At 38.8% G+C, this 144,179-nt stretch overlaps 3 protein-coding genes across 7 annotated transcripts; 2 read left to right on the top strand and 1 right to left on the bottom strand.

Moving 5' to 3' along the window:
• The first annotated feature begins 2,889 nt into the window (after positions 1-2,889).
• UTP3 (UTP3 small subunit processome component) lies at positions 2,890-4,515 on the top strand. The gene has a single exon (XM_082653186.1). The coding sequence runs from the start codon at positions 3,034-3,036 to the stop codon at positions 4,447-4,449; it is 1,416 nt and encodes a 471-aa protein (XP_082509312.1). The 5' UTR covers positions 2,890-3,033; the 3' UTR covers positions 4,450-4,515.
• A 19,141-nt stretch (positions 4,516-23,656) lies between these two features.
• RUFY3 (RUN and FYVE domain containing 3) lies at positions 23,657-107,848 on the top strand. Of its 5 annotated transcripts, none has more exons than XM_082653808.1 (18): positions 23,657-24,125; positions 71,203-71,376; positions 72,018-72,135; positions 72,982-73,083; positions 75,928-76,051; positions 77,192-77,253; positions 78,469-78,534; positions 79,784-79,853; positions 89,580-89,672; positions 91,046-91,129; positions 93,159-93,326; positions 93,836-93,933; positions 97,989-98,108; positions 99,198-99,297; positions 101,140-101,204; positions 103,710-103,737; positions 104,500-104,568; positions 106,411-107,848. In XM_082653808.1, exons 1-18 carry the CDS (start codon positions 23,777-23,779, stop codon positions 106,552-106,554), a joined length of 2,034 nt encoding a protein of 677 aa, XP_082509934.1. In that variant the 5' UTR covers positions 23,657-23,776; the 3' UTR covers positions 106,555-107,848. The 5 variants fall into 5 exon arrangements, with proteins under 5 accessions (XP_082509934.1, XP_082509935.1, XP_082509937.1 ...); XM_082653810.1 differs by lacking the exon at positions 23,657-24,125 and adding an exon at positions 39,292-40,003; XM_082653809.1 differs by lacking the exon at positions 91,046-91,129.
• Positions 107,849-113,223: 5,375 nt separating this feature from the next.
• GRSF1 (G-rich RNA sequence binding factor 1) lies at positions 113,224-132,802 on the bottom strand. The gene is made up of 10 exons (XM_082653468.1): positions 132,391-132,802; positions 129,702-129,858; positions 128,502-128,657; positions 127,960-128,103; positions 127,028-127,163; positions 122,840-123,024; positions 121,775-121,896; positions 120,047-120,182; positions 119,315-119,390; positions 113,224-118,347 (listed from the first exon to the last, which is right to left on the bottom strand). Exons 1-9 carry the CDS (start codon positions 132,748-132,750, stop codon positions 119,341-119,343), a joined length of 1,446 nt encoding a protein of 481 aa, XP_082509594.1. The 5' UTR covers positions 132,751-132,802; the 3' UTR covers positions 113,224-118,347; positions 119,315-119,340.
• Between the last annotated feature and the right edge of the window lie 11,377 nt (positions 132,803-144,179).

The following is a 144,179-nucleotide window of genomic DNA, read 5'->3' as shown; positions in this document are numbered from 1 at the left end:
CTTTCCAGCAATAAATTTTTTTTTTTTTTTTTTTTGGCAGTGCGGCATGCTGGATCTTAGTTCCCCAAACAGGGATCAAACCCGCGCCCCCTGCAGTGGAAGTGATCAGTCCCAACCACTGGACCACCAGGTAAGTCACGGCAATACAAATTTTTAAGAAAACAATTTCCTCAACAAATGGCAAATAATTCCAAGATTAGGCTATGGAAGATTAGACTATGGGAGCTGCTGGAATGGAAGAACTAACTTCTGAACTGTTCATCAAAAAGATCTGAGAATGTTAGAATACAACACTCTCTGAATATGCACTGGTTACTGCAACTTTATTTTAAATAGTTAGGAAATGTAATGTATAGTATAAACCAAATAATATTAGAGGAATGTGATCATTCCATTAAAAATATCCAAAATATTTTTCTACCTTCTCTATAACAGTATACGCATTTTGTTAAGTATGACTACAAATTCTCAAATAATTAGCAATAAAAATGAACAGAAAAATTGAGATTTACATGCCTAAGTAAAACTTAATGCTTACATATAATGTAAATTTAATACATTTAAAGCATGGATCTAATCACAGTCTCAGCTTAAATGCAACATTCTTTAAGCAACATTTCCAGAACAAAATCCAGAGACGATCTCTCACCTCTGATCTCTCACGGCACTGGGTTTACCTCACACTGCCTTGTATTTTAGTATAATCTGTATGCATGTCTTCTTTTCTACCTGATTAGAAGAGACTGTGGCTAATTCACCTTTAGATCTACTACAGCATGTAGCATTCTGCTACAATTAATAAGCAGTTAATATTTGAATGACAAAACCTATTAAAATTTACATTCAAAAATGAATTCTGGGCTTACCATCAGAACATAAGACTTTTACCCACACCTTTTCTATTCTTTAAATTGTATTTCCTAAAATCTTGTAAAGGTTTTTTAATGCTTAAGATAACTTTTAACACTTTAAAAATATTTAGTTCAAAATACCATTTTTCTAAAAAATTGTACTATTTTTCATAATCTAATGACACTGCACTTTCTGCAAAGAACTTGTATGTCGCCATTAATTTTAGCAACTTATCAAAAGTTCAGCTTTCAACTACCCACATCTGAAGGTGTCATAATACCTAACATATATAATGAATATGAACCTATCATATGTAATGTCTGAAAACTTAAACCCTGAATTACTCTAAGATTGCAGGGCAGTCCTTTCACACTTCTAGACCTAGAAATACTTCTAAAGACAAATTTGACTGATTTTTCCCTTATTACCACCCTCCTCTTCAAACACTTTCATCTGAGCTCTTGGTTTCTTTCATCCACCCAGCTTAGCCTATGCTCTGGAAAAGGTCTGAAACTCATTCACATTGAATTAGCAAAGGACTGATAACAGCTGAATGTGAGGGCCTGGTGTGGGAGCCCTACCCCAGGTTTCTGTGCTCGATTTGCTAATGTAACCTTCCCAAGTCTTTGTTTCCACATGTATACAATGAAGATACTGGAATTGGAATTCATGACTCCTAAAATCCATTCCAGCTCAGGTTATCTCCCTTAAGGATGTTCGCAGCCTTATGCATTATTCATTCCCTCCGTTTATGGAGCACCTGAAACAGATAATCAAATACTGCAATTTCAATACTTATTCATTAAACAAATCTTCATTGAACACTTACTCTGTGCCAGACACTGTATTGCGTGCTTGCAATATCATAGTTCGTTGAGGTCTACTAGGTGATACAGAAGAACTGAGGAAAAGACTAAGGGAATTAAAGACGAGATCAAAGAGGTGAAGCTTAGACTGTCTCTTCAGTACAGCAGAAATTTCCCGTATTTGGGCGGGAGTACTCAACACTTTAGTGTTTAGTAAAGGGGGATGGATGGCGTGTACAAAAAGCGATGTAAAAAGGCAGGTTGAGTATTTTCAGCAGCTGGGTAACACAGGACAAGTGTTCCCTGTACTCACCCCAATTATAATCAGGCACGTTTTGCATGATGACTTGATTAACACGTGCCCCCAGCTAGACCACAAGTTCCACCACTGCAGAACAGCGTCTGCTTTCGCCCACCACTGTTCTCCCAAAGCCTAGCACGCTGCCCTGTGCTTATTAAGTGTTGAACAATTCATGAAGCGTCCGCCCTTGAGAGTTAAAATGTGCCATTTCCAAAATATCTTGAAGAATGAACCTCTTCCACTAAAAAGGCAGAGAAATCGCGGTGTCTTCTGCAGCCTACTTGAGCTCCTCGGAGAGAAGCAAACTCTAGAGCGCGGCTCTGCCTTCCCACCGTCACCCCTCAGAAACTCCTCAGGGACACAAATCCCATGAAGTCGCCGAGCCCTGCGGAAAGGGAGCTGAAGGCGGGCTACCACCCGCCCGGCGGCCCGGCCTGCGCTTTCCCGGACGCCCGCGCCAGGATTCCAGAGCGCAGTGGCGCCGCTGCCGCCTCAGGCTACGGGGCCCAGAAATGTCATATTTGGACGTTGCTGAGACAACAATAACCTGATTAACTTCCAGACGGATAGGCAGAGAAGATAAAACAATTCCAGTAACCAAAGAAATCTTCTACACTTGGACTCGGCTCCAGGCCGGTGACAACCGGTACGGAAGCAGGACAACTCACCGCACCGCCCCGGGACCTCTCCTAGGCGTGGAGGTAAAGCGCCCTCCAATGGTTACCGCGACATCACCTCGCGGTTCACCAGGCCATCCCCCTAGCGACGCCCAGCCTCGCGAGAGTAAGAACTGGGTTAAAGGGCTCTACGGAACTGAACTTCCTATACCTATTGTTCCTACACGGAAAGGCCTGAAGGACCAACCGGAAGTCCTGGTTCAAACGCCACACAGAGAGCATCCTGGGGGCCGGAAGGAGGTGGAAACTCCTGCATCCTACTGGAGTGCCCGCAGACGCGCATGGTAAGAGAGCGCGTAGCTGTTATAGAGGCTTGTTGCTGGAGCGCGTGGCTCGTGCGCGGAAGTCAGAGGTGACCGAAAGCCAGACGTCGCTGTAGAAGCTGACACTGCGAGCTATGGTGGGGCGATCCCGGCGGCGCGGAGCGGCCAAGTGGGCGGCTGTGCGAGCTAAGGCAGGTCGCGACCCAGCGGACGAAAATGATGACAATTTGGAATCTCCTCCCTCACCAGCGGACTCCAGCTACTACCAAGATAAGGTAGATGATTTCCATGAGGCCCGATCTCGGGCTGCCTTGGCTAAGGGGTGGAGCGAAGTGGAGAGTGGGGCCGAGGAGGAGGATGGCGACGAGGAGGAGGTTCTTGCCCTAGATATCGCCGATGAGGACGATGAAGATGAAGAGAGTGCGGGGAATGAGGAGGATGACGATGATGATGGTGGGAGCTCCATGCAGAGTGAGGCTGAGGCCTCGGTGGATCCCAGTTTGTCGTGGGGTCAGAGGAAAAAACTTTACTACGACACGGACTATGGTTCCAAGTCCCGAGGCCGGCAGAGTCAACAAGAAGTAGAGGAAGAGGAAAGAGAGGAGGAAGAGGAGGCACAGCTCATTCAGCGGCGTTTAGCCCAAGCTCTGCAAGAGGACGATTTTGGAGTTACCTGGGTGGAGGCCTTTGCAAAACCAGTACCTCGGGTAAATGAGGTTGAGACACGGGTCGTGAAGGATTTGGCGAAAGTTTCAGTGAGAGAGAAGCTGAAGATGCTGCGAAAGGAATCGCCAGAGCTCTTGGAGCTGATAGATGACCTGAAAGTTAAGTTGACAGAGGTGAAGGATGAGCTGGAGCCATTGCTACAGTTGGTGGAGCAAAAGATCATTCCACCTGGAAAAGGAAGCCAATACCTGAGGACCAAATACAACCTCTATTTGAACTACTGCTCCAACATCAGTTTTTATCTGATCCTGAAAGCTAGGAGAGTCCCTGCACATGGACATCCTGTCATAGAAAGGCTTGTTACCTACCGAAATTTGATCAACAAGCTGTCATTTGTGGATCAGAAGCTGTCCTCTGAGATTCGTCATCTGCTCACACTTAAAGATGATGCTGGAAAGGCAGAACTGAATCTAAAAGCAAAATCCACAAAGGCCAAGCCAAAATCTGTTTCTGCTGTTGCTGCCTCTGCTGTTACAGACCTTTCTGATGATTCTGATTTTGATGAAGCTGCACTGAAATACTATAAAGAAATAGAAGACGGACAAAAATTGAAGAGAAAGAAAGAAGATAGTACTGAAGAACAGGCTCTTGAAGTTCAAAATGCAAAGAGAGCCATTACTTATCAGATTGCTAAAAATAGGGGGCTTACACCTAGGAGAAAGAAGATTGATCGGAATCCCAGAGTGAAACACCGGGAGAAGTTCAGAAGAGCCAAAATTCGCAGAAGAGGCCAGGTTCGTGAAGTTCGTAGAGAAGAGCAACGTTATAGTGGTGAACTATCTGGCATTCGTGCAGGGGTTAAAAAGAGCATTAAGCTTAAATAAAGTTTTTGCTTAGCTTAAGTTTTTTGGCAATAATTTTGGATCAATAAATTTTTATTTTTAACTGGTGACATGATTGTATTAATATTTAATACCTAACCGTAAATTTTTAAAAGTCTGTCAATAGGGAAAATTGTTTGGGTTACTGCTTAATTTATTTGTGTTTTAATTTGGAATCAGATCACACTAAGAACTGCGGGAACAATATGAGGGTGCATGGGAAGAGAGATGGTGATGAAAAAAGTTCTCCAACATTCTGTCAAATAGTAGCCTAGGGAAATTCCACAGCTAGTTGTGGAGCAACAATCAAACTTATAGTACTTTTATAATTTTTCACATAAAGTGAAGAGAAAGCACCTTTGGCAGTCATCTTATTTGTAAGACAGGCTATAATGTAGTTCTGACATTTCATTTACCTAAAGTATAATTCTCGAGCAGCATACTTGTTAATAATGAGTCTACTGTAAACTTATGGATTTTGTACATTTTATTGTGGTACAAGCTTAGGACTCAAGAGGAACTTGGTTAAAAACAGAAAGAGATATGCCTTAATTACATTAAATGTGAATATTTTTTAATAGTCCTTAATGTGGTAAGATAAAAATTCCATTTCCCCTTCTGTACTGGTGGGTGCTCTTTGTACACTTGCTGAAAATCTGGTATGATTACTACTGGGTAAGTGGTAACTAAAGGTGGTAACAAAATTACATTTTTCTTTATAGTTATTCTGGTCTTTACAGTAGGGAAAAGATGAGATGGTGAACTTAAAAATTTTTAGGATGATGCCAGGGAGAAAATGAGAGGACTAGTGAAGGAAAGCACAAAGGACATCTTACCTATGTCACTGTTTATTCATTAAACATTGTGCTAGCTGCTAGAAATGCAGAGGTGGTCAGTGGTTGATATTTATTATTAAAACATTTACCACAAGTTTGTGCAGTGGTACTGTTCTCTTCCGTCAGAGATGAGGATGCTGAAATTCCCGGAGGTTAACTTCCTAAAGGACACATGCTTGGGATTTGGACCCAAGCCGGCTTAATTTGAGCCTTCATTCTTTTAACTTCTGGCTTACAACTGCTGCCAGAGTAGCGCACATGCCAGATTATTTTCTTATAAATAAAAAAGGAAAGTTAGAAATAAACGTTTATATTGAGTGCAAAGGTACTTTTGTAAGCATTTTATTTATATCCTTATTCCTCACAACTCTTACGTAGTAAATTCTATTATCCATATTTTAAGGATGAAGAAACTGGCAAAGAGAAGTAACTTTCTCAAGGTCATATAGCTATTAAGTGGTAGAACCAGGATTTCAGCCTAGCCTTTCTGGCTTAAGAGCCATATCCTATACTTCCTTTTCTGATATAGTAAAAAAGTACAGGTTTTGGAGTTAACTTACTAGGTTGATTTTGAGTTATACTTGATCTCTGACTCATTCAGCTATATGGTACTATACCTACCTTGGGTATAGGTATATACATATAACAGTGGTTAAGAGCTGTGAGACAATAGAAAATATATATATATTGGTTTCTGGCATAGAACTCCTAAAACCCTTGTAAATTCCTAAGTAGTAGGAGCAGTGGGAACAGCATTTGTTCTAATAAGGTGACTCTGAGTGAGCTCCTGGATGGGGGCCGGTCACCAGAAAGACCAAGCTGTGATTAGAAGCTTGGAATTTTCAGCCCCAGACCCCCGTGCTTCAGAGAGGGGAGAGAGGCTAGAAATGGAGTTAATAATTGGTCATGTCTATGTGAGGAGGCCTCCACAAAATCCCGATATTATGGGGTTTGGGGACCTTACAGGATGGTGAACACATCCTCGTACTGGGAGGGTGATGCACCCTACTCCATGGGGACAGCAGCTCCTGTGCTGGGGATCCTCCCAGTCTTCACCCTATGTACTTCTTTATCTAGCTGTTCATCTATATTTTTCATCATGTTCTTTAGTAAAGTGTAAACATAAGTGTTTCCCTGAGTTCTGTGAGCCACTCTAGCAAATTAATCAAACCCAAGGTGGGAGTTATGGGAACGTCAGACTTAAAGTCCATCGGTCAGAAGCACAGATAACAACCTGGACTTTGTGATTGGTATCTAAAGTGGAGTAGGGGCAGTCTTTTGGGACCGAGCCCTTAACCTGTGGGATCTGACGCTACCTCCAGGTAGACTGTCAGAGTTGGTTAAATTGTAGGACACCCAGCTGGTGTTGCAGAGAATTGCTTGGTGGGGGAAACATGGTGTCAGAAGTGTTGTGAGTGGTAATAGTGTGACAGTAAAGGAGAAACACACAGGTGGAAAACTCAAGTTTTTCTGTTTGAAGAGCAGGCTTCACCCAGATTCCTACCCCAGTTTCATCAATTAGTACCTGTGACTAGGGGCAAGTTACTTGATCTCTCTTCCTCAGTTTTTTCATCTGAACTGGGGATAGTAGTAGTAGTACCTACTTCATAGAATTATTATGAGGATAAAGTGAATTAATATATGTAATGCACTTAGAACAATGCCTGTTACACAGCAAACACCTAATAAGTGTTGGCTTTGGCTTTTTTTTTTTTTTTTTTTTTGACACGCTGTGTGGCTTGTGGGATCTTAGCTCCCCAACCAGGGATCGAACCCGGGCCCTCAGCAGTGAAAGCTCGGAGTCCCACCAACCACTGGACCACCAGGAAACTCCCAGTGTTGGCTCTTATCACAGGTTGTGAGCATCCACATCTGACATACAGATGCTCAACACATAGCTAATAGTGTAGTGATTCCTATTCATTGCAGGAACATAGAGAATAAAATATAGTCGTATATGTAAAAATGCTTAAGAAATTAATATTCTAAGTTTGGAACAAGAGGGGAGCACTGGGTAAGTGAGCACATGAAGGGATATAGAAAATCTGGGACAGGACAAAAACAAGGAAATGAAGTTAGAGGTTGAAGGTATTTAATGTTCTACATCGAATTTCTGCCACGTGTAAAGTTGTGCTAAGGAAAAAAAAATGTTATAAAGGAAGAAAAATCTTCCATCAAGGAAAGTGGAAAAAATTAAGACATATTTCTCCAGATGTATCACATATTCCTTTAGAGACCTCACAACACTATAAATATTAATTCATTCTGTAATAGCTAGGATCTAGATGGTACTATCCTATTTTATAAACATAAAAAGTGGCTTTGCCTGAGGTGAATTAACAGTAAACGAAGTAACAGAGGAACTACTGGATTTAATGTTTACATCTTCCAAATTTTGTATTTACTTAAAAAACATTTAAAGAGCACTGAGATGTGCTGGATACTGTCCTAACACATGAATAATAAATTGTTAACTATTCAGTATGATCATTTATCATAGAGACTCACTTTGTGAACTCAGGAGAGTTCACATGGATAAGAGTTCCAATAAAGTAGATTACTGGTGTCAGGCATCAATACAAAGCAACAACCTGTTAGTTTTATGTCAGCATGTTAAGCTATGGGCAGCTATTGAAAATACAAAATATTAAAAATTAAAGTAGAAGAAAATATCAAATTAGTGATGCAGTAACTTACTCTGCCACTAAATCAGCTGACTGGCTTTGGGCTAGTCAATTCTGTAAGCCATAGTTTCTCACCTATATTCTTACTTATGAAGGAGTTAATAAAATAAACATATCCCTTTAATTTTTGTGTGGAAATAAATTTGTCAGACTTTAATAGTCAAAACTTTTGGCAAACTGGGAAATTACTTTTTGTGATTTTTAAATATAAAAACTAGCTTAGGTAATGTGAATAATTGTATTCACATATCTGATACAGAAAATATTTGATATATCTGAGGAGTAGAGTCGCTTATTTTTCCTTGCTGGTTGTATGAAGTAAAAGAATTTTAGTATGGTAATATAAGTTAACATTACCAAAATAATTCAGGAAAGGTGAAAATCAGTATAATTTACATCTCAGGGATCACAATGATGAACATGTACCACTTCCTGAATAGTAGATGATCCAAAAACATCATGTAGGATTCAACTACAGTTCCAAATCATTTAAACTGAATATTGCTTCAGGTAATAAGTCAGAGTTTTAAAAATCATTTCAAATATTGATTCTTTTTAAAACATTTGTGGTTTGCCATCACAAGTTTAAATGCAGAAACAGTATAGAAAATTTAACACCACCCACATCAAATGTTAAAGTTTTTAAATTTTGCTCAGTGTCATATCAAATTTTTTAATTTGATGTAGTTGTTTTAACGATGTGTTCCAGAAAATGTTTTCTTACATACATATTCTTTCAGCTATTCACTTGGGAAGAAAAACTGATTTTTTTATATTTGCTTCAAAGTGAAGCTTTGAATAGTAATAAATATTAAGAATCAACACTTTTTATAACTATAAAACAAAACAAAAAACCTGCAGGAAACTAATAAAAATATTCTCTCTTAAGTGAAACTATATAGGGTAGCAATTAGGAGCTTGACCTCTGGAGCCAAGACAGAGTTTAAATCCCACTTTTACCACTTACTATGTGTCTTTTGTCTATTTACCTCTCTGTGTCTCAATTTCCTCACACTGAATAATATATGATTGTTATAGCCATTTAAATAGTTAAACCATATAACATACATTTAGGACAGCACCTGGCAGGGAGTAAGTGTTTCATGTTAGTTACTATTAATCCATTAAAAAAATAAATAAAAACAAAACTAATTTTCTCCCCTTGAAAGAGTTCATTTTCTCCTTGGTTTTATCATACTGGTTCTTAAACCAGAATGCCTAAGGATCCATTGGTAAGTTTAAAACGCAAATTCTTGTGCCCTACCTCCACAACTTATTACTTAGCTGGCCTGGTGTAGACCCAGGGATCTGTATTTTTAAGAGACACCTCAGAGAATGCTTATCCAGAAGCTCTATAAAACACGTTGGGAAACACTGCTCTGAACACACAGCTTTTTAGGTTCTCTTCGCTTATAACATAGGCATGTGAATGAAATTAATTACAAGAATGAAATATGATGTGGTATTATTTACCATGAGACTACAAAAACTCTAGAGTAGTCCCATGAGAACCTGATGAAAGCAATGGACCTTCCCCTCAGAACAATAACATAGGCCTAATTGTTACGAAGTCCAAACTTGTACTGCTTATCACACAACAGGCCAATAAATCGAGAGAGGAGTTATTGGGGGGCAAGGAATAGTAACTTTATTTGGAAAGCCAGCAGACTAAGGGTGTCCAGAGAACTATCTTACCCAAGTTAGAATTCGGGCTTTTACACTAAAAAGGGAGGGGGTGTAGTTGGTTGTTACAAACTTCTTGGTGTCAGATTCCTTTGTTTTTGCAACTATCCACATAGATCAGGTCACTAAGTTCCTGTAAACCTGCAACAAGACAAATGTTATTCTCTGTTCTGTAACTTTTTATCTCTATATGAATGGAAAAGTGTCATACCTTTTTTTTTTTTTTTAATTTTTGGCCACACCCCACAGCATGTGGGATCTTAGTTCCCCAACCAGGGATTGAACCCGCACCCCCTGCACTGGAAAGCAGAGTCTTAACCACTGGACTACAGGGGAAGTCCCAAAAGTGTTATACCTTTAAAGGTCGGAGACTTGAAAATGAGCTATCCTGTATATTTCAGGCTATAGGCAACATTCTAATAGCAAAAGCAATAGAATACAAAGGTAAAATAAAAGAAACAGACCCAATATGGAGTTAGATTTGTTCTTCCCTATGACATAATCACAACATTTTACATACCATGTCATTGGGTTCCTGGACTCTCTGAAGCCTGGAATACTCGGACTTCATAGGAGACTTTAGGGGACTGTTCCTTGTACCCTTAAGCATTGCTTTATATGGCATACATAAATAAATAAATAAATAAATATATATATATATATATATATATATATATGGACCATCTTAATCATTGGTAGGTAAGGGGATTATTCAAAGTAGAAGACTAAAAAAAATTTTATTAGCACCTAGAATTTTTTATATTTATTCAGCGAGCTTTTAAACATACTTAAGTTTCTAAGCATATCATGCTTGAACATACACAAAAAGAGAGACTGCAGCCAAATAAATGTTTATTCCTTAAACTTCATATTCAGTCCAAATTTTCTGAATCACTTCTATTCAAGGTCTCTGATGGCCACAGGATCAAAGAATTTTGATAAGATTTTAGGAAGAGGAAAGGAATTGTTAATAAAAAGGTACGTGGGTGGGGGGAGGAGGTAGGGGCATGAGAACTATTAAACGAGTAAATGTGTTGTGCATTGAAAAAGGAGAAACTCAAAGATGTCAACTTTGGGTGTAGACACTCTGGTGGAAGAGACAGACACAGTTGGAGCAATTAACTGCCCTAGTTAGCATGCTATGGGACCTCCAAAGAGGCATGTACCTCTCTACTTAAGGAGGCCAGAGAAGATCTGTTTGAGTGAAATCTTGAGGGAAGAGTGGGTGTGGCAATATAAGGAATGTCAAACATGTTAAAGTTTATCCAGAGCCAACAAGGCTGAAGCAAGCGCAGGAAAATAATATCAGCAAAGTGGGGAGGGGCTAGATCAGGAATGATCTTAAGGAGCTTAGATTGTATACCAGGTATAGGGAAGGCAACCAGGGTTTTCAAGAATCAGTGTGACATAATTAGATCAACCTTCAGAAGATTAAGTTACTCATTCTAGCCGCTGTAGAGCAATGGAGTTAGAATAGATTAAAAATAGAGGCATGAAAAACAGGTAGGAGTCCTTTGCAATAACACAGGCAAGCAAAGATGAAAATTTCAATTAAAGCAAAGAGGACAAATTCAGGGTCAGATATGAGAGAAATTTAGAAGAAAATCTGAAAAAAAAGCATGAAAATTGGAACAAAGTGTGGACAAAGTCATAGACGGTCAGCAAAAGCAAACAACGAAGTAGTTTCAGCAATTCTATTAAGATATTAAAACTCTAAATAGACACAAAATATGATAAGCTCCTCTAGGTTAGGCCTCTTGAGTTCTACTCCACAGTATACACAAGGAACACAACTTTGCTGTTAGTAGATCTTCATTAAAAAGATATAACATAATAAAAAAAGATAATTATCAAACTATTCATCAAAATAGTCCTTCAACATGTTTTATTTTCTATTATAAAGGTAACACATTCATTACAGACTACTTGCAAATGCAGAAAAATAGAAAATTGGAAAAATACATCCATATTTCTACCACCCAAAGAAAAGTGCCATTGTTTGATCTTGATTAAATATATTGCTTAAGGGGACTTCCCTGGTGGCGCAGTGGTTAAGAATCCACCTGCCAGTGCAGGGAACACAGGTTCGATCCCTGGTCCAGAAGATCCCACATGCCACAGAGCAACTAACCCTGGGTGCCACAACTACTGAGCCTGCGCTCTAGAGCCCACGAGCCACAACTACTGAGCCCACACGCCACAACTACTGCAGCCCACGTGCCTAGAGCCCGTGCTCCACAACAAGAGAAGCCACCGCAATGAGAAGCCTACGCACGGCAACGAAGAGTAGCCCCCACTCGTTGCAACCAGAGAAAGCCCACATGCAGCAATGAAGACCCAACACAGCTAAAAATAAATAAATTAAATAAATAAATTTAAAATATATATATATAGCTTAAGCTAAATATATTTCTTTAGAGTGCATTGTACTCTTAATAAGAGTATTGCATTAAGAGTAGTGCTCATAAGAGAGGTGGCCAGATGTTAAAAGTAGGAAGACCCTGAACTCACCTTCTCTGACAGACATACCAAAATTTCAACTAATTACAGAGCAGCAACCTATGAGAACAACCTGAAGACTAGCAGGAAAGATTTTCCACAACTAAATACATAAAGAAGGAATCACGAGATGGGTAGGAAGGGTAGAGAGGCAGTATAGTCAGGACCCACACCCCCCGAATCTGGTGACCCACAAACAAGAGGAATATTTTAATCATAGAGGTCCTTCCCCAAAGTGTGAGGAGGCTGAGCATCACATCAAGCTCCCCAGCCTGGTTGTCATGCACCAGGAAGACAAGACCTCAGCACTTCTGGCTTTGAAAACCAGCAGGGCACATGTTCAGGAGAGCCAGAGGGCTATAGGAAGCAGACTTGACTCTTAAAGGGCACTTGCAAAATCTCACATGTTCCAAGTCCCAGCAGAGAGGTAGTACTCTGAAATAAGCCTGGATCAAACTGGTGATCTTGGAGAGCCTCTTGGTGAGGCAGGAGGCAACTGGGACTCCCCTTGGAAGTGAAGATGTTGGCAGCAGCCATTTTGGGGGAGCTCATTCTACTGTGATAACAGCATTGCTGTTAAGTTCCACCCTGGAATCCTCCCTGCAGTTTATTAGCACCGGGGACCCAGTCCTGCCTCACAGCTGGCCACAGCAGCTACAGCATAAGGCACAGCCTTGCAGCCAACTGGGCCAGGGGTCAGCTCCTCCAACCAGCACACCCACAGTAGTCAGCCCCACCACAAAAGAACGGCACACACAGCCCATATGGGGGGGCACCCCTAGAGCATATAGCTCTGGTGACCAGAGGGTAGCATGCTGATGGGCCCCATAGGATTTCTTTTACACAAGGCTACTTCTCTAAGATCAGGAAATGTAGGGAGTTCCTTGGTGATCTAGTGGTTGGGATTCGGCACTTTCACTACTGTGACCCAGGTTCAATCCCTGGTCAGGGAACTAAGATCCCACAAGCTGCACTGCATGGCCAAAAATAAAATAACAATAAGAATAGGAAGTGTAACCAACCTACCTGACACATAGAAATAAACATAGAGAATTGAGCAAAATGAGGAGACAGAGGCATATGTTCCGAACAAAGAGGCATAACCTCAGAAAAAGAACTAAATGAAGTAGAGATAAGCAATCAACCTGATAAAGGGTTCTAGGTAAGACCATAAAGACGCTCACTGAACTGGGGAGGAGAACGGATGAACACAGTGAGAATTTCAACAAAGAGTTAGAAAACATAAAGAGGAACCAAACAGAGCTGAAGAATAGAGTAACTGAAATTTAAAAATACACTAGAAGGAATCAACAACAGTAGATTAGATGATACACAGAAATGGATCGGTAATCTGGAAGACAGAGTAGTGGAAACTGCCTAAGCTGAACAGAAAAAAGAATTTTAAAAAATGAGGATATTTTAAGAGACCTCTGGGACAACATCAAGCATACTAACATTTCCATTACAGGGATCCCAGAAGGAGAAGAGAAAGAGAAAGGGGCAGAGAACTTATTTGAAGAAATAATAGTTGAAAACTACCCCAACCTGGGTAAGCAAACAGATATTCAGGTCCAGGAAGCACAGAGTCTCAAACAAGATGAACCCAAAGAGGTCCACACAAAGGCACATTAAAATTAAAATGCCAAAAATTAAAGATAAAGAGAGAATCTTAAAAGCAGCAAGAGAAAAGCAACTAGTTACATACAAGGGAACTTCCGTAAGGCTATAGCTATAAACTGACTTTTCAACAAAAACTTTGCAAGCCAGAAGGAAAAAACAAAACAAAACTACAACCAAGAATACTCTACCCAGCAAAGTTATCATTCAGACTTGAAAGAGAGATAGAATTTAACAGACAATGAATAGCTAAAAGATTTCAGCACCACTAAACCAGCTTTAAAAGAAACGTTAAAGGGACTTCTCTAAGCCAAAAAGAAAAGTCTACTACTAGAAATATAAAAAATACAGGGAGAGGAAGCAAGATGGCAGAGTAGAAGGACGTACTCTCACTCCCTCTTATGAGAACACCAGAATCACAACTAGCTGCTGGACAATCATCGACAGGAAGACATTGGAACTCACCAAAAAAGATACCCCACATCCAAAGACAAAGGAGAAGCCACAATGAGACGGTAGGAGGGGCTCAATCACAGTAAAATCAAACCCCATAACTGCTGGGTGGGTGACTCACAGACTGGAGAACACTTATACCACTCCACCCACTGAAGTGAAGGTTCTGAGCCCCACGTCAGGCTTCCCAACCTGGGGGTTCAGCAACGGGAGGAGGAATTCCTAGAGAATCAGACTTTGAAGGCTAGTGGGATTTGATTGCAGGACTTCAACAGGACTGGGGGAAACAGAGACTCCACTCTTGGAGGGCACACACAAAGTGGTGTGCGCATCGAGACCCAGTGGAAGGACTAGTGACACCAGGGGATACTGAACCAGACCTACCTCCTAGTGTTGGAGGGTCTCCTGCAGACGCGGAGGGTGGCTGTGTCTCACCATGACGACAAGGACACTAGCAGCAGAAGTTCTGGGAAGTACTCCTTGGTGTGACACCTCCCAGAGTCTGTCATTAGCCCCACCAAAGAGCCCAGGTAGGCTCCAGTGTTGGGTTGCCTCAGGCCAAACAACAAACAGGGAGGGAACCCAGCCCCACCCATCAGCAGTCAAGCGGATTGAAGTTTTACTGAGCTCTGCCCACCAGAGCAACAGTCAGCTCTACCCACCACCAGTTCCTCCCATCAGGAAACTTACACAAGCCTCTTAGATAGCCTCATCCACCAGAGGGCAGAGAGCAGAAGCAAGAAGAACTACAATCCTGCAGCCTGTGGAACAAAAACCACATTCACAGAAAGAGAGACAAGATAAAAACTCAGCGGGCTATGTACCAGATGAAGGAACAAGATAAAACCCCAGAAAACAACTAAATGAAGTGGAGATAGGCAACCTTCCAGAATTCAGAATAATGATAGTGAAGATGATCCAGGACCTAGGAAAAAGAATGGAGGCAAAGACTGAGAAGATGCAAGAAATGTTTAACAAAGACCTAGAAGAATTAAAGAACAAACAAACAGAGATGGGGCTTCCCTGGTGGCGCAGTGGTTGAAAGTCCGCCTGCCGATGCAGGGGACATGGGTTCGTGCCCCGGTCCGGGAAGATCCCACATGCCGTGGAGCAGCTAGGCCCATGGCCGCTAAGCTTGCGCGTCCGGAGCCTGTGCTCTACAACAGGAGAGGCCACAACAGTGAGAGGTCCGCGTACCCCCCCCCAAAAAAAACACAGATGAACAATACAATAACTGAAATGAAAACTACACTAGAAGGAATCAATAGCAGAATAACTGTGGCAGAAGAACGGATAAGTGACCTGGAAGACAGAATAGTGGAATTCACTGCTGTGGAACAGAATAAAGAAAAAAGAATGAAAAGAAATGGAGATAGCCTAAGAGACCTCTGGGACAACATTAAGCGCAACAACATTCGCATTATAGGGGTCCCAGAAGAAGAGAGAGAGAAAGGACCAGAGACAATATTTGAAGAGATTATAGTCGAAAATTTCCTTAACATGGGAAAGGAAATAGCCACCCAAGTCCAGGAAGCACAGTGAGTCCTATACAGATAAACCAAAGGAGAAACATGCCAAGACACATAGTAATCAAATTGGCAAAATTAAAGACAGAGAAAAATTACTGAAAGCAGCAAGGGAAAAACGACAAATAACATACAAGGGAACTCCCATAAGGTTAACAGCTGATTTCTCAGCAGTCACTCTACAAGCCAGAAGGGAGTGGCATGATATACTTAAAGTGATGAAAGGGAAGAACCTACAACCAAGATTACCCTACCCGGCAAGGATCTCATTCAGATTCGATGGAGAAATCAAAAGCTTTACAGACAAGCAAAAGCTAACAGAATTCAGCACCAACAAACCAGCTCAATAACAAATGCTAAAGGAACTTCTCTAAGTGGGAAACACAAGAGAAGAAAAGGACCTACAAAAACAAACCCAAAACAATTAAGAAAATGGTCATAGGAACATACATATCAATAATGACCTTAAACGTGAATGGATTAAATGCTCCAACCAAAAGACACAGGCTTGTTGAATGGATACAAAAACAAGACCCATAGATATGCTGTCTACAAGAGACCCACTTCAGACCTAGGGACACATACAGACTGAAAGTGAGGGGATGGAAAAAGATATTCCATGCAAATGGAAATCAGAAGAAAGCTGGAGTAGCAATACTCGCATCAGATAAAATAGACTTTAAAATAAAGAATGTTACAAGAGACAAGGAAGGACACTACATAATGATCAAGGGATCAATCCAAGAAGAAGATATAGCAGCTATAAACATATATGCACCCAACATAAGTGCACCTCAATACATAAAGCAACTGCTAACAGCTCTAAAAGAGGAAATCGACAGTAACACAATAATAGTGGGGGACTTTAACACCTCACTTACACCAACGGACAGATCATCCAAAATGAAAATAAATAAGGAAACAGTAGCTTTAAATGACACAATAGACCAGATAGATTTAATTGATATTTATAGGACATTCCATCCAAAAACAGCAGATTACACTTTCTTCTCTAGTGTGCAAGGAACATTCTCTGGGATAGATCACATCTTGGGTCACAAATCAAGCCTCAGTAAATTTAAGAAAACTGAAATCATATCAAGCATCTTTTCTGACCACAATGCTTTGAGATTAGAAATAAATTACAAGGACAAAAACGTAAAAAACACAAAGACATGGAGGCTAAACAATACATTACTAAATAACCAAGAGATCACTGAAGAAATCAAAGAGGAAATCAAAAACTACCTGGAGACAAATGACAATGAAAACACGACAATCCAAAACCCATGGGATGCAGCAAAAGCAGTTCTAAGAGGGAAGTTTATAGCTATACAAGCCTACTTCAAGAAACAAGAAAAATCTCAAATAAACAATCTAAACTTACACCTAAAGGAACTAGAGAAAGAAGAACAAACAAAAGCCAAAGTTAGCAGAAGGAAAGAAATCATAAAGATTAGAGCAGAAATAAATGAAATAGAAACAAAGAAAACAATAGCAAAGATCAATAAAACTAAAAGCTGGTTCTTTGAGAAGATAAACAAAATTGATAAACTATTAGCCAGACTCATCAAGAAAAAGAGGGAGAGGACTCAAATCAATAAAATTAGAAATGAAAAAGAAGTTACAACAAACACTGCAGAAATACAAAGCATCCTAAGAGACTACTACAAGCAACTCTATGGCAATAAAATGGACAACCTGGAATAAATGGACAAATTCTTAGAAAGGTATAACCTTCCAAGACTGAGCCAGGAAGAAACAGAAAATATGAACAGACCAATCACAAGTAATGAAATTTAAACTGTGATTAAAAGTCTTCCAACAAACAACAAAAGTCCAGGACCAGACGGCTTCACAGGTGAATTCTATCAAACATTTAGAGAAGAGCTAACACCTACCCTTCTCAAACACTTCCAAAAAACTGCAGAGGAAGGAACACTCCTAAACTCATTTTATGAGGCCACCATCACCCTGATACCAAAACCAGACAAAGATACTACAAAAAAAGAAAATTACAGACCAATATCACCGATGAATATAGATGCAAAAATCCTCAACAAAATACTAGCAAACAGAATCCAACAACACATTAAAAGGATCATACACCATGATCAAGTGGGATTTATCCCAGGGATGCAAGGATTCTTCAATATATGCAAATCAATCAATGTGATACACCATATTAACAAATTGAAAAATAAAAACCATATGATCATCTCAATAGATGCAGAAAAAGCTTTTGACAAAATTCAACAAGTTTTATGATAAAAACTTTCCAGAAATTGGACATAGAGGGAAGCTACCTCAACATAATAAAGTCCATATACGACAAACCCACAGCAAACATCATTCTCAATGGTGAAAAACTGAAAGAATTTCCTCTAAGATCAGGAACAAGACAAGGATGTCCACTCTCACCACTATTATTTAACATAGTTTTGGAAGTCCTAGCCACAGCAATCAGAGAAGAAAAAGAAATAAAAGGAATACAAATTGGAAAAGAAGAAGTAAAACTGTCACTGTTTGCAGATGACATGATACTATACATAGAGAATCCTAAAAATGCCACCAGAAAACTACTAGAGCTAATCAATGAATTTGGTAAAGTAGCAGGATACAAAATTAATGCACAGAAATCTCTTGCATTCCTATATACTGATGATGAAAAATCTGAAAGAGAAATTAAGGAAACACTCCCATTTACCACTGCAACAAAAAGAATAAAATACCTAAGAATAAACCTACTTAGGGAGACAAAAGACCTGTATGCAGAAAACTATAAGACACTGATGGAAGAAATTAAAGATGATACCAACAGATGGAGAGATATAACATGTTCTTGGATTGGAAGAATCAATATTGTGAAAATGACTATACTACCCAAAGCAATTTACAGATTCAATGCAATCCCTATCAAATTACCAATGGCATTTTTTACAGAACTAGAACAAAAAATCTTAAAATTTGTATGGAGACACAAAAGACCCCGAATAGCCAAAGCAGTCTTGAGGGAAAAAAAACAGAGCGGGAGGAATCAGACTCCCTGACTTCAGACTATACTACAAAGCTACAGTAATCAAGACAATATGGTACTGGTATAAAAACAGAAACATAGATCAATGGAACAAGATAGAGAGCCCAGAGATAAACTCACACACCTATGGTCAACTAATCTATGACAAAGGAGGCAAGGATATACAATAGAGAAAAGACACTCTCTTCAATAAGTGGTGCTGGGAAAACTGGACAGCTACATGTAAAAGAATGAAATTAGAACACTCCCTAACACCATACACAAAAATAAACTCAAAATGGATTTGAGACCTAAATTTAAGACCAGACACTATAAAACTCTTAGAGGTAAACATAGGAAGAACATTCTTTGACATAAATCACAGCAAGATCTTTTTTGATCTACCTCCTAGAGTAAAGGAAATAAAAACAAAAATAATAAAAAAAATTTAAAAATGGGACGTAATGAAACTTAAAAGCTTTTGCACAGCAAAGGAAACCATAAACGAGATGAAAAGACAACCCTCAGAATGGGAGAAAATGTTTGCAAACAAATCAACGGACAAAGGATTAATCTCCAAAATATATAAACAGCTCATGCAGCCCAATATTAAAGAAACAAACAACCCAATCCAAAAATGGGCAGAAGACCTAAATAGACATTTCTCCAAAGAAGACATACAGATGGCCAAGAAGCACATGGAAAGCTGCTCAACATCACTAATTATTAGAGAAATGGGAATCAAAACTACAACGAGGTATCACCTCACACCAGTTAGAATGGGTATCATCTGAAAATCTACAAACAACAAATGCTGGAGAGGGTGTGGAGAAAAGGGAACACTCTTGCCCTGTTGGTGGGAATGTAAATTGATACAGCCACTATGGAGAACAGTATGGAGGTTCCTTAGAAAACTAAAAATAGAATTACCATCTGATCCAGCAATCCTACTACTGGGCATATACCCAGAGAAAACCATAATTCAAAAAGACACATGCACCCCAATGTTCACTGCAGCACTATTTACAATAGCCAGGACATGAAAGCAACCTAAATGCCCATCGACAGACGAATGGATAAAGAAGTTGTGGTACATATATACAATGGAATATTACTCCGCCATAAAAAGGAACGAAATTGGGTCATTTGTTGAGACATGGATGGATCTAGAGACTGTCGCACAGAGTGAAATAAGTCAGAAAGAGAAAAACAAATATCGTATATAACGCATGTATGTGGAACCTAGAAAAATGGTACAGATGAACCGGTTTGCAGGGCAGAAGTTGAGATACAAATGTAGAGAACAAACGTATGGACACCAAGGGGAGAAAGCCGCAGGGGGTGGGGATGGTGGTGTGATGAATTGGGAGATTGGGATTGACATGTATACACTGATGTGTATAAAATGGATGACTAATAAGAACCTGCTGTGTAAAAAAATAATTAAGTTAAAATTCAAAAAAATAAAATAAAATATAAATAAATAAATATTATGAAAGAAAATATCTCACACACATAGACTGAAAGTATGTGAATGGAAAAGTATTCCATTCAAATGGAAACGAAAAGAAAGTTGGGGTAGCAATACTTATATCAGACAAAATTGACTTTAAAATGAAGACTGTAACAAGAGACAAAGAAGGACATTTAGTATGATAAAGGAATCAATCCAACAAGAAGATGTAACAATTGTAAATATGTATGCATGTATGCACCCAACATAGGAGCACCTAGATACATATAATGCAAATATCAACAAACATAGAGTGAAAATTTGACAGTAATATAATAATCGTAGGGGACTTTAACACCCCACTTACATCAATGGACAGATCCTCCACACAGAAAATCAATAAGGAAATACTGGCCTTAAATGACATGTTAGACCAGATGAACTTAATAGCTATTTATAGAACATTCCATACAAAAACAGCAGAATACACACTTTTCAAGTGCACATGTAACATTCTCCAGGATAGATCACGTGCTAAGCCACAAAATAAGTTTCAATAAATTTAAGACTACTGAAATCTGAAAAAGAATATCATCCCTTCCCAAGTGGTATCTTTTCTCTGATCACAGTTCTAAGAAGCTTAGGCTAAAAGTACATCCATGACATTGATATTTTAAAAGTTTGTAATATATTCTAAGTGTCCATCCTTAAGATCCCCTAAGGGTTTCAAAAACCCAAACATGAGGGCTTCCCTAGTGGCGCAGTGGTTGAGAGTCCGCCGGTGCAGGCGACATGGGTTCGTGCCCCGGTCCGGGAGGATCCCACGTGCCGCGGAGCGGCTGGGCCCGTGAGCCATGGCCGCCGAGCCTGCGCGTCCGGAGCCTGTGCTACGCAACGGGAGAGGCCGCAACAGTGAGAGGCCGCAACTGTGAGAGGCCCGCATACCGCAAAAAAAAAAAAAAAAAAACCACCAAACATGAAAAACTAAAAACAAAATGCAAATAAAGTTGAAAAACACCTCTTGCTTTATTTTACAGGAAAATTAATAGTATTTGATTCTTACAGTGGTTTGGATTTCGTCCCTTTAAAACAGTATAGGCAGATGCTCTGTGCATTTTCATAAAGGAGCAGCATGGTTAGGCTTGTTTTTTGAATCTTAGCGTCCCTAAATGTATGTAGCAGTTGAATCAGCCCTTTATGTCACTAAAGGTTATGTAGAGCTGTGATTATAATATTGATCCAAAAGCTAAAAGCATAAGAAACTAGGAACTTGGAGTATCATCCACCTTTAAAGAAAATGCCCATAAATAGCCTTGCCTGTAAATGTTAAAGGACTCATATTTCAGTTGATTTTCTATATTCATTGCACTGCCACTTAATGACATAAAGCATAAACAGAACTGTTTTAAAAGTAAAGAGGCACAAAAACCCCAGTATACTGCAAGATTCCACAGCATGTCAATGTTTCTAATACCTGTAGGTAACCTGGATAACTAGAAAGGAGAAATCTGGCGATTTAAACTAGACAACATTTTATACTTTGTTAACTTGGTGACTCCCTTGGCTTTTACTGCCCTTCCTCAACAGTGATTTGTGTGGAGTCTGTTTTCTTTTCTTCTACCTACAATGGAATAAGTGTATATTCTTGTTAAATTCTTTACTGAAAAATTTCAAAACACCTGTGTGAAGGAACCTGACAAGAATACAGTGATGCTTGGAAATTTCTGCATGCCAAAACAAGGTAAAAGGCCAGTTAAGGAATCACTTTGCTATCCCGCAGAAATTAACACATTGTAAATCAACTATACTTCAGTTTAAAAAAAAAAAAAAGATCCAGTTAAGGTTGGGTATTAAAATCATATATCTGTAATGCTTTAGTTTTTCTCTTCAAGGTATTATACAGCTTGTAATTCCTAAAAGGCAAGTATGTTTTTTTATCAAGACTCTCGCCCTTAGAGAGACTGAAAAGACCCAACAAAATTCCAAAATGCTAAAGATATGACGAAAGAGCTCCCCCCAGCAATTCTGTTTTTATTACTGTAAGTTATATGTTGTTTTACTAAAATGATAATACATAGCTAATAATAATTATTTTCCCCTATTCCAGAACTGGAATCCAGGCTCAGAGAACAAATAACTTCCTCAAGTAGGCTGTAGCACTGGAATCAACAGGTCATGGAAATGCCAGAAACTGAAAAACTACTAAGAAATTTTCTGACTCCTTGAAGTTAGCTTCTTGTGAACACCTCCTTTTAAAATGTTTTGTTTAAAAGACTTGGTGAAAGATAGTATTAGACGTGTCACGGTAATTTCTTGTAATTTCAAGAGTCATTTTCAGAGGATAACAACAATAAAAAGGTTTACTTTTCCTTTCAGAGAAGCATAACTTCCTCTACAGAGGGAAAGACAGACCAGAGAAAGAAGGAAAAGCAGGTGTTCAAAATGTTACACAACAGTGATTTTTAATTATGAGTCAACATGGATTCCATGCCAGCATTTTGCAACCCGAACACAAAGCTAATCACCTAGGAAATACGAGGGCACGTTCATAGAATCTAGAGTTAAGGAATAACGATAGTAACTGGAAATTGTCTCTATTATAGAAGGAAATGTTTATGGGAATTACTGGATCAGTAATCGTCGATTCAAATATTCAAAATAAAGCAACAGTGGCCAATTACTAGTGAGACACAGGCACTATGAAAGTGAAAACTGTCGCCCTGTAACAGACGCCTGTCACATAAATTCTAAGCTGTTTGGTTTAAAACGTATTCATGCGCACGCGGAACCCCGGAAAACCAGGGAGTTAAAGTCAGAGCAAATACAAGATTTCTATACAGGGCACATGACAGAGAACAAAAGAGGTGGGGGAAGGAAGACACCCACCCCTGGTGTCTCACATAAAAAGCTCATAAATCAAAACCGTGAATGAACGGTTATAGTGTATGCAAGGCATAGGGTACAGTTTAATACGGGAGGGGTGGGGGGAGCAGGTTCCTTTTTAAAATTAGCTTTCGCCTCTTCAACCCAGATCTTTGTGCCTCCGTGCTACCGATGAAGCTGGGCGGTTGCACAGAAAAGCGCCGCTAGATATTTGGCCAGGTCTCCCACCGTTCAAGCACCGGGGGGTAAACACACCTGACCGCTTAGGAGGGCCGTGCCGGGGGCCGGTAAGGACCAGGCACTGGGCACCGTACCCTCCCCCAGGGTCGGGAGTGAGCTCAGCGCCGCCGGAGCCGAGCGGAATGTGGGAAGTGGGAAGAGGAGGAGGCCGCCCCCTAGGGGAGCCGCGCCGCAGGCTGGGGCCGGGGCGGGAGGGGCAGGCGGGAGGAGGCGGCCGGTAGGGAGACCGCGCCGTCGGGCGGGGCCGTCCCTTCAGCTGGCTCGGACCCCGGCGGGGCGGGCAGTAGACGGAACGGCAGAGCCCAGACGCCGGCCCGTAGCCAAGGAGAAAGGTGGCGGTGGCGCGGACGGGACGGGGCGGCGGCTCCCCGCCGTGACCCTCTGCTCCCCTGCCCAGGCCCGGGTGCGAGTCGGAGGCGGCGGCGAAGGAAGGAACGAGCATGGCTGAGACCTCGCCGCCGCCCACTGCCGGCGCGGAAAGTTGCAGCGAGGAACCGGCGAGGGGCGGGAAGCAGCGGCTGGAGGAGCCGCGCCGCGCTCCAGCCGGGGGCGCGGACCGAGAGGACGAGGCGGGGCCGCCGCTGGCCTCCCCCGCGGGGCAATCGGAGCCCGGCTCGCCGGTGGCTGCCCCCTTCTTCCTGCTCTACCCGGGCGATGGAGGCGCCGGCTTCGTAGCGCGCCCGCCGCCGCAGCAACAGCGCGCCTGGAGGACCCCGCCGTCGCCGGGCTCCCCGCTGCCCTTCCTGCTGCTGAACTACCCGAGCGGCGGCGGCGGCGGCGGCAAACACCGTGAGTAGCGGCCGGGAAGGGGGATGCCGGTGGGGAAGGGGGGCCTCGGCCGGGAAGGGCCAGTCCGGCTCCGCAAAGCTCCGCCTCCAGCTGGCTCCCCGAAGCTGAGCAGGGCCCCGAGCCAACGGGGAGACTGGGCGCTGGGGGCGGCTCTCGGGAAGCTCCCATCCGGGGGCGCAGGGGGGCGGCCGCGGTCCGGGCGCCGGACTGTTTACCTCCTAGTCTACCAAGGCCGCAGGCTCCCGCCCGGCCTCCTCTCCCCTCCCGGGCCGGGCGCTCGTCCTCGCCAGCCTCCCACGTGCTCGCCGGGTCCCAGCCCCGGGTCTCCGGTGGGAGCCCTCCCTGAAGGAATGGAGGAGGGGGCGGTGTCCGGAGACCCGGCAGCCCAGCTGTCCCGCCTTCTGCGGGCTCCCAGCGCCGCTGCGGTCGATAGGTGTGGCTGCTGCGCCGCCGCCGCCCGCGTGGCTTCGGTTGGACCACTAAATTTTTTACTAGCGTTCACTCCACACCCGTAAATATCACATATCCGTCCCCCACAATGGGAAGAGAAATCAGGAACTGTGCGCGAGATGACGAGAAGGGAAAGTGCGGCTTTAGGAGGGCACTTCCCAGGATAATATCGTTTGATAGGAAGAGGCCTCCACCTTTTAAAAGCACTATCACCGGAGTCCTGTAAATGCAGCGCACCGCACTTTGTGCTGTATCAGTCAACAAATGTCTAGTGCAACCTGCTGCGAGCGGGGCCCTAGAGTAGGCAATGTGTATAAAAGACTTGAAGAATATTAAATCTAGTTTAAAAAGACAAGATCTTAGAGTATGAAAATGTGACTGAAGTTACAAGGCATGATATAAATGCCTAATACTTTGCTGTATGAGTTCTGAAAAGGGAAATTTGCCTAAGGTGAAGAGGGAATCAGTCGATCAATCTGTCTCTGTCTGTCTCTCTCTGAGACACAGCTAGAGGTTTCTTGTTTAGCACGGAAGCAAACCTTTTAACTGTTCTGCACTGCCAAGAAACCCTGACTTTGCCTTTTCTGCCCCTGATCCGTCCCCTAGAAAAAGGTTAACATTAGTTGAATACTTTCTATGTGCATGTGCTGTGATTATCATAGTTAATCGTCACATCTCTGTAAGCCAGATATGCCACTTTTTCAGGTGAGGAAGCTGAGGATCAATGGGATTAAGTGATTTGTCCTAAGTAACAGTGTGAGAGAAAGAATGAAGTTGACCCAGATTCTTTGCCTACCGAGCCCATGTTCTTTAAGTGAATAGCAGACGTCCAAAACTGTGATTGGATGGTTCCTCCCTAGATTAGGGTCCATTGGATTCAGCTGGAGGTAATCCTTTGTTAGCTTCTCTTTATTACTTACCTAGAATGGGGGCCAACACTGACTATAGACCTAGAGTCTTAGTAAAGTCATAGTTTGTTGCAGTAATCCACTAATTTCCAAAAGAGAGTGTCTAATAATGTCAGAAATGAGTCTTTTGATAAGCAGAGGAGATAAAGATAAGAATATTCGCAACACTGCTTTTCATTTTCTAAGGCATCTGCTTTCTACTTTGTTCTTTAAGCACAGCCTCTCTTTTTCTTCCTAAGAATTTCTATTTTTGTGTAATCTGCTTATTAACCAGTCATTATAGGATGAAGAAGACCCTCCTCTCACTTCTTCATAACTCTGTGTAACAGTTGTGGTAGAAGTTGTGATATAGAAAATTTTTTCAACTGTTGGCCAGTATCAGTTATGGGAATTATCTGAATTTCAGGTGATTTATTTGATTCCTTCTTCATATTAAGGGTTGACTTTATTTATTTTTAAGTATTGTCCGAAAATTGGGGCCTCAGCATGATCAAGATCAGCAACGGAGAACTTAAAGCTAAAGTTTCGTAACTGTGATCCCTTGGTCCTTACCTTACAACAGTAGCAGATGTATGGCATGATTTGTTAGCATATAAAGTTCTAATAGTTCGTCCTGGTCTTTAATTTCTGAAATAGTTTATTGGTGTGTAAGTACTCAGAAAATTTACTGGGAAAATACACGTGTCCCACTTGCACTGTTTTTAAAGACCAGTCACTGAGGACAGTTCATATTGTCAAAGATCACTGATACTTATTTTATTCAACTATAAAACTGACTTAAAGTAGTTTTTGTTTTGTACTGTTTTTATTTTTACCTGTTATTTTTATATGTACTTTAGAACACACATACTTGCAAAAAGGAATTCTCTGGATATTAATAAAAATACTTCCTTGTTGCTGCTCTGTAGAGTCAGTGCAATATTGCTTTATATGTTGTACCTGGATATCAGAACTCGGGTTGTCCTGATGACTCATTTGAGCAACCTGAGACCAGCAGTTTTTCAAAGACTTCTCATTTCAGTTAGCAGGGCAGTACTTAGACTCAGCCTCAACAGCTAATGAACATTTGCCTCCTCAACACTGAATTTTTAACTCTCGCTGATGTACTTGCCAAAAGTGTATAATATATAATCATTTTGATAGACTGTTTATTAAGGCATTATTATCTCTTCATTTTAGAAGTCTTGACTGTACTCAGAGATTTTAAAATTAACCTTTACATTTGAGTTTAGAAGATTTGTTATAAATGACACCGATGAAGAACAGCAAAAATGTGTGCAGAGGAGGTAGCCTAAACCTTTCAGGGTTCATGACATGTAAGGTTTCAGTGTAAAATCTTGCAGGATATAATGTCCATGAAACATGCAGCGAGCTTAAATGCAATATGAAAGGTTTCTGATGTGCCTTGTTGGATTATGTCACTCTCTGACTCTGAGTGCTGGTAATCTGCTAAATTTTTATGCTCCTAGCTTTTAAATCTCAAATTTCTACCATGCCTTTTTTTAAGTAAAAATCACAAGTAGCACATGGATCTGTTCTCACTATTTAAATGTTTTATAATGCAAAAGTACATTGAGCACAAAGTGACTTTCCTCTTTGTGGGCCCCCAAACCCTCCTTTCCCCCACCCCCCATCACCACCACAATTTATTATCAGAGACTACCACTTTTGAGTTTGGTGAGTTTTCTTCCAGAACTTTTGCATGCATTCACAGAGATGTATGTGTTCATATTTCGTGGGGCCATTTCCCCCTTGGTGTATGACCGTCCATTCCAATTTCTCATCAACTCTATAAGAAGGAGCTACTTGCATGCCATGGTCCAATACTTTTGAAACCAGGTCCCCCTAAAACTGAGTTCTTCTGCCAAGTTTATGATTAACCTCTCTATTCAAAACTCTATTTCCGGGCTTCCCTGGTGGTGCAGTGGTTAAGAATTTGCCTGCCAATGCAAGGGACACGGGTTCAAGCCCTGGCCCGGGAAGATCCCACATGCTGTGGAGCAACTGAGCCCGTGCACCACAGCTACTGAGACTGAACTCTAGAGCCTGCAAGCCACAACTACTGAGCCCACGTGCCACAACTACTGAAGCCTGCCCGCCTAGAGCCCGTGCTCCACAACAAGAGAAGCCACAACAATGAGAAGCCCGCACACCGCAACGAAGAGTAGCACCCGCTCACCGCAACTAGAGAAAGCCCGCGCACAGCAACGAAGACCCAACGCAGCCAAAATATATAAATTTATATTAAAAAAAACCAACAACTCTATTTCCTTTCTTGTCCCATACCTGTTCCCCTCAGGATTGAGGAGTATCAAAGTAAAGGGGGCATTGAAACCAAGCAGGACCCTGTGGGACTTTCCCAAGTACAAAAGTCCCATTTCTTATTTGTAGAAAAAAAGGCTTTAGACTCCTAGGCCTTCCCTGAGTTCCAAAGAGAAGATGCAAGCAGTCAGTGAAGAGGACAGTAGTGTCACAGGACTCCTGGTTTCTCCTGAGGGGATATAGATAACAATCTGATGCATATCTTTTTTTTAAATGAATATTTAGATTTATGAATCAGTAGATTACTTCAGTTCTTTGTGATTTTTTGTTTTATTTTTTTATTTTTGCTGTGTTGGGTCTTCGTTTCTGTGCAAGAGCTTTCTCTAGTTGTGGCAAGTGGGGGCCACTCTTCATTGCGGTGTGTGGGCCTCTCACTATCGCGGCCTCTCCTGTTGCGGAGCACAGGCTCCAGACGCGCAGGCTCAGTAGTTGTGGCCCACGGGCCCAGTTGCTCCGCAGCATGTGGGATCCTCCCAGGCCAGGGCTTGAACCCGTGTCCCCTGCACTAGCAGGCAGATTCTCAACCACTGCGCCACCAGGGAAGCCCCTGATGCATATCTTTGAGTTACTCTGTAGAGACTAAGACCCCCATCCAGGTGGACGATGGCCACTACATGCTGACCACAAGCAAGGTAGACCCCAGACTGGTTGGAACCAGAAGTTTGAGATTCCTGAAACATCAGCCTGTTACCTCACCACCAACCAATCAGAAAAAGGCCCACGAGCTGATCACGCATCCTACGACCCTCTCCTCTAAAACTGTCTTTAAAAACCCTTGCCTGAAAGCCATCCAGGAGTTCGGGTCTTTTGAGCATGAGCTGCCCATTCTACTTGCTTGGCACCCTGCAAATAAACCCTTACTTCGCCGCAAACACCTGCTATCAGAGTTTGGCTTTCTGTGCCAAGGGCACACCAGCCCTTGCTCAGTAACACCTAATGCATTCCTTTTCCATCCTAACTTTAGAAGTCATCTTGTGAGTGGACAGAATGGACAAGAGATGGCTTCTCCTTGGTGTTGGAGGGAAGAGGCACCTCTGCCATTTGCATGGTTATCAGCTTCTATTGACAGTTCTTTTCCTCTTTCAACTCTCAGAGCTACCACAAACATTTATATTTAAAGCAATGCCATACAAATAGCCCACATCTCTGCCCTTGTCTTTTCTCTCCCAAATACAGCAGTGTACCAAAAAAGAGTCCACTCACAAAGTAGCAGCTTTCTTTCTGTATTTGTATGTGCTATTTTGAGATAGGAGAGCTAGGAAAGGAATAGAAAGAAGGGGGAAACAGGTCTTGGGAAGGACCGGAAGCGTTACAGTGACTACCCATGTCAAAGTTGAGTATACTTAACAGTGAATGCCTTGGTTGAGCCCTGGAAAGTGCAGAGAATGAGGCTTCTAGAAGCATTCACTGTTTCTCATGGATGCTCTTTAAGAGTCCATGATGTGGGGAATGAGTGCTCTCATTTACATATGAACCCAGGAATGTGTATTTAAGAGGAGAAAATCAATTTTAGGTTCACAGTTTCATACACACACCTACAACAGAAAGATATGTATGTATTATATAGGTATATGTGCGTATATACATTATTTGTATGTGTATGTATGTATTTATTCATTGACTTTATTCTCCATGGGTATTTCTATTATTATGTCTCTCTCTTTCTTCTCTTTTCATTGTTTAATAGTACTCTAGAAAACATTATACCTGATTAGGAGTTGAATACACATTAATCAGTTCATCTGCTGTGTGCTTTTTAAACTTTGAAAAGACAAAAGTCACTTTTTTTGGATTTGTAAATGTAGAGGCATCAGCTCAAAATTGGGAGGTGTGCAGGGGAAGGGTTGAACCATCAGAACCAAAAAGTTTTGAGCATTCACCTCACATGAGTAGGTTTTAGCTTGATGTGTGACTTTTTAGAAGACAGCATTTTGTTATAATTAATGTAGAGCAGTGCCTTCATTTACAGTATTGTGATTCACAAATCTGTCAGCCATCAGCTCTTTTCCAGCTGTGTTCAGAATGCAAAGAGCCACTTTCTGATTCATTAAATGCTGTTTTGTCAAATAGCAGAAGTAAAGGCCCATAAGAAAAGGGGGGAAACCCTCAGAAACGTAGCATCTTCGGTGTGTAATTGTAGATTAGTGACTACCAGAGACCTGTAGTTTAGCCCTTAAGAGTATCTAAATGCAGGTGGGTCCTTTTCCACACACAGCTGAAATAACCTGGGATCTTGAGCATCTAAGGTCCTGGGAGCTGGGTCATACCCCCATTTCCCACCTCATGACTAAGCTTGCTGTCTGCTGCTTGCCTTCCTGATTTTGCTTTTATCACCACTGCTGCCTAAACTGTCAACAGTTTGTCTTCCCAGCCAATTGCTCCCCTTCTCTTCTGCCTGCTTTCTTTTGTTTTACCTCCTCTTCTGGCCTGGCATTATCAAAAATCCTGTTATGCTTCTTATTGACAAAGCAACAGTTTCAGAATATTAGATGTAATTTTTGAGTCTTTGTTTTGGCTGCTCTGCTATTGATAATCATGGGTTCATTCTTTCAGAGTTTTCTTTTTTCTTAGTTCTCATCTTAGCTTCATTCTGGATACTAGAGGATCCTAAAAGTTTCTTCATTAGATAACAGAAATTTTACTGTAGTTCTGTAACCCAAACAATTATGAATAAAGAATGTGACTAGTAAGATAGTAATGGTACTTAGTGGCTACATTTATAGAATATTTTTATGTTCTAGGCAGGGAGGCACAAACTTCACATGTATCAGTACTTATCAATTTGGGGGGTTATATTTATAAGAGGTATTTCTTAGATGGTATTTATACTTAGAGGTATTTCCATTAGATGGAAGAGCTAGTGCATAAAACTACTCACTTAACAATGAAAGCTGAAAAGAAAAAAATGGGGAGGAGTAGTTCACATAGAATTCATATAGGTAGGTGCAACATACGTTTTTCATCAGAGTATTTGATTCAGTCTTTTAGTGATATCTAAGCTATTATGAAATAAATTCTGATGGAGTAACCTTGGATTTAGAAGATTATTCTGGAGATGTAGATTCTTTGGTTTTAAGAAAAGTCTTATCTCAAACTTTAGCACACATCAGAGTCACCTGGAGGTCCTGTTAACACAGATTTCTGTCCCTGTCCCCAAAAGTGTTTTTTGTTTATTTGGTTTTTGTTTTTATGTTTTTACTGATATATAATTGACATATTTTTAAAATTATTATTTTATATTGGAGTATAGTTGATTAACAATGTTGTATTAGTTTCAGGTGAACAGCAAAATGATTCAGTTATAGATATACATGTATCTATTCTTTTTCGAATTCTTTTCCTATTTAGGTTATTACAGAATATTGAGCAGAGTTCCCTGTGGTATACAGTAGGTCCCTGTTGGCTATCCATTTTAAATATAGCAGTGTGTACATGTGAAACCCAAACTCCCTAACTATCCTTTCCCCTCAACCTTACCCCCCGGTAACCATAATTGACATATTGTGTTAGTTTCAGGTATACAACATAATAATTCAATATTTGTATATATTGCTTTTTTTTAACTGAAGGACAGAGAATGAATTCATATTCCTCAATAGTCTGAGTATCCAAAGCTCATGTTGTTAATCACTGTGTACTCTCTCACCAAGGCCTTAAAGAACCCAGTTTGGGTAGAAGGCAGTAAAAAAGTTCCTGGGTGGGAGAGACAGCAGAGGAAAGGTGGCAAAGAAAGCAACTTTTCAGACTGAAATAATAGTATTGGCTTCAAAACATGTTCACCTGACTGTATTTTGTCTCTCATCTTTTCCCTTTTTTGTTTGACTTTTAACAGAAACCTATGTGTTAAACAGGTAAAATTTTATCAAGAAGCTGAGAACATATTTTTCTAGTGTATGTTATAGGTAGTAGAAAGTCTAGGTGGATGATGATGAGAGTTTAGCCAAATTAACTGGATGAAATAATGATAATTCCTTGTTGGCTAATATTTTTGAAAATTCCTTAAATAATGAAACAAGTTGCATAAAAGATATGCTGCTTCTCTATCATTACACAATAAGTAACCTGTAGCCATCATAAATAAAAGTAGAATCCCATTTTAAGGAACTTTGCAGAACATCACAACTTACATTTCTACACAAACCTTATTAACATTATAATGTCTTCCTACAGTGCGACGTGGCTCAAGTATGAGCTTTAAATTTTATTTTGGGAAGTTAGTAGTATACCATAAGCATAAAGAATTGGTTTGAAATTACGTGAAAAGAAATGCTTTTAGAGTTACAAAGGCAGTGGTACTCGAGAGGGTACCTATCAATACTGTCACGCCCTCTACTGTAGCTATGTTTGAATAATTGTGAAAAGTTCATAGTCTTCCTAAAACATAACAGATCAGGAATCAAGGGCTGCTGGGCCAAGATGATATTCCTCTTTGCACAACCCATCTTAGTGAGTGTCTGGTTCTAGACTTGCTCCATACGGAATGGACATGACACTCAGCATGTGTCAGAGGGAGTGTCATGGATGGTGGGGCAAAGGCGGGAAAGTCTGAAACCTCATGATCCATAAGGAAAGGAGAGATTAGCAGACTGTGACAGCAAAAGGCATGTAGAAAGCGGGAGAAATTGTTTCAACATATTGCCTTTAAGAATATGGTTTTTCTCTCTAATTATAGAATCTGTTTATGGACTGTCCACAGACATTTATCTGCTTCCTCTGCCTTTTTTATGAACTTAGGAAATCTGGTCACCTGTTATGAAGGCTTGGTAAAATTCTGACCCCTCTCTCCTCTTCCTTTCTCAAGTCCCAAGTGATGCCCCAGCATACCCTTTACTCAGATCGCCTTTTTTACTTTCCTCTACCTTAGTCCCTTGAACATTCATCCTTACTGACTTTCATTTCATGTGATTGATAGAGTTTTTGGGTTTTTTGGGTTTTTGGGTTGTTTCCCAGTACTCTCGAAAGCAGAATCACATATTAAAATGATGATAATGGCTGCCATTTACTGACTGCTTACTTTGTGTAAAGTACCATGTTGAGCATTTTACTTTCATTACTTCATCTAACTCTGAAGTAGTGAATATGAGTATCGCCATTTTGTCAGTGAAGGAACAGGCGCAGAAACAAGCACTCAGCTTCTAAGTGATGGACCTAGGATTGACTGTGGGCATTCTGGCTTGAGTCCACATGCTCTCAGCCTCCTTCACCACCTCCCATAACTGGAATCACATCCTAAACTGGAGGCTCCTCTTTAGGCAGCAGTTGCCCTCTAGTTCCTTGTTCTACCTGATAAAGCCCTATTTGCTAAAAATGAATGAATGTGAAATTCACAAGCCACCAGCGTGATAGAGAAAATAGGTATGTAAGCAATACTGAATAGCCATGTGTGTAACAGGGATTTAGAAATTTCTTAAACACCTGTAATTTTCTGTTTCTTGTCTATTGCCTTGTTCTTTCTTCATATCCATAGTGGCTAGACATAATAGGTGCTTTATACATATTAAATCATTGAATCTGTTGTGTATAAATGAATAAAGCCTGTGTTAGAATGACATGTTTGTTGGGGCATAAATATAGCTTGATTTTCTAGAACTTGGGGGCTTTCATGGTTGAAGTGAAACAGGAGGGTGGAAATATAGCATTGCAAGAATATAGAGTGCTTTAGAGTTATATATCTATACCAACAAGTATATATGGAGTATCTGGTATTTGGTAGGTATTATTTTAAGCAAGTGTGTAATGGTGTGTAAAACAGGCAGAGTTCTTCTCATGGAGCCTGTGATCTTTGTGAAGCTAGTTATTTAGTTCCATGTTTATAGCTGAATAAATTGAGACAAGAGGAGGATAAGTTTCCCAAGATTGTCTACTAAGTAGTTGGTAGCTTTACATCTGTAAATTATTACCTACTGCCACGTAGCCATGAGATCCATTTTAGTTATTAAGGTAGGAGTTATTTTCAGTCTTATGCTGGTTAATTTTACAAGAAAAATATTATGCAATGTAATAGTCCTGGTGGTGTTTTTAGCAACCATAACTCAGCTTCTCAGGTATACTCATAGTATATATTATCTTCCTTGGAATATCTACAGAGTAATACTGAGCCTGCCAAGTATATAAACCTAAACTTGTAGCAATCTCAACATTAGAGGAGGATATAATAGATCTTTGTGTGGGGGAGGGAAGGAAGTGAGAGGGAGGACTGGAACATGTGACAAAGTCATGATCTTTCAATTGAATAATCTTATAATATAGCAGAAACATCTGGGCTTTCCCAGATGGCATCATGATGGTAATTCATCAAGGGAACCCTTTTGTGCTAACAGCAACTAGTGAACTTGGGGGGAGAGGATGAGACTTTTCTTCTTAAATTGTAAAACGGTGACCCAGGAAGCCTTGGGTAACAGAACTTGTGAGTTTTACAAATTGATGTAGTTGCACAAGTTGACAAATTTTAAGAAGCACTATTGTGTGCAGAATAGGAACTAAGTAATAGGAGGAGTCAGCTAACTGTAAAAGAAGTAAGTGAAGTGGTCTCTTACCCTCAAACCTGTTGAAGAAGAATTGGCATACCTACCAGAAATCTATTTCTGAAAAGTATCTAAATAATATCATTTAAAACGAAAAAATTAGAAATAACCCAAATGCTCACCAGCATGAAAATAGATCAAAAATTGTTTATACATACAATGGACTGTTACCTTGTAACACAGCAGCCCAAAGGGTAAAGTACAAGCTACACACTACAATGTGGATAAGTCTTAGAAAATGCAGTTTTGAGTGAAAGGCTTAGGTTATATACAGTATCAAACCCTTTTCGCTACAGTTAAAAAAAAAAAAACAAGCTAAAATATTATTTAGGCATCCGTGTATTTGTAATATTTCTAAAATAAGACAGTGATTTACACAAAATTCAGAAGTAGCTGCCTCAAAAGGGGAGGCAGGAATTCAGAACAGAGAAGGAGCACGTAAATGAAAGACACTGGTCTGTTTCTCCAGTTGGGCAATGGTTTCATGGGTATTGGTGATTTTTTTTTAAGAATTAAAATTAGGCATCGAAGTTTGTTATTTAAAGAAGTTCTGAAATGAGTCATTTTAGAAAATCGTTCCCCCCCACTTCATTTATCTTTTAACACTTCTGGATGTATCAGGTGTTCCTAATATGTCCACCCGGATAAGTAAATGTGGCGGGAACTCGGTAAGATGGTTTTTTCAATGGTACAGTTAAGCAAGTGACATCCTTCACAATAGTCAGGAAGAATCTGGTTTACCCTTCGCCAGCACAAGCAGAAAGATACATGCTGGATTCTCAGCTTCTCAGAAAATGCCCACTTGGGAATTCCCTGTGCTCAATGGTTAGGATGCAGCACTTTCACTGCTGGGACCTGGGTTTGATCCCTGGTCAGCGAGCTAAGATCCTGCAAGCCTTGCTGCTTGGCCAAAAAAAAAAAAGAAAGAAAGAAAAGAAAATGCCCACTTATTAAAAACGTAAACTAGATGTATAAGGGTGACTAAGTGGAATATATGGTTTGTGAAACATTAAGGTGTAAAGTATGAAAGCGGTTAAATTTTTTCTCTGCTTCAAATCTTAACTTTGTTGAAATAACTGTTTAGGAAATTTCAAGAGGACCTTGCCTGTGTTACTTTGTTTTTGCTTTTGTTTTGTTTTCCTTTATTTTCCCTGAGTAAAGTTTAATCCTTGGGGTGGAGTGCTGAAGCTGCAAAGTATAGAAGAAAAAATGGACTTCATGGGCATTCTAGAAGCAGCTGGGGATCCTGGTTCTGCCACTTGCTAATTGTGTGATCTTGGGCCAGTTATGTGGCTCAACTTTGGTTTCCTTGAATGTAAAGAGGGAATATCAATACCTACTTTGTAGGATTCTTTTTTTTTTTTTTTGGCTGCATTGGGTCTTCGTTGCTGTGCACAGGCTTTCTCTAGTTGCGGCGAGCAGGGGCTACTCTTTGTTGCGGTGCACGGGTTTCTCATTGCGGTGGCTTCTCGTTGCGGAGCACGGGCTCTAGGCGCGCGGGCTTCAGTAGTTGTGGCTTGTGGGATCCAGACCGCAGGCTCAGTAGTTGTGGTGCACGGGCTTAGTTGCTCCTCAGCATGTGGGATCTTCCCGGACCAGGGCTCGAACCCGTGTCCCCTGCATTGGCAGACGGATTCTTAACCACTGCGCCACCAGGAAAGTCCCAACTTTGCAGGATTCTTGTGAGGATTTGATATGATATTTACAAAGCACCTAACAGAAAATAAAAATTCAATAAATGGTAGCTACCTTAAGTAGTAATAATTTTTCCACATCGTATAACAGGGACATTGGGTGTGACAAATCAGCCTTTGTCTTATAATAGTAGCTGAGTAAATATACTTTAAAGGAATGTAACTACTAACTTTGAAAAGTGAATCTCATTTGCTTTGAATCAACCATAATGTGGAAAATTCATGCTGGGTGAGCAGTTAGAACATAGTATTGTTCAGATCATTATCTTGGATTTGAACTTCACATAGCCTTGTTAATTCTGTTTTAGGGCCACAAACTGTACCCCAGACCTCCTCACAACTCTTTTACAAATATATGCTGTTATTCTCAAGTGGAATCAAATGAGAAAATAGTTCAATGCAGCTTATAATTAGTGTGTTTATGAGAAAAGATTATGAAAAAAAAGTTCAAGGTTTGTATGTCTTACTGATGACTTAATATTGCCCTTATATTCTAAGCTAATATGTTTACATAGTAAAAACATTACCAAGCAATATTTAAAATTATTTTTATTAGTCCTCTATTTAGTGTGTGTTTTCATAGTAAGTTCATTGCTTATGAACAGAACAATGAGTAACTGTCATGTTGAAGACTCAAGAGTGGTTACCTGCAAACAGGTATAACTGGGTAAAAGTACAGGTTTTCCTGCCCACCCACAGTTCTTATTTCTGAAATAACTGCTAATACCCCCTCAAACTGATAGGTATGGGAAACTCAAGGGTAACCAGTGCAGACAGGTTTTTCTCTCCTTGGCAGAAGTTTTAGTTGCTTTGGGCTTCCTTCCTTGTGTCTACCTGGAGAGGACCTTTGGAAGGAATGTTAATCAAGTTTCTGTGCTTATTGACCTAGATGTTTTTGTTTTGCTGGTACGTTGTAATCAATCCAGATCTCCTGTTCAGGGTTAAATAAATGCTTATTGTTTGGTTGGTGGGAAGATTGTCCATCATGGTTTGTGACAGGCTGAATTCAGATGTTGGTGGACACAGGCAATCCCAGAGCATTCAGATTAATTCACATATTCACAGTTCTATATTTTAAGAATGTATCAGTGACCTAGAGTCTTGATGTCATATGTACAGATAGCCAGGGCTCTTTGGTATTGTGGTTCCAGGAACTATTCAGTGTAATTTTAAAGATTTTAATGACTGCTTAACGGTGTTTTGAAGTATTACATGGCTTAAAGTGAAACTATAAACTATCTCCCTTTAAGTTTTAATCTATAAAGATGTCTGGCTAGAAAGGAATTGGACTGTAATTAAATGTGAATGTGTTAAATAAAGACTTATATTCAGTATTTGGATATGTAAACTCTGCTTCCTTGAAGAAGTGATCTTGTCTTAAGCTGCATGCCCAGTGCCTGGCACATGGAGTACTCTCAGTGAATATTTACTGAATGAATGAATGAATGAATAGCTCTGGTCCAGATGTAGAATAATGTTGGAAGAGATTTAAATAGAAATAAATAAACCTAGTTGGAAAATTTTATTTTCCTTAGTAACTTGCTGACGTTCTTCCTAATTATAAATAAGCATATACGTATATATATTCTTACATTGTACCAGATTGCCTTCCCTCTAACAATATGAAAATACCTGTTTACCTACAGAATCTGGTTCTGAGCATTTTTTCTTTGAGTTGAATCTCAAATTAGGATGGAAGCATTTATGAATTTTTTTGTATTTGCTGTAAACACTTTATTCCAGTATGGCTTTCCTTTTCATTTACTTAAAAAAAATTTGTTTTATTGAATTATAGTTATTTACAATGTTATGTTAGTTTCAGGTATACAGCAAAGTGATTCAGTTATTTATATGTATGTATGTATGTGTGTGTGTATATATATATATATATATATATATATATATATATATAAAATACTTGGGCTTCCCTGGTGGCGCAGTGGTTAAGAATCCACCTGCCAGTGCAGGTGACACAGGTTTGAGCCCTGGTCTGGGAAGATCCCACATGCCACAGAGCAACTAAGCCCGTGCACCACAACTACTGAGCCCACACACCACAACTACTGAAGCCCGTGCACGTAGTGCCTGTGCTCTGCAACAAGAGAAGCTACCACAAATAGAAGCCTGCGCACTGCAACGAAGAGTAGCCCCTGCTCGCCGCAACTAGAGAAAGCCCGTGCACAGCAACGAAGACCTAACGCATACAAAAATGAATAAATATTTTTAAAAATTTTAATAATACTCAAGGAGAAATTTTTCTTTCAGTTTTTAGATAACCCTCTGATAAGAAATCCTAGAACACAATAAATCATCTTGGAACATATTTCTTGAAGTTTTGTGCTCCTCCTAAAAACCAGACCCTTAAGTAAAAACAAACAAACAAACAAAAACTTGTTTTCAATCGTCCAAAACATTTTCAAAGAAAATCTTTGTCATCCCTTATCTCCTTGTTATTTATGTAGCTCAGAAAGCAAGTACCTAACTTCTTGCTACCAAGGCATAATGGTCTCCTTGGATAGTATAGATACGTGGGCGGGTGGGTAAACTGGTAGATTGGTTTAAGAGAACTGGATAATGTGCCCTTAGCATGTTCCAAGATGGGAGAATTTTTAAGGTACTAGAAAATAATCTAATGCAGAAACTTGGTAAATACAGCAATATCAGAAGGGGAGGGGGAAATTGCCATTAATCAGGAAGGATTTTACTTTTTTCACTTCAAGTTTTTTTTTCTTGCACTTCTGTCCTGTCTACAAAGTTAGGTCTTTGTACTTTAGAGAAGGAAATTATGAATGCCTGAGAGTATGGTATTTAAATGGAAAATCTGCTTTAGTTTTTCTTAAAACACCACCTTTAGCAGAGCAAAGAATTTTGATAGCTAAGTATATAAGGAAAAAAGAGGTGAATTATGTGCTTGTTAAAGTAATTAACTACCTCTTTTACCATCTTTGCTGTGCAGTATTACCCAGTATTAACTGTCTTCCTGTTATCCAGCCCTTTTATCCCACAGAGAGGGGAATTGATGAGGATATGTGCATTGTGTTATGTCTGATCACAGTTTGACTAGCATAGTCTGGAAGTGGGTTGTGCAGGATGAGAGCTAGCAGCCTAATTGCTCTCCCTGCATCAGCAGCATCTATAAAGCATCCTGGGAATTGCTCGCCCTACGTTCAGAGCAGCTGGTCACATGAGCCTGAATTTTCAGTTCAGTTCATTAGTCAGCCATTTTGGTCAACACCCTGCTTACTGCGCACGACCAATCCTATTAGAACTCAGCATCCCAGCTCCTCTGAGCAGATCCTGGAAGTGATTTCTGCAGTTCAGGATTTTTTTTTTAAGCTAAATCGAAAATATTGGTTTATTTTTTGTTCGGTTTTTTTTCTTTTGTACTTTTTTTTTTTTCCTGCACAGAGAAGGAGGATTTTTCACTTACTCATACAGAGGCCAGTTTTTCAAAGCCAGCTAAGGTAGCATCGGCTGTGCAGGATTTCAAGCCTCTGGCTCAGCTGAAAAAGAAGGAGGTAGGGAAGGGAAGATAACAAGAGAGAAGCTGGAAGAAGACAAGCATCATCTTATTTTGCTAGGTGGTAGGAGCTGTCTATGAGAAGAGATAGGGTAGAATTGTTTATCTTGAACAGTTAGTTCTTAAACCATAAGGTGTGTTTTTTTTAACCTCCCCCACCCCGTTTCTTGAGAGCTTTGTTGCAGAGCTTTGGATTGGGGGTTTTTGTTGAGGAGGCTTTATTTTTGTGCGGTGTGTGTGTGTGTGTGTGTGTGTGTGTGTTGTGGTCCCAGCTGAGTCATCATGTCGGCTCTGACGCCTCCCACCGATATGCCGACCCCCACCACTGACAAGATCACACAGGCTGCTATGGAGACCATCTACCTTTGCAAATTCCGAGTGTCTATGGATGGAGAATGGCTCTGCCTGCGAGAGCTGGATGACATCTCACTTACACCTGACCCAGAGCCTACCCACGAAGGTATGGTTAGAACCCATCCACTAGTATCTCACCAGCATCCCCATTGTTACTCGGGCTGGGAGGGTCAGGGAAAGGCAGGAAGAACCCATGCTGTAAACTATTAACAAGCCTGAAAACCTTTCATCCTTACCTACCACCAGCTCCCCTTCTCTACTTTACTGGGAAAAATAATTTTTCCCTGCCCCCTGAGGTATCCTTTCAAAAGATGCTGGTGCTTGTTTAGAGTTCTTTGTCTTGAAGCCTCTAAAAAGAACATTTGAGGTCACTTATCACATCTGACCCTAATCAACAATGAAAAAGCTATTAATTCTGATTAGATGCTAAAATATTATAGAAATTGTAGTGATTCTTAATAAAGATAAAAAAACATGACCATAATTATAGGGTTGTACATGATATAGTTGAAATGCTCATGAAGGGTATCCTATCATCAGGATATAATGTTAAACAGGCTATGATATCTAGAAAATATTTGGTCAAACATTTTTTTCTTTAATAATATAGATTATAAGGTTAGATGAGAAAGCAGTTTTCCATTCAGTGCTTATTTAATGAATATGGTGTCTTAAAAAAGCACAATGCCTTAAAAAGGCATGATTGATAAGGTAATTCCTTCCCATGGAACCTATTGGCCATTGCTTTTTATAAGTTATTTGTGGTATCTATGATGACCCATTTGAAATTTCCACTGTCAGTACCTTTGAGACCTTTGTGGTTCTTGACTTGTGACTTTCTCCCAGAACCTTTTCTAAATTGTGAGAGCGTTTCATCTTCTACCCCTAAATTCTCTTAGTACAGTAAGAAAGAGAATTAACATGAGTCATAATTTGAGTCAAATTGTTTTGTATTTTTATGTAGTGACCTCTTAGCTAGTGTTTATTCTCTACCCTTAAAATAATGAAGACAGAAATGCTCACGTATGAGAATAAATTCTTCATAAAATCTGCCTAATATTTAGACATACTGCAGGATAGAGGGCACAAGGTGAATTGCACTTAGCAATTGGGTTAGGAAAAGTGATTCCTTTCCCTTGACCTAGTGTCATTGCAATCTTATCATGACTCAGATTTCACTCTTTGTGTCTGAAAAGGATTTTATTTTCCCAGTTAGACACTTTTAGAGAGGGTTAACATCACAACACAAAGCATTCATTTGGGTGTGTCTTTAAGGGCAATGTTTAAGTAGTTTTTAAGGCCCTTTGCATCTTTTAACAATTGATTTGTCAGCTGGACAGCTTCCTTTGGCTCTAAGTTTCAGAATGTACACAGGGGTTAGAGGACATCAGCTAGAACTGCATACAATGCCAGTACTGTTAAGAACAGCCTCCAAAGCTTTAAAAATCTTTAGGGAAGAAAAATACATTTTTAGAAGGCTACCAAGAAGTCTTTTAGCAAATGCCTCAATTTGCATATTTTGTTTTAAAATATATTCATTTTGAGAGTCATGTGATATCAAATATTCCCTTAATTATAAAATTTAATGTGTCAGTGTCTCAAAATAACTTTTAACAAATTTAATAATTTGAATACATATTTGTTTTTTGAGCAAGATTCCTGTGAGTGAACAAAAGTGAGCTGTTTGGTTCACATAAGCATTTGTAGTGGTACTGTTTAAATTCAATATGGAGAACTCTGTGATGGAAAATGTATGAGGGCTGCAACCTAAGCTTAAGTGGCACATCCTTAGATTAAGGGAAACAGACAAATAGGAAGTTCCCAACACCTTAGAGTCAACTCTGGAGGGTGTGGAGGAAAATAGAGAAATGCTAACAAATGCATTTTGGAATTCTGCCTTAAATTGGGTAAAAGAAGAAACAATTTCAAATGATTAGCACTAGAAGTAATAAAAGAAAGTCCAGACCCAGGAAAACATCTATAGGTTTAGTGATCTAGGAAACCAGGTAAATAAAATACAGGGATTTTGTTTCCTTGCTCCACTGGCTAACTCTGGATGTCTAAACAGTCATTTGAACCAAAGAAATGTCTGCTTTAATATTGATGCTAGTGACAATTGTTAAGTTTAATTTAGCTACTAACCTTTAAGTGGTGATCACCAGGCCAGTGATAATGGGAATCTTACTGTGTTGACAAAATGGAGCACCTGGTGCCCAGGCACAGGAGTATTCATAGAATACTTCAGACATCTGACCGCGCAAATCCTGCATTGGGGCCCTCTGACTCCCACAAGAGAAAGGGGGCAAAAGCATAATGTATCCTCTTAAGAGGATAATATAGACTAACTTTGTGGCCTCAGCACTACAAGCATTGCGGTTTCCAACTTTTGTTTTCTGAAAACAGTTCCTTCCTTCACTGTGCTGTCCAAAGTGTAGGCCTGGACCTAGAATTTCTGCCTAGCTTAACTCTTAAATACGTGGGAATAAAAACTCACTTAATTATTTCAGTGCTTATTGGTGGTCAAGGAGGTGATCTTTCTCTCACTTCTTTTAATACACTTTTTTTTGAAAAACCTGGAGCAAATCTCCAAACCTTTAATTGTAAGGAGAAGGTTCAGCAAAGGCTTCATCCAGTAAGTGACACTTGGGCTGGGCTCAACCTTGCGTGATAACTAGACCATCACCAGGCTGACACCGTGGCGGGTAGGGGTTGGAGGGGACGTTTCAGACAGTACATAGTGAGCTGGCCAAGCTCGGGTATAACAAGTAGTTAGGACTGGTACCTACCAGATAGTAGGTTAGGAGGATTAAATGAGATACTTAATGTAAAGTGCCCTATAAATTTAGTTATTTGTGTAATAGTTATTCATGGAGCAGTGGTTTGAGCTGCAACAGTTTAAGCCCCATTCTTAAATCTATTGCCGTTTTAGTGTGTATTTCTTTTTTTATATCTAACTTTCTGGAGTAGTCTAAACTAGTTGTTTACCAGACAGACTAAAGGTTAGTAGCTTAAATTCATATAAACGAGAAAATAATCGGTTAAAAATAAAACGCAGTTATCAAGAAATACTTCTTTTCCTATTAACCTTCTTTTAAAGAAGAGGAATCTGACATTGAGAGGTGAAACGCAGATGATCGGTTTAGTACAGTTATAATGTACCGTTTGGTTATAAAGACAGCTATAAGCTTTGAATTATTTTTTTGACTTAGAAAATTTCCTTCTCAAATACAGATAATAAGAGGCAGACTACGAAGAAATGATACATTGAGCAGGCACATTGAGGAGAGAATCTCTGCTCAAGTCTTTGATTTTAGTGTTACTAGAGAGAACTGTATGTGATGGCCGACTTCAGACGTGCTGTTACTGCGTAACTCTGCAGTTTTCCCCTGGTAGTTGCATTTTGCTTTAGTGTTCAATATCTGGCACTTATACTGTAATGTATAAAGAGATAGCTTATATGTAACATCTGTGAGTGTAGTAATGATACTGCACCACATGCAAGGAGTGTGTTTTGGTCTGTCAGTTGGTCAGAAATATTTATTGGGCATCCCTTCATGCAAAGTCCAGTTCTAGAGACTAAGAAATAGGTGGCCCTTGCCCTCAATGAATTCACAGTCAAGGAAAAGAGAGAAAAGAGATGAAACAAAGATGTCAGAGGCTGCTGTAAAACAAGTGTGAACTACTTAGTTGCTAAAGGACAATCCTGTTCCTTAGGAACTGGACATGGAATTCAAAGCCAGGTAACACTTAGAGTGACCACACTTCCCAAAGGACAGTATGGGTGTAGATTTGGGATCAGGTTTTTCCATTCAGTAGGGAATATGCTACTGATATAACAAGCAAGGAAAAATCCCCTGAAGATGAAATGGAAAATGTTTGTTATCTGGTGACTGTGGAAAGTGTCTGGTGCTGAGATAACTCCATTGACATTTACTAACGTACTCTTACTCATTAATATCACTGCACACTAGTAAAACCCCATTCTGCTTGGGACCTGCATATGTTTTAATGAAAAAAGTGCCTGTCCCAGTGGGCATTTTGTCAGGGGAAGCCAAATGGCTGTTTACCAAGAAACTTCATAGCATGAATTCACTACAGTCTAGTGCAGGGCTTCTAAATCTGGAAACCATGATTCAAAAAATTATATGTAAAATTTTACATTTGTGCTTTTTTTTTCCTAGGGGAAAAATCCTTAGGGTCTGTTAGAACCCCCAAAGAAAAAAAGCAGTGTTTAAAAAACACAGTTTTTATCATAAGATCAGAATTTATGCTCCACACTATGCTAGGTCCTGAGGTACAGCACAGTGAATAAGCCCGCTCCTCCGTATTTTCTGAGCTTATTGACAAGTGGGAAGTAGGGTAGTTCAACAAGTAAAATGGCAATCACTGCAGTACCATGGTACAGAGCCAGTGTATGAAATATATATGTATGAAATTATATAAACCAGATTTAAGGCATCTGGCTATTGTAGTTTTCTGCTATGATTAAACAAATAGTGCTGTATGTGTTAGGCCATAAAAGAGGGATTTATGTGCTCCGTTCCACAACAGAAGCTTAATTTTGTCTTTCATTTTAGTTTCCGCAACTACCAGGATCTAATTATGTCACATCCAGATTCCTACACCTACTTTTAGCTTTTCTCCAAACCATTTCTCTTCCTATACTGATTCATTCTTTATAAAATTGCCAAATGAGTCTTCAAGAAAGTAAACTTTTCATTCTTGTACAAGAGCCTGTTTCAGGCAGCCTTTATATTGAATGTAGAATATTCCTGAAAAGGTGGTAGTGGTGGTGGTGGTGTAGCAAGAAGAGATGCTATGTTTTATTGAGCAGCTACTTTGCGCCAGGAACTGTTTCCTCTAAGTAATATAGATGTATTATCTCATTTAATCCTTACAAAAACCCTTTGAGCCTAGGTACTGTTATCCCCATTTTACAAATTGACAGATTCAGAGATGTAGTAAGTGTTGGAGCCTCCATCCAACCCACATGCAGCTCACCTACACCGCAATTCAACAATAGACCTGTGTGTCATAAAGAACATCTTCCTCCCAGTCTCTGGTGACATATTTCCAGTAGTTTTGTACACAATTGAATGTGGCATTGACCAACTTATGTCCAGTCAGTGAGCATCCAAATGAGGCCAAAAGCATGCCAATTGGGGCAGGCTTGCTGATTGCCATCAATTAAATTGGATACCTTAGCATTTTATCCACTTGGGGTTTTTTTTCCTCTTTCCACCCGTTTTTATAAAGCCCATAAAAATATTTACATAGTTGTGCAGATGCTGCGAAGCAGTAAAAATGGCACACTGCTGAAACTGACCTGGTGGGCAGGCAGCACCTTTATGTGCTAAATTTAAAATGTTTCTCAAGTAGATGTGCAAAATGACGTGGAAAGCTGATTGTGGTAGCAGTAATGTTCATGATTATGGATTGTCTGAAACAGTAACGACGTTGAATCCTTATTCTTTAGCTAACTATTCCCATGCCCTTCTTTTGGGTAATTTTACTTATCAAATGTTTTTTCAAACTCCTTTTCAATGCTTACCTATTTCAATTAGGCTGTGATTCTGCACTTTGCCAAAACCCTGATTATTCTTGTTGTTATACTATTCCCGCTTTAGATTCTCCGTGCTGACATTAAATTAGGAAAGGGTTCATCAATGAACCTTTTCCAACAAGTCCAATATCCTTCATCTCCTGAATCGTTGGATACTGTCTGTGTCACTTGATTGAATGCACTTTAAATCATTCTCCAGTGATTTATTTTAACCTATGTGATTCATACTTTATGAGATTATACAGAAAGTTCTTTAGGGTAAAACTTTTGCATCCTTCAGAAGGCCTTATATTACTGTGTACTGTTTATTGTAGCTATCTACCACACTTTAGGTGAACTCATTAATGCCTCATAACCCCAGAAAATAATCATTCTTAAAAGAAAAGTTTATGAAAAGATTATTGGAATACCTTCCCTCCATTACACATAACTTACGTTTCTGGGTATTTTAAATTTTTAAAAATCATTTATCTCATATTATAGACTCATTGTATCTTATTTCAAAAATGGAAGTTTAGGGCTTCCCTGGTGGCGCAGTGGTTGAGAGTCCGCCTGCCGATGCAGGGGACACGGGTTCGTGCCCTGGTCCGGGAAGATCCCACATGCCGTGGAGCGGCTGGGCCCGTGACCCATGGCCGCTGAGCCTGCGGGTCTGGAGCCTGTGCTCCGCTACGGGAGAGGCCACAACAGTGAGAGACCCGCGTACCGCAAAAAAAAAAAAGGAAGTTTAGTACAACAAATAATTTGTTGTTGTTGTTTAAAATATCTATGAATAATATTCAGTGCTGATGAAAGTGTGGGAAGGCTCAGATAGGGCTCTGCTAGTAGGATATATATTGGTACAGCCTTTTTGGAAATCTCTTTATCGGTGTGAACCAAGAGCCTTGAAAAATTAAGTTCCAGTTGTTTTACCAGATATCTATCCTAAGGAGATAATCAAAGATAAAGGCAAAATATATAGGTATATATATTTATCACTGTATTATGATTTATAGTAGCAAAACTTTAAATGCAACTTAAATAACCTAATAGGAAAATTGTTCAATAAATTGTAGAGCATCAATACAACAAACACTAATAATGGTGTTGTGGAAGAATATTTAATGGCAGGGAGTATTTTTTTAAATATAGTAAGTTTTATGGGCTTCCTTGTGGCGCAGTGGTTAAGAATTAACCTGCCAATGCAGGGGACACGGGTTCGTGCCCCGGTCTGGGAAGATCCCACATGCCGCGGAGCGGCTAGGCCCGTGAGCCATGGCCGCTGAGCCTGCGCGTCCGGAGCCTGTGCTCCGCAACGGGAGAGGCTGCAACAGTGAGAGGCCCACATACCGCAAAAAATAAATAAATAAAATAAAATAAAATATAGTAAGTTTTAAAAACTGTCTCCCAAGCCACATATACACTGTGGTCACAGTTTTTTTTGCTGCGTTGGGTCTTAGTTGCCACAATTTGATTTAAATATAGGTACACGTACACACAAGTGAAAGGAAATGTACCAAAAATGTAAAAAAGTGGTTTTCTCTGGATAGTGGAACTACAGATGATTTTTATAGTCTTCATACTTCATTATGTCTTCCAAATATTCTACAAGAGGATATATTACTATAATCAAGAAACAATGTTATTTTTTTCTTTAAAGAAAAAAGCTTAATGCAAACTGTAGATGTGCAGTCATCCATCTTTCTAACTCAGAGTTAAGTACCTTACATGACAGAGTTTCCAACAGCCATGAATAGGAGAAATAGCCTAAAAGTGGAGCTACTGGGCTTCCCTGGTGGTGCAGTGGTTGAGAGTCCACCTGCCGATGCGGGGGACACGGGTTCGTGCCCCGGTCCGGGAAGATCCCACATGCCGCGGAGCGGCTGGGCCCGTGAGCCATAGCCGCTGAGCCTGCGCGGCCAGAGCCTGTGCTCCTCAACGGGAAAGGCCACAACAGTGAGAGGCCCTCGTACCGGAAAAAAAAAAAAAAGTGGAGCTACTGCTTTAGATTCAATTTCCACTATAATTTTTTAATATTTCTAGTAAACATCTTGAGTTTTTCCAGGTCACAGGTCAGGGTTTGTTTTTTGGCATGCTTTGTTTTCAGAGCTGTCTAAATGCTGCATGCTGTGCACAAGGGTGACCCACAGCACTTAGACTTAGGTACATTTAGTACAGCATTTGATTTATTCCTTTCCTGTGTTCAGAAAATAAAACCTGAGTTGTTAGGATTCTCTGTTTTACAGAATCGTGTTGTTCTTTGCTTTCGCTCTGGCACTCCTCCTTTTGTAATCTGCCCTCAGTGAGATTATTGGAATATCTGTTGCCACCAACCCGGTTAGCCTCATAGTCAGGTTCTCTCGAGTTGTGATTACGTGTGCACAAGGCAGTCTTCGTGAACTTCTCAAAGTGAAGAGGTTATAGCTTTTACTACCATCTCAGAAGCCTACCAGACAAAGTTCTTTGGACAAGGTTCATCCCTTCTTGTTGTTCTGCTCTGGGAATAGTCTGGCTAGTCACCTTTCCAAGGTAAGTTTTACCCACTTGCCTCTGAGATTTTATAAAGTCCTAAATCTGGGAGAGAAGTATCAGCAGAGTTCCATTTGTACCTCAATCTGTAATGAAACCATAGAAGAGCTACATGTTTCCTCTGAGCTGACTGTAATGTGCTCTCCCTAAAATCAGCTTTCTCCTTCTGATTTCAGGTCTGCTTTCAATTTCTTCCCAACTCCCTAGTACTCCTGTCACTGGAGTCTGCTTTAGTGCCCTGTCATTAATCACAGTGCCTTACTACTGTCTTTCCTCTTTATTGGTGAGCTTTTTCTGGACCGTTTTTGAACGGAACTTTTACTTTAATTTGTGACTTTCTTAGTGTAGTTCACATTAACTCTTCTTTAGGTTATCAGCGCCTAGTGCCAGAAGGTTATTTGTCCTAAGCTAATCATGGACATCTTTGTCATTTTCCAGAGGTACATGCTGTACCAGATTAGATAACTAATACTCAGTGATGGATCTCAGATTGGAATTCAAGCTGTTGGATTCCCAAGCCTGGGTACCTGTGAGACCTGGCTAGGAAGAGAGCAAGGCTGTCACTTGAGAGCGCCCACAGTATTCTCTGTGCTTCAGTGTGGTTCTGTATTATTTTGGGTTTGTTGGTTGTGCCCCTTTTTTGGGAAGGTGGAGAGTATAATGGGGCATGATTTTCCTTTGCTGTTGTTCTAACCCCACTGGGACTGCTATGAAGTACTTTTGAGTACAGGGAAGTAAATACTAAAATTCATTCCCTTGCAATTTTTTTGTATTTGAACTTTGCCAGAGAACAAATAGCTGAATTTGATGAGCTTAGAAACACATGTGTAGAGGGACAGTGAAACATACTTATTGTCAAATGACCCCTAAGTATTTATTTTTCATCATAATTAAATTTCCCCCAATAAAAAAATATTATATCAGCATATTGAAAATACTGGGGTTCTCTTAGAAAAATATATTTAGAATTATATATATATATATGAATTTTAGTGAAAACGACTTTATTTTTAAAGTTGTATAATATACTCTCATTTAAGAGTCACAGAATACAGACAAGTAAAAATATATAAAACAGTAGAATTCACCTAAAATTCTAGCACCTATCAGTAACCACTGGTAAGGTCTAGCAACCTGATTCTCTTTTTTAATATATACACATGTGGTTCGTTTACAAACTCGCACAATTTTATGCATGTAAGGTCATCACATACCTGTCTTGTGTGACCTGCCGTTCTTCTCTCCACTTCAGTAAATAGAAATCTCTACTGCCTCATTTAATGTCTTCACTTGTTTGGATGTGCCATGATTTCTTTACTCCCTTATTATAGATACTTAGGTTATTTCAAAATTAGGCTACCCCAAACAGTTTTGGTACATCATTATGTTTATAAATTGAACACTTTTCACTTGAACAATTTCATTTTTAGAAGTGGAATTTCTGGGTCAAATAGTAATATATTTTACTTTTTTTATACACATTTCCAAGCTGCAGTAAACATTAAAAAAAAATTTAATGCCATGGTGTCATGAATTTTCATATTGGCTGCTTCTTTGCAACTCATTTTCATCTTTTGCCACTGCAGTTGGTTGTGGTTTCCCACACTATTAAAATCTGAACTTTCAAAGGAAACAGTTGTGGGGTTTTAGGACAGTTGATTCAGCAGCTGCAAACTGCATGATAATGTTTTATCTGGTTTTTTTTGGGGGGGGGGTTCTTTGAACTAGTGACAGTGTCCTAGCAGAAGAGAATGAGTTTTACTGTTGATTGTACAGTGAGAAATTTCACACTTCTCTAAGATTGCTATGGTTTACTTTCTACAATGAAAAGGCTGCTGGAATTTCTTTTTTCTTTCTCCAAGAGCTGTAAAACTTAGGGTATGTATGAGATGTACTCTGTGTTATCTGAGAATTTCACAGTGTCCTCTTTTACGGGCAGCAGCTACCCAGTTGAGGTCCAGTTAGTCAGAGACGTTATTTTCTGCCATTGCAGCCATTCAGGCAAGAGGGCAAAGGGTCTCCTGATGCAGTGGAGGCCCCTTTTTTTCATCCCCTCACTCCCCGTCAGGCCCTGTGTCACCTAGCTGCTCACCTGACTTAGGAATCTGTTTTATCTAATACCAATCCCTTTTTACCTTGTGTCATAGTTACATAGTTCTCCTCAAGGGCAGTGTCTGTGGATATTTCATCTTTGTCTCTTCTGTACAGATTAACTGTCCTAACTGCCTTAGTAAAGCCCTGTGCTCCCCGTTCGTGCTCAGCAAATATTAAACGGCTCAAATGTTGATAACTGTATTGGAAAAACCTGCATTCCTCCTCTTGCGTCTCTCTTTTACTTTCACACAGAACACTTCACTTCCGACACTTCTTGTCACCAAATGTGTGGGATTTTTCCCAATACCAAGCAATTCCATGACACCAGCTGGGTGTCCCACAATTTAACTCCTTTCTGACTCTGTCTACCTGGAGATAACATCAGATCCCACAGATCAAAGGCTCAGACCCTCAAGACTGTTCCCTCCCAGCCCACAACCATAACACTTCAGCTGCCAAATGCAAGTTGTAGGGCCCCAGGTCACCCACCACTTCTCTCTGGCTGGGCTACAAATCACAGATTCCCATGACCTCTCTCTTATATTCAGTTATTTGCTAAAGAGCTCACAGAACTCAGGGAAACACTTAACTTAACGTTTGCCAGTTTATTAGAGGATATGATAAAGGAAACAGATGCACAGCCAGATGAAGGGATACGTAGGGTGAGGTCTGGGAGGGCCCAGAGCGCAGGAGCTTCTGTCCCTGTCTAGTTGGAATGCATCGCCCTCCCCGTGTGTGAATGTGTTCACCAACCTGAAAGCTTTCAAACCCCATACTATTGGGATTTTAAGGAGCCTTCCTCACATGGATAAGACCAATTTTTAACTCCATTTTCAGCCCCTCTCGTCTCTTCAGAGAGGTGGGGGAGTGTTGCTGATAATTCCAAGCTTCTAATGATGGGAACCAGATCCCATTCAGGAGCCACCCAGAGTCACCTGATTAGAACAAAAGATGCTCCTACTGTTCTTAGCACTTAGGAATTTATACGGTTTCAGGAGGCCTCTGTCAGGGACTGGGCATGAAAACCAAAGATATATTTCTTATTATAAATCACAGTGTCACAGTAACTTTTTTTTTTTTTTTTTTTTTTGGTGGTACGCGGGCCTCTCACTGTTGTGGCCTCTCCCATTGCGGAGCACAGGCTCCGGACGCGCAGACTCAGCGGCCATGGCTCACGGGCCCAGCCGCTCCATGGCATGTGGGATCTTCCCGGACCGGGGCACGAGCCCGTGTCCGCTGCATCGGCAGGCGGACTCTCAACCACTGCGCCACCAGGGAAGCCCCACAGTAACTTAATATTACCTTTTCCAGGACCATTTGTATTTCTTTGCAGATATTTTTGTTTTTTATTATACTTTGAGGAGAAGATAGACCTTGGCCTAAATTACTGGTTTATTATAGCAGGACCTCTTAGCATTTTTTTTAAGTTAGCTTGACAGTTCCTCTGCTAATATTATTATTAGGTTACCAACCTAATTATATTATTGTTTAACAGTGTCTCAGCTGCTAAATTTGTCCTTGTTCTACTTACATTGACTTATGTTCTTTCCCTGTGTTTAATAGTTTAGTTTTTTTGTTTGTTTGTTTGTTTGTTTTCCCAATCCCATTACCTCTATTTCCTTTGAATAATTATGGCAAATATACTTAGAGGACTCCAGTTTGTAGCCAAATCAAAATACAGGGCACATATTGGTTTCTTATAAATGTAAAGTTGACATTGAGTACCTGTGATTTGCTAAGTACTTTAAATTAATTAACATTCACTTTCACAACAGTCCTTCAGAGTTATTTGTGATCAGTGGTTGGGGCTTCAGGAAGGCTGTCCCCTCAAGAAACTCTCAAGAAACTCTAGTAAACTTTTAAAAAGTAACACTCTAAATCAAAGACACCTAGCCTCAAGGAGACAGTGTAACTTGGTTGCTTTTGTCTCTAAACTTGACTGCAACTCCCTTGTCTATAGTAATAATACTCCTGAAGAGAGAACATATCGAGAAGAGAGATCTCACAAGCCTGGGTACATAAACAATGGAGAAGCACTTTGAGTCTATTCCAGTGCTTCTCAGGAGGGATGGAGCTTCAGCTCTCCCTCATGGAGAGAAAAAAGAAGTAGCTATGCAGGGTCCAGTGTCAAAGCTAGGCCCTCTTTTACCAGACCACACTGCATCATCATTGAGTCACCACGTACCGTAAGAACAACTATTTTACAGTACCACCTAATTAAATATTTCCAGAGCTAAGTAAATTAGTCTCCATGTTTAGCCGGGAAATGGTTCAGTGAACCTCAAATAACCTATGCTTCCTAATTCAGGGCCTTTGTATAGTTCCAGCCTGTCTCTTATCTCTTGACTTTAAAAGATGTCTTTGTTCATATGCATCTTAAAAATAAGATGATAGAGTCTGTTAGGAGCAGCATTTTTAACTGCTTTAAATCCAAGCGTTTAGAGTGGAGTGGTGGTCCTGACATTGCATTGGTCTCATGGCACCACACCCTGTGACAATCCACTTGGCATTTATAAGGTATGCACTCTTTTCCTTATGAGTCAGTGTTTTGAGTGAACTGAGGCTGTCTGTTTAGCCAGAGTAACTTTGGAAGCTCCCCTTTACCATTCACTTTAACATAGTGCACATCTGGCACAATTCTGATTGCTACAGCTCTGCACTGTGCATTATCTAGAGCAAAATTTTAATCCAGACCTATCTTTTGTATCAACCAGCAAGGCTTTAGATTATGCTTCTTTGCAATTTGTGAATATGTATTATGATACAAATTAAAGGTAATATAGTTTTTTAGACCAGGCAAAACATGCTCAAGTCAACAAAGTATTATCCCTAGAAAAAGGAAATGTTCTGGGAAAGAGAAGAGTTGGTCATGCTGCCACCCACCTCTTTGATTCATGTATTACATACTTTTGTTTTTATTGTTGTTGTTTTAATAATTTGAGCATATTCCAGAGGGCACAATTTTTAAAAATCTTTTATAAATCCTTCTTTGGGGGTTATAAAAGAGCATTATGGTATCCATTCTTTATTACAATAAAACTGTGAGCATGCCAAGGTAAAGTGGGTAACAACTTTAAAAGGAGAAAACATACCTTTTACCTTTCTGGGGAGGAGGGCTCTTTTAAATTGATTCCATCACTCTGACACTCATAATTTTAAATGTTGTTTTAGAAACAAAACAAAATATGTCTGGTTGGAACAGAAAAGTGCTCTAGGTGGCCCATGCCAAGGGGAAAATCAGAGAGATCCCTTGTACCCACACCCATTTCCAACTAGAAATTCAGTTTCCTGAGCTCTTCTTTGCACAAATCTTGGAGTTTCTTTATATTTTGCTTTAATAGAGTAGACTTTTATTAGGTGACAAATGTAGTTTTTAGTTAAAGAAATGAAGAATAAAATAGGAAGTCACCTTACGGATTTTCACAAGGTCACATGGCAAGTCTGTATGGCAAACATGATCGTTAAAAGACTATTCTTATGAATCTATAATCCTACATAATATAAATCTGTAGCATAGTATATTTTCAGAGGATTATACTTGAAAATCATATATGCAAATGTATATATATGATGTCTTTTAACACAAATTCATTGTAAAATAATAATATTGTGCTTTTTCTGTATGAGATACTTTCTAAGTGTTCTAGACATAAATCCAAAAAAAAGCTCTTAAAGCCAAAAGCATTTTTCATAAATTTGCCTGAACTCATTTGATGCTAAAACATGACCTGAATTTACTTCAGGCTATTTATAGTCTTTATCCTATTTAATCTGAATATCCATATGTGTCCTGCAGAAATGCTGATGTGCTTGTTTGTGAAGTGCTGTCTCAGGCCGTGCTGGTTCTACATGTTGGCCTCAGTATATGCCGTTTTACCTTTCTAAAAAAAATAAAATTCTGCCTTTCAGAATACATTTGGCCAGAAAATATTCAGCTAAAAGATTTTGGACCTGTATTTGCTCTTTTTACTCCTTGCAGCAGGGCTGTAAGATAGGTAATCCTCTTGTCCATGGTTTATAGATGAGGAAACTGACTGAGGAAAAACAGATGAAGTACCTGGATCAAGGTCATACAAACAGTAAGGGGTGGAGCTGGGACGTGAGCCCGAGTGTTCCAGCTCCTGAGTCTGTTCTCTGAACTATCATGTTCTCCTACCTCTGTTTATAAAGTGACTTGCTTGGGATGTTGACAGAAGTTAGGAATTTAATCCTGGTTCTCAGAGCTGTACTCCTGTGCTTGGTTTTCTAAGTCATTGATTTCTAAACTTTTGAATTGGGGAACGGTACAAGTGTAATAGGGTATAGGTACTTGCATTCTTTTTATATTACCTTTTATATTACTTTTTATATTGCCTATCTTTGTGTCTGACCTAACCAATAATCTCTATATATGTAGTTTTCAAAAAAGTTCCATTTTAATCACATATCACTTTACTAGATCCCCATCTGCTTCCCTGTTTTCTGAATTTAAATTTTAACTTTTTATATATTTGTGGGGTTTTTTGCACGTCTTTACAGGATAACTGAACATATATTTCACATTAGAATGAATGCTTACATTCCACTTGAAAATCACTATGCCACGTGAGAACCAAAGTTGACCAGTTTAATTACAGTGTTAATATAATGAACTAGTGAGTAGGACAAATGATAAATTCTTTTTCTGGATCATTACTCCAAGTTATTGCTTCAGACCCTATGCTGGCTTCCATGATAAATTTTTCAAGAAAGAGGGCTTGTCATGGGCAAAGTATTCTTTGCCCATTTTCTCATTTCTGTTATGCTTCATCCTCTGAGAACTTACCTTTATTTGTATTTGCGTATTTACACATATAAAATTCACATGATTTGGTGGGTTTAATTATGAATATTGCAGTTGTGTATAATACCATGGTTTCAGAGTTACTGAAGGATGAACCTAATCCATTTTTTAAAAAATTTCTATAGGTTCTCAAAATTCATTTCAGAACAGATAATGATCTTACAGCTTTAAGACACTATTAGAAGACACTATAATAAAGTATCTATTATATTTGTAATTGTGACATCTGTGTCCTTTTGTCTCACATGGAATATTCTGTATACAAGAACACTGAGTTTATAGTAAGAGGGGAGAGAGAGTACTATACTTTTAACTGAATAAACATCTGTCTTTTTTGAATTATAAGTGATTTATCTTCAAAACAGCAACTTTTCCTTTATTTTTGTTTGGGGGAAGGAGAGCTGTTTGGGTGGAAGGCTCGGGAAAGGTATTTAGGGTATTCTTTGGTTGTTTTAGGAAAAGTCACTAGTTTTGCATCATGATATTTGGCCTGAGTCTAAAAAACATTCCACATGTTTTTTTAGCTTCACTGAAGGGATCAAAAGAAATACTGAATGAGGTCAGTGTTGTGTACACTAGAATACAGAGTCTCATCTTGATTTTCAGTGGGAAAATAAAGTCTGTTATTTATGGGATATACAGATCCCATAGAAAATCTGTGAAATTAGAAGCCTTGAAATTATTAATCTTAGCTTTGAGACCTATTTAATAGTCATAGTTGATATTTCTGCTCGGTTAGTGTCACATTCCTCTTTGGGTATGTTCCCAGCGCTTTTCACTGCTAATCTCTGAGTTAAGCCCAAAGAGTTCTAGGCATCTCCCTTTCAGTTATCCCTTTTGAAACCTTGTTTTTAATAACACTTTTCTTTCTTGGCTTGCATGACATTTTATCTTTCTTTTCCTTTCTTTTTGCTGTTTGCAAAGACTCTTGGGAGGATTTGACAGATTTGGTGGAGCAAATGCGCGATGATACAGAAGGTGCGTGCCACACCAACATCTTTCAGTTTTCTTTTTCTTTTCTTTTTTTTTTTAATCTTCTAACCACCTTTTGATTGTTTTCCATAAGAGGAAGTGTCTGCTTTAGGTTTTATTTCCCATGACTGTAACTGGAGCAGTAAGCATATTCGCCAGATTTTCCATGCAGGTACTTCGCACAGGATTAGGTTTTCAGAGTCTTGCATTTAAAAATCTTTATCTTTCTGGTTCCAAGTAAAGTGGGATTAATATATGTTTATGCTGTTCCTTTAAGATACTAATATGTTCAAAGGGGACTTTATTTCAAGATTATATCATTTTTCTATGGCTGTTTTTTCATGTGTTAGGAAGATGTAAATTTTTTATCATTCATGAAAAGAAATATATATATCTATATGTATTACCATGAACAAGCAGTTTAAAAACAAACAGATCCCAGGAACTTCAAGTACCTGGAATGTTGCTCTGATTTGTAGATTTCCCAGAACATTAAGTCATTTTGAGCTTGGTCATGTAATAGCATTCCCTTCTGGTGGAATTACCTTGAAAAGTAGCACGTATGTTCAAATGCATGAAGGTTCCCCAAACCGATAATTATTTCTTCTATAATTGGCACCTAACTTTAGGGATCTCAAGGTGATTTACACATTTTATAATAAAGATAGAAAAATTGAAGTTTGGCTCCACTTTATCATTTTACATTCTCCCACTTTGGCTGGGCACCTACAAGTCCCCCAGCCTCAGTGTATGCTCTCCTAGCACACGCACACCCACCACTCTGTCCACACTGGCCTTTTCACTGACTGCATGAGCTGACCTCAGCCTCCTCTCCTGCATTGTTCCTGTGACATCCCACCCGGAGCATTTACTTCCCTTCTCCCTCCCCCTGTGCCCCCTACATCCCCATTTAGTCTAGATGAGAGCTCTGTGAAGCGCTCCCTGACAGCTTTGGCCCAGTTCATTTCTCCATTCATTCAAATCCTGCAGAACTTGGAGCCTAAGGCTTTTTACTTGTTCTCTAATTCTTGTGTGTTTACATTCCTAGTTAAAGTGTAAAATCCTTGAGAGCAGAGATTGTCTTAAACTTCTTGGTATTCGTATCAGACTTAGGACGGTATTGTCCTCCGTAGATTTGGTCACACCAGACAAAAAACTAAGGCAGTTTTCTCTCTCCAGTGATGCCCAATAGTTTCTTCTTCAGCACTTTACTTTGAATGAGTAAATTATCCTGAGTTTCATCTCATTTCCTATAGTCAAACTATCTTTTTATTCCATCTTTGATTCTACTTTTAATATAATTAGTTACATGTATTTTGATGAAAAGGCAGATCAGTATTGTCTAGTTGATTGACAGTTCATAGACAAGAAAGAAAAGAGGACAGTGTTGATTCATTCAGTGAGTACTGATGTTAGCTGCCATTATCATTATTATTATTATTATTATTTACCAGGCACTAGATAGGTTTAAGGTTTTGATTCCTTTAATAGACTACGTACTAAAGAAAAATGCTGCATATAGGCCAACAAATCTGTGCCCTTCTTAGAAACTTCTTCCCTATGACTTAGCCCTGGCAAAATTCTATTTCTTTGATGCAAGGTACTACTGCAAGAATCAAGCCTACTCTAAGAGTCAGCCTCCTCCTTTTCATTTCTTTTTGCTGGAATTTTTGTGAATGATTGTCATAGGTGAAATCAAAAAGGGAAACCCCTGGAAGATGTGTGAATTTTTTTTATTATAGTATAGTTGAATTACAATGTTGTATTAATTACTGCTGTACAGTGAAGTGACTCACTTATACACTTATATACATTCTTTTTCATATTCTTTTCCATTATGGTTAATCACAGGATATTGAACATAGTTCCCTGTGCTATATGGTAGGACCTTGTTGTTTATCCATTCTATATATACCCATTTGCATTCGCTAATCCCAAACTCCCAGTTCATTCCTCCCCACACCCCCTCCCCATTGGCAACCACCAGACTGCTCTCTATGTCCCTGATTCTGTTTCTGTTTCATAGACAAGTTCATTTGTGTCATATTTTAGATTACACATATAAGTGATATCATATGGTATTTGTCTTTCTCTCTCTGACTTACTTCACTTAGTATGATAATCTCTAGTTACATCCATGTTGCTGCAAATGGCATTATTTTGTTCATTTTTATGGCTGAATAGTATTCCATTGTATATATGTGCCACATCTTCTTTATCCATTCATCTGTTGATGGACATTTAGGTTGTTTCCATGTCTTGGCTATTGTAAATAGTGCTGCTATGAACATAGGGGTGCATGTAAGAAGACATAAATTGTGTTACTTTGATGATCTTAGTAGATTACCAGTAAAGTGGTATATGGTAATGTTGGCCAAGAACTTACTTATAGAAAAGTCTTTCTGGAATATAGCTTAAAAAAATAAAGTCAGAAGGGGAAGGAAGGGGGAAGGAAAATGGCTTTTACTTGTTAACTTTTTTTGAGTCATTTCATCCTTGTCTTTTTTATACAATTTTCTACATTTCTTCTCATTTCAGTTATATGAAATGCTAGAATTTTACTGTTTACATAACTTAGAGTTTTTGTAAATGAGTACTTGTAACAAGAATGAACATGAGTTATGGAGTATTATCCACATGTAATACCCAGAGCAGCTCAGGGTCTGGGGAGGAGCCTGCAGTCCGAACCGGAGAAAGCTGCTGATGTATGTAGGCTCAGATCTTGTCAGGAGACCTTCACTGCTGAGCTGTTTTAATTCTGTTTCTTATCTGTTGTTATGGTTGTGTCATAAGAGGTGGCTTTTTAATAGGAAATGTGTTAACACTGGCTTCCAGCCTCCTGAAAATCTGCTTTTTAAAATAACAAACTCTAGGAGGTCACAGATTTGAACTGTTAGCTTTGGGGTTTGGTTTTTCTTTTATTTTGTTTTGATTTTGGCAAGATTGAAGGTTTTTCTGGTGAACTGATTTCTTACAGTGATGGTTGGTTTTACAGTCAATGTGTCTGTAACTCCTGTCTGGTAGAATATGAAATGTCTTCTTAGGGTGGAATCGTATCATGCTTACAACATTGATCAATTATCTCACATCTCATCTCATTATATGCTATTAATTTAGGTCTAAAAGTTTTGAAACTCACTAGAAAATTATGAAGATTAAATGAAATAATAAAAGCACATGGTTTACTACCTTTAGCTTCTCAATAAATATTGAATTCCTATCTGTACTTACTACAAACCTTTTAAACCGATTATGTGAACTTGCAGTTGCCCAGATTACTCATCTCTCTGAGCATTGGAGTGGCTGGGACATTACTTGAATTAGGGAAATAATATAACTTGTATGAAATAATACCTCATCAAGATGGCTTACTGGTTCCTTGATATATTTTGTGAGTTGAGACTTGATGTCCACCGTTCTGAAAAATGGAAGGAACATATCTAAGAAATTTTCTTAGCATCTAGCACTGTATCACATAGACATTCAATGAAGGTTTGTTTTAAATTAAATAAAAATTTTAAACTTACTTATGGAGGACCATAATAATTTTGATAGCTAACAATTTTTTATTCTTTTTAAAAAAATTGTTTTTATTTATTTTTGGCTGTGTTGGGCCTTTGTTGTTGTGCGTGGGCTTTCTCTAGCTGTGGCGAGCAGGGGCTACTCTTCGTCACAGTGCACAGGCTGCTCATTGCTGTGGCTTTTCTTATTGCAGAGCATGGGCTCTAGGCTCATGGGCTCTAGAGCGCAGGCTCAGTAGTTGTGGCACACGGGCTTAGTTGCTCTGCGGCATGTGGGATCTTCCCAGACCAGGGCTCGACCTGTGTCCCCTAAATTGGCAAGCAATTCTTAACCACTGTGCCACCAGGGAAGTCCCACAATTTTTTATTCTTAGTACATCCCAAGCATTTCTAAATGATTAACATACATGAACTTGTTTAATCTTCAAAACCCTATCATTATCTTATGGATGAAGGAAGTAAGGTCTACAGAGTTAAGAAACTTCCCCAGTGGATTACCACTCAGCAATAAAAAGGAACGAACTATTGATAACCTAGATGGATCCCTCATGAGCTATGCTGAGTGAAAAAAAGCCAATTTTAAAAGTTACATACTGTATGATTCCATTTATATAACTTTCTTGAAATGACAGCACTGCAGAAATGGAAAACAGATTAGTAGTCGCTATGGGTTATAAGCGGGTAGGAGGCAGGAGGGAAGTGCTTGTGGGCTGTAAAAGGTCAAAGTGAGGGATCCTTGTGATACAGTTCAGTGTCATATCCTGGTTGTGATAAGTTACTCTAGTTTTTCAAGATGTTACCTTTGGGGGAACTAGGTTAAGGGTACACAGTATCTCTCTATTTCTTACAACTGTATGTGAATCTATAATTGTCTCAAAATAATAAGTGCAAAAAAAAATGAAAGAAAAGAGAAAAGGAACTTGCCTAGGGTTACACAGCCAGGGGAAGAGTTCAAGTAGAGTTCAAAGTCCAACAGACTAGCTCCAGAGCTTGTGCTGTTAACCACTATACCAAAGTTCAAACCTAGTTGGCTCTCAAAAATACTTTTTCATCAAAATTCCATACACACATCATTTATTTCTAAATATCTAGAACAAAAGTTTCATGAAACAACGTATAACCTTACACTGTAGGACATACTAAATCGATTTTTATACCCGACTAAGGGGTTGTGACCTTTAATTTGAAAGATAGTCCAGTATCCCGTAGTGCCTCTCTGGTGTATATCCATTTCAGCTCTAGCTACCAAGATATAAGCAAAAGAGCTCTTCCAGCAATGCCAGTATGTTGTGTTCTGTTCCTAGCCTATAACTGTTGGCACCCTTTAAAGGCCAGTTACCTTGCATCCGTCTATTTCTCTTTAAACCATCTCCTCTGATGGAAACATCTTATTTCGAATCATTGGTACTATTATCCCTTGGCTAGTGATTATCCCAACCCAAACTTTAGTTTGTATTTACAACTATGTGATGAAAATTATGTTTCAAATGCTTCTACATCATTGTATCCTTTATTGTATCCAAAGCCAAGCTGATTTTACCCCTTACTTCCAAAACAGTTATTCAGTTTTTTTCATTTCCATTTTCAGCACAGTATTAGAGGCTCACAGGGCAAAAACTTTAGGTTATTCTCGACTCCTCTGTATCCTTAACAGGTCCAGTTCTTCAAGTGAAGCCATTTTGATCCTCTCCCCCAACTTCTTCAGATTCTCTTTGCATAAACCTTTCAGACTAATCATCCTGAAACAAAGTTCTAATCATGTGACTTCCCTGCTCAAAACCTACATTGGTTCCCATTGCCTGCTTCCTGGACATGCAGGTCTAGTTTTAGAGACCTGTCATTTGACTTTACCTTTCCTGTTTTCCAGTTCTCCCCAGGAAGAACTCCCCACACCATTCTTATTTCCTTCACCTCACTTCACATACCCATTCTCCCCATTTGGAATACTTTCTTCCATGTTTTCTGTGAATTTCATATTTAGGGTCTGCCTCAAATCCTATACTGGAATTTATCATGCTTTTAACTATATTACTTTTGGTGTTGTCTCATTTGGAGCACAAGTGTACAATATTCCAAGGAGTTAAGGGTAGAGATTATTCCTATATTTTGTCAAGGTTGGGGTTTACTCTACTTACAAACTAAAAAATTAGCCTATTTCTTGGATACTGGTGAAGGACATGACAAAAGACTTTATTTCTCATGACACTGCAAGCAGTCTGAGCATCAACACATTTGTGTCAGTTCCTCTTGCACCAGAGTTGCACCTGGGAGACACTGTATTGCTTAGAAAAATGCTACACACGTTGTGGTTCAGTGTTGCAGCTGAGGAACACAGTTTGGGGAACCGTTGTTTTTATAGGAAGCAGTAGGAAAGCCTCCTCTCTTAAGATGATCAGTTGCATAAAGAACCCTGAGAAATGGCCTGGGTCAAAGAGCATTGAGAGCCTTTCAGTCTTGATACAACCCATAAAGACATGTAGTAGCACAAGAAGTCCATGGAGGATTGTCTGTCTCAGTATCTTACAGGTTAGATATAAAGAAATTTATAATTTCTCCAATATCACCCAGGGAATATGAGAGAGACAGCTCTAACTCTTCTAGATCAGAGATCTAACTATGCTAGATCACTGTGTTGCCCCCTAATATTTAACTTATTTCTATGGAGTAAATTGAGCAGAGTAAGGAATTCCTGAATTTGTACTTATCACCTAAGTTTCTTATGTTGCATCAAAACAGAGAAGACTGACTATTGTCCCAACTTCTAGATGTTCCCAGAAATCTGGGTATTCTTCTGTGGTGCAGAATTCTTCAGGTAAAGGTACTTGAAGATGTTTGGGAAACTTTCCCAAACTAAAATTGATTGTATTATGATATGGGAGGGCAGTGAAGAAGAAGAAAGTGTGGTTTCTTAGGAACTCTTGGGCAAGCTGGAATTAGAAACGGACATTTTTTAAAGATTAGAGAAATGGATACCTGAAAGAAAAGTGTTTTCCTCTATTGCTCACAACATTTCTGACACTAAATGTGTGGGGAAGTTTTCCCACACCCACCAGTTCTCCAACACCAGTTCAATTCTGACACTGTCTACTTGGGGTTAACACAGACTCCACAAGATGCCCCCTCACTTTAGATGCCAATCACAAGTCTAGGCTGTCACCTGTCCTTCTTACCAACCAGCTATATATCAGAGGTTTCTGTGACCCCTCCTTAAGTTTTATAATTTGCTAGACTGGCTCACACAGCTCAAGGAAAGAGTTTACTTGCTAAAGTACAGGTATATTATAAAGGAACACAACTCAAGAACAGCCAGATGGAAGAGAAGCATAGGGCAAAGTATGTGGGAAGGAGCATGAAACTTCCAGACTCTCTCTGGGCACATCACCCTCCCAGCAGCTCGATGTGTTCACTAACCACAAGCTCTCTGAACACTTTTCTTGAGGATTTTTATGCAGGCCTCATTATGTAGGCATCATTGAGTAAATCGTAGTCTTTGATGTTTGAGCTCTTTCTCCAGCCTGTCTCCCCTCTCTGGGTTTGGAGGTGGGGGAGGGAATGGCTGAAAGTTCCAACCCTCTTATCACACCACTGGTTCCCCTTGGCAACCAGCCTTCCCATCCTTAGGGGCTTTCTAAAATTCACCTCATTAGCATAAACTCTGTGTTTGAAAGGGACTTGTTATAAATAACAAAGATGCTCCTTTTATAATACCTTTAACTCTGGAGCTATTTCAGAACTAGAAACAAGAACCAAATATAACAAAAGATGCCCTTATCACTTGGGGAATTACTAGGTTTTAGGAGCTCTGTGTTAGGAAGTGAGGGCTTAGATAAATAGAGAAATTGATTGATTTCTTATTGTTCCACAATACCTGACGAAGAATAAGTAAGAGTACATAGACAATGGTTTTGGAATTTAAATAACCAAATAAGCTTGCTCATTTCAATGCTAATGCCAATCAAAACGGGAATATTGGTAATGTTCAGGGAAGAAAGCAGCACTAGACTCTTATTGGAGGCTAGCAGTTAAACCTTGTCCTGAAGCAAGAGAAAGCAGAACCTCTTTTTTCTTTTTTCTTTTTTTTTTTTTGGTTCGCGGGCCTCTCACTGTTGTGGCCTCTCCCGCTGCTCCGGACGCACAGGCTCAGCGGCCATGGCTCACGGGCCCAGCCGCTCCGCGGCATGTGGGATCTTCCTGGACTGAGGCACGAACCCATGTCCCCTGCATCAGCAGGAGGACTCTCAACCACTGCGCCACCAGGGAAGCTCCTCTCTTTTTTATTTTTAATTATGAGATTTTTCAAGTACGTAAAGTAGAGAGAGTAGCATAAGAAACCCTAACGTTTCCATCACCCAACTTCAATAATTATCAATATATTTTTTTTAATTTATATTTTTGGCTGCATTGGGTCTTTGTTGCTGCTCTCAGGCTTTCTCTAGTTGCGGCGAGCGGGGGCTACTTTTTGTTGTGGTGCAGGGGCTTCTCATTGCGGTGGCTTCTCTTGTTGCGGAGCACGGGCTCTAGGCGCATGGGCTGCAGTAGTTGTGGTGCGCAGGCTCAGTAGTTGTGGTGCACGGGCTTAGCTGCTCCGCAGCATGTGGGATCTTCCTAGACCAGGGCTTGAACCTGTGTACCCTGCATTGGAAGGCAGATTCTTCACCACTGTGCCACCAGGGAAGTCCTGCCATTTGTATTTCTTTGGAGAAATGTCTATTGAAATCCTTTGCTCATTCTTTTTTACTGGGTAATAGTAAGTCCCCTACCTACAAACGAGTTCCGTTCTGAGAGCGTGCTTGTAAGTACAATTTGTTCATTAAGTCCAACAAAGTTAGCCTAGGTGTCCAACTAACACAGTCAGATATATAGTACTGTACTGTAATAGGCTTATAATACTTTTCTCACATTAATACATAAAAAAACAAACACAAAAAATAAGGAAAACATTTTTAATCTTACAGTACAGTAATCTTACAGACGTCTGAGCTAACTTACATGATTGGACATGGGAATGCATGTTTGCATCTTTGAAAGTTCTCAACTTGAAGGTTCGTATGTAGGGGACTTGCTGTATTTGTCTTTCATTGTTGAATTATAAGAGTTCTCTACATATTCTGGATACTGGATCTGATTTATATTTTTTCCTCCCATTCTATGGGCTGTCTTTTTTTCCCCTGAATGATGTCCTTTGAAGTGCAAATGTTTTTAATTTTAGTGTAGTCCAGTTTATTTTTTCTGTTGTTTTTGCTTTTGGTGTCATCTAAGAAACCATTTGGTCATATTGTATAATCCTTTTTGTATGTTGCTAGAGTTGGTTTGCAAGTATTTTGTTGAGGGCTTTGCATCTATATTAATAAGAGATACTAATCTGTAGTTTTCTTATGATGTCTTTGTCTGATTTTGGTCTCAGATAATGTTGGTCTCATACAATGTGTTGGGAAGTGTTTCCTCTTCCTCTGTTTTTTGGAATTGTGAAGAACTGGTAGTAATTCTTTAAATGTTTGGTAAACTTCAGTAGTGAAGCCATCTGGTTTTGGCCTCTTTATGGGGTGTGTTTTTTATTATGAATTTAGTATCTTTACTTATTATAGTTCTATTCAGATTTTCTATTTCTTCTTGAGTCAGTTTAGGTAGTTTATCTGTCTTAGAAATTGTCCTTAGAAATTGTTTCATCTAGGTTGCCTAATATGTTGGCATACAGTTGCCCATAGTATTCCCTTATAATCCTTTTTGTTTCTGTAAGGTCAATAGTGATGTCTCCTCTTCGTTTCTGATTTTAGTAATTTGAGTCTTTTCTCTTTTTCTCTTCGTCAGTATAGCTAAATATTTGTCAATGTTGTTGATCTTTTCAGAGAGCCAACTTTGGGTTTCACTGGTTTCTCTCGATAGTGTTATTTGCTGTTGATTTCTGCTGCGATCTTTATTATTCCTTTCTCCTGGGAGCTTTCTACTGATAAATGTATTTATTGGTTGGCCTTGAGGAAGCCATCTGTGAAATCATGGAATTATGACATGCTAGAGCTAGAAGAGCTAGGTCAGTGCTTCACTAACTTTAATGCACATACATATTGCTTTAGGTTCTGTCCAGAATCTGATTCAGTAGTACCATTGGAGCCCAAGTTTTCCCATTTCTAAAAGCTTCCAGGTGATGCCAATGTTGATGTTCCAGGACCACACTTGGAGTGGCAGGGATCTAGTTCATTTGGTATCAGAGTGGTTGGTGGGGTTTTCCAAGCCATGTTGTTTCACCCCATTCCAGGCATATTAATGTGCCCCCTGCTTGAGAATTAGTGCTGCAATTAGTCATTATGATTGGTGCGGGTGTGTGATGTCTTTATAAAAAAAAATTACTGAATAAGTACGTTTACAGTGAGGAAATTGAGGCCCCAAAGAAGTAAGATTCCTTGCCTGGCATCATATAATAAGCTAATTAGCATAGATGATTCATATCAAACAGATTGAGTAGTGGGTGGATATAATCTTTCTGATGATAAGGCTTAATTTTAGCAAAGTATATCTTTGATTATGCTATTACTAAGGAAAGGTAGCAATCAGGATAAATAAATTAGTGATTAAATTTTCTTGATTAACTCCTTTAACAGATTTCAACCCAGAGAAAATATTGTTTAAGTGAATTTCCTCTTCATTATTCTTGAGTAGAAGCTTATGTGATATCTGAAATGACATTAAGGAGAATAGATAAATACAGATATAGATACATATATAGATAATCTAAGGGTCTTAAGACTTTATTATTTTTAAATGAGGATTGAGTAAAAGTTCATAATTATTTTGTACAAATAAGTGTCATCAGACTAGTTAAATGGTGTTTTATTAAAGATCTTTTTAGTACTTTCAGTGATTTCTTTCACTATCACAGACAACTCATTTTATGCTTAATTTTATACTCTAAGAACTATTACAGCAAAAGTTCAAAGTAGATTTATTTAGGAGTCATTGGTCTTCAGTCATTCTGAACATCAAGTAAGCTTTCCTTTCAATATCTTTCTGTTAGTCGGTCATTTTAAATCTCATACTAATGCTTTTAGGTATCATTGGGAAATTTCTGTAGGACAACTGTTTTGTTTCACATTAAGATAAAAGTAACTGTTGTGCTACCTATGAATTATTCCCACTTTACCAAGAATTGGGTATGATGTAACATACTTAATATTAACATAATGTTAAAGATAAGTTACTTTTCCTTCAATTATTCATAAAACATTTCAATATTTCTCGATATGAACCTTAGTCACTGCACTGTAAGGAGATAAAATAGGGTCTTGGTTAGATTGGTTTGCAGAACAGTGTGACTCACTGTCGCTCTTAGCTATGTGACTTTGGGTCCATTTTTGTCATCACTATTGACTAGATGAACCACATGACTCTGTAAAGTTTGTTAGAATTTCCTCATATGGAAATTAGCAGCCTTGAAGAGGTGTAATGAAGACCCATACGCTCCTAAAAGGACTTTGAAAACCAATATGGTTTATTATAACTACAGTCATTTCTACATGGTTTCTTTAGTCCACTGCTCCTACTATGTTTCCCACCAAGGTGATTTGTACCACCGTCCAAATGTAGAAACAATCAAATAATCACCAAAACTAGAAACACAGAAGTTGCTCTCCATTCTATTTCCTTCTTGCCTCAATCCAGCTGGTGATCAAGTCCTGAAATCCTAACATTCTACCCCTAGAACATCTCTCAGAGCTAACTCCGTCTTCTCCACAAGCACACACTGCTCCAATTCCATCCCATATTATAATTTTCCTCCTCAGTTTTTGTGGTAAACCCTTACTTGCTCCCCAGCTTTGAGATTTTATTCCTTTTCGATCCATCTTCCACAAGATTGCTAGAATGGCTTCTCTAAAATTCAAATCAGTGACATTACGCCTCACATCAAAATCTTTACTGACTTTAAGGTAAAATCCATATTCCTTAAACAAGGTCCTTAGCAATCTCTCCCTTACCTATTTCCCTTGTCTTATCTCACAACCCTTACTCACATGTATCATAAACTTACGGCATTTTCTTGGTTTTCCTTAGTATGCCATGTTCTTTCATATTTCTGTTCCTTTACCCAAGCTGTCCTTCCATCCTACTCCCTTCACAGCTCTACTCCTAACCCTTCCTGGCCTGACTAATTTCTCTTTGTCCTTTAAGATTGAACTCAAAAGTCTCATCCTCTGTATTTGGCACCTAGTTATTTCTATATATTAATTTTGTATTCTGCTACCTCTGTGAATTATTATGTTTTTGTAAAAATTTTAGTTTACTTTGATTTTTTCTGGGTGTAAAATCAGACTGTATGAGAGCAGTAATATATGATCCACACTTTTACAGTTTATATGTCTCCAATTTCTTTATCTTCTCTAATTGCACTGGTCTTCCACCCTCAGTATAATGTTAAGTAATAGCCATGGGTAATGGACACTTCTTAAACTTTCCCTCAGAATACATCCAATGGCAGAGGAAATTGTATCAGACTCGCAGCTTGCATGAAATCCTACATTACTTTCATATCTACTATCTTAGCCTTAAAAATATATATAAAATTTACATTTGATTCCATAGAATGCATATATATGGCTTAACATAAAAACATTTTAATTTATTTGTCCTGAAATAAAATTAATCTTTGTTGAAGATGATAATGTTTATCCTGAAGTTTCAAGTATTCTCTGTAAGCTGCCCTGTTTTGTTCTCCAGACATCTGTATAACCCAAGTTTGATAAATAATAAGCACTTGGATGTCGAGGACTAGGTCTTCTATCTCTGGATTCCCAGCATTAAATACAGTATCTAACACCAAGTAGATGTTCAATATTTATTGAAAAAAATGAATGAATGAATGAATGAACAAAAGTTCACTTTTGGAAAAATAGTGTTAAATGTTAGCATTGTGAATAATTGCAATTTTAATTATTTTTCTCATAGAAAAAGTATGACAGACAACACTGTAAAAGTCCTGCACTTTAAAATAATTTTCTGGTCTATATAATAAAACAGAACTTTTTAAAGCTTTTTATAGTTAAAAGTGTAAAATATATAAAAAAGATCACATATTATAAGTACTCAGCTCAATGGATTTTCACATACTCACCAATTTCACAAAACTAACACCCCATCAAAAGGAGAACTTTACCTGCCCCTCAGAAGTCCCCCCATGCTCTCTTTTGGTCACTGCAGCCCTTCCCTTTTTAACAGCATACAGGGAATTCCCTGGCAGTCCAGTGGTTAGGACTCCACACTTCCTCTGCAGGGGGCATGGGTCAATCCCTAGGCAGGCAGCTAACATCCTGCAAGCCGCATGGTGCGCCCAAAAAACCCCAGCCAAACAAACAGCATACATTAGTTCCACAAAATCTTTTTTTTTTTTTTTTTGGCCGTGCCGCACCACTTTGATAATAGTAAGCATTAAATAATCATTGAACTTTTGCATGAATTAAACAATTAATAATGAGCAATAAATTCTTTTGAGCTCTTATGTCTAGTTGTCAAATTACCCTGAATTTTGTTTGACTTTCTTTCATTTGTTTAGGGTAGTAGTTCTCCACAGGTAAGAGATGTCTTTCAGGGGACTTATGGCGATATCTGGAGATATTTGGGGTTATCATGACTAGAGCGTGCTACTGACATCTAGTGGGTAAAGGCATGGGTTGCTGCTAAATTTAATTCACAGAACAGCCCCCCACAAAAAGAATTATCTGACCCAAAATATTAGTAATGCCAAGACTGAGAGTAATATTTTCTAAAGAATGGGTGGGTTGTTTATGTTTGATGCAGGTTAGTTCAAATAGGTTATAGCACCATACTAATGGAGTCTAAGGTATCAGGAATTTAATTTCCCTAGGCAGTAGTTCATCTTTCTGTAGTTTAATGCATCCCAGCCACTGACCAGATGTCCTAAACATTTCTGCTACTGATTACAAGAACGAGATGAGGCAATGTAGAAGAGCTGGTACCACCACTTCTGGAAAAATGCCTCAAAGCATCGTGTTTTGTACATATTCCAGATCCAGCTCTCCCACGTGACTAGTTCTCACTAGGTAGGAATTAGATTATTTACTTTGACTAGGAGCATTGCTTAATTTTGTTATTAGCTCCCTGAATTATTGGTCAACAGACTTAAGGCAGAGGGAGTGGTACCTTATGGACTGCCAGTTAATCCAACTTCAGCCACATTTTCTTATGTTAAATGGAGAATCCAGGAGCTCTCCACAAACATTCATGCATACCCACACACCCCTGCCCTATTCCTTTCTCCCAGGGATTATAGGTCGGAAACAGTACAGTGCACATAAATGCTGATAATAATGTTGGAAATTAATATCTGATAAAGTTGTTCTTCATGGCAGTTTGTCAGGGGGTAGTTTTTTGTGTATTTCAATGTCCCTTGTGGGTTTATTCCATTCTTGTCAAGTTGACCTACAATGAACAGAGAGAGCCAGATTTGAGGCATGGCCCTAAAACATTTGTTGGTGTGCAAGAGAGAATTCGTGGCAACATACACCAATTCTGACTTTCCTAATAAAGTATCCTCTAAAATTATTACCTCAGAGAACACTACAACAAACCAAGATTTGTACAGTGGGCACTGTAAACCTACAAGTCCTTAAACTTAATGGAGAAGATGAGCTTAGAATTTGCCTATTGGATTCTGCTTCATTTAACTGTGAATGCATATCTAAATGAAAACACTGTGTGAAGAAAATTGCTTGGGACAATTTGAATGAAATAATCTCTGCTTTGCGCTGTAGCTTGTTTCTATTATGGGAGCATGGCTTTTATTAGTACTACTTTTAGTCCTCCTAAAAAAGGTAAAATATTTCATAGATCTCTAGGCCTTTTTCAATTCGTATAGAAATTTAACACATTTAACTTTTGGGAGGATGTCAGGTAAAATGTGGTACTTAGTCCCTTTCCTCAGGGAGTTTATTTGGTTGATGAGAGCCACGTGCTCTATGTTAAGTCTTAAAAAATCGGGGAGTTGATTAAGTTCTAATACTTCATTATACTAATAATGTTAATTATTTTTAGTCATTTAGTAATGCATAGTTTAAATAATAATGCTAACTAGTATAAATACTAATAATGCACATAGCGTATTTGGAACAAAGTTTAAGCGCTTTGTCCTTTTTCTCTACATTGGCTTTATTTTTTTATTTTATTTTATTTTTTTTGCGGTACGTGGGCCTCTCACTGTTGTGGCCTCTCCTGTTGCAGAGCACAGGCTTCGGACGCGCAGGCTCAGCGGCCATGGCTCACGGGCCCAGCCGCTCCGCGGCATGTGGGATCTTCCCGGACCGGGCACGAACCCGCGTCCCCCGCATCGGCAGGCGGACTCTCAACCACTGCGCCACCAGGGAAGCCCAGCTTTATTTTTTAGAGCGCTTCACAAGCTGTAGAGAATGGGTGAGGCAGGGCAAGGGTGGAAGCAGCCCAGTGTGAAGACTGTGCAGTACTGAGTTGTGACGGACCCAAGTTAGGCTGGTAACAGAGGCAGTGGTGAGAATATTAAAAGACTGTACTCAAGGCTCAAAATTTTATAAAATAAATACATTTTTTACTGTTTCACCAAGAATATTCCTAAGGGAGACTGGCATCTTTTTTTTTTAAAAAAAAAGGAAAGCACATGGTGGGGAAGAATACAACAACTAATAGTATAATTTGGTGCCAAGGCCTTGATTCTTGCCAAGACACCAACAGTCTTACCCGCTATTGCTTTTGTGCCATCAATGCAAATGTCAACACAGTGAACTTATACTGAATATTTTAATGCGCTATTTCCAGTAACCAGGCTTCATCCTTTTCTCCTTTGGCTGCAGATCCTAATTATCTCATGGCTAACGAACGCATGAACCTGATGAACATGGCCAAGCTGAGTATCAAGGGCTTGATTGAATCTGCTCTGAACCTAGGGAGAACTCTGGACTCTGACTACGCACCTCTCCAGCAGTTCTTTGTGGTGATGGAGCACTGCCTGAAACACGGCTTGAAAGGTAGACCATGGTCTCCAAATACAAATGTGCACACACCTGTTTCCTAGCAATACATGCTCCAGAAGAGAAGCATTCCTGGTGGAGCCAAAGAATAAGAGTCTTTTTCTTTTGTTTTTTTTTTGCGGTACACGGGCCTCTCACTGTTTTGGCCTCTCCTGCTGCGGAGCACAGGCTCCGGCTGCGCAGGCCCAGTGGCCATGGCTCTGGGAAGCCCAGGGAAGCCCAACTGTGAGCTTTTGAGGACAGGACCTGGTCTTGTTCACCTTGGCTTCTTTTCCTCCTCCTGCTCCAATCTTTGATAACCTGTTCTTGGATTACATATTCTCTTCCCCTGGACTGTTTTCTTCACTAATACCACACGGCTTTAAGCATGATATTGTTAAAATATTTTATCGTTATTATACAGCTAGTCCATAAATTCTTCCTGAAAGAGGAAGGACCGAGTCTTGGAAAGTAGGGGATTTTTGATTTTTATGAAATGTTATCTATTATGAAAGCATGAATAATTTTAGAACTGTCTGATAACCTGGGATTAATTCCCGGAAAAGCGCACTGAATAGATGGGAGAGGGTATGTGTGTGTTGAGAGTGTGTTTATGTTGTGAAAAATGTTAAAATATTGCTTTGTTTTTATCGCCTTAGCTAAGAAAACTTTTCTTGGACAAAATAAATCCTTCTGGGGGCCTCTAGAACTGGTAGAAAAGCTTGTTCCAGAAGCTGCAGAGATAACAGCAAGTGTTAAAGACCTTCCAGGACTTAAGTAAGTTTAAGGTTCAATTCTGTGTGTCAGGGAAAACATTCTTCTTAACTACCTCCTTTAGGAATGAGACTAAAGACAACGGTGATCATAATAATTTATTTCATAACAGTCCAGAATGCAAAATGCTGTTATGAATAAGTGATGTTACGAGAGAACTGGTAGCGTAGAATAATGAGAAGTGTGAGGGATAATTATTCTTAATCTAAGAAAGGTTGTCTTCATGTTAAAATACCAAATGTTCTCTTTTTTTTAAAAACACTTGTGGGTATCAGCTAGTGAGTCTCAAGAAGTTAGATATAGGGAGGTGGCGTGTTGGACTTAAGACAAACAATGTGTTTGATGAGAACCAAGATTAAAAGAGTTGTCAAGTGAGCCTCAGGATCTGACACCCGGAACCTCCTTGGGACTTGAAAAAGAGTGGTAATCACCTTCCCAAATTAGATTGGTCTAATTGTAATCAAGTAGAGGTCTAAGTGGCCTGTGTCCTGATTATTGTTATTCGGGTCCTTACATGATCCACACTAAATTTATGAGGATTCACCAAAACTAGTCTGATGGAGCATTTTCACTTTGGCCTTCCAGAGGTCTTGTCTTCAAATCATAGTCTCATTCAGTAATTAATTCCTCACGAGAGCATTTGTCCCAAACACACCCCTGGCTCCCACTGGCCCACACAGAAGTCCTCCCACAGGAGTGTGGTGGGAGAGGCTGTGAGGGGCACGTCCTGTGCACCTTATACCTTATATATATATATATAACGGGGGGGCCCGTTAGCGGGAGTAAATGGACCTGTCCCACTGTGGCCTCTAGCTCTGCTACTTTTAGTTGGTTTCTGTGTTTTTGTAGGACACCAGTAGGCAGAGGAAGAGCCTGGCTTCGTTTGGCATTGATGCAAAAGAAACTTTCAGAGTATATGAAAGCTCTGATCAATAAAAAGGAACTTCTCAGGTATGAAGATCTTCTCGTTGAGCTTCCTTCTTTTTCTCCCCATGTTCTATATCATATGAGGCTGAAGCATATAAATTTATCATTTTGGGGGGTCAGAAACATTCGATTCACGACAATTTCACGTAGCTCAGCTAATACCTTCTCCCACATCACACACACACATACGCAAGAACAGATGTTTTTATATTAAGTGTGTTCACACTGTCTCTGTGGCATATGTATGGTCCTTTGCAGGACAGGTCAAAACTTAACAGGGAAGGCTTTTGACACCTTAGCATATACCCAGGCTCACTAAGACAGGAAGTTGACGTGTAACATTAAATTCAAATACAGCACACAAAAAAATTTCCAGTTGGGTCATAGGTACAAATGGGAATGAGAAAACAATAAAGCTTTTAGAAGAAACATAAAGTAGACAAAAATTTCTTAAACACAAAAAGTTCTACCTGTAAAGGAGAAAATGGCTAAATTGGTTACATTAAAATGAAGAACTTCTGTCCGTCAAAAGTCACTCTTGAGATTAAGAGTGAGAGGTAACCGATAACTCTAAAGGAGATATTTGCAATACATAATACATATATTCAACAAATTATGCATACTCATGGTGTATAAAGAACTCCATCAGTCCAAAAAGAAAAAGGCAGACGAGCAAAGACAGAATTGGGTAAAGGACTTGAACAAGCCTCTCACAGAAGAAGAAAATTGAAATGGCCAGTAAAAATATTAAAAGATACCTAACTTCATTAGCCATGTTGTAAATTCAAGTTAAAACAAGAGTGTGATAACCTCACACAACCACCAGAATGGGTAAAATGAAAAAGACAGGTCATCGCAGGTGTTGGTGAGGATGTGAAGTTACTTTAATGTCCTGCTGATGAGTGAATTGGTATAGAAATTTAAGAAAACTGTTTGTCATCCTCTAGTAAAGCTGATCATGAGCATTCCTTGTGATCGAGGATTCTGCTTCTAGTTGTTATATCCAATAAAAAATGCATAGTTATATCCAACAAAAGACATGAACAAGAATGTTCATAGTTATTACAATGTTTGTACCAGCCCCAAATGTTTGTAATAGACCCCAAGTATCTATTCACAGTAGAATGGGTAGGTAAATTATGGTATACTCATACAATGAAATACCATATAGCAGCTATACACAGCCATATAGATTAATCTCACAAGTGTAATGTTGGCAAATGAAACCAGACATGAAAAATACATTCTGCATTATTCCATTTATATAAAGTTCAGAAATGTACACAATTTATCTTTCATGATAGAAGTCAGGAAAGAGCTACCATTGGCAGGGTAGGGGTAGTAAATGCAGAGTAGAAGGGAGCACAAGGTGGCTTTGGAGGTTCTGATGATGTACTGATTTTTAATATAGTGCTGGTTACATAGGTGTGTTCTCTGTGTGAAAACTCATTCCACTGTATTGTATGATTTGTGTACTTTTTAATATATACTTTATAGGTCATTAATATTTACTAAAAGAAATTCAAGTGTAGCAGACTGCCTCTGAGAAATATTGTAAGAAGAATAAGTAATCGAGAATTTAAAGACATGGCTGAATTTTTCAAGAGCCTAGTTTTTACAAAAAATTGCACTGCAGATCCTAACATGGAGCATTGTTTTAATGTTGCTGCAGCTGCGTGTGCCATTGATTGCTGTTTTCTTGCCTAAGAAAATTAAACAAATCAGGGGAAAGAGAAACAGTAACCATTCTGGAGAGCTTATTTATTTCCACAAGGGGAAGGCTCAACTTTCCAAGGATCAAGCCTTAAAGTGGTGTAGGGTCTAGTGTTCAAGCTGTAGGCGGCTACAAAATTATATGATTCAATTGGGGTCTGAAGAATTAGCTCTTCATCCAGCAGAGCACTAGAGTAAATGCATTCAGTCTTACGAACTAGACGGAACACTTTTTTTTTTTTTTTTTGCGGTATGCGGGCCTCTCGCTGTTGTGGCCTCTCCCGTTGCAGAGCACAGGCTCAGCAGCCATGGCTCACGGGCCCAGCCGCTCCGCGGCACATGGGATCTTCCCGGACCGGGGCACGAACCCGTGTCCCCTGCATTGGCAGGCGGACTCTCAACCACTGCGCCACCAGGGAAGCCCGGGAACACTTTTTAATACATATTTTCACTTACTTTGACTCAGCAGTTTCACACCCTAGGTATGTCTAACAGAAATGCATGTGTATATGTACCCAAACCCATGTGCAGTAGTGTTCAGCAAAGCACTGTAGCCTGCACAACTGAAACAGCAAATAGAATGAATCCATTGTGGTATATCCCTACCATGGAATACTGTCCAGAGGTGAAAGTGAATGAACTACTATTGCATACAACAATACAGTATATGTATTACTAAATCACTTTGCTGTATACCTGAAACTAACATAACATTGTAAATCAACTGTACTCCAATATAAAATAAAAAAATTTTAAATATATATAAAATTAAATTTAAAAAATAAAGCAGATCAGAAAAAAGGCAATTTTTTAAAAACAAAATAATCGGTTTTTTTAAGACGCATGAAAGATTGAAAAATTATCCCGTGGTGCGTTACAAATACAGATATGTGTCAGAAGCATGAATGCTCACTTCAGTGAAAATACCATTCTAATCACTTTTCTTTCAGCTGGACTGTCTATTATCTAGAGTCTGTTCATGTCCCTATTATCTAAAATAAAGTATCCAAGTAATCCTTGTTTTTACTTTTTTGCTGTTATTATAGATGACCATATTTAACCACGAGGCAAGTGCTTTTCTCCTTGTCTCATGGTTACATCATTGGATTCTTGAGGTTTTATTACAGTAGACTGTTTCATGGATTTCTCTTACAGTGAATTCTATGAACCCAATGCCCTCATGATGGAAGAAGAGGGAGCCATAATTGCTGGTCTGTTGGTGGGTCTGAATGTCATTGATGCCAATTTCTGTATGAAAGGAGAAGATTTGGACTCTCAGGTATGAGGAAGATACTTGGTTACCTAGTGTGTCACTCTGAGTTCTGTTATCTCAGAATTTGGATTGATCAGATTATACCAACCAAATTAGGGGAACTTCTATGAGTCATAAATAGGATTTTCTTTATTTTTGATGTGAATATAAAAAATGTTTGTTTTTCCTTCCAGCTTGGCTTATTTATGCATAATGAATGTTTTTCAAATTCTTGTCTTAACTGTGATCCCTGTTAAAAATATTTTGTAAAGGGTAAAATATATATATATATGCTGTGTGCTGTGTGGTTCAGCAGCAAACATATGTATATGTGTTTGCCGTAGCATCTTATGGAAAAGCCCAAACAAACTTTTTGGCCAACCTAATATATGTACACACATATAAGCCAAAATATATACACAGGGGTTTAGTAGCAGAATATTTTAAATAAGCAAGAGAGAAAGAAATGTTAAACCTCAATTTATATTAAGTATTCAGTTGACTTTCTTAGCCATGTCCTACTGACTTAATCTTGGTTCTTTATTTACAACCCTTGCCAATTCTTTTTTTTTTTTAAGGAGGAGCATTTTTTTTTTTAAGTTACCTTTTCCAACTTTTTTTTCTTCTCTTTTGTTGGCTACGTTGGGTCTTCGTTGCTGCGCACGGGCTTTCTCTAGCTGTGGCGAGCAGGGGCTACTCTTCGTTGCAGTGTACGGGCTTCTCATTGCTGTCGCTTCTCTTGTTGTGGAGCGTGGGATCTAGGCGCATGGGCTTCAGTAGTTGCAGCACACAGGCTCAGTAGTTGTGGCTTACAGGCTGTAGAGCACAGGCTCAGAAGTTGTGACACACAGGCTTAGTTGCTCCGCGGCATGTGGGATCTTCCCGGACCAGGAATCGAACCCGTGTCCCCTGAATTGGCAGGCGGATTCTTAACCACTGCGCCACCAGGGAAGTCCCGTCAATTTTTTTTTTTTTAACATCTTTATTGGGGTATGATTGCTTTACAACCGTCAATTCTTGATTATAATAAAACATTAAATTTTTATTAAAAATTTCTAGTAGTTGTCATGACCGTAATACTATTTTGAGTACCTAAAAAGAGACATTGTGTTATGCCTTGGGAAAAGTATCTAATTTTATATTGAATTCTGAACATTCTCTCTGTAGGTTGGAGTTATAGATTTTTCAATGTATCTCAAGGATGGGAACAGCAGTAAAGGTAGTGAAGGGTATGTACAAAGAAAATTAGTTTTCTTTTTTCTTTAATGTTCTTTGATAGTATTTAAAGTTTACAACAGTACTGCTTTAACAGATGTGCTGAAAGAATTTCTGATGAGATAGCTTTAATAGAATCTTGTCAAAAATATCTGACAATTATGCCTGCTAAACCCTAAAAGGGATTTTAGTTAAGTAGATTTTCCTACTATGTGGCTCAGGGGCAAACAAAACAAAAATTTTTATAAAAGGAATCAAATGCTTCATCTCTTAAAAGTAATGTTTGGAAACATGGTTTTCTTGACCAGAAGGATTGCATTGTCGGTTTGCTTAAAATTTGCACTATTACATGTGCATCATGGGATTATGTAAAATGCTAATATTAGGGGGAGCTGAGTGTATGGGAACTGGGCAGTACTTTTACAACTTCTGTAAATCTAAAATAATTTCAAAATTTAAAGTTTAAAAAATATTCATATGGTACTTGGAAATTAGCGATCAGAAACTCACCTTTTACCTTTATAAATTTAGCAGTTGAAAGCATAGTCTGAAGTTTTTAACCTTAGGCATTGAGCTAAGATTATATTGCTTGTCCTTTTAGTAGTCATAGAGGTATGTGGCCTTGAATTTTGTTTTTCAGTTGAAAAGTCTGTCTGTTTAACTTTCGCCTATTCTAGATTATCTGGTCCCAGAAGTGAACCTTCTTTTTCCACACTTAATTTACTCATGTAATAATAAACACCTGATCTTTGTGAAAGCCTTTTATACCATTCACTTTGAAGCCAAACAGCAGTTAAAGGCAAATAAATATATAGCCTTTGAGAACAATAATTATTTCACCCAAATAAGCTTAATTCAATTCCTATGACAAATGGAAAATTGTTATGATAAATAATACTAACAAAGCTAAAATAAAAATCTATCAATTGTGAGAAGAAACTTTTTATTCTTTAAATGCCTCTAATAGATTGTACATTATACCTATAACCTAAGTTATTAAGATATATAAGCTATAGCAAGAGCTTTATTAATATGCAGGGGTGGTTTCCATTTTAAACCTCCAAGTCTCTTGTTGATATGCCAAGGGGATTATACGTCAGGTCTGTCTTCTGAAACAGTGTGTCTGTGCCATAATTTCCTTTCTTTGTTTTATGAAAAGATTAGGGGTGGGGCATCTTGGTATTTCTAATATTATTTACTTTTTTTCTATTTTTTTTTTTTTCCCTCAGAGATGGCCAGATTACTGCAATTCTGGATCAGAAGAACTATGTAGAAGAACTCAACAGACATCTGAAGTAAAGAATGAATAAATACTGTTATGTTACTGGGGGTTTTGGTGTGGGGGAAGGGAAAGGTAAACTGATGAGCAGTTAGGATAAATTCAGACAATACTCAACAAATATATATAGAATTACTGCTTACCAGGCACTGAGCTAGACACTGGATATGTGGCATTTAACTGTTCAGTGAGCTTTAATGAAAAGCAATATAAAATCAGTATGTAATTAGAATTTTAGTGATTATGTAAATATATTCAGTTAAGAACTCTTAAGTTTGTGACATAGTTGAAATTGGAGGTCTTCTTGGTTCGGTAGATCCAGCCACATATTTCAGGACTAAATCTTGGGTAAAGCACTCATCACTTTAGTACCTTTAATTGTATCTCGTTGGTCCCTTGCACTTCTCATCCATTGGATTGATAGTATTAATTTACCCTTTTTCCACCATCACTACCATTAATTTACCAAGTACTCACCAAGTATTTTTCATGACCAGGTTATAAAACAATCTCTTCTTTCCTGAGGAGAGCTATCCAAAATTTATTGGTATTCTCAAGTGTACTGATGGTCTAAAAACTGTTGAATAATTCAGAAGAATTAATATACCCATTAATTACCTTATTTATAGTTCTCTTATGAAAGATAATCATTTTAATTTAAGTAAGACCTAAAATGTGACTATACCAGTATCAATATAAATTATAGTCTTGGTTCCATCTAGAAAACTCAAGAACAATTTAAGTACATTTTCTCTGGGGACTGAGTACTAATAATGAACTGACAGTAAACTGTGGATATGTTAACCTAGCAAAGATGTGGTTACAGTTGACAAATACAAATATGACCCTATTATTTACTCTTTCAATGCCTCCATTTCTTTATCTATAATAACAACCCCCTACCTAGCACATGGGGTTGTTGAAAGGAGTAATGAAATAATGCAAGTAAAATCAGAAGAGTGCTTGGTGTATGGCAAGCACATCATAACTCATGTAGCCCATTATTATTATTTAAGTAAACAAAGTTTACTGTGTAGTGCATCAACTCTTTTATTTCATCAACAAATACTTATTAAATAAAAACTTCAGTGCCAAGAATGGAGCAAGTAAGACACACATCACCTTCTAAGCTGTCTTAGAGCCTACAAGTCTGTCAAGAATTATGGACAGTAAACAATGAAAGTATAATGAGTATTTTAAAAGAAAGTACAGGATATTGCTCTGTTTATCAAAAGAGACTATTATGTTTTTTCTTCTCTTGATAGTGCTACTGTAAACAACCTTCAGGCAAAAGTGGATGCATTAGAAAAATCCAACACTAAACTGACAGAGGAGGTAAGTGTTTTAGAAGTTTTTTGATTGACTTATAGAATTTAGTAGAGTGTATTAGTGGAAAATAATTTCTCTGGAACCTGGAAATAAAGGACTTGACTTTTCAGATAATATCTACTATAGGACTCCTTGTTCTGACCAGGAATGGCCAGCTGGCTTATCTGAGGGGTCTCAGTTATCCAGTTGGAATATGAAGTCATAGAACCTGGGCTGATCAAATATTTTGCTTTCTTTTGTGAATGTTTTGTCTGGGCTAGCCTAGAGTTAATGTTTAGCAGGTAGCGTGATATTCATCATTTATTCATTCATCAAACAATTTGGGTACTACGTATGTGCCAGAGCTAGACAAAGATTTATATCTGCCAGGCATTGATTTATGTGTGCCAGATTGGCAAGTTCCCGCCTTCAAGGGTTTTATTTTCTCCTTGGGGTGATGGGGTAGATGACATAAAGAACACGGGTCAGGAGACCAGTACTAATAATGAACTAACAGTAAACTGTGGGGATGTTAGCCTAGCAAAGATGTGGTTGCAGTTGACAATGAAATAACAAATATGACCCTATTATTTACTCTTTCATTGCCTCCATTTCTTTATCTATAATAATAACTCCATACCTAGCACATGGGGTTGTTGAAAGGAATAATGAAGTAATGCAAGTAAAATCAGTTAGAAGAGTGCTTGGTGCAGCAGTTTACATGTCATGTGCTCCTGAGCAAGTAAGTCACTTGACCTCCAAGAGGCCCAGTTCCCTAACTGGCAAATTAGAGTGTTTCCCCTTTTAGCTCACAATTACCCTGAAGATCAAGTAAGAATATACATGTGAAAACTCTTAGAAAAGTCCCTAAAATTAGAATAGAAAAATAACCTCATATTTTACTTCTGATTAATTTTTTTTCCCCTAACTTACCAAAGGCTAAGCGACATTTTTTTTTCTTCAGTAGCATTAGACGTTTCTATGAGAAACCTTAAATAAAATTTTTTAGGTGGCAAAGACTTTATCTTCTCTTTTTCAAATTATAACTATCCTATTACATACAGTGAGAAAAATTTGGTTAAGTACAACAACATAGATGGACCTGGAGGGTATTGTGCTTAGTGAAATAAATCTGAGAGAGAAAGACAAATACTGTATCTTATTTAAATGTGGAATCTAAAAAATGAAACAAACAAATGAATATAAAACAAAACAGAAACAGACGCACAGATATAGAGAACAAACTAGTGGTTAACAGTGGGGAGGGGCAAGATAGGGGTAGGGGATTAAGAGGTACAAATTATTATGTATAAAATAAATAAGCTACAAGAATATATTGTATAGTATAGGGAATATAGCCAATATTTTATAATAACTTTAAGGTTATAATATATAAAATATATAATCTACATATTTTATATATAGATTTTATATATATAAAGTATAATCTATAAAAATATTGAATCACTATGTTGTACACCTGAAACTAATATAATATTGTAAATCATCTATACTTCAAAAAAAAATTTTGGTCTAAAATAAGCAAGTTAAAGCACTAGTCAGGAAACGCTATCTAATCAGATTTTTTTCAGAAGGAAAAAATCATTGTTCATTGTTATGAATTTAAAACACCTTCCATATTACTCAGTTCTGGGGGCTTTATTTTTGGATGTAGATTTTTAAATTATATTAAAACTTTAATTTATTGATATGACCCTTAGAATTTTATGCCACAAGGCTTTGGAAACATTCTGCAGAGCAGTTTTCTACTGTGATTCTACTGCTGTTATATTGAGGCAGTGTGGCATATTAATTAAGCCTGCTCTCCGGAGCTAGACTTGAATTTGTGTCCTAGGTCTGGCGCTTGCTAGCTTTCTGATCCTGGGCCAGTTACTTGAGCTCCTATTCTTTGGTTTACTTATCTGTAAAATGGGGATAAGAAGAAGAAGAAGATTTTTGTACAAATTAAGTGATTTAATGCATAAGGGACTAGACTAGTGCCTGACACATCATAAGCACTCAGTAAATATAAATTTTATTCCCTCAGTCACAGGACTTGTGTTCTTGGCCTAAACTTATCTTACCAACAATATTAATTTATTCGTTTACTTATTTATCTTACCAGTAAGATTTATTTTCTTAAAGCTTTGAACTTTTAGAGATAGGAAAGCACTGTGTGTAGACTTTATAAAGAGCAGACAAGGCTAATAAGTTCTGCCCTCTCTCATTTCCATCTATTTTGGATTTAAAGGGACCAGTAAAAAACAAAACAAAACAAAAAAGACCTCTTTTCCCCTCCTGAGTTCTGAACCAATATGACAAAATGAGAAGAACTGAGCAGATGAAGGTAAATAAACATCCACTTTATGTTGGTAAAGCTGACTTAGAAAGTGCACTTGGATCTGCAGTCGTCACTTGTAATATTTTCTCTGATGATGAGACCTTGGAAGAAGCAGTCCGAGGTGCGCTTGGATCTAGAGAGCAGACCCGTCTGCCCAGAGTTACTTCTTTACGCATTTTAGGCCCACAGAGCAGAGAGAGAAATGGGCTGCCATACCTGCCTCTAGAAAGCTTGCCTGAGCTTGGCTCCTCTGTACTTACATAGTAGAACAGGAACCAAGCAGAGATGAAGAAAAGGGAGACTAGCCTGGCTGAGAGGAGTCTGCTCAGTTCCTTTCCTAGCCTCCTTCAGGCACCTTCCCACTCTCTGTGGGAACTGAGCTCGGTAGGTGCAGAGGAGAGCGTTTCCACCATACTCTTCCCTCCAGTGGAATAGGGTTATAAACATTTCCCCTAGAGATACACTGCCAATAACATTACCTTGTCTTTGTAGGTGCTGAAAAGAAAAATCTCTTTAATGCTTAATGGCATCTTTTAGAGTGAGAACTTTGGAATCCATTCCTTACTCTCTTAAAAATTATATGTAGGAACTTCCCTGGTGGTCCAGTGGTAAAGAATCCACCTTACAATGCAGGGCATGCAGGTTTGATCCCTGACCAGGGATCTAAGATCCCACATGCCGTGGGACAGCTAAGCCCGCGTGCCTCAACTAGTGCCCACGTGCCGCAGAAACTACAGAGCCCACACGCTCTGGAGCCTGGGTGCCACAACTAAAGAAGAGAAACCCACACACTACAACAAAGAGCCCGCACGCCACAATGAAAGATCCCGCATGCCACAAGTAAGACCCAACGCAGCCTACAATAAACTAAATACATAAATAAATAATAAATAAATCTTTAAAAAGAAAGTTGAACATTTAAAAAAAAATTATCTGTTAAAGGTTTTATGGAGGGTTTGTAAGATGGGTCCCAAGGCATGAGGTGACCTTATACATTTTAGAAATAGGTTTTTTTCAGGAGACTTTCAAGATGGTGGAGGAGTAAGATGTGGAGATCACCTCCCTCCCCACAAATACATCAGAAATACATCTATATGTGGAACAACTCCTACAGAACACCTACTGAATGCTGGCAGAAGACCTCAGACTTACCAAAACCCGTGTGGCTGACAGGGTCTTGGTGCTCTGGCCAGGTGTCAGGCCTGTGCCTCTGAGGCAGGAGAGCCAAGTTCAGGACATTATCCACCAGAGACCTCCCAGCTCCATGTAATATCAAACGGCGAAAGCTCTCCCAGAGATCTCCATCTCAACGTTAAGACCCAGCTCCACTCAACAACCAGCAAGCTACAGTGCTGGACACCCTAAGCCAAACAACTAGCAAGACAGGAACACAACCTCACCATTAGCAGAGAGGCTGCCTAAAATCATAGTAAGGTAACAGACACCCCAAAACACACCACCAGACACGGTCCTGCCCACCAGAAAAACAAGATCCAGCCTCATCCACCAGAACACAGGCACCAGTCCCCTCCACCAGTAAACCTACACAACCCACTGAACCAACCTCACCCACTGGGGGCAGACACCAAAAACAATGGGAAGTACGAACCTGCAGCCTGCAAAAAGGAGATCCCAAACACGGTAAGTTAAGCAAAATAAGAAGACAGAGAAACACACAGCAGATGAAGGAACAAGGAAAAAACCCACCAGACGAAATAAATGCAGAGAAAATAGGCATGCTACCTGAAAAAGAACTCACAGTAATGATGTAAAGGTGATCCAAAATCTTGGAAATAGAAAGAAGAAAATATAAGAAACGTTTAACGAGGACCTAGAAGAACTAAAGAGCAAACAAACAATGATGAACAGCACAATAAGTGAAATTTAAAATTCTCTAGAAAGAATCAAAAGTAGAATAACTGAGGCAGAAGAACCAATAAGTGACCTGGAAGATAAAATAGTGGAAATAACTACTGCAGAACAGAATAAAGAAAAAAGAATGAAAAGAATTGAGGACAGTCTTAGAGACCTCCGGGACAACATTAAACGCACCAACATTTGAATTACAGGGGTCCCAGAAGAAGAAGAGAAGAAGAAAATATGTGAAGAGATTATAGTTGAAAACTTCCCTAATATGGGAAAGGAAATAAGTTTAGGAAGCACAGAGAGTCCCATACAGGATAAATCCAAGGAGAAACATGCCAAGACACATATTAATCAAACTATCAAAAATTAAATACAAAGAACAAATATTAAAAGCAGCAAGGGAAAAACAACAAATAACATACAGGGAAATCCCCATAAGGTTAACAGCTGATCTTTCAGCAGAAACTGCAAGCCAGAAGCGAGTAGCAAGACATATTTAAAGTGATGAAAGGGAAGAACCTACAAACAAGATTACTCTACCCAGCAAGGATCTCATTCAGATTCAGCGGAGAAATTAAAATCTTTACAGACAAGCAAAAGCTAAGAGAATTCAGCACCACCAAACCAGCTTTACAACAAATGCTAAAGGAACTTCTCTAGGCAGGAAACACAAGAGAAGGAAAAGACCTACAATAGCAAACCCCAAATAATTAAGAAAATGGTAATAGGAACATACATATCAATAATTACCTTAAATGTAAATGGATTAAATGCTCCCACCAAAAGACAGACTGGCTGAATGGATACAAAAACAAGATCCGTATATGTCGTGTCTACAGGAAACCCACTTCAGACCTAGGGACACATACAGACTGAAAGTGAGGGGATGGAAAAAGATATTCCATGCAAATGGAAATCAAAAGAAAGCTGGGGTAGCAATTCTCATGTCAGACAAAATAGACTTAAAATAAAGACTATTACAAGAGACAAGCATAATGATCAAGGGATCAATCCAAGAAGAAGATATAACAACTGTAAATATTTATGCACCCAAAATAGGAGGACCTCAATATATAAGACAAATGCTATCAGCCATAAAGGGGGAAATCAACAGTCACAGTCATAGTAGGGGACTTTAACACCCCGCTTTCACCAATGGACAGATCATCCAAAATGAAAATAAATAAGGAAACGCAAGCTTTAAATGGTACATTAAACAAGATGGCCTTAATTGATATTTGTAGGACATTCCACCCAAAAACAACAGAATACACTTTCTTCTCAAGTGCTCATGAAACATTCTCCAGGATAGATCATATCTTGGGTCACAAATCAAGCCTTGGTAAATTTAAATTTAAGAAAATTGAAATTCTATCAAGTATCTTTTCCAACCACAATGCTATGAAGCTAGATATAAATTACAGGAAAAAATCTGTAAAAAATACAAACACATGGAGGCTAAACAATATACTACTTAATAAACAAGAGATCATTGAAGAAATCAAAGAGGAAATAAAAAATACCTAGAAACAAATGACAATGAAAACAAGATGACCCCAAACCTATGGGATGCCGCAAAAGCATTTCTAGGAGGGAAGTTTATAGCAATACAGTCCTACCTCAAGAAACAAGAAATGTCTCAAATAAACAACCTAACCTTACACCTAAATCAGTTAGAGAAAGAAGAAAAAAAAAAACCCCAAAGTTAGCAGAAGGAAAGAAATCATAAAGATCAGATCAGAAATAAATGAAAAAGAAATGAAGGAAACAGTAGCAAAGATCAATAAAACTAAAAGCTGGTTCTTTGAGAAGATAAACAAAATTGATAAACCATTAGCCAGACTCATCAAGAAAAAAAGGGAGAAGACTCAAATCAATAGAATTAGAAATGAAAAAGGAGAAGTAACAACTGACACCACAGAAATACAAAGGATCATGAGAGATTACTACAGGCAACTGTATGCCAATAAAGTGGACAACCTGGAAGAAGTGCACAAATTCTTAGAAAAGCACAACCTTCGAAGACTGAACCAGGACGAAATAGAAAATATAAACAGACCAGTCAACAAGCACTGAAATTGAGACTGTGATTAAAAATCTTCCACCAAACAAAAGCCCAGGAACAGATGGCTTCACAGCCGAATTCTATCAAACATTTAGAGAAGAGCTAACAGCTATCCTTCTCAAAATCTTCCAAAATATAGCAGAGGTTGGAACACTCCCAAACTCATTCTACAAGGCCACCATCACCCTGATACCAAAACCAGGCAAAGATGTCACAAAGAAAGAAAACTACAGGCCAATATCACTGATGAACATAGATGCAAAAATCCTCAACAAAATACTAGCAAACAGAATCCAAGAGCACATTAAAAGGATCATACACCATGATCAAGTGGGGTTTTTCCCAGGAATGCAAGGATTCTGCAGTATACGCAAATCAATCAATGTGGTAAACCATATTAACAAATTGAAGGATAAAACCCATATGATCATCTCAAAAGATACAGAAAAAGCTTTCAACAAAATTCAACACCAATTTATGACAAAAACCCTCCAGAAAGTAGGCATAGAGGGAACTAACTTACCTCAACATAATAAAGGCCATATATGACAAACCCACAGCCAACATCATTCTCAGTGGTGAAAAACTGAAACCATTTCCTCTAAGATCAGGAACAAGACAAGGTTGTCCACTCTCACCACTATTATTCAACATAGTTGGAAGTTTTAGCCACAGCAGTCAGAGAAGAAAAAGAAATAAAAGGAATCCAAATCAGAAAAGAAGAAGTAAAGCTGTCACTGTTTGCAGATGACATGACACTATACATAGAGAATCCTAAAGATTATGCTACCAGAAAACTACTAGAGCTAATCAATGAATTTGGTAAAGTAGAGGCATACAAAATTAATGCACAGAAATCTCTTGCATTCCTATACACTAATGATGAAAAATCTGAAAGAGAAATTAAAGAAACACTCCCATTTACCACTGCAACAAAAAGAATAAAATACCTAGGAATAAACCTACCTAAGGAGACAAAAGACCTGTATGCAGAAAACTATAAGACACTGATGAAAGAAATTAAAGATGATACAAACAGATGGAGAGATATACCATGTTCTTGGATTGGAAGAGTCAACATTGTGAAAATGACTATACAACCCAAAGCAATCTACAGAGTCAATGCAATCCCTATCAAACTACCAATGGCATCTTTCACAGAACTAGAACAAAAAATTTCACAATTTGTATGGAAACACAAAAGACCCCAAATAGCCAAAGCAACCTTGAGATAGAAAAACGGAGCTGGAGGAATCAGGCTCCCGGACTTCAGACTATACGACATTGCTACAGTAATCAAGACGGTATGGTACTGGCACAAAAATGGAAATATAGATCAATGGAACTGGAGAGAAAGCCCAGAGATAAACCCACCCACATATGGTCACCTTACTTTTGATAAAGGAGGTAAGAATATACAATGGAGAAAAGACACTCTCTTCAATAAGTGGTGCTGGGAAAACTGGACAGCTACATGTAAAAGAATGAAATTAGAACACTCCCTAACACCACACACAAAACTAAACTCAAAATGGATTAAAGACCTAAATGTAAGGCCAGACAGACTATGAATCTATAAAACTCTTAGAGGAAAACATAGGCAGAACACTCTGTGACGTACATCACAGTAAGATCCATTTTGACCCACCTCCTAGAGAAATGGAAATAAAAACAAAAATAAACAAATGAGACCTAATGAAACTTAAAAGCTTTTGCACAGCAAAGGAAACCATAAACGAGATGAGAAGACAGCCCTCAGAATGGGAGAAAATATTTGCAAATGAAGCAACTGGCAAAGGATCAATCTCTAAAATATACAAGCAGCTCATGCAGCTCAATATCTAAAAAAACAAGCAACTGAATCCAAAAATGGGCAGAAGACCTAGGTAGACATTTCTCCAAAGAAGATATACAGATTGCCAACAAACACATGAAAAGATGCTCAACATCACTAATCATTAGAGAAATGAGTATCAAAACTACAAGGAGGTATCACCCTCACACCAGTCAGAATGGCCATCCTCAAAAAATCTACAAAGAATAAAGGCTAGAGAGGGTGTGGAGAAAAGGGAACCCTCTTGCACTGTTGGTGGGAATGTAAGTTGATACAGCCATTATGGAGAACAGTATGGAGGTTCCTTAAAAAACTGAAATTAGAACTACCATACAACCCAGCAATCCCACTCCTGTGCATATACCCTGAGAAAACCATAATTCAGAAAGAGTCATGTACCACAATGTTCATTGCAGCTCTATTTACAATAGCCAGGATATGGAAGCAACCTAAGTGTCCATCGACAGATGAATGCATAAAGAAGATGTGGCCTGTATATACAATGGAATATTACTCAGCCATAAAAAGAAACGAAATTGAGTTATTTGTAGTGAGGTGGATGGACCTAGAGACTGTCATACAGAGTGAAGTAAGTCAGAAAGAGAAAAATAAATACCGCATGCTAACACATATATATGGAATCAAAAAAAAAAAGAAAAAGGTTCTGAAGAACCTAGGGGCAGGACAGGAATAAAGACGCAGTCGTAGAGAATGGACTTGAGGACACAGGGAGGGGGAAGGGTAAGCTGGGAGGAAGTGAGAGAGTGACATGGACTTATATACACTACGAAATGTAAAATAGATGGCTAGTGGGAAGCGGCTGCGTAGCACAGGGAGATCAACTCGGTGCTTTGTGACCACCTAGAGCGGTGGCATAGGGAGGGGGGAGGAAGACGCAAGAAGGAGGAGATATGGGGATATATTTATATGTATAGCTGATTCACTTTGTTTTAAAGCAGAAACTAACACACCATTGTAAAGCAATTATACTCCAATAAAGATGTTAAAAAAAAAAAAGAAATAGGTTTTTTAAATTTTTTTTTGGCTGCGATGGGTGTTCATTGCTGTGTACGGGCTTTCTCTAGTTGTGGCTACTCTTCGTTGTGGTGCATGGGCTTCTCATTGCAGTGGCTTCTCTTGTTGTGGAGCGCGGGCTCTAGGCGAGTGGGCTTAAGTAGTTGTGGCTCGTGGGCTCTAGAGCGCAGGCTTAGTAGTTATGGCGCACAGGCTTAGTTGCTCCGCAGCATGTGGTCTCTTCCTGGACCAGGGCTCGAACCCATGTCCTCTGCATTGGCAGGCGGATTCTCAACCACTGTGCCAGCAGGGAAGTCCAGAAATAGATTTTATAACTAAATATAATTACAAATTATCCATGAGGAGACCCTTGAGGTAAATAATTGTAAGATAACATTGTGGTACTGAAAAAATGTTTACACTAAAAGCAGTAATAGGAGATATTTTTTATTTTTATCTTTAAAGACATTTCTCCTAAGTTCCCTATAAGAACATTTTTATGGGGCTATAGATAGCTTTCTTTCCTTCTAAGAATAGCTAAGCCTGAAAATCATGTCCTAGCAGATCATGAATTATCTTATCCTGTGTTTAGTGAAAGAAAGATAACGATTATTTTTAAAATTTTATCAACAGCTTGCAGTTGCAAACAACAGGATTATTACCCTGCAAGAAGATATGGAACGAGTTAAAGAGGAAAGCTCCTACATATTGGAATCTAATCGGAAGGTTAATCTTACTGGATTTATGAAATATTCCCAGAGAGCATGTCATGTGTCATGGGGGGGGGGGGCTGCCTCCAGAGGACCACTTGGTAGCTGTGAGCATTTGCATATGTTAAGTGCACCGTTTTCACTGAGGCTCCAGGCACAATTGAGTGAATGGCAAAGGTTATGGGAGGGGCTATGTCCCTTCTCCTACAGACACTGCTTGGCTTCACCGCCACCCACATCTGTTTAGAGACTTCAATAAACAGTCTAATTCGACGTCTTGTTTTTACATACTAATGATTTGTACTATATTTAAGTGTTCTACTATATTAAATATACCATTATTTTTAGACCATGTTATTGTTTTGTAAAAAGTGTTTATCTGATATCACTGGGAAAGAGTTACCATATAAATGAATTTTCTAGATAACTCAATCCCTTAAAGAATAGGGTTGGTTCCATAACATCTTATGGAAAAGCCCAAACGACCTTTATGGCCAACCCAATACCAAACTTTTTATATATGTCTAAACAGATATTTTGCAAACCTTTTGTATATTGTACAGTTCTAAGCTTTCTTAAGTGGAGGATGTAATTGAACACATTTAGCCCTTTATGATGACTGAATATCATAATTATCAACACTGGCAATTCTGTACTGAGTTACAACAGTGCTACTTTGGTGGGGGTCGGCTATTGAAGTTGATAGAGCTTCTAGCTTCTGAGCTTAAATATTCCCAGATTACTGTGGGTGGTTTTTTCTGCCTTTTATTTCACTGGCATCTATTGCTTCTTACTGCTGTTAGCATTACTCTCTCTGGAAAGGTCTCCCTACTTATCCTAATGCTTCTAACCTGCTGTGACCTAGGAATCCAGAAACCCAGTTATTAACATTGTTCTTAAAGAGTAAGCACCTAGGCTCTGAGTGGGGACTGACATGAGTAATATGTTTGCCTTTAATGCATGGACTTTGTAAAAACAACTGTGACTACTCAGCATTTTCTGATGAGCTACTCATGTTTAGCTCTGATCTCTCTGTATGGGTGGAGACACCAGATGTGAGATCTCTGGAGTAGGACTACATTCCTGTTTGAACGTTTGGCCCAATTTATAGTTTACAGTAAATGCTATTTTGTTTTCAGAGGCTGATTTTTTAAGACTTCTACCACTTGGTTTGGTAAACTATCTTAGGACTTTAAACAAAATGGAAAGAAATTCCCAATTTGGTTTAAGAATACTTACTAAACTTCTTCAGTTTCTTTGTTGTCTTCGTTCATTATCATACATGTTTAGGTATGATCATTTCCCTTACTAAATAGCAGTGCTAGTGTCCACAAACTGTATAAATTCTTTAAATCCTTAAATATGTACTATTCTATTTATCTTTTCAAGGGCCCTAAGCCAGACAGAACTTCAGAAGGGCAAGCACTGAGTGAAGCAAGGAAGCACTTAAAGGAGGAGACACAACTACGACTGGTAAACTTTGCTTAGGTCCTAATAGTTCAGGAACACATTAAAACCCCTACCTAGGGGTTTTACCTCACAGATCAAGGAATATCAGTAGTGTTCTAGCAAATTTTATGGATCCTATGAAATAGTTTCTCATTCTTTTAACCCATATTCCCTACAGTGCTTCCTCAGTCCTTTTTCTGAGCATTCTCAACAGCCAATGGAATTTTACCTATTTTAATTTTTGACTTATTTTTGCTTTTATAGTTTGTGTTGCAAAAACATTAGGTATATAGAACCTACTTTTTTCTTTTCTTAATTAATTAATTTACTTATTTATTTTTGGCTGTGTTGGGTCTTCATTGCTGTGCGTGGGCTTTCTCTAGTTGCTGCGAGCAGGGGCTACTCTTCATGGCGGTGCTCAGGCTCTAGGTGCGTGGGTTTCAGTAGTTGTGGCGCACGGGCTTAGTTGCAGAACCTACATTTTTAAACTATGCTATCTCCCCTCCTCACCCCGGCAAAGATATGTCTCCTTGGATTGGGCAGCTCCTCTTCTCCTTAAGAATCATTAATTTAGAATTGTACGCTTTTATTTTTAGTTGTTATTTCTGAATTTATTCTTGTTCTTATACATAAACAGAAAAATGTACATCAGTATTAGTCTTAAGATATTTTTAGAAATTAAAAAATATATATATACATATATAAAAGAATGTGTAATAAGGACTAATACTCCTATAATAGATTTTATCCAAATATTAGTATATTAAATACACCGTGGTATTAGTACATGAACTCTTCCTGTAATTTAGATAGTATGACGACCAAATAATCCCCCTCCAATAATGTCTCTAACAGCAGGGAGAAGTCTAAAACTAAGGGGTGATCTGATTTGTAGTTTGTTATAACAAACAGTGTGTAGAACAGAATTTCAGGTTATTTTATAATGTTACTTTAACACTGTTATTTAACATCCTTGAAATATTTATCATTTTCCTTCTATGTGTTTGTGGATTTGATCTCAAAATACTTTCCATAAGGAAGGTCCTAGAAATAATGTATGTCAGCATTTTAAGAAGCAGTCTGATCTTGTCTTCTGTCATGCTAACCATGTACAGAAGAGTGCCTCAGTTAAGTGGCAAGTGAAAAAATTTTACATAAAATTTTCCACATTTTCGTACCACATTAAGATAAATGTTCATTAAAAGAGAAAGAAACCAAGCAAGTAGGCAAGGTTCTGAATGTGCCCTGGGCACAGCATGGATGCAGAAGAACCTCAGGTGTTTGTACCCCTGATCATCCAAATAATGTTGCAGTAATAATGGTTGAAACAAAAATACATCTCATGATAAATGAATAGAAAAATTCAGTTAGCCGCTATATTTAAAATAGATAACCAACATGGACCTACTGTATAGCACAGGGAACACTGCTCAATATTCTGTAATAACCTAAATGGGAGAAGAATTTGAAAAAGGATAACGTGTATACGTATAACTGAATCACTTTGCCGTACATCTGAAACCAACACAACACTGTTAATCAACTATACTCCAATATGAAATACAAATTTTTTAAAAAACTCAGTTAGCCATATTGACCATTCCCTGTAACTGAGATGTTACCTTGGGGACCCAAAGTATCTTTTGAGTTCCTTGGGCTCTTGAAAATGTCAGTAGCCTCCAAATGAAGAGAATTCCAACTGCTTCATTTTGTGCTGGCTGCTGTAACACGTAATATATATTTCTATAATAAGATGTGACATCAGTTGTCTGTTTTAGTATCTAATGAAGTGACTCAAGTATTTTAGGCATATTAGATAGCACTATGTTTGGCCTACGGAGTTTTTCAGATTCGTAAATTATTGAGTAAATGGTACTGTAATTATCCTAATTATTATTCTTTTTGTTAATGTCTCTGTATTGAATGATAGCTTATAGCTGTTTTGCCAGACTTTATACCTGAGAGTTTTGGTCTACCTTGTCCTGTGGAATTTTGTGGTTTGCACTTAGTTGAGAAAAGAGAGAATAAGTAATTTGTTTTCCTTTCGGGGCAGGATGTTGAAAAAGAACTGGAAATCCAGATCAGCATGAGACAGGAGATGGAACTGGCTATGAAGATGCTGGAGAAGGATGTCTGTGAGAAGCAGGATGCCCTGGTGTCTCTGCGGCAGCAGCTGGATGATCTCAGGGCTCTTAAGCATGAACTTGCCTTTAAGTTGCAGGTAGGCTCACTGGCTCTCTAAAATCCCAGGGCTTCCCTCTGCCCCTCTTCTTCTCTAGAATCACACTTTAAATAGAAGAAGAAAGGGTCACATCTCATTTTGAGGCTAGCTACCAATAAACCACTTTAGGAATCGGTCTATCCTAGGATCCTGTATTGCTGTTCTGGAAAGTCATGGCCACTTTTTACATTGTAACTGGGCAAGAGGGTCTTTTTTATCCTATAAAATAATTTCTACTCTCCAGCCTAACTTGCCAACTGAGTTATATAGATAAATTGATGTACTTTCCAATGTTGATTTTTGAGACAAAACTGCATATAACAATACTAATCTTAAATGTTGCTTCTTGCTTTTTCTACACTTGGTAATTAACTGATATGCAAATACATGAGCATTTCTATTTCTCTAGTTCCCGCTTACCATTAGGTTCAAAAGGTATGTGTGATTTGTTTCAGGATTTTATGTTATATGCAAACATAAACATCACTCATAATTCTTTTCCATAACAGAGTTCAGACTTAGGAGTGAAACAGAAAAGTGAACTAAACAGTCGCTTGGAAGAGAAGACTAATCAGATGGCTGCTACCATTAAACAACTTGAACAAAGGTAAAAGTGCTGTTTCTTTAGTGAAACACTTAGGGCGTTCAGTCCTGGACGTGAAGAGAATGCGCTATGCATTTGGCAGAGAGTATGTGGGAATCTCCAAGCTTAACACCAGGCATGCAAGTAGAAAGCAAGCCAGTTAAATTTTGTGTTTTTTAAAGATGTCACTAAAAACCATTTTAGTGTCATGTGTTAGAGGAGGGATACTTACAAGGATGAAAGGACTTTTAAATCTGTTTGTGATTCTGTTACCGTTCATCACTCAGGTCTTTGAAGACTTTGGTGCTAGGTGATGGAGGGGTACTGAGGGCCCTTCTAATAACTGTAACCCCTTTCCCTCCTCTCTCATCTCCTTTTTCTCTCTGCTTTCTCCTGAATAGTTCTATAGCTTCTACTGTCACATCCCGCCCACACCTCTTAGATCTGTCGGTCTCCCGCTCTGTCCTCAATCTGGAGACCAGTCTTGCATTTTCATCCCCTGACCAGTTACTTCCCACCAGTACCTACAATTCAATCTGCCCAGAGTACATCTTCTCCCTATGCTACTCTTTTCTCTTTCTGTCTGAAGCCACCATGTTCTTCCTGATGACTCAGCTGCCAAGAGAAATGGCTAAGGCTTGAAGATTGAATGAGGCGCGGCACCCATGGTCATTAAGCGTTGCCAGCCTGTGTTGCTACCTGTTAACACCCACTGATCACCCTTCTTGCACCTGAGCAAAACTAAACTACTTACTAGACATGCCTCCCATTTTCCCCATCCATGTCTTGCCTAATAGTTTCACCAATTAGAAATGCCCTTTGTCTTCCCACTTCCTTGTTCTTCAGATACATTTTTTATGTTCAGGCTTCAATGCCACCTACCCAAAGCTTCCTCTAACACTCCTTCCCAGCTAAAAGTAAACTGCGAATTTGTACTAGTTGGAATTCCCATAGCCTTATATCCATACCTATCTATACTGCTTATAGCACTTCTGACTTTGTCCTACCTTATAAACCTTTATATACGTATCTTCTGATGAGAGTCTGAGTTCCTTGACATTAGTTAACTAATCCTTTAAGTTCCCTTGTTGGATCTGTCACAGTGCCTTGAGTGTGCAAGGCATTCATTTAGTAAGTGCATGGATGAAAGGGTGAATGGATGGCTTCTTTTATTCAGATGGCTCTTGACCAGGGTGGGTCCTGAACAGCACTGCATATTACTGTTGAATCAAAAGTTAATTGCAAATTAATAAATAAGCTTGAAAACTCTGGTTTGGCTGATTTGAAATGAAAAAGTATCAGTCTATCTCGGAAGTTATCTAAGTGCTTGCTCATAGCAGTTATATGTTTATGATTTAAGAAATCAATTTTAGTGTTCATAAATTGTGTTTTTGAAATGTATCAGATTATTTTTCAGTGGATTTTTGGCTTGGCATTTAAAGCAGACAGAACTAAAATAATGACTTACCTCTTCAAGTATTATTAAGCTGACTTGTTCTCTTGCTATTTTTGTCTTTCCTATTTATTCATTTTCTCATTCCCCTTTCATTCCCATTTTTATTTGTATTGTATTAATATAGTGAGAAGGATTTGGTGAAACAGGCAAAGACCTTAAATAGTGCAGCAAATAAACTGATCCCAAAACATCATTAGGCATTTTACAGCTGGTCACCTCGCAAGTTGGATACCACAGCTTAATTGTAAAAGGAAGAAGTCTGAAAGTTATTGCATTTATGCTCTGATTCTATATAAAATGTCACCAAACATTGAATTTGCTGGACTTTTAAAAAAAAAACGTTTGATATATATAGGCTGTGTTTTCTTCTTCTTTATTTTCTCCCCAGAGTTAGAAAATTGAGTATAAGTTCTCAATTAAATACCAAATAAACTTTGAGAAATTACTTGAGTTGACCAATAAATAAACACACCATTAAAAAACATCCTAGGGAATTGAAGCTCTGTACATATATGACTGATACCTTTACAGTCCAGTCCCCAACAATACCAGTTTCTAGGTGCGATGTCTGTGTCATTGAGCCTGTTCTGCCGTTGCGATGTAATGAACTAGAGGTGACTGCCACATGGTCTTGGACTCTTCTAAAGTAGTTCTGTGTCTCTTAGGCCATGACCCCTTTTCACTTTTGTCATCTAGGTTTAATCCCCAAGCCAAGGATAAGTACTTAGTATTCCACTACAGTTCTACTCTCAGTAACCAAGATTGCTTGCAACTATTTTGCCTTAGTGACTTTGGTGGGGGGCAGTGGGGTGAGGGCGGGGAACAGCATCCTTACATTTCTTTAAAGTCATAGAGATAAAGTTAGTGATTAGGTAACTTATGATAACATAATGTGGAAGCTTGGGAAAACCCTCCTAATATTTGTCATCTTCTACCTCTGCCATTTTCCTGCAATTCCACTTCCTATTTAGGTAGCTCAGAGAGAACAATTTTAATAAAAGCACATCTCTTCTATTAAAAAAAAAATACGCTACACGTTTTTCACATCTATCCTGCTTTTCCTTTCGGAGTAAAGACAACAAGGCACAGACATGAGTGATGGTTTCCTGCCTCTTGTTCCTTGCTGGCAACGTTTACTTAAGAGTTTCTGTTACTTTTTGTTCAGATGGGAATTTGCTTAAGTTTCTAGGAGAATAACAATCTATTAGAAAACCATTTCAGAGTAGGAAATAGACAAATGATAAACATATTCATTATTATTATTTAGTCTAAAAATAAAGGTTCCCAGTAGGTATTCATAAACAATAATCAGCAGGGCTTCTTTTTCTAAGTGACCACAGATCTGACCATTCCTAGGCATTACATTGTAATAATCCTATAAATACTTTGATTTTTTTTAAAAATGACTTTTGATTTGGGGGAACAGGTGTTAGTTACATAAGCCTTTATTCCTTCAAAAAGTCTTGGGAGAATTTTTGTTTTTCTGTTTTTTCTCATTCTAGTAGATTTGCAGCATTTCAGCTGCTTAAGTGGGGACAAAGATAACTTTGCTCCCAGCTCTTGAAATTCTTTACTGTCTTCTTGGAAAAAAACAGAATTAAGAGAGTAAGATAGATTTCTTGTGTGTTTTTATAGGTCCTTGCAGACTTGAACCAAGGTCAAGTCAAAGAAAATATGACCAACTTCATGGAAGAGCCTGTACTTTTGAACTTAGTTTATCTCTTATAATTTTGCACCTCTTCTTACCTTCATCAACCTTTTGTGGTGATGAGGTGCCTTTTCTATGAGCATTTGGAAGGAGTGCTCAAACACCAAAATAAAACATTTTAAAGACTATACATAGTAGCATAGTAGCATGCTCCCAAATTCTATTACAGAGAGCCCGAGATATTTCACCTTAGAACATGCTTCTTTATAGGTGCAAAGTTATAGGATATTTGGAAGAAAACATTCACAATCTTCCAGAGAATATGGTCAGGAATCTTATGCAGGCCCAGTGCTGAATTGTTTGTCCACTTAGTCACACACCAGTTGGTAGAAATGGAAAAGGAAAGAGATAGCCAAAGGCTTTTCATTATGTTAAAAACCCGAAGCCTGGGTAAAGGTTGATGTATAGTGTCCAGTGATTTAATATAATTTGTGGTTTAGGGAAGGGACCAGGAAAATGTTCTAGTTCCACATATAAGAAGGTAGTTGCCCATTTGCAAGTTCCAGTGAGTATAAAACAGAAATATAAAGTACCAAACCTATTAGGAAATAAAAACAAAAAAGTGGATTTAACTTTAATTACTATGTACTTGAGGTTGGCTTTGGATATGGATTTTCTAAAAAGTGATGTTTTATTGTTTATCATCTAATGGCTGTAAACTGTAGTACTAGAATAAAAAAAAATGGAAAATCAACTATTCCTCTGCCTGGTTCACCTTCATCTTGCTTTTTTTAAAGAATTTGTTTCTTCTCCATCTTTTCTCCCCCCATAATTTCTTCCCACGTCCTACAAAGTTTATTTTCCTCTCTCTGTCTCTTCATGCCCTTGGGTTGTTTTATTTTGTGTTTTGAACTTGGTCTTCCTCCCCACCATGGCTTGTGTTTTTTATCACAAGTTCATATGGCTCACATCCAGATTGCGCCAGGCTGAGCGAGGCCGCCAGTCTGCTGAATTGGACAACCGGCTCTTCAAGCAGGACTTCGGAGACAAGATCAACAGTCTGCAGCTGGAAGTGGAGGAACTCACCAGGCAGCGGTGAAGAACGGGTGGCTTTAGCGGCCAGGGTGGTCATGGGAAGTACTAAGGCCAGACAGCAAGAGAGGGGCGGTCTCCTGATCAAGCCATGTCTGTTTTGTCCTGCCATGTCCTTTCTCCAGAATTAGAATTCAGAAAGCTTCACATACATAAGCATTCCCCAAATCTCGTCAACATCTTTTGCCATCAAAGAATTAGGAAATTAGAACCCAAGATCCCAGGTAAATAGGATGGAGTAAGAGAATTAATAGCCAACACAACACTAATAACAGGATTTCCTAAATTCTTACTGTGTGCCAAATACTTTACTAAGAACTTCATATGCATTCTCTCCTAACATCTTCCCATCGACCCTATTTGTAGGTGATCTTATTACCCCCACCTTCAGAGGAAATTGAGGCTCAGTGGGGTTAAATTGTCCAAATTCACACAGTTAAGCTAATAGGTAGCAACACTAATTTAAAAGCCAATTTCTCTGACTCCAAGCCCTTAACCATTCTTCCATACCGTCTCTCAAATGAGACTCAACTCTCTACCTAAGGCACTGACTTCAAACAAATAGAACTTTGCTGTTGGATATAAAAGCACACAGTTACTAAGGATACTAGTGGTTGAGGGTGTAACTGGGGATTAACTACGTAACTGTGAAGAGAGAGCAGCTAATTCATATGTAATGGGACTACAGAGTTAGTGCTTTCATACTGTATCTTGCTGAAAATTTAGAAATACTGTCTTTCAATTATAGTAAATCTTACTAGTTGTCATTCAGTTGACCACAACTTTTCATTAAGAGTTAGTATTAAATGTTGCTATTCGGAGCCGTGACCCTCAGGCACTGGGAGATCTGAAAGTGCATTCTTAATCATCCAAGGAAGATTAAACACGTTGAATGTATTTCAGTGTTACTGGTTTGATTGTATTGTATTTTAGTACTTTAAAACCTGGTTGTCCATATATATCTGGTATACTTTTTATTAATCAAGTATTAAAATTTAATTACTGAACTCTAAGAAAAGGGTTTGGCATTCTTTAGAAGATAGGCGTACAGAAATCCAAATTTTCATCGTTTTTCTCTCCCACCTATCCCAGGAACCAGCTTGAGTTAGAACTAAAACAGGAAAGAGAAAGAAGGTTACAAAACAACAGGAGCATCCCAGGAAAGGGTTCCCAGAAGCCAGAACCCAAAACGGTAATATTTGTTATTCCCATGTTTATTTACTTAATTTTTAGAGGCTACCTTGATGGGCCGGACAGTTTTCTCTTATGGAACACATGCTTAATTGCTATGGCCTTGAGTACGTAGGTGGCAGGCGAGAGCTGGAGTAAACACATGGAGGCTTGATTCTGAGTCTGCCCCTGGGACACTCTAACTTGAATTCATTTGGAAAAGGGGATTAATGACCATAATTCCCAGTGACCATCTTATTCCTTTCAGTTTGTTTAGTATCTTTTTAATAATATGGTATAGTCATCCCTCCCCAACCCTGAATTGCCCTTTAACAGAATTGTCTTAAATATGGATTCGCTTCTGTACACCTTTTTCAAGTCATGAAGATTTCAATTTTAGTATACTCAAGGTACTTCTCTTGGGAAAATTAGAAAAAAAGGGAATTAGGCACGGGGAAAGGAAGGTAATATAGAGTGGTTTAAAGAGCAGGAGTAGAAGCTTCTACAGAACAGTGTTAGGAAAGAGACCTCCAGCAACCTGTAGTGGTGAGAGATCTAACATTGGATTACGATCATCTCTGGGACCCAGGAAACCGAGCCACTCTCTTCAAATAATAAAATCAGGAAAGCGTGAAATACTTTTTCTGTCAAATACAGGGAAAAAAATACCTTCTTTGTAAATATTATATATAACAAAGCAGGACAAATTTATAAGCTTTTTAAAATTTCTAGAGAGTGAGCTGCTAATTTGCTGGAGAGTAGAAAAGTGGTGAACGGAAATTTATTACACCTCTAATGTAACATGTGCAAAGAACCATTCTCTCTGTAGCAGGCTGTCTTTATTATCTTAGTTTAGTGAACATAAAATCTACGTATAAGGGCTTACAGAGATTTACTTAAAATCTTGGCCTGTCTTATCCTGTTTTTCCAGTGAGGCCTTAGATTTCTCAATCTTGAATCGCCGTGCAGTGCGAGCCTTTCCAGGAGTGGTCTGAGAACGTACATGCTCCTTTTAGAGGCTGATGGGCAAGGAGTTCAAGGCAGACAGCAGTGTTTGTGCCACAGGAAGAATCTGTCCCCCCAAAACTGCCCAGGCAGGGCTTAGCAGCATTGGTAGAAATGCAGTTTGGAATTTTCCATTGGTCCTTCAGAGTAGAAAACCCCTCGAGTTGTATAGGCTATAGAAGTTGTCATGATACTGAGGCAAATACTTGACCGAGCGTCTAGAGGATTACACAGTCTGCTGGACATGGCCATGCTCGGTTTCACTAGCTGTCCAGAGCTCAGCTGGGGGTTTGTGTGTGTGTGTGTTTTTGTTTCTTTTTTTTTTTCCTAAGAAGTAACTGATACCTTGAAGCCACTTTGTAAGTAAATACGATACATTCTGAATTTCATTTGAGTCTCAAGCATTAAAGAAAATATCTACTCTGAAAATCATTTGTTGCAAACCCTATCAGAATCATTTGTTAAGAAACTATTTGGAACAAAGAATGATGGAAAATATCTCCAAAGTTAAACTCCTTCCCTAATTAAAAAAAAAAAAAAGGGCTTCCCTGGTGGCGCAGTGGTTGAGAGTCCGCCTGCCGATGCAGGGGACACGGGTTCGTGACCCGGTCCGGGAAGATCCCACATGCCGCGGAGCGGCTGGGCCCGTGAGCCATGGCCGCTGATCCTGCGCGTCCGGAGCCTGTGCTCTGCAACGGGAGAGGCCACGACAGTGAGAGGCCCGCGTATCGCAAAAAAAAAAAAAAAAAGCTGCTTAGCTTTATACCCAAGCTAAGACAATATAGAAGAAAATGTCTGCAGCATCATCATTGTTTAGCGGTCTGAATAATTAATAAATTGGGCTGTTTTCTTTTGGCAGGATGAGAAGCACAAAATTGAAGAGGAAAATGTTAAACTAAAAAAGCCCCTGGAAGAAAGCCACAGGTGTTTATTAATGAAGTATTAACTAGGATATAAAGCTATTTTGGGGTGGTGGGAAAAAGGGAGCTTTTGATATACACTGGCAATGACACAGACCAGACACTGACTTGTAATATTAATATTTCAGAAAGACATTTTGAAGGGGGAGTGAATAAATAACAAGCCAGATGTTAAACCAAACTCATTTAGTCCATTCCAGAAGAAAGAAAGAAAGAAAGGTGATCAAGCTGTCCTCTGATTCTTCCCTGGTTAATCCCCAAACTATCACTTAAAGGATTATGTCTAATCTAATCTTTACTGGATCAGTAGGACAAGTAAATGAAGCACAAACCATAGGATTTCCTAGGTTCTTAAATGTACTTGGGCATGACTTGTTTCCACCTAAGTACTAAGTGAAAGGCAGCTATGTTTCAAATAAATACTCTAATTTCCCTCACTTTTTTTGTCTTAAGGAGAAAAACAGTTTTGCTTTATTCCTTTTTCTTAACTCTTCATCTCATTTTCCCGCAACGAAGACATGGGATCGTTCCAAGGAAGTTGACTTAACAATTATTTTAACAACAAAACATTACATACTGCCACTGTATTAAATGAAGAAGGTCCAACTATGTGACATTCTGGAAAAGGCAAAACCATGGAGATAGTGATTGCCAGGGCTTAGAGGATGTGGATGGATGAATCGGATTTTGTAGGGCAGTGAGAATACTCTGTATGACACTATAATGATAGATACATGTCATTATACATTTGTCCAAACCCACAGAATGTACACCACCAAGAGTGAACCCTAAGGTAAACTATGACTTATGATGTGTCAGTTTAGGTTCAATGACTGTAACATCAGGTACCACTCGGGTGTGGAACGTTGATAATGGCTGGAGGGTGGGAGGTCCAACAGAATATATGAGAAATCTGTGTCCTTTCTGCTCAGCTTTGCTGTGAACGTAACACTGCTCTAAAATTTAAAGTCTATTATTAATGACAACAACAAAAATAGATTATTATCAAGGAAAGATACCATAGAGGGATTTTGAGAGACCTATACAGTATACATTTTTGGCAGCTGTACCTGTCCAGCCTTTAATGCCTTAAGAATGAGATAGGGTGTCATCTGGAGCAAAACTAGCTGCTGGGGAAGATAAATCACACAGTCCAACAGTAGGCTGATTTTGCAGGTACTTAGCCTAAACTGCTCTTCCTCACCTCCAAGGCCAGAATGATTCCAGTACCTTTAAGTTTACTCCCAAAGAACATGGTCTGATCTAGGACCAGCCTTATTAAACTACAGTCCATCTAACATTATAGATCAGCATGGGCCATGGGAAGGAATTAGACCACAAAATTAACCAGGGCTCAAAAGGGCCTTTCAGAGTCAGCCACGTTCCAGACTAAAGTCAAGTCATTTACATTCAAGAGGGTCTTACATGCCAGGTTCTGATTTTAGGCCCTGCGAATATAAGACGATACAGTTGTCCCTCGGTATCCAGGGTTCCAGGAGCCCCTTCAGATACCAAAATCCATGGATGCTCAAGCCCCTTACATAAAATGGCCTAGTACAATGGATATAATGGGCTCTCTGTATCTGTGGGTTGCTCATCTGGGGATTTAACCAACCACAGATGCGGAACCTGATGATAGGGAGGGACAAGTGTACTACCTTATATTTGTATTGTGCTCTGCAGCTTAAAAAGTGTGTCACATTCATTATCTCCTTACAAAAGTTTAATCATCCATTCCTACCTTACAGGTGAGAAAATTGAGGCCCACAGAGAGGCCCAAGTTGCCTCTCCTTATCATGTCTTCTGTTTTTAAGCCCTTTGTCTCTGCACTATATAATAGCTGCTGCCAGGGCCTATCCTGGCCAGAACTGCAATCCTAAAACATACCGAGGTTTCCTGGGATTGTGGTCCAAGGAACAGCTGAAAACCTGGTAACACTGATGGTCACACTGCCACTCAACCAAAGAGAACTGGAACCATTGTAGATCTGTGGTCTGTTTTTCCCAGAGCTGAGGCTTTGCTGAGGAGGAGGCTTTGCTTCTCCTCTTGTATAAGTTCTGTTCCAAGTTGGGAAGATCGGGGTTAGCTCAGCTGGTATCATGAAGCAATATTTCAATCTGAATGGGTACGTGGGAGAAGGGACTAATACGTGACATATGATAATGGGTAGGTTTCCATAATATTGGATAGGAAAAAAGCTATTAAAAGTATGGCCTTGGCCATTGACGTTTTACAGGTTGGGAAACATAACCACTATTTTCTTGGTAGTAAAAAGGAAACAAAATGTAACTCCAATCTATTTTTAAACAGGAAGCTACTAGCATAATGTAGGATCATATTCTAGTAATAGATTTAACAACCAAAATTTCCTCTCTTTGGAGGTCAACATTAATAATTACTTTGGTCTCAGCAACATAAAAGAACCATGGTATTGCTTTTTGTGTGCTTCTGAAATGATTAAAAAGGAAATATGTTGCTATTAGTTACTGTTTGTACTTTCCCATTGTAGGCTGCCGTCTCACCCTGTGAATGAACAGGTAACTGAGTCTCCTGTCCTAAAACACCTTGTATAAATTAAATAGTTGGCTGGACCATGCCTAGCTGTACACGAGGCAGCAAGGGAGGTAGATGAATGCATACAGGCCTCTGCTTCCCATCCTTTTAATAATATCCTGAACAAACATGCATTTGGCTGAAACGCTCACAGGAAGTAGTACAGTTTGGAGCAATTTACTAAGTAAACAGCAGCTCTTAACTTCCTATCTGAGATTCTCTTTGACATACCAAGGGACCTGAGAGCTCAGTGTACCTCCCTTTCCGTTAGTCTTCCCTTATATAAAATGAAGAGAAAAAATACTTATTGATCACTTAGAAATAACCAAACATTTACAAATATAGTGGTAGATGACAACTCCATGAGAAAACTGATAAATGCTACTATGTCTGAGTCACTGCTGTCATCTATTAGGATATAATGATGCCTACTCCCTCCATTCTTGGTGATAGAATAAGACAAGAGGGATGGGGCTTCCTTTTTTTAGCTTTTTACATTTATATACGTGAATTTTCTTTATATAGATAAAATCACGTTACTTCATTATAAAAATTAAAAGAGCACCAAGGATAATGATAGGATTATCAGAGTTGTATATAAGGTGGTGAGACTGTATGTAATTTGTTCTAGTTTCCAGATAGCCTGTAGTGTGATTATGTTAATTTTGTAACTAAAAAATGCATATTCTGAAAATACTGGTCTTTCCGGGGCTAAGGGAAACTAACCGGCTCACTGTGTGGTTTAGGATCAGCCGCTGCCCTCCGAAAAGCCACAGATGTGTCAGCTGTGCCAGGAAGACTGCAGTCTAACAAAGGTAACAGTGGCGAGAAATGAACAGGTTCTTCACAGGGACACCCACTGCACCACCAGCTGCTTCTCACGATAGGGACTTCGCTGTATAGAGTGCAGAGAGTGGGGAGAAAAGCAAAAGGAGCAAGCATTTAGTGTGTACCTATTTTTTTTCAGTCCTATTAAGTCATGTTAGTAAGTCCCCATTAAAATATTAAATACCAATTAACTATATAAGTAATTTAAAACAAACATAAATTTGTAAGTAAATATTTATTGAGTGCCTGCTATGCGGAATGTACTATTCCATGTGCCGGAGAAAGAGTAATGAACAAAATGTAGACCGAGTCCCAAGTCCTTGTTCTTGTTAAGCTTGTGTCCCTTGTGCCATCATTATATAAAGAACCTTGGGCTCAGAGGTGTCAAGTGCATTATCCCAGTTACTGAAAGCCCAGATGCAACCTGACTCTGGCTCCAAAGTCTATACACCTTCCAGTACTCCATCCTGCTTAGTACAGAGAAGATAGGTTGGGGCGGGGTGGGGGGTTGGGTTCTTTGAATTATTTGGGGAAATAGCCTCTGAGAGGGAAATGAGCTCTTTCTCCACCAAATCACTTGTTCTCCCCTTGGATCCTCAAGGGTCTCTGCCTAAACCCCTACCCAGCTTGTTATCCTAGAGTCAGCAGGGTGAAGGAAGCATGCAGGAAAAGTTAAGTGTCTTTGACAGCCATAGCTGTGCCTTGTTCACAGTAGGATCCCCCAGCACCTAATATGGTACCCAGTTCATAGTAAATGCTCAAGAAATGTTATGGACAAATGAATGTCAGAAACAAGTGCTTAGAAGAGAAGGAAACGTGCCCAAATTCTGGGTTACAACCTGCGTGCCACCATTTGCGATCCTGCTAAATTTTAACAAGCAAAACTGTAGCATGACCTAGTCTTAAATTAGCAGAAGCAGATAAAGATAAACTGCCTTTATGGAATTGGAAGTTGTAATTAGAGAAATGTGTTCCCAAACAGAAGAAGCTGCTAATCTAATTCTGGCTTTTCTTTTCTAAGCCATGCAAACTAACTGCAATATGTCAGAGGAAGATTCCTCCCAGGCTTTCAAATAAAAATGACCCCCCCCAGCTCTGCTGCACCCTCAAGAAGATGAATTGTTTGGGGAAAAGTAGCATTATTTAGGGGGGAAATCATTCTTCACAGCCTTTAAATAGGGACCCTTGGAGCTATGTGTGCACCAACCTATCACAGCTTTACCAGTGGCACTGCCATAATGACCCACATGCTGTCCCACAGTTTGGCCACTAAAGACTCAAAATGCTTAATAAAGAGACTAACTTCCCAATAAAAAGGATGCAGGAAGCTGTGCTCCTGCTGCAGTGATAACCCCAAAGGATGTGCTTGTAGAGCATCACAGGAAAGCACTGAGCACATCAGTGTATTAGAAATTATACTTTCAGTTCATGCTCAGCAAAGTTTTTAATCTTATGTCAGTTACCCAACCCTACCCATGGCTAGGTCACTGCCTGCCTTATTTGAAGTATGCTTGGGTAATTGCAAACTAATTTTAGAATTAGCCCACCTAAAGGTGAATATAAATGAAAGTATATATTATAAAGATAAATAATTATTGTATCTGTTCATTTGCATTCTGTGGAAATGCTTCTCTTCATTTAAATCTAAGAACTAGACTGTATGCTTCTTTGTAGACAGATTGTTTAGTTAGATACTGTGTGGCACACAGCACACGTTCAGCCAGTATTTTATTAGACATTGAGCATCTATCATATTTGGCCTCTTATATCCCTTGCATCCTTATGCCCTGCTCTTCTGTTACCCACTTGATCTCCCCCTCTCCTTGTAGAACGTGTGTAAGAACTGCAGAGGAACCTTCTGTAATGCCTGCTCAACAAACGAACTGCCTCTTCCTTCAAGTATCAAGCCTGAGCGAGTTTGCAATCCCTGTCATGAGCATCTGATGAAACAATATTCCAGCAGCCCATTGTAAGACTGGAGTCTGAGATCTGGACCAAAATGTCCCTACCTGTGTTAGATGTCAGGATCCCCTAGAGCCCAGACTTTAGAATCAACTCAAGAATTGACAGGAATGATTTAAATAAACCAGGTCCAGGGAGAAAAGGCAGTGGTTGGCAGTACTGGAATTTTGCTCATTTTCTCTAATGACTGTATGAATAAAAGTTACTCAGTTGAGCCTCTCTCTGCTAAATCTAAACAACCCCACTTTGGAGCATTTGGAAGGGCTGTTCATTTTTATGAATAGTGATACTACTACTGGGGTGGATGTTATAGGAGAGAGGGTCCTTGGCGGATAAGAATAAAAAGGAAAACGATCATCCCTCTGTTACATTCTCAGATTCAAGAGGAATAGAGAATTGTTAACTGAGATTGAAATGACAGATGTTACATATTTTCCCAGATGCTGCTAGACACAAACATTATTTCTTCTTTACCCCCACTAACTACCTCTTCTTTAAAGTATCTCTACCAAACTGTGAACCCAAACTCAGGGAAAATAAATTAAAGAGTAATATAAATTTTGAATGTACTTAAAACTATTATAATATATTATAGTTTTAGGACCAGAATTTTCTAGTTCTGGCCTACATGTGTTTTCATTATCGGAATAAGGAGGAAGAACCTTTGCTGTTTTTCCACTTAGTGACTTCAAAACTAAGTATCTGCCCTTTTCAGAATCCCCTACTACACAACAAGCCCGCCTTCCCCACTCCCTCTTTCCTCTCAGTCATGGAAATTATAAGGGGTTTTAAAGATAGGGTTTGACTTTTGCAAGTAGGAAGTATTGAAGCAAAGCTATGTCGGGTGTAAAGTAAAACAAATTTAATTTGTCTTGGCTGAGAATAATTAGCTTAGAATATTTATTAAATTCTTCTGTGAATTAAGAGATCCCTTATTCCAGGCTCAGATTCAGAACTGGTAGGCAGGTTTCTTGGAAAGTAAGATACTTCAACATCTCTTAGTAACAAACCCTTTGGGGAAAAAGAGGGAAGTGTATTCAGCAGGGGAAGGAAAAGAAATGGTTTATGCTCTTTTGATTATGTTACATGTGTCTAGATTGTTTGATTCCAGTTAAGACCTAAGAAGATATGATTCTGTAAGTGGCTTAGAATTATGGGGTGGAAACATCCTGGAACTATGATATTTGATAAATTCTGTCTCCTGAAAAGGGTTACAGCCCAGAAAAAGAGTTGTTATTCCAGAGGTCTGACCTGTTACTTGGTGAAGCTGAGTTTTAAGAGTACTAGGGAAAAATAAAATCTAATAATTCTAGCCTCGTTTGTTGTCCTTTTTTTCCCTTTAAATAATATTTATTTCTTGTGATTCTTCATTCTCCTTATTTTTTTACCACATATATGTGCCAGCACTGTTCTAAGTGCTACAGATAATGTGGGGAATTATCCTGAGTTAGCAAAAGTTATTTTATAATTAATTTTGAATTAAATTGAAAAGAGGCCACATGGAATGTAAGGAGGAATAAGTAATTAACCACTTGAGATTTGATTTTGAAATGCACATAAGCTATATAGCATTTCGTTTTTGTTTTTTTTAATAAAACAAAGCTCCAAAGATCTGTTATTAGTGCAGCTGCCCACAAAAGCAAGGGGACCAAGTCATGAATACCTCGACTTAATGTTAGGCCTTTCTTCCTTGAAAATTGTGCTTTCCACCATTTAGCATCACCAAGAATAACATACTTAGGAATAAACTTAACCACACAGGTAAAAGACTTGTACACCAAAAACTACAAAACATTGCCAATACTACCCAAAACCATCTACAGATTCAATGTAATCTCTATCAAAAATCCCAATATTTTTGGCAGAAATAGAAGCATTCCTGTAGAACCTCAAGGGATGCCTAAATAGCCAAAACAATCTTGAAAAAGAACAAAATTGAATGTCTCTCACACTTCCTGATTTCAAAACTTACTACAAAGCTACAGTGATCAAAACAGTATGGTACTGGCATAAAGACAGACATAGTGACCAATCGAATAGAGAGCATAGACATAAACCCCCACATATATGGTCAAATTATTTTTGACAAGGGTGCCAAGACTATTCAATGAGGAAAGGAAAGTATTTTCAAAACTGATGTTGGAAAAACTGGATATCCACATGCCAAAAATATTAAAAGGGACCTTTACATCATATACAAAATTAACTCGAAATGGATCAAAGATCTGAACATAAGGGCTAGAACTATAAAACTCAGAAGAAAACATAGAGAAGAGAAAGACTCATGATATTGGATTTGGTAGCAATTTCTTGGATAAGACACCAAAAGCACAGGCAACATAAGAAAATATAGGTTGGGCTTCATCAAAATTAAAAACTTGTGGAGAAACTGGAACTCCTGTGCACTGTTGGTGGCAATGTAAAGTGTTACAGCCACTGTGGAAAACAGTATCGTGGTTGGTTCATAAAGAAATTAAAAGTTCCATTAATACAGCAATTCCACTTCTGGGTATATACCCAGAAATGAAAACAGGGACTCGAACCAATTATTCATACACCCACATTCATAGCAGCATTATTCACAATAGCCAAAAAGTGAAGCAACCCAAGTGTCCATTGACTGATGAATGGATAAACAAAATATGACAGATACATATAAGAGAGTAGTATTCAGTCTTAAAAAGGAAATTCTGACACATACTACAACATGGATGAACCTTAAGGACATAAGTGAGATAAGCCAGTCACAAAAGGACAAGTAGGTTTCCACTTGTTTGAAGTGCCTAGAGCAGTCAAATTCATAGATAGTAGAATGGCAGAGATGAAGTAAAATGGTGGTTACCAAGGACTTGGGGAAGGGGGAAATGGATACAGAGTTTCAGTTGGGGGAAGATGAAAAAGTTCTGGTGATGGATGGTAGTGGTGGTGTTTGCACAATATGAATGTACTTAATGCCACAAAAATGTACACTTAAAAATGATTAAAATGGTAAAGTTTGTTATGTATATTTTACCACGATTTTTAAAGTACCATGCTTTCCAGTCGGATACAGAAAATAATTAGATATGTATGTGTATATGGCTGGTACACAGACATAAAGCCCCATCTGCTGAGAGGGTCTGAAAGTCGACACCCCAGTAGCACTGGGCACACCCAATGCCCAATCTTTCATTAGAAACCAAACCTTGGTTTCTAATATCATTCTCCAATAAAAGGAACCAGGACCCCTTGGAGAAATGGCTGATTCTCAAAGGGATACAGGAACAAGCTAAAAGCTCCCAATGAGTAAAGCTGAAAAAATGTGAGCAGAATAACGTAGAATAGGATTATTACCCAGAGTATAAAATACCTACGAGTCCATATTAATATAAAGGATTAAATAAACGGTGAAGAAATGTCATCTCTCCTATACAGAAAAATTCCAAATAATTTACGTAGCTACTATTCTTTCAGGTAAGTGGAGCTTACCTCCCCACCTCTTGAATCTGGGCTGTGCTTAGTAACTTCGAGAAAGGAGACTATAGAAAGAGAAAAAAGGAACTTTATAGTAACCTAGGAGACACTATTTTGGTCAGGTGATCAAAATTCACATGGTCAGTGATAAGTCATGTTGATAACATGAATCCTTGATAAGATGAATGCAGTGAGAATGACACCTTTGTATTCTTTCTCTGCAAAACCAATAACCCCAGTCTAAACATGAGAAGAACCTCCAATTGAGGGACATATAACAAAATATCTGACCAGTACTCCTTAAAATTGTCAGGTCATCAAAAACAAGAAAGACTGAGGTTAAGGAGACACGAAGACTAATGTAATGTGGGATCCTGGAGTGAAAGATACTAGGGAAAAGCTAATAAAATCTGAATGAAGTCTGGAATTTAGTTAATGGTTATGTACTAAAGTTAGTTGTGACAAATATATTGTAGGAATGTAAGATGTAAACAGTAGGGAAATTGGGTGAGGTAGTAGTAGGAATTCTACTTTTGCAACATTTTTGTATATGTCAAGCTATTTTGAAATAAAGTTTATTTAAATTTTAAAAATCGTGCTTTCATACTCAAAACAACTACAGGTCTGACCTAATAGAACTTGACTAAACTCCCTAAATGCAGTTTATTTCCAAATAGAATCTGAGAATTTTCCTCAGCATGAGGATTTTAAATCAGATTTATAGCTCAGCACAACGTCCTTGGTTCATTCATTATTTACAGTCAAGTTATAAAAATGTATGATAATTTGAAAAGATACATGCACCCCAATGTTCACTGCAGCACTATTTACAATAGCCAAGACATGGAAGCAACCTAAATGTCCATCAATGAATGGATAAAGAATGGAATATTACTCAGCTAAAAAAAGAATGAAATAATGCCATCTGCAGCAACATGTATGGTCCTAGAGATTTATCAAACTGAGTGAAGTAAGTCAGACAGAGAAAGACAAGTATATATCACTTATTAGTGCAATCTAAAAAAAAATGATACAAATTAACATATACAAAATAGAAATAGACCCACAGACATAGAAAACAAACTTATGGTTACCAAAGGGGAAAGCAGTGGAGAGGGATAAATTAGGAGTTTGGGATTAACATATATACACTGCTATGCATAAAATAGATAACCAACAAGGACCTAATTTACAGCACGTGGAACTGTACTCAGTATTTTCTAATAACCTATATGGGAAAAGAATCTGAAAAAGGATAGATATAGATATGTATAACTGAATCACTTTGCTGTACACCTGAAACTAATACAACATTGTAAATCAACTATACTTCAATTTTTTAAAAAAAAATTTAATGGAAATAAAAAACACCTAGTAATAAAAAATAGTGAAAGTCAGGGAAAAAATGTATGATTTAAATTCTTAAAAGGGAATTTAACCATTCTGTAAAAGGACTCCAGGTATGGCCTAATGATTTTGAAGTAACTCTCAGGGCCCTCGCCTATATTACAGCCTCATTTCAGCTTTGCCCAAGAGAAAATGTAGCCCTTTTTAAAGAATTATATTTCAGAAGTAAGTGGCATGTTTTGATATATAGTAAAGCATCTTTCTAATAACTTAGCCTAATAACCCCACAAATGTTCTCCCAGGTCAAATCTTAATGATTCTTAGACATTTGTTAGCTTGGGGATTGTCAATTATTGAGGTTTTCTATTTTATTCTCAACATTCCTGAGGACAGTTGATTTTGTTGTTAACACATTAATTACTTTTGTATAAGAGATTTTGCAAGCATGTCAATCTACCAAACCAGAAATCAAGGATCTGATAAGCACAGTTTCTATACCTAGAATAAAAGACAAACTTTATTCAAAGACAGCATATCATCTTGAAATGTAAACATAGTTAAAAATAGAACCAGAGACCAACTGTAAGCAGTGCTGAGGATGTCAGATTCCTGAGTTAATAACTAAGCTTGGTAAAGAGAGAGGACTCAGGACTCTAATGGGTAGTGGGGTAGAAAGACTGAACAAGTCTCCAGGCAGCAGTACTACCATGCCATTTTGGGGTGCTGCTTTTCAGCAGATTAGGATCATTCATATTCAATTATAAGGTCTATCACAAATAGTTTACTACTGTAAATTAGAGCAGGTTAAAAATTAGCCCAATATTATCACTTGTATTCCCCCATTTGCTCTCTTGAGGGGACAAGAAATGGATGGAATTACTGCCAGCCTATCAGAAATTCTGAGTAACTTGGTTTCTCAGTTCTGGTCTTTATTCCCAAATGTCATCATCAAGTGGCAGAAAGGTTGACAGCCTCTTTATTTCAGTTAGAACCAAGCATGTTTTGGGATCACAAGTCTTTGAATACACTTGTGAAGTTTCACAGGCTTCAAATTTAGTCTGGATCATTTGAGAAGCTTATTCTTAAATGTACCTTGGTGATCCTTGTGGGTTTCACTGAGCTGTCCATATTCTACAGTCTACATTGGCTACACAACTTCATGCTTTATCACCAGGTGCTTTCAAAATCATTTCACCGGAATGTCCTAATTCTGACACAGAACCTAGAAGCCATAAAAGGGGAAGATTTAAGAAATCTACCACATAAAAACAATTTCTGCCATGATAAGCAAATAAAGTGACAAACTGTCAGGGGGTGGGGGGGGCAGTATTTAAAGCCAGCTCATTGCAAGGTCTCCTGCCAATTAAGCCAATTAATTAAGAAAAAGACCAAACACAATAGAAAAGTGCTCATTTAACATCACTGAAAGGCCATCAGCGAAACTCAGCTTGTGGAAAACCTCTAAAGGTTTATTGCATTTCTTCAACAAATAAGAAGGGAAAAAAGAAATGGAAGGGGAAACATTAAGATTAAAAGAAATAAACAGGCACTTCAATTTCACTAAAGGTATCTGAATGGTCAATAAGCTTATGAAAATATGCTCAACATCATTTATTGGGACAGCAAATGAAAACCACAATGAAATACCACTATCTACAGAATGGCTAAAATTACAGGCTGAAAACATCAGATGGTGAGGATGTGGACCAACTGGAACTCTCATATTGTTTGCGGGTGTTTAAAACAGGATGACCACTCTGGAAAAGGGTATGTCAATTTCTAGTAAAATTAAAAATGTATCAACCTTGCAATTTAGGATATTCTACTAAGTACTTACCCAAAAGAAATTAAAACATGGGTCCACAAGAAGCCTTGCACAGGATATTCACAGCAACTTTATTCATAATAGCCAAAAACTGGCAACAGCCCAGCGCCCACAAGCTGTTCACCCGACAAGTGAAAGGTTAAACTATAGCATATTCATACAATGGAATACTACTCAACAATGAAAAGGAACAAAGAGCTGAAACACATAGATGAATCTCAACACATGCTGAGAGGAAGAAATTTACACAATAATACATACTGATTCCATTTCTATGAAGTTCTAGAATAGGCCAAACTAATCTATGGTGAAGACAAAATCCTAATAAAAAGGGATGGGAGAGGTACAGGAATTGACTACAGAAATTTTCTGACGTGATGGAAATGTTCCATAGCTTGTATAAGGGGTTTGGGTTACACAGCTGTATGTCAAAACTCATCAAATTAATATTTGTTCAATTCACTGTAAATTTTACCTCAAGAACAAGAAGTCTACTTAATGATATGGATGCCACAAAGCTTAAGATTCAAGTATAGATGTCTACAACTTTGACACACATAAAGAAAAAAGACTGATGGGTGCACAGATACATGATGAAGAAAATATGGCAAAATGTTACTTGTAGAATCTAGATGGTAGGTATAGGCATGTTTTTAATCCAACTTTTCCAGATACTTGAATTTTTTTATTAAAACATGTTGCAGGGGAAAAAAGAGACATAATAACCATTGCAATGTGTGGACTGTTGTTCAGATCATGATTCAAATATACTTTTATAAAATGACATTTCATATAGATATTTGATAAGAAATTAGTATTTTTAGGAATGATGGTACTTTTTAAAGTCTTTTTTTTAAAAGAGATGTACACTGAAATATATCCAGATAAAATGATGCTGTCTTGAAGTTGATTTAAAATTAATGAGGATAAGTAGATGGGGATTATAAGAGAAAAAGAAAAATGGGGAGAGGATATGAAGACAAATTTATAAGAAAAAAAATCCCAAAGCCCCTTAAACATGAAGAAATGCTCCATCATAAGAGAATACCATTCTGTGTGTTTTTTTTAACCTTGGCAGATTGGCAAAGAACAGATTGCTAATACACTGTGTTGGGGGGCTATGGGGAAATGGACACTTGCATTGCATTGCTGGTGCAAACTAAGGAAAAACAAATTATAGATATCAATTGAATTTTAGATATAAATTACAAGTGCACATACTCTGATCATTTATCCTACAGAGAAATTTATGTATGTACAAAATGATACAAATTTATACAAGGTAATTCATTTCAGCAGTATAACAGCAAAAGGTTGGAAACAATTTACATCTTCATCAGTAAGGACAGGTTAAATGAAATACACCCACACTGTACAATCATTTTAAAAAATGAGGAAGGATTTTATATACGGATATAAAATATTTAGAATGTAATTAAATGGGAAGAAATGTACAGAATAGTATACATACTATGCTATAATTTATATTTTTTAAATAAATGAAAATGCCTATTAATATTTGCTTATCTATACAGTAAAATCACTGGAAGTTTACATTAGAAACTGATAACAGGGTTGCCTGAGAAGGGGAACTAAGTGGCTGAAGTATAGGATGGGAAGGAAACTGCTCACCGTATAGCCCTTCATATCTCTTGAATTTTATTTCCTTCAAAAAACCACAAAATTTAAAAATTATTCTATTTATTTTCGTATCATCGAGGTTTAAGAACCAAATTAAACCTTCCTATATCCTCTTCCTGAAATTCAGTAAGAAAACCACCCAACTAAAAAAACTGGGCAAAAGATCTGCACACCTCACCAAAGACAATATGCCAATGCAAATATATACAGATGTCAACATCCTGCACATCATGGCACTGCGAATTAAAACTAAGTATCACTACACACCTATTAGAATAGCTAAAATTCAAAACACTGACACCACCAAATGCTGGCAAGGATGAGTTGCTACAGGAACTCTCATTCTTTGCTGGTAGAAATGCAAAATGGTTCAGCCATCTTGGAAGACAGTTTGGCAGGTTCTTACAAAACTAAACATAGTCTTACCATATGATCCAGCAATCACACTCCTTGGTATTTACCCAAATGAGTTGAAATCTTATGTATACATAAAAACCTACACACAAATATTTATAGCAGCTTTATTCCCTTCGTACAAACTTCAGAGATTTATTTTCTGATCTGCTGAATTCAGGCGGGAAAAATGTATTCCTACTACATTAGAGCAATTTTTTTTTTTCAAAGCCCTGGAACTTAGGCACTTTACTGCTGAGAGATACCACTCTACTCTATAACACAGGCCCTACCAATTGAACGTGAACCCTTTCACATAATTTAGGGAAAACTCTCAAAATAATGGAATGTTTTAAATTATAAAATGATCAAGATGTAATCCAGAGAAAAATCTCCAAGTGAGAACCCGCTAAGGGACTGTTTAGGGCAGAGGATGCCAATAGGGCATGTTAACTAATAATAAGCAGGGTCACTGCCTCAAAATGTCACATAGATGGAAGTGGCTTTCTCCTGCTTCTTTCTCTCCACACCACAGAAGTGAGAAGGATTTACAGCCTACTGCTCCACAGCAGAATCCGTTTCCCTTGCCACCTGGCAGAAGCGTCTGACCCAGACGTGGAAAGACAAGCACAAAATGGTTCTGCTTAATTCCCTGGCAGAAGTGAGTACATCAGATCAGATCACAATCTTCAACAATCTTCTCCTTGGTATTTACATGCTCCTTATGCGTCTTCCCTTGCAATTCCTTTGAGCTAGCCAAAGCAGGATATGGGTAACCTGGACATATCCAACCCCACTATTTCTGAGAGCTTTACCACAAAGGAAATTATAAAGACAAAGAGGACCCAAAGAGAAGAGCAAAAGTCATTGTCATTATTTCTTTCAATAGCAAATGATGATGCATAATCCAGTCTTGTCAAATTTCAAGAGGGAGAAGTATGTCTTTAGATGGGATAAAAATAAAAGATTACTTTTATTCTATTATCTGTTTTTCTTCCCTTTCTAGTAATTTTCTAGTAATTTGCCTTGTCAGCAATTATTCATTTACTAATGTAAATTATGAGCAATAACCTACTAAAGGAAGTACAGGAAAGTATATGAATTCATAAGATGACTTCCCAAGAATGCCCACCTTTTTTCTGAGAACTTGGCCACTAGTGTGACAAGAAGATACACACTTCAAGCTTACCCACCACGTAATATATTAATGCTTTGCTCTCATTCTTTTCAGAGAGATGTGCAAGGGAAACTCATTATCTTTTTTATTTCTACGTATTTATTTGTCTGCACCGGGTCTACAGTTGCGGCATGCGGGACCTAGTTCCCTGACTAGGGATCTAACTCTGGCCCCCTGCATTGGGAGCATGAAGTCTTAACCACTAGACCACCAGGGAAGTCCCTCATTAGGTTTAAAATAAAGTAATTGCAAATGAATTAATTCCTCACCAACCCCAATCCTAATCAACACTACAGATTTTTTTCCACAGACCTACTGCTAGAGGGAGAAAGAAAAGATCGCATTCTAGTAGCTCATATGGCTACAGACACCAGTTCTTATAGCTCAATACATTCAACCACATATGAAAATACATTTCTATTTAGGTCGTAATACGGAAGATGTTAAGCTGGTTGACTGAATCATGCTCTTATAGGATGATAAAAGCAAACACAATTACAAATTAACCATTTCTTCTTATAATAATATACCAGGACTTGATGTAATAAAAATGTACTAGGTTGATTCACACACTCCAAAATAAATACTCTTAGGTAATCTTCAGCCTGAAACAAGCCTTCATTTATTGACTACTTACAGTACAGTGATTCCGTATCTTAGCTGGTAATCAAAGATGGTTATGTATTAAGTGAGAGAAGACATAATCTCTCTTCCAGATACCACCTCTCAGAAATCTGGGCTAATTAAACTTTAAGAACTAGAACTGCATCTCCTGGTAACCACGTGACAGTCGTCACCCTGAGAACAGGAACAAGGCAAAGAAAACATACGGGACTTTGATTCTCCTACACAGGTACACATAAAGTTAGTTTATTAATGACTACATTTTGAAGCCAGCCATTTTGATCCAATATTTAAATAACAAGCTGTTTAATATTAAAGCAGAAAATACTGCCACAATGTGACAGAAATACAGCTTTATCCATAATCCTTTCACACGATTATACATTAAATGCTATTTGTAGTTAAGCAAGGCACCCCTACTTGTTCTAAAATATGGGATGTGCTACCCCACTGAAAAAGCAAATGAGACTCAGATTTTTTCCTATCTAGAGCTGGTTTAAATTCAAGTGAAGCCATTAATGTCCTTACCAGTCAGGACTGTTATGACATGTCACTTCACAGTATTGAGACTAACACACACCTTAAGGTCTACCCCAAAACCAAAAACAGGTGGGGGGGCAGGGGTCAGACAACTTTTACATTAAGACTATAATTGCCTCCTTAATTATACAGGCACCAATGTTAAATGCCTTCAGCACAAGGCTTAGAAAGGCAAAACATTTCTAAAGACATAAAACTGCCAAACTGTTGTCATTTACACTCACTAATCTGTGGTATTTGTTTTTTGTTTTGATTTTTTTTAAATTCCTACCCCTATCTAAGTAACCAAATACACCTAAAATTAAAATAACTCTGCCAAACCATAATGGTTCAAAGGTCTGAAACCTTTCCTTGCTTTGGTGAGTATTTGGTTAAAATAATCAGTATTTCATTCCATAAAAAGTTTCACATCAGAGCTCTTAATTCACAGGCAAAAAACAAAACCTCAAACAGATCATTTTTAAAATGGGAGAAAGATTTTAAAGGACAGCGCTGAATAAAAATATGTAGTCTTTACACTGGGTCACAAATCGTCTATGAAAACTGTTTAATCATATAAAATAAAGACCAGATTTTTTAATCAGATCCTGGACAGTTTAAACAAAAAAGTAAATCTGTGGTTTATTTCATAATCCCAAACTGAATCTTTCCTTTTTCTTTCTAAACAGTCCACTATGGAATTTTTCTTATAAGCAATTAACCCCAAACCCCCAAATGGTTTCTCTAGCAGTTGCTGCTAAAAACCTGGAACTTTAGATCCCATGTCCAAGAAAGATGTGCAAATGAAATGCTTCTTGCTTCATCCTGAAAATAAAACAAAAAATGTTGCATGCTTACTCAAAATGAAAATGTGTTGCGCAAGTTCCCATACCATTTAAAACTACAAATTCAATAGTTTTTTTTCTTTCTGATTTATTGCAAGTTATCTGACAAACCAATTAAGCTAAGGTGAAGAAAATTAGTTAGGCATTAGTGTTTGCAGCCTGGTATGAAGACAGCAGATTTTCAGAGTTGGGCGCAGAATATATTTTGCATAGATTTTAGCTAATGTAAATATTTAAGTCCCACGAGATTGTGGGACTTTATATCCAAAAATAGCCTATGACAACTATAGTAAACAAATGCCCCATGTGTTTTCAAGAAATCACTACAGGTAAGTGTCTTAAAGGAAAGCCCCATTACATGTAGAAAAATGATCACAATACAATATATTAAAAGATTTTATGGGGAAAAAGAGAACACATGGCACTGAGTCAGGGAAGGGACATCAATACATATTTAGTTGATTTGTCACAGATAAAACTCTGAAATCTATGTACTTCCTAGGACAATTTTCATAACACCATTTCAGGAAAAGAAGCAGTGTTACATTAAGTGTACAAATCCATGACACACCCTGGTTTCAGATATCTAAAAAATATCTTAGAACTGAGGAAATGTATGTAAATTTTATAGGACGACAAGCTAACACAAGGCACATTTTCAGTGTATTATAACATACAGCTACTAAAGATGAAAAGTTCTTTTTAAGCACATAGCATGATGTTGGAAATGATGCAAAAAGATTCTAATGGGGAAAATACTCAAAGCTACTGTATGATCATAATGAATTCTATTTCCCAGGAGAATTTCATTCCCTATAGTCAGGCTTCAATTATCATGATTAGTTTGATGTTTATTAAAATGGTTTTCAACCATATTATAAATCTGTGAGTTAATGATTAACTTATCAACTGAAAATAATTTACACAATTGCACCTCTTAAGTTTACCTTATTTTCTGGAATCCCTGGAAGTCTTATTTTCCTTTCGGACATGAATTCAGGAACAATTCAATATATCTATGGTCTGAGAATGACAAAAAAGGATCCGTTCTTAACCCTCTGCCTTTTGAAAGCAGATCGTTTTCACTGAGATGTTGGACACTACAGGTGTCTGTCCCCAGGCCAGCAGGGACCTCTGAAGCCTTCTTCATGACCTGGCTTTTTTTCCCATCCCGTGGTTTTTCTAATGGATATTTAGGACTTTTGTAATCTCACAGCTATCCAAGCTCCACTTCCTAATTTTAAGAACTTTAATCGAAAGTTAAATTGAAGGTACTGTTTGTAGACACTTAACACCCATGAAAGCCCAGCCATCATGACAAATCCCTGAGTGCTGTCTTCAGAAAATGATGCTGGTCATCACAGCTTCAGCATCTCCTGTTTTTTGATGCTCAGCTCCCCCTGCTGATCTCAGAGTTTCCTGGCTTCTCCTTCCCCCTCTCTCATCCCTGTGCTGTCCTGTGTAGTGATCTGGTGAGCGAAACTGCTGCTTATTCCTCCACCCCTACTCCTACCCCCCTGCACTACATATGAATTTCAAGATTTATTATTGCAATAAAAGTGCTTTATGCTGGCTTTTCTCAAAACAAAAGAAACAAAAAAACCCCACAAAAAACAGAGAAAGGCATTTGTAAACAAAGATAGACATCAAAAATAACAAAAACCATGGGCAGCACTTACGAACATGGGACCGATCCTTGAGCATAGCTGCAACAGCGTCCTCGTGGGTTTCGAAGTGCACATCAGCTTCTCCAGTGGCCTTCCCACTGGAACTGTATTCCATGGTGATTCTAACAGGCTTCAGTGGAGCAAAAAACTAAACAACAAACAAAGGAAGCCAAAAGGAACATAATGTTACTAGGTCAATTTCTAGAAGTCTGGTGGCTCTGCATTTTTCTTTCAGACTTTCATTCATACACCTGATAAATTTATTTGTAGGAAATCTCTTTAAGCAACAATGTAGTTACACATCTACCACCTCTGCTGGCTCTTCTGATCTTCTGAGAACTCACGGCTACATTTCAAATATCTGTTCACAGAGAACTTAAACTATATACACAATACAATAATGTACAATAGTTATCAAACTTTTCTTTATACCAACAAGGACCACTTTTATTATTCCTCCCACACACCTCCTTTCCCGTTTCTAAAAACTGTCTGTCAAATATACTTCATTTCTATTTTTTTTTAAACATTGATTTATTTATTTATTTGGCTGCACTGGATCTTACTTGTGGCATGCGGGACATTTATTTGTGGCACGTGGGATCCAGTTCCCTAACCAGGGATCGAACCTGGGTCCCCTGCATTGGGAGTGCGGAGTCTTAGCCACTGGACCACCAGTGAAGTCCCTACACTTCATTTCTTAATAATTCATTTTTACCATGTTTTAATCAAACATGGAGCTGATAATAAGTTTCTTATCAGCACTACCTAAACAGAGCTACCACACTGAGTGGTTAATATTCCAAACCAAACCAATTCTTTAATGAGACTGTGCAACCTTCATTTAGGTAAAAATATGATTCTTAATAGGTTTTTTGAAATAATAAAGACAAATTCTGAGGCCCCACTACTAACTAATTCTGAGGCCCCACTACTAACTGGATCCTAGATTTTCATCTACCTTAAGCACACATCCTGGAGTTCAGGAAGTCAATAAGGACTTTGTTATTTCATCTTTTCATTTCATAGAGTACCTATCATAAAATGAAAATATTTTAAAAATTCCTTGTCTCAAAAATCAGGGAAGCTGGATGCAAGAAGGCTATATGGTGTAATGATAACTCCAGGCATTTAGGAGTACTAGATTCGTGTCTAGTATATAACTGCCCTGTGACAAATGCTCTCGGAGTCTCTTTTTCTTAAACTCAGAGATGAATGGGTTGAGGGACTTCCCTGGTGGCGCAGCGGATAAAACTCTGTGCTTCCAATGCACGGGGCCCTGGCTCAATGCCACAACTAAAAGTTTGCGCATGCCACAACTAAGAAGCCCATGTGCCGCAACTAAGGAGCTGGCAAGCCGCAACTAAGAAGCCCACATGCCGCAACTAAGACCCGGTGCAACCAAATTAATTAATTAATTAATTTTAAAAAATGAATGGGTTGAACTAATTTAGAGAAAGACCAAGCTTTTTTACATTGAATACTTAACCTACGCCATATTATTTTGCACCTATGAAATGTTATCATCCATTATACACATGACCTTAGAATGTAATAAAACCCACACCTCTCAGCCAAAGAAAATAAAACAAGTCCCCACAACTGTGGAGATGCCACCTTGTTGTCCAAAGATACTGCAGAAATACTATATTTTTCTTCTCTACCTTCCCTAAATAGAAGTTCAAAACTTTAGAACTTTTGTTCAAAGCTACTGAGATTGGATATCTTACTGCCACACACATTTATAATGTCTTGGGCATTGGCTTGGAAAGGCAATCCTCTCATGTGGACAAAATGTAGTGAAGACGTAGTTCCAAAATCAACAGCCTCTGGAATCTTTTCTGACATCTCCTTAGGCAATTCTAAGAAATGGGACAAAAAGCACTATCAAGAACATAAACACTTCAAAAGTTATTAGCAGATTATAATTAGGAATGACCTTTATGACAAAATCCTCAATTACTCTTGAAATACCCTAGTAACGAAGAGGGTTTCAATTTTAAAAGCCAAGATGATCTGAAATTTCTGCTGCCTAACAAGTATCACCTGAACACTCATAGGATTTAGTGTCTCAAGCCATTACCAGATTACAAAAGAACGTACCTTTCTCTAACAACTGAGAGACGGAAAAATGATTATGAACGTAAAAATAAAGACGAGAGAAATTCCCTGGGTTACAGTCACTTTGAAAAAAAAAAAAAGGAATAAATATGGTTAACAGGATAATCCTAGAGCACAAATTTAAAAGGTATTTATCAAACTTTTAAAGATTCCAAATGTTGCTTTGGGATTAAGAATCAAAGGAATAATTAAACACAGAGGCAAACAAAACACCTTACTTTAGTCAACAATCCTGCTCTCTACACACATCATTTCCCACCTTAAGTTTAAATGTTGACATCTTACTTCTTTTTGTTGTATATGTGCAACCCAGGTTTTGATACAGAATCTGCAAAAATGATTAAATTAAAAAAAAAAACCTATGAAATAATTAAGACCATCTTCAACCCTCCATATCTGTGAATGTGGAACCCGTGGATATGGAGGGCTGCCTATGGGACTTGACCATTCATGGATTTTGGTATCCATGGTGGGTCCTGGAACCAATCCCCTGGGGATACTGAGGGAAGACTGTATTCATAGCACATACTACACTCAAAGACATATTAAATTAAACATTTAACTCAATTTCCTTTGTCCTATAATCTACAATTTGATACAACATGGTCATAAAAAAATTTTTTTAACAAACATCAAAACGTACAAGGCAGACACAATGAGTTTCAATAAGAGGCAAATCCTTACCTATTTCCTTCTCACTTTCAAAAGCCGTCATGGGTCGGATATCCTCAGTTACTTCATGTTCTTCGAAGACCATTTCTGGCTCAGTTATATACTTAGCAGTGGGAGAAGATGCCGTTTTCTTTCCCTTATGAGAACCAACATGTGTTCGAACTTCATTCCTTCTGCTTGGAAATATCTCTATATATCTACGTCAAAGCAAAAGTGAACAGGCATAAATCGTACAAAGTAACTTTACATTGAACTCTTTTAAAATAAAATATGCAGGGCTTCCCTGGTGGCCCAGTGGTTAAGAATCCGCCTGCCATACAAATTGTGAAATTTTTTGTTCTAGTTCTGTGAAAAATGCCAGTGGTAGTTTGATAAGGATCACCACTGGCATTTTTCACAGAACTAGAACAAAAAATTTCACAATTTGTATGGAAACACAAAAGACCCCGAATAGCCAAAGCAATCTTGAGAACGAAAAACAGAGCTGGAGGAATCAGGCTCCCTGACTTCAGACTATACTACAAAGCTGCAGTAATCAAGACAGTATGGTACTGGCACAAAAACAGAAATATAGATCAATGGAACAGGATAGAAAGTCCAGAGATAAACCCACGTATATATGGTCACCTTATCTTTGATAAAGGAGGTAAGAATATACAGTGGAGAAAAGACAGCCTCTTCAATAAGCGGTGCTGGGAAAACTGGACAGCTATATGTAAAGTATGAGATTAGAACACTCCCTAACACCACACACAAAAATAAGCTCAAAATGGATTAAAGACCTAAATGTAAGGCCAGCAACTATCAAACTCTTAGAGGAAAACATAGGCAGAACACTCTATGACATAAATCACAGCAAGATCCTTTTTGACCCACCTCCTAGAGAAATGGAAATAAAAACAAAAATAAACAAATGGGACCTAATGAAACTTAAAAGCTTTTGCACAGCAAAGGAAACCATAAACAAGACCAAAAGACAACCCTCAGAATGGGAGAAAATATTTGCAAATGAAGCAACTGACAAAGGATTAATCTCCAAAATTTACAAGCAGCTCATGCAGCTCAATAACAAAAAAACAAACAACCCAATCCAAAAATGGGCAGAAGACCTAAACAGACATTTCTCCAAAGAAGATATACAGATTGCCAACAAACACGAAAGAATGCTCAACATGATTAATCATTAGAGAAATGTAAATCAAAACCACAATAAGATATCATCTCACACCAGTCACAATTGCCATCATCAAAAAATCTAGAAACAATAAATGCTGGAGAGGGTGTGGAGAAAAGGGAACACTCTTGCACCGCTGGTAGGAATGTAAACTGATACAGCCACTATGGAAAACAGTATGGAGGTTCCTTAAAAAACTACAAATAGAACTACCATACGACCCAACAATCCCACTACTGGGCATATACCCTGAGAAAACCATAATTCAAAAAAAGTCATGTACCAAAATGTTCATTGCAGCTCTATTTACAATAGCCAGGAGATGGAAGCAACCTAAGCGTCCATCATTGGATGAACGGATAAAGAAGATGTGGCAAATATATACAATGGAATATTACTCAGCCATAAAAAGAAACGAAATTGAGTTATTTGCAGTGAGGTGGATGGACCTAGAGTCTGTCATACAGAGTGAAGTAAGTCAGAAAGAGAAAAACAAATACTGTATGCTAACACATATATATGGAATCTAAGGGGAAAAAAAAAGGTCATGAAGAACCTAGGGGTAAGACAGGAATAAAGACACAGACCTACTAGAGAATGGACTTGAGGATATGGGGAGGGGTAAGGGTAAGCTGTGACAAAGTGAGAGTGGCATGGACATATATACACTACCAAACGTAAAATAGATAGCTAGTGGGAAGCAGCCGCATGGCACAGGGAGATCAGCTCGGTACTTTGTGACTACCTAGAGGGGTGGGATAGGGAGGGTGGGAGGCAGGGAGACGCAAGAGGGAAGAGATATGGGAACATATGTATATGTATAACTGATTCACTTTGTTATAAAGCAGAACCTAACACACCATTGTAAAGCAATTATACTCCAATAAAGATGTTAAAAAAAAAAAAGGAATCTGCCTGCCAATGCAGGCGGATCTTGCTGTGTCCCGGAAGATCCCACATGCGGAGGAGCAACTAAGCCCATGTACCACAACTACTGAGCCTGCGTTCTAGAGCCCTCGAGCCACAACTACTGGAGACCGTGCACCTAGAGCCTGTGCTCCGCAACAAGAAGCCACCGCAATGAGAAGCCCACGCACCGCAACGAAGAGCGGCCCCCGCTTGCCGCAGCTGGAGAAGGCCCGTGAACAGCAACGAAGACCTAACGCAGCCAAAAATTTTTTTTTAAATAAAATAAATTAAAATAAAACATGCATACATATTATTTCTGATAGCTAGCAAACAGAGGTGTCCAAAGACAACAGGTGGGGCATAAAGTAAAAATGGACATAGATATTCGCCCATGAAAAAGTACTCTCAACAGAGCAGGTCACTGATTTAATCCTCCCAAGATAAGTTTTCTTCATATACATTTTAACAAATGTTTTCTACCCTGTTTTGCTTCATGCGGACAAATACGCAAAGGTTAACTGTGTGCATGAAAAGAATCTAGTGAGAAAGGTTTCACTTTGTTTTTTACAGTTGATTAACAATCTCTTGAGGTCTTACAATTCAATTCTGTGAAAATTATTCATATGTGTTTAAGATATTAAAAGTCACAATATATGAGGAGCTAACTTCTCCCAGGACTTCACTAAGAGGCTAATGAGAATTAATGAACTAAATGTCAATTCTAACTTGCTATCTGTTTGGCTGTGGAACTGTTAAATCCAAGTTTCTGGAACCAGTTTTCTTTTTCTCAACAATGCTTTTCCAAATTAGGTTATTAAGCTTGAATTGTACAAATCCTTTGCATTTACAGACCCAGATGTGCAACATTTCTTAATTTACTGAAGAGATCTATACACTGCCTTGATGTTCCCACATAAAAACATATTACTGACGTGTTCCCAGTTATAAGAAAATATGAAGAGTACTGAAAGAAAATTAAGGGGGGCGGTGTGTGTTTTGCATGTATTTTCTTCATTAAAAATTTTTTAATAAAGACCTTTGAACCAATTCTATACGTAGATCCTGAAATAGAAGGACTTTGGAATGACTTTTTTAAACTTCAAAGAATTCAAGAAAAAAGGTCAGAAAACAAGCAAGACAATGAATTAAAATTTGACACTTTTGAGTACTCCCCCAAAGTTAAAACACAAATGAGCACACAAAAAAAGAGTAAAATAAAAGAGAAAAAGAAATAAAGAAAACTAAAAAACAGAAATGAACTCAACCCATCACTACGTGTATCCTAGTGTGATATGATATGCAGTATACAGTATTGCCTATAGAGTATCTATATCAAAATTGTTAACCTGAATCAATCTAAGACTTTAGGTCTAACTTCCAGTTTTCAGGAAATAATAGAGGATGCAAAGGAACAAGTTAAGTGACACTGTGAGGAAGCAAAAGGATAAACACAGGACGTGAGACACTGTACAGGACAAATGACTCAATTTCTTCAAAAGCCAATTGCATCTTGAAAAGGGAGAGGGGAATTCCCTGGTGGTCCAGTGGTTAGGACTCCATGCTTTCTCTACCGTGGGCCTGGGTTCAATCTCTGGTCAGGGAACTAAGATCTAGCAAGCTGCTCCATGCAGCCAAAAGAAAAAATAATAATAATAAAAAGGGAGAGGGAACATAAAAATAAAGGAAATGGGGATTTGCTCTAATTGAAGAGAAATGGAAGCATAACAATCAAATACAACGTATGGACCATGTCTAGATTTTGGTGAGGGAAAAAAAAAAGCAACTGGAGAAAGACATTTTGGGTATAAACGGGAACATGTGATTACGGACTGGCACTAGATAATAAATTATCACTAATTTTGTTAAATGTGATAATATTGGGATCATGTAAAAATGTTTTCTTAAAGATGCATACCAAAAAAACAGATGCAACAAATACAACAAATGTTAAGAATTTGTTAATCTAAGTGATGGGCATTTGACAACTCATCATACTACTCTCTCTACTTTTTCTGTGTTTAGATAATTTTACAGTCATATTATACTGCATTCATCAAAACGACCCAGTGTATTGGCCAATATGATCCTTCTGCATCATTAGTATCTGCTTCACTCACCGGTTGCCAATTTCTTCCCTGTGTTTCAAAAGGGCTTGGTTGGCCATTTCTGGTTCTTCAAACTGCACATAGGCTTCTCCTGTTTTTCTTCTCCCTCTATAATCCATGACAAAAGTAATGTCTACTATGTTCAGTCCTAGGATGTCAAAAAATTATTACAAATTAGTGCTGCTAACAGGAGCTTTTTTATTCTTAGACTTAACACATTCATTCACATACTAAGAATTTCTTTTTAAGTTTATTAGTAAAATTGTGGGCCTATTTTGCCAGTCCCAAAGCTGAATACATGCCTAATGGGAAGAAAATTATTATGCAGCCAAAAGCTAATAACACCCACACATTCCCAGAACATTTAGGGTCCAAGCAGTCCATCTAAAACACACAATTTGTTTTTTTGCCATTAGTTATATACAGAGATTTAGACTAACATCACTACTGGTGCATATTTTACCCCTAAGATGATAATGCTTTTTTTTTTTTTTTTTAAACGGACGTGCTGTGCAGCTTGCAGGATCCTAGTTCCCTGACCAGGGACTGAACCCGCACCCTCAACAGTGAAAGCGCAGAGTCCTAACCACTGGACTGCCAGGGAATTCCCTAGATGTTAATGCTTTTAGATCATATAAATCACTATTGTCTAAGACAAATATAGCCACTCTCATGAGAGAATATTTTCCTCAATAGTAAAAAAAAAAACAAACAAAAAAACTCCACATTAAATTATTTTGAAATACGACACCCCCCAAAGATCAGTGTTTTAGGTCAAAACACTTATATAATCTATAAATACTGGCAATCCAAGTGAAGAGTTCTCCCCTAAACAACCTAATATAACTGCATGCAGTTACCAGGAGAAGGTTCACCTAAGATAAAGAAGGAAACAATGGGGGGAAAAGATATGAGGCCCCAAACACGATATAACTGAAAAGCACCTGCGAAGAAGTCTATAATGTCTTTCTCATTGCAACTATAAGGAAGTCCTCTCAAACGAACCACACCATCATTTACCACAGGTGTAGATTTGACATGCAGGCTCTTCATTAAGGCATCCACATCTTCATTGTTTATCTCATATACTAAGAAAAAGAGCACAAAAGGTATGCAATATTTACATAACAAAGGAAGAAGCCATTAAAAAAATAATCACACTGGGTGGGTTATCCAGGAATCTAAAAACTAGTATTTTTAACCTTACGTACTTCTCTGGAGAAAATAATAAATGACATTTATCAAGTATTTACTATGCGCCAGCTGTAACATCACAACTTCTGAAGTAAACTGGGTCAACACCCTCATTTTATAGATAAGAAACTGAGATTATTTGTGTGCTTCATTTTCACACCCTGGAAAAGGGTTTTTCATAGAATCTAACTACTTCACTATTCATAATATCTAACACAGGATCAAATGAAGCTGCCTTGAAAAGTACAGTCAATGTAATGAACCCGAAAAGCTATAACACGACTTCACATACCTTCCACATACCGCTGCCCCATGTACATGCGGTGTTTTTCTAAGGCTTTTTGCACATCCTGCTCTGACTCCATTTCAATTAAGGCATCACCCCTTCGTTTCCCATCTCTATTTAAGAGGAAGTGGATTCCATTCTCACCATTGCGAATTCTACAGTCTGAAAGTATGTGAGTAAAATCAATTAAAACCAGAAATCAAAGTTTTAGATCAATCATACAAGTCACTAGAATTGCAATCTTCCAAAACCAAAACAAAGCAATATCCAAAATGCCTGTCATTTTCCTTACACAAACCCCCATCACTGAAGACGTCCAAATGCTGATGAGCTGGTAGTCTCTATAATGTTCCATGTGGAGAAATAAAGCGAACCTTAGCACAAAAGCTTATGACCCCCTGATCATTAAATGGCAAATCAGGCTAGGCTCAATACAAAATGTAATATGGACTTCCAAATGCTTCTACAATCAGTTTCAAATCACTTAAGGAATTAAAATATGGTTTCTGCATAAGTGTCTTCTTTCGTTATGATCATATCCATAAGAACTCTAATATATCTCCTATAAGAATAATTTAACTTTTCCCCCTTTTCATTACCAAAGAAAGACATCCCCATACTGCACACTACTTATACTGGGAGCAAGCTGAAGATGTAAGTGGCTTTATAAACTGCTTGATCCACACAAATGCACATCAGGTACTTAATACAGTGTTACATTGTTTTAGAACATTTAAGGCAACATCTTCTAAAGGCTTCTTAAGAGGGAGGAAAATTAAAAATCAGTCAGATACAGAAACTTTAACTACAGATGCATAAACCTTCAAACATGTTATTAAGGGAATTATATCACTTGCTAAGTGATCTTGTATTCTAAATGTATGTTATTACATAAAAAGCTACTCAATCTATATTCTCACTAACATATTCCCGCTAACAGGTTTCACCTTTTGATATGTACGTATTAAAACTTCAGAGAAAACTGGTTTTGCATCATGTAGTTTTTTCACATTAAAATTTTTTCGGTATTCAACCTGGTATATATGACAAATGATACACATGTCGTCACTATGCATATGTAACCAGCCAGAATGAGATAATTCCCATGCATCAAATAAGATGTCTACAGCACAGCCTAACTTCAATTTTATGGGACTACCTTTCAGTCAGATGAAATTACATATTCAAAACATACATAAAATATACCTGAGAAAAAGCTAAGCACATCTTCTACAGTGCACGACCATGGTAATCCTTGAGCTCGAATGAGATAAACGTCATCCACTTCCTCTCCTAACTTGGACGGAGGCAATTCATATTCAGGGAGAGGTGGAAGGTCTTCCAGGTAGGTAGTTTTGGACTCCTTCCAAGAGAAATGAAGAAATGTAGAAATATTTCTTGAACAACCTACTTAGAAAATTTATTTTCAAAGTTTGTTTCTACAAATTAACACCCTGGATATTATTATTTGGGGACCATTAGTATTTCAGAGGCAAGAAGTAAAATTCACAAATCTAACTCATCCTGTTTTGGCTTAAATTGTACATCCTAAAGCAACAAGCATGTATAGCCTAATGGTTTGGCAGGACATAAATTTTATTCCAGGCTTGTTTTTAAATTCATCAGTCCCGAAGTACACCTCATAATAGTGTTTTAGTTAAGGCAGGACAACAGGGGTCCCTTCAATTTAACAAATATGTATCTCCTAATCACAGCACACCATAATTAGGCCCTCATCTCAAAAAGCGTACCATCCAGACTAAGACAAGCACACAAGACAGATGCTTTAAGGGCTATAATTAAGATACAAGATATTATAGAAATTCATAACAGAGCACCAACAGAAGAATCAAGACATGATACGAGATGAGCCTTGAAGGAAGGCTAGAATTCTGAGAGAAATATATAAAGGATAGGCATTCCAGTTTGAGAAGTGAGGGGAAGAAACAGTATGAACAGAAGCCCAATTGCAAAACAGCAATAATTCCATTTGGCTAAACTGTAGGGTACAATTAGGAGCCAAAGAAGATGAGCTGGCAAAAAAAACTGGGTACCACACAGCAGAGGAATTGAGGGTTGAGCTCAGTGTGTGTCGTTAACCTGGTAGGTAAAGGGGAGCTAATAAAAGACATTTAGAAGTGTGTAAATCAACAAGACAGCAGGATGCTTGGAAAGATTAATTTGTCAACTAGTATGTCAGACCAACTGAATGAGGGAAAGATCATAAAAGGCAACAGCAGTAGTGTGAGGTAACAGGAGCCTGAGACATACCCAAAGAACTCTATTTTACAACACTAAACAAAAACCGAAATGTTATAAGATTCCAACAAGCACAACCATAACCAGGGAAGACAACTCAGGTTTTAAGACTTGCACTCTACTAGGCTAAGGAAATAGATTTCTCTGTACCATCCTACCATTTACATGAAGATTTATGTCTAATTTTAAGGAGTCAATGATAAATGTAAACCTCTAGCAGAGGCCTCATACATTATTTAATAAGAATGCAACAAGCACTTCAATTATCAACATGGGAAGACAACTCAGGCTTTAAGTCAAGTGACTTGCACTCTATTGGGCTAAAGAGAGAGATACTTCACTCCTTTGTATATGCCCATCATTTTCATGGAAATTTACACATAATTTTATGCAATCAATAATAAAAGTAAGCACAGAGGCTTACTTACTAGCAGAGCCTCAACAGATCATTATGCTAGTCAAATTCACAGAAAAAAATAATCAAGTAAAGAGAGTAACCAGGTCACAAAGGCTTATTAGAGACAGTTTTTTTGTTGCTTTTTTTTTTTTTAATAAGAGCAACATTCCCCATTTTCCCAGAATTCCATAAGCATCACAAGCTTTCACTGAAAAGGGCAGCAGAAAGTATTGGGCCAGGATTCAAATCAATTAGCTCAGCCACTGGCAGACAGCAGCCACGCTGATTAGCTTCCCAGTTTCCCTAAGTTCAAGGAGAAGCACAAATTGAATTAACAATAATATGACCCAAGGCATCAGGAACATGGTAGTCAAAAAGTGTGCGGACATTTCCCAGATGCCACGTAAGAAGCAGAAAAGAAAGCTTCCTACGAGGCACAAAATATTTGCAATGGGAGTACTTAAAGCACACACTGACTCAAAAAAAAAAAAAAAAAAATACTGTAGACTCACTCCTGGGTCCCCAAACCATCGCCTCAGCCCCAGACGCCTCCTCTCCTCGGTCCCCCTCCCCCAATGTCAGTCTCCAAACTGTCCTTCCCATCAGCGGTGACCCATGGTCCTAAAGGACCTTCTGTCAGAGGAAGTGAAGGTGCAGAGGTGACCTTCAGTAACTGGGGCAGCCCGCCTTTCCCAAGGGACACGAGAGCGAGGAGAGCGCTGGGGTCCAGCCTCCTTCCCCACGAACCTAGCCCACGCAAGTGTGTGCGTGAACCTTCGTAGCAGCGGGCCGCGAGGCGCACCAAGGGCCGCCCAGGCCTAGTGCTCGGGCGGCACGGAGAGTCCCAGCCCTCCGGGGGTCCGGCCTCCCAACTTCACCACCTGCGGGCGGAGAGCGACAGCGATGCGCGGTGGGGGCGTCAACAGCCTCACAAAACCTACCATGGGCGGGCGGGAAACAAGGCCTCAACATTCACCCCCAGCCACACTTACACTGCCCAACCGACCAGAGACTCGAGAGGAGAACAAAACAAGGAGAAAACCCGAGCGCTGGGAGACCGTCCCTTGTTCTGGGGCCCAATAGGAGGACTGGGCGGGTGAGGGTGGGAGCGGGCGGGGGGCTGTGGCGCGTGCCGCGGATCCCCAGGCGCGCACGCGAGGCGCACGCGGAGGGGCGCGGGGGCGCGTGCGCACTGCCAGGGAAGGGTCCCGCGCGCGGCCCCTCTCGGCGCCCACGTACCTGGCTGTAACCGCGCGCCGGGCCCGCCGCCGCCGCCGCCGCCAGCGACTGCGGCAGCAGAGGGGCGCGCAGGGCCGGGTAAGAGGCGGCGGCCGCGGCGGCGGCGGAGGCGGCCGCTGGGGGAGGCCCCGCCAGCCTCCCGGCCGGCACAGGCCCAGTCTGGAGGCCCCGCGTGTGAGAGGCGGCGGCCGCGGCGGCCCCGAGCAGCAGCAGCAGGCGGCGACGGCCCGAGACTCCCGAGGGGAATGAGCCGGCGGCCGAGTAGAAGGGCAGACAGGCGGCGCCGGTGCGCCGGCAGCTGCTGCAGTTGCAGCCGCAGCCCCGGAGCAGCGCCCCGAGCACCCAGCGCGTCCCGGCCATGGACTCCGGAGGCGGCGCGGGGCCTGAAGGCGGCTGCGGCTGCAGCGTGAGCGGAGGGGAAGTGGAATCCAGGGCCGGGGAGGGGTTGCCGGGCACATGCGCCGCCGGCACCAGGGGCAGCGGCGAGTCGGGAGGAGGCGGAGGAGAGCGCGCTGCTCCGCCCGGTCTCCGCCCTCGGGGCGGGGCGGGGCGGGGCTGCCCGCGGGCCGGGAGGGGCCGGGGGCCGGTATGATCGCCCGGTTATTCTTTCACTTGGTGGAAACTGAGGCCTGAAGAGGACGAGGCTTCCTTCTCTGGAGGGCTGAGCCCTGGAACGGATATCTACCGACGCTCTGCACTTTCTCCACAGTCTTGTGACGTGAGGGGCAAAAGGGCCGTTCCTGGAAGGAATTGTGATACTCTGGTTATAAAAAGAGGTTGGGATAATACTGGCGGAGATTTAATAACGCCCCCTCCACGCCCCCCAGCTTGGGTTTTGTGCGGAAAACCAGCTTTCTTTGTTTTAAAATGAAATCTATAGATACTTGTTATATGTTAATAACGAATACAGGTATTCCTCCGCTGGTAGAAAGTTCACAACAGGCCGCTTCGCTTTTACCGAAGACCCATATTAGTACCTATTTTTGCTAGTGGAAAGAAATGTGATTTTCACTTTTATGGGAAAAGGCGAAAATTTAAAATAGTAGTCGGCGTTTGTTTTACAGCAGCCGTGGTAGAGGCTGCAGTGGCATCGCCAAGCTCTGTCTTGGGAAACTGTACTCAGCATCTCCCTGCTATAGCTTTGAACTGTGTATTTGAACATCTGTGCTTTATTTCCTTAGCAAGATGTCTTCTAGGGTAATTGCTTCCTCACTTTATGCCATTTTGGCTTCCAAAAGGTTTCATAGGAACGCTCTGCTTTCGGACAGCAGGTGAAACCTGTATAACAAAGATTAAAGCCCCTCCTGAGGTTTCAGGAATAGACAGGCAGAGGTTTGCGAAGGAATGGTTGTGCAGTTTTCCTCCTCCTGTGGCCAGGACCCCTCTCAAGTAAGTTCAGAGAGTGAAAAATAGAAAAAGCTAAAATTTTAAAACTTTTTATTGTGGAAAATCTCAAAGAAAAGTATAATAAACTTCTAGAATTTCAGAAATTATATCAACATTTTTCATTCTTGTTTCATCTCTCTCTTGTTTAAAATATCTGGACTATTTTAAAGCAAACCCCAAAGATCATGTCAATCATCCTTTCAGCATTCATCTTAAACTGATAATGACTTAAAGGGGAAAAATGACATTCAGATTAGTTGTGTTAAAAAAATTCAACTGAGTAAAATTTAAAGATATTGGCTTTATCCAACAATTCAGGAATTGGGCAGCATCTCATCTAGTAGGTAAAAAGGAGCTGTATAAAATGAAAGACTTTTATAGGCAGAAGAGGGCGGGACAAGGAAATCACACTAGCAAAAAGTGAATTGGGGGGCTTCCCTGGTGGCGCAGTGGTTGAGAGTCCGCCTGCTAGTGCAGGGGACACGGGTTCATGCCCTGATCTGGGAGGATCCCGCATGCCGCGGAGCGGCTGGGCCCGTGAGCCGTGGCCGCTGATCCTGTGCGTCCGGAGCCTGTGCTCTGCAACGGGAGAGGCCACAACAGTGAGAGGCCCGCGTACCGCAAAAAAAAAAAAAAAAAAAAAAAGTGAATTGGTTGTGTGAAGGTTGCTTTCCTTTAGGGCGTAGTTGGGGTCAATCGGGAAGACTACCTCACTAGTGCTGATCAGGTAATTCCTGATTGACTCGTTTAAGATTCCATTTCTGCAAAAGCCCGAAAGTGTAATTAGGTTTGGTGATGTGGGGCTTAGCATAAGTGACTCCATTTTGGACCTGTTTTGTTTTTAACAGCTGGTTTAAAGTATGAAAGATTATTGCATTTAAAGTTTGATTGTTTACTCTGGCCTACTTTTAGGGAAAGGAAAGTTCAGTATTTCCTAGAAAACCCTTTCCTCACCAAAAAAAGTGAAGAACAGGAAAAAATCTGATTGGCTTGGCTCTATGGACCTGGAATATCAAAGAGAAGGGAACTTCTGCAAGATTTAGGAATCCTAGAGTTTGTTTTTTCCTTAGATTTCCCATTCAAGAAGGAAAATGGGTTAGCTCTTCATAACAGATTATCACTACTACAAATCACAATTTGGGGACATGTTAGGGATTCTGTCCATATTTACAGAATCTTGCCTTCATCTTCTTAATAGCCAAAACCATCATCCATATTGTGTAATTCTGAGTGGATTAGAAACCTAAATACATAGAGTGAAATCTTACAGATTATAATCAGGAGTAACACCTAACTACCAAAATGGAAAGCTTTAGTTTTTATTTAGAGGAAGTTGGGAGAAAATAAAAGAGAAAAGAAACTAACTTTGAACACTTAGTCATTCATCTAACAAACACTTATTAAGTGCTTTTTGTGTTCCAGGCACTGTGCTATGCTCTATGCATTCAGGGATACAATAATAAGTTTACAGACTAAATATCAAAATGATGTTTAGACTTACATATGTTTGGATTATATAAAGAGAGAATAGCAAATTTTGAAAATTGAAACTAATGTCTTATGGAACACCAGATTTTAAAAGTTGTGTTAATAAATATTATTTTAAACCCAAATAACTATAACTAGTCCTCTTCAGTGCTAATTTTATTATGGAAATAAAAAGACTCTTGAGCAAAAAAAAAAACTACATTGAGAGACTTCTTAAGTAGGGTTATGACAATGGAGATGAAGAGAAGAAGGAAGATTTGAGAGATTTTTTTAGGAGGTAGAATCAACAGAATTTGAGGCTAGATTAGAAAGGGGGAATAGTGTTTTCTGTTATTTTGTTATTATTTAGAACTCGGAGGGATGGATGGCGATGACCTTCATACCTGGGAAAGTTTAGAATTCAATATAGATATATTGGAAGCAAATCAACCCCATTTTGGGTTAAGCCAGAGAAGTCTGTCCTAGAAATATTTATTCAGTAGCTGTCGGTATAAATGAAGCTGCTGGTTGAATGAGATTGCTAGGACTAAGTTTAGAGTGAGAAGAGAAGAAGGCCTAGAAACAAGGCTTGAGGTACTACAACACTGAATGCCCCGTACAGGAAAATAAACTAACAAAAGGGGAGAAAGGAGCAGCAAGAGAGTTAAGAGTGAATTAAGGAAAGCCAACAGAGTATTTCTGGAAGGAAATAGATAGTATTCAACAGTGTCAAGTCCTTATTAAGATCAGGATGTACTCATCAAGTGAGGTGAGAACAAGAAAAAGTCTTGGATTTAGTGATATGGGAAGGTTTCAATAACCTTATCCACAATTGTTTGGGGGAGTGAGAGCAGAGGCCAGAAAAAAGCACAGGTGAAGAAATGGAGATAGAAGTGCAAAATAAGTTATTTTGTAGGTGAAAAAACAATAAGGCAGTAAAGGAAGTATAGGTCAAAAGTGGCTTTTGTTTTGCTTTGTTTGGATTAAACTGAATGAGAGTAAAGCATGCTGAAATGCTGGCGGGAAAGGATTCAGATGATAAAAATTTGAGTAACCAGAAGAAAATAGGCATAATTGGTGTGTGGGTTCCTAGAAAGGTGAAAGAGGAGAGGCATCAAAGCTCAGAGGCAGAGATTAGCTTTAAATAGGAGAAAGCTCCTCCACCGTTTCTATGATAAGTTAATCATAAAGCACATTGTTCTTCTAGTGTGGTCATTTAGCACTTATTACAGTACTAAATACAGAGTAGCACTCAGAGGGTGTCAGCCTGCTTCTCTGAGGAGAATTCCTGAGGTAGAACTACTTAGTCTAAATTGGTGTAAAGAAACACTGGATTTGGGGGAGCGTAAGGAGAAGGAAGGAGAAGAACGACTGCCTTCCATCACTAGGAAAGAATGTTCTAAAGAAGCCCTCTTGGCTCTAAAGAGCACATTATTAGGAGCTGGGAAAGGAGCTGGAAGGGGACAACTGTTCTAATTACTAATAAATAAGTGAAGGAACTCATTTTATTTTCCATGCCCCTCAATCCTTAAAGGTGAACACACTTTTTCTTCTGATATGCAATGAGTTAATCTCAAAGGATCCCACCCCACAGCTACCTTTGCATTTGAAAGAAACAAAAAATCATGAACCATGGATGTCAATAAGCCTAGGGTGGCAAAAGGAAAAGGAACTGAAGTCAAGTACCATAAAGAAATGGTGCCCATTTGTGTAACCTGTGATTAAGGTGCTATTCATCATCCAAGATTAAAGGAAGAAGTTTATTACGCTGAGTAGATACAGAGAACTTCAGGAACTGAAGCTACCAGTTACTTCCAAGGAAAGACAAAGAGGTGCATTTTATCACCACTATCACTGCTTTATTCTTTTATCTGACAAGAAAAATTGATCCACTGGATCCACAAGCTCAAAGATTTGTTTCTGCTGCAGTGATGTGTTTCTTAGGTTAACTTTGTCATTTGGTCTATATTCACTATTAACAAGTCCCATGCTAACCAATTTTTATCTCTCCCATAGATTGCATTTGGATAACCCTTCTGTGATGGAATAAAAATAATAATCATAATATTTATGATTGACACATAACAGACCAATAAACCTCTAAATACCGCAGCTTCTTCACTTATTAATATTAACTTGTTAATTAAAAGCTTTTGCACAACAAAGGAAACCATAAACAAAACAAAAAAACAACCCTCAGAATGGGAGAAAATATTTGCAAACAAAGCAACTGACAAGGGATTAATCTTCAGAATATACAAACAGCTCATGCAGCTCAATATCAAAAAAACAACCCAATCAAAAAATGGGTGGAAAACCTAAATAGACATTTCTTCAAAGAAGACATACAGATGGCCAACAAACACATGAAAAGATGCTCAACATCGCTAATTATTAGAGAAATGCAAATCAAAACTATACTGAGGTATCACTTCACACAGGTCAGAATGGCTATCATCAAAAAAATCTACGAAAAATAAATGCTGGCGAGGGTGTGGAGAAAAGGGAACCCTCCTGCGCTGTTGGTGGGAATGTAAATTGGTACAGCCACTATGGAGAACAGTATGGAGGTTCCTTAAAAAACTAAAAATAGAGCTACCATATGACCCAGCAATCCCACTCCTGGGCATATATCTGGAGAAAACCATAATTCGAAAGGATGCATGCACCCCAATGTTCATTGCAGCACTATTTACAATAGCCAGGACATGGAAGCAACCTAAATGTCCATTGACAGAGGAATGGATAAAGAAGATGTGGTACATACATACAATGGAATATTACTCAGCCATAAAAAGAAACGAAATTGGGTGATTTGTAGAGATGTGGACGGACACAGAGACTGTCATACAGGGTGAAGTAAGTCAGAAAGAGAAAAACAAATATCGTATATTAACGCATATATGTGGAATCTAGAAAAATGGTACAGATGAACCTGTTTGCAAGGCAGAAATAGAGACACAGACGTACAGAACAAATATATGGACACCAACGGGGGAGGCGGGGGGTGGGATGAATTGGGAGATTGGGACTGACATATATACACTACTATGTGTAAAATAGATAACTCATGAGAACCTACTGTATAGCACAGGGAACTCTACTCAGTGCTCTGTGGTGACCTAAATGGGAAGGAAATCCAAAAAAGAGTGGATATATGTATACATATGACTGATTCCTTTTGCTGTATAGCGAGAACCTAACACAACATTGTAAAGCAACTATACTCCAATAAAAAATAATTTAAAAAATAAAATACAATATACAAATCAATTTTCACTGCAAAGTAAAGGAGCTGTTACAGTGGAGGATTCCTGGACTGAATGTCAATATTATGACATAGTATGAGTGTGTTTCGTGTTTGGTAATTGCAATCATTGTTGCTTTTGTTGTGGTCATGCATTTACAATGCTTGGTGTCAGTTTATTTATCTCTTGTAAAAATAAAATACAGGGCTTCCCTGGTGGCGCAGTGGTTGAGAGTCCGCCTGCCAATGCAGGGGACGCGGGTTCGTGCCCCGGTCCGGGAAGATCCCACATGCCGTGGAGCGGCTGCGCCTGTGAGCCATGGCCGCTGAGCCTGCGCGTCCGGAGCCTGTGCTCCGCGACGGGAGAGGCCACAGCGGTGAGAGGCCCGCGTACCGCAAAAAAAAAAAAATAAATAAATAAAATAAAAAATAATAATAATAAAATAAAATAAAATACAGTGTGTGTGTGTGAGTTGTGAAAAAAGAGGAAACTTTAAAAAAAACAGTAAAACAAAATAAAATAAGATACAGAAGAAAAATAAATAAATAAAATGAGCTTGTTAAAATTAAAGTAGGTGTCTGGGAAAGAGAGTAGCTGATTCATTGTTTAAATGAAAAATACCATCAAGAAACAGTAATTAAAAAAATAAAAGGATTATCTTATATTAGTAGTCCATTTTTTCCCATGGCAATTTTTAAATGAACAAGACTGGAAACCTGAACTGGATTCCTGAGGGAATTCTCAGAATACAATGTCAACACGATTATCACAAGGAACTGATTTACTCCAAGGTATATGAGGCGGTCACAAAACTGAATCCTCTATGGATGCTGAGTCAGTACTACTGTGTAAAGCTCACATTGTGGATGTACGGAAAGTGGATGATGGGCTATGGCATCCTCTGGCCATATTTACAGAGATCAGGTGGTAGTGCTTTTGACTAGTCAGCAACTGAGCTGACTAGCTTTTCCTAGGAGGGCAAAAGCTAGGGTGCAACAGGAGCCAAGGCTCTGTGCATCAACCTTCTCACACGAGACACAAAATAACCGAGAAGCCTTTGTTAATAGGTCTCATTCTGAATAATCACCTCTTTAAAATAGGTAATGCAGAAACTTACTGTTTAAAAAAAAGTCAAGCCATGCAAGATTATATATACACACGTGTACAAACATGTGCATACACCACCCGCCCACACACACACAGAGTAAGGTTTGCCTCTAACCACTGGCCTCCAGTCATCCAGTTCTCAAATATGTTACCAGTTTTTTGTGTACCCTTCCCATGATGGTCTGTGCAGTGTTTCATCACTTTTAAATTTGGTAATTCTGCTGTACTTGGGATTTTGACAAGTTTTCCACCTGCTGTGAAAGGATGTTCTGAAGACAGTTTGTTTCTAAATTGAGAGCAAAAGGAAAAGGAAACACAATAGACAAATTGGCTTCTGTGTCACAAGGAACAAAGGACACTGGAGAAAAGAGGCATGAAAGAAAGGTGATATTTGGAAGAATAATTTTTTCCCTATTTAAAAATAGCTTAATTAGGGAAAACAAGACTTTAGAATCAGTGTCTGATAAAATCCTGGCTATGTCACTGTCGAGCTACATGACTTTGGTCATTACTTAATCTCTCTGAGCTTTGTTTTCCTAAATTAAAAAATAGAGATAATATTAACTACCACATAAAGTTGTGAGTTACCTGGCACATAGGAAAAATTAATAAGTGGTGACTATTATTATTTTCTTAGGCATTGTTTAAAGGAAATTGTTATTGTTGTATTTTAATTCTGTTTCTTCCCTCTGATCCCATCTCAGTATTTATTTATTTTTTTAATTGAAATGTAGTTGGCATATAGCCACCTCAATATTTATTTGTTAACAATGTATCCAACGATTTAAGACAGCTTCCTCCCTAGGAAAATAAAATTTTCTTCGAAATAAATTCTATTGAATTAGAAAACACCAAGTTTAATGCTAAACTCTGAAGAGACCTGTTTAAGCATGTCCTAGGGTCTAGGGCAGATATATATACCCTAATGGTCTAATGGTCTGAAGGACATCAGAGGATTGAGACTCATCACTGTAAAAAGATCTTGGAAGTACCTATTTCTTTTTCTTCCTTTTTTTTTTTTTTTTCAATTGGAGTATAGTTGCTTTACACTGCTGGGTCAGTTTCTGCTGTACAGCAAAGTGAATCAGCCATATGTATACATTTATCCACTCTTTTTTGGATTTCCTTCCCATTTAGGTCACCACAAAGCACTGAGTAGAGTTCCCTGTGCTAAACAGTAGGTTCTCATAAGTTATCTATTTTAAACATAGTAGTGTATATATGTCAATCCCAATCTCCCAGTTCATCCCACTCCCGGAAGTACCTATTTCTTATATATTATATTTAGTCTGTTTTCCCAACTACATTTATTTATGAAACAAGGGTCTGTATCATAAAATCCTTATATCTACCTCTCTACCTACATACCTACCTATCTGTACATATATATGAGTGTATGTATATGTGTGGGGGTTAAGGCAGGGGTCCCCAGCCCCTGGGCTGAGGACCAGTACCGGTCTGTGGCCTGCTAGGAACTGGGCTGCACAGCAGGAGGTGAACAGTGGGTGAGCAAACTAAACTTCGTCTGCCGCTCCCCATCGCTCTCATTACCGCCTGAACCCTACCTGCTGCCCCCCCGCCCCAAGTCTGTGGAAAAATTGTCTTCCGCAAAACCAGTCCCTAGTTCCAGAAAGGTTGGGGACCACTGGGTTAAGGGATATAATGCTGGTTTTATAGGTAACATTTCTATTTGATCAAGAGGTAACAAAAATGAAAAAGCTAATGGTAAATTGGACATTGGAGAGGACATTTTTCTAGTAAAAATATAAACCTGTATTTTAAAATAATCTTAATATGTATTTTTAATTTGACTATTTGTAGGCTCCATTTATAACAAACACTTACTAGAGGCTGCTATAAGTACACATATAGTACCTAATTTATATTGAAGTCACTTCATCAGGATACCATTGGACTTCAACAGAGGGACACTTTCACACTTTTATGGGTCAAAGACCATGTCAACAGAATTGATAACAAAGTTGGATATTGAGGGAACCGATAAAGATTAGCAAAATAAAGGGAATGCTGTTCTAGGCAGAAGGAGCAGTTTTTACACAATCTCAGAAACATAAGAAGATCTAGAGAATTTAAGGAATTGCAAATGGTTTGTGGCAAGAATACTAACATAGTGGGAATGACGAAAAGGCAGATCATTAAAAAGCCTTATACATACATCGTAAGGAATGTGAACTTTATCTGGAAGGTAATGGGGTGCCCATTGAAATTGATATAAGCACACTTAAATTTAGAAATTGGGCTCTGGCAATAGTTCAGAAGATGAATTCGGAAGATGAATATGAGGACAAGAGACCAGAAGTAATTAGGGGGCTAATGCAATAATTCACAGGAGAAATAAGGAGTGCCTAGACCACGAGAGCAACTTCAAGAGCTCTTTGGACTGTCTTTCTGTCCTGAAATTGTCCTCTATAAGCCTTATGGCAGCCCTGGGCAGAGGCTTCCAGGGAAAGGTCAAACTGAAGGAGCTAACAGACATATATCAAAAGTAAAGGCTTTCAGGACATGGAAGCAACCTAAATGTCCATCGACAGATGAATGGATAAAGAAGATGTGGCACATGTATACAATGGAATGTTACTCAGCCATAAAAAGGAATGAAATTGAGTTATTTGTAGTGAGGTGGATGCACCTAGATTCTCTCACACAGAGTGAAGTAAGCCAGAAACAGAAAAACAAATACCGTACGCTAACACATATATATGGAATCAAAGAAACGTTACTGATGAACTTAGTGGCAGGGCATGAATAAGATGCAGATGTAGAGAACGGACTTGAGGACACAGAGGGGGAAGGGTAAGCTGGGACGAAGTGAGAGAGTGGCACTGACATACATACACTACCAAATGTAAAATAGATGGCTAATGGGAAGCAGCCACATAGCACAGGGAGATCGGCCTGATGCTTTGTGATGACCTAGAGGAGTAGGATAGGGAGGGTAGGAGGGAGGGGATATGGGGATATATGTATACATATAGCTGATTCACTCTGTTGTACAGCAGAAGCTAACACAACATTGTAAAGCAATTATACTCAAATAAAGATGTAAAAAAAAAAAAGTAAAGGCTTTAATCCTACTTGTCACAAACTGGGGAAATATTAAACCAAAAGAGTAATTTTTACTATGTCAAAGGATTGTAACGTCTTTGGGATGAAAAGAAAAAAAAAACGTTAAAATTATTGAGAGATTCTAACCCAATGTTTGAATCCCCTTACAACATCCCTACTAAGTGGGGACCCAGCCCATGTTAAGTGACTCCGGTGAGAACAATCCACTATTCCATAAGAAAGGTTGCATGCATTTGCTCTCATTTTTAAAAGAAAAAAGAAAAAGCAGGGAGCTTTGTAGGGACTTGCTAGTCAAGATTCCAGGTGCTATCCAGATTTTCCATTGACTTTGCTTGCACTTTCTCTTCCTGAAATTCATCTCTTTTTAGTGGTGCGTAATTTATATGTAGGGCTGACTTTATGGGAAGGTAATAAAAGGGAGCTTTCCCTAAGTAATGCCATTTTGGGGGCCAGGAAGCAAAGCTTCTCCTCCCTCATCCACCCCCACTCCATGCTATCAGAGTCCCAAATTCCACCATTAGCATTTCTGAAGAAATGGCACATTAAATTAAGTCACACTAGGATGTTAATGACATATCAGATAGATTTCATTCTGACATTGGGAATCCTGAGAAGTACAGAGCCACTAGCAAGGGAAAGAGCACTAAAAATGGAGAAAAGAAAAACAGTACCACAAGATGAGCCAGAGGTTCCCAATAAGAAAGACATGAAATTTGTTCAAAATACTCTTTCTAGGACTCCTCTTATTATTTTGTCACAATAGATCTGGGGCAAATTTCTGGGCGATTCTGATATGCAGCTAAATTTAGGAACTATTAGCTGTGAAGCCACATAAAAAAAAACCCAAACGACATGACCCTCACCTCAAAAACACACAAAGTCAATGTTCCTATAATGCTGAGGGCCATCTTGGTTTGTTCATACAAAGCTCTTGTCCTAAAGTTTCTAAAGTAAAGGTTAAGAGGAGAGTCAATGGCACATTTGGTGCCTGATGAAATGTGCCACTGACTTTTCAAGTTTCTAAGTCTACTTCAACGACCGTAGGCTTTCAATGAGCAGAACTATGATGATGAGTACAGAATGATACATAACACTTTGCTTTTAAATTTTCTTTTGGCTATTTCAATATCTATGTCTCTTGGGCTGAGAATTTTATGAATTTGTAACAAACATTAGATCATTGGGCTCATGATAGCTTTTGAAGAAAGTGGCAAATTTTAGCTCTGATTTTTTTTTTTTTTCTGTACGTGGGCCTCTCACTGTTGTGGCCTCTCCCATTTGCTCTCCCGTTTGTGGAGCACAGGCTCCGGACGTGCAGGCTCAGCGGCCATCGCTCACCGGCCCAGCTGCTCCGTGGCATGTGGGATCTTCCCAGACCGGTGCACGAACCCGTGTCCCCTGCATCGGCAGGCGGACTCTTAACCACTGCGACACCAGGGAAGCCCTTAGCTCTGATTTTTCTTAAGAAAATGGACAAGGAGGTAAAAATGCATT

The sequence above is a fragment of the Grampus griseus genome, assembly GCF_964374135.1.
Source record: "Grampus griseus genome assembly, chromosome: 4".
Taxonomy (NCBI): domain Eukaryota; kingdom Metazoa; phylum Chordata; class Mammalia; order Artiodactyla; family Delphinidae; genus Grampus; species Grampus griseus.
This window is presented reverse-complemented; position numbering and strand designations above follow the sequence as displayed.

Coding starts and splice junctions, on each gene's coding strand:
- UTP3 (XM_082653186.1), top strand. CDS start 3,034: ATGGTGGGGCGATCCCGGCGGCGCGGAGCGGCCAAGTGGGCGGCTGTG.
- RUFY3 (XM_082653808.1), top strand. CDS start 23,777: ATGGCTGAGACCTCGCCGCCGCCCACTGCCGGCGCGGAAAGTTGCAGC. Junction 71,377..72,017: donor CCTGAAACACGGCTTGAAAG/GTAGACCATGGT, acceptor TTATCGCCTTAG/CTAAGAAAACTTTTCTTGGA. Junction 73,084..75,927: donor AATAAAAAGGAACTTCTCAG/GTATGAAGATCT, acceptor TTTCTCTTACAG/TGAATTCTATGAACCCAATG.
- GRSF1 (XM_082653468.1), bottom strand. CDS start 132,750: ATGGCCGGGACGCGCTGGGTGCTCGGGGCGCTGCTCCGGGGCTGCGGC. Junction 128,104..128,501: donor GGGGCAGCGGTATGTGGAAG/GTATGTGAAGTC, acceptor TCTTTTTCTTAG/TATATGAGATAAACAATGAA. Junction 127,164..127,959: donor CATTATAGACTTCTTCGCAG/GTGCTTTTCAGT, acceptor TTGACATCCTAG/GACTGAACATAGTAGACATT.